The sequence below is a fragment of the Amblyraja radiata genome, chromosome 6 (genome assembly GCF_010909765.2).
Source record: "Amblyraja radiata isolate CabotCenter1 chromosome 6, sAmbRad1.1.pri, whole genome shotgun sequence".
NCBI lineage: Eukaryota > Metazoa > Chordata > Chondrichthyes > Rajiformes > Rajidae > Amblyraja > Amblyraja radiata.
The window spans coordinates 97,056,693-97,183,097 of record NC_045961.1 but is presented as its reverse complement, the minus strand read 5'-3'; the positions used below and the strand labels follow the sequence as shown (position 1 = coordinate 97,183,097).

Below are 126,405 nucleotides of genomic sequence, written 5' to 3'. Positions count from 1 at the left end.
GTTTGGTAAAATGAGTCAAAGAGGGGTGCCTGAATACATTGTTAGAAACGTCGCCTATTTCCTTCGCTCCATAGATGCTGCTGCACCCGCTGAGTTCCTCCAGCAATTTTGTGTACCTTCGATATTCCAGCATCTGCAGTTCCCTTTTGAATACATTGTTAGAGTTCTGGCCTACTGGTATGCCCACCAGACTATGCAAATAAAATGGGGCAATTGGGTCTCAGCCCCATTTGGGGTTAGCAATGGTGTTAGACAAGGGGGAATTTTGTCCCCAGTCCTTTTTAATCTATATATTGATGATCTGTCTAAACAATTGAAAGCCTGTAACAATGGGTGTGTGATTGGTAATATTTTAGTGAACCATATTATGTATGCAGATGATCTTGTGGTCTTTAGTCCATCCAGCGCTGGTCTCCAGCAGCTCCTTACTATATGTTCTGTGTATGGTGTGGAACATGATATTAAATATAATGCTAGTAAGAGTGCTGTTATGGTCTGTAGAACCAAAGAGGATAATTGCCGAAAATATCCTGATTTTAAGTTGTCTGACAACAATCTTAGTGTCTGTAATAAGATAAAATATCTAGGGCACATTATTACAGAACAAATGACAGATGATTAGGATATTTATATGCAACGACGCATGCCGTATGTACAGGCAAATATCCTCTTGTGTAAATTTGGTGCGTGTGCAGATGTGGTGAAGATGTTGCTATTTAGAGCATATTGCACACCACTCTACACTGTGCACCTGTGGTCGAACTATGGAAAGACAAGTATGCAGAGACTAAAGGTGGCATATAACGATGCCATGAGAACACTGCTAAGGCAACCTAGATGGTGTAGTGCCAGTAATATGTTTGTGGCTGCAGGAGTCAGTGCTTTAGAAGCTATCCTAAGACATCACATGTATAAATTCATTTGCAGGATAAATGACTCTAAAAATGTGCTTATTGTGGCCTTGTCAAACATAAGGGTTAGCACTACACGCTACGAATCCCAGTTGTGGAGACACTGGTATCGTTGTCTCGTTGTAGGACATTGATCATCTTTTAATCTGGATTTTTAACATGTATTGTGTTTTAAAAAATATATAAATTATGATGTTTTTATAAGTGATATACCAAGATTTTATATGTATTTTATGATATTTAATATGCAATGCATTTTTAATGTAATGTTGCCCCTTGTCTGGACCGTGAGTCCGTAATAAAGTTTATTTTTATTTTTTATTATTATTATACACTGTAAATGTCTCGATTGTAATCATGTATTGTCTTTCCACTGACTGGTTAGCACGCAACAAAAGCTTTTCGCTGTACCTCGGTACACGTGACAATAAACCAAACTGAACTGTACTGAGCTGCATCAGAGTTGCCCACGGTGCTCAAAGAGGCGAATTTTGGGAGTGTTTGGGACATTGAGGCTATGAATTGGGAGAACACAGAAGCCCTGTGCAAGTGGTGGATGCAGTAGGTACAAACTATCCACCCACTACCACCGCTACTTGCCCATCTAGGGAGGAGTCTGTTCTTCCCACATTGGCCTCATCAGCCATCTTACAACCCTATTCCAAGATGGCGTCTTTCACAATCTTGGAATAGAGGCAATCCTGACATGTATTAGGTGACCAATGTAGACTGGCACTTACGTGATTAATTCTTTAAGCCATTTGACACCCTCATGTCTCCACGTCGGAGCCCCCTGCAGTCAAATAGTAAATTTACACATGCACAGTAGCATTTCCATTTTTGACTTGTGTAACATCCAACTAATGCAAGAGTCTGCGGGCCATCATCCTTACGCAAGTCAGGGAGCGTCTATATTACAAAGTAATTCCATGTCATTAAATTCTAGATTTCAGATTCAGATTCAGATTCAATTTTAATTGTCATTGTCAGTGTACAGTACAGAGACAACGAAATGCATTTAGCATCTCCCTGGAAGAGCGACATAGCAAATGATTTGAATAAATAATAATAAGTGATAATAAGTGTCCGGGGGGTGGGGGGGTGATTGGCAGTCACCGAGGTACGTTGTTGAGTAGAGTGACAGCCGCTGGGAAGAAGCTGTTCCTGGACCTGCTGGTTCGGCAATGGAGAGACCTGTAGCGCCTCCCGGATGGTAGGAGGGTAAACAGTCCATGGTTGGGGTGAGAGCAGTCCTTGGCGATGCTGAGCGCCCTCCGCAGACAACGCTTGCTTTGGACAGACTCAATGGAGGGGAGCGAGGAACCGGTGATGCGTTGGGCAATTTTCACCACCCTCTGCAATGCCTTCCGGTCGGAGACAGAGCAGTTGCCATACCATACTGTGATGCAGTTGGTAAGGATGCTCTCGATGGTGCAGCGGTAGAAGTTCACCAGGATCTGAGGAGACAGATGGACCTTCTTCAGTCTCCTCAGGAAGAAGAGACGCTGGTGAGCCTTCTTGATCAGAGTTGAGGTATTGTGGGTCCAAGAGAGGTCATCGGAGATGTTGACTCCCAGGAACCTGAAGCTAGAAACACGTTCCACCTCCGTCCCGTTAATGTGGATGGGGGTGTGCGTGCCGCCCCTGGACTTCCTGAAGTCTACAATGAGCTCCTTGGTCTTCTTGGAGTTAAGGGCCAGGTTGTTGTCAGCGGACCTCCTCCCTGTAGGCCGACTCATCGTTGTTGCTGATGAGGCCAATCACCGTTGTATCATCTGCATACTTGATGATGGTGTTAGTACCATGTACAGGTGTGCAGTCATAGGTGAAGAGGGAGTAGAGGAGGGGGCTCAGCACACAGCCCTGTGGAACGCCGGTGTTCAGGGTGAGGGTTGAAGAGGTGTGCTTGTCTAACCTAACAGACTGGGGTCTGTTGGTTAGAAAGTCCAGTATCCAGTTGCAGAGGGAGGGGTCGATGCCCAGGTTACCGAGTTTGGTGATCAGTTTGTAGTTAAAAGCATAGTGCGATGGTCAATCTGTGCACAGCAAATCTCATTAAATGGCAAGGAGACAAACTGCCAGGGGTTAAAATGTTTCACGATGAAGCAGAACATATATACTTTTATTCAAGGAAGAAATTTTGAATTCTGTCATGGAAGATAAATCAGACTCGGTCTAATATCTCATTCAAACATAAATCCTCTGACAATGAGTCATTTCCTCTGTACTCAGCACAGATTATGTATTCTTGGGATTTAACAAGTCTTGCATCTGTCACAAGAGTTCAATGTGATTTACACACATCTCTGCTTCAGTAACAGCTTATGACCCTGTCCGTTAAAGGCACAGGGTCTGTTCTGTTCATTTCATGGAATCATCTTAACCCCACAATGACGCTGGGCACCTCCCAAACTAGTGCAAGCAACATTCAAGTAAAATTTCCACTGGAGGACAATAGACAATAGACAATAGGTGCAGGAGTAGGCCATTCGACCCTTCGAGCCAGCACCGCCATTCAATGTGATCATGGCTGATCATCCCCAATCAGTACCCCGTTCCTGCCTTCTCCCCATATCCCCTGCCTCCGCTATTTTTAAGAGCCCTATCTAACTCTCTCTTGAAAGCATCCAGAGAACCTGGTAGGCGGCGCGACTCTCGTCTGCAGCGGCCTCTGCAGTCCGTCTGCGTTTTTATTATTTTATGTCTATGTTTTTATGTAGTTTTTGTTATTTTTTGTTGGGGTATGTGTGTGGGGGGGTGGGGGTGGTGTGGGGGGGTTGGGGGTAACTTTTAAATCTCTCCCTGCACAGGAGACCCGACCTTTTCTTTGTCGGGTCTCCGTTGTCGTTGGGGCTGCAACGAGGAGCGGCCTCCAACAGGAAGACCGGGGGCTGTGGTGCCGACTACTCACCTCACCGTCGCGGAGCTGGCCGAGTCCAGAGCGGGTGGAGCTGTGGTGGACGCTGCTGCGACCCGACCCCCGGAGATTCGGTGGCTGCAACTGCGGGTTTGGCGGACAGTGACACCGGGAGCCCGCGGGTCCCTGGAGGGAGACCGCTTTTCGGGGCTTCCGCAGCGGCGACTTCTCCCGCCCGAGTTGCGGGGTTGAAGAGCTCCTGGAGCGGGGCCTACATCACAGCCCCGCGCGGCTTGGAATGGCGGCGGGTCTCTGCGAGCGCACGCTGGGGGCTCTAACACCAAGACCCGGTGTGCGACCTTGCATTACCCGGCGTGGCTTTAATGGCTGCGGGACAATTCGCCATCGCCCGCCGGGGGCTTTGACTTTGACTCTGACATCGGGGGGGAGAGTGCAGTGGAGAGAGAAGTTTTTTTGGCCTTCCATCACAGCAATGTGATGGATGTTTATGTAAATTATGTTGTGTCTTGGGTCTATTTGTTTGTAATGTATGGCTGCAGAAACGGCATTTCGTTTGGACCTCAAGGGGTCCAAATGACAATAAATTGAATTGTATTGTATTGTATTGTATTGTAACCTGCCTCCCTCTGAGGCAGAGAATTCCACAGGAAAAATATAGTTTGCTGAAGCTATTTTATCAATTTCTTCAGATATGGTACACTCACCTCAGCTGAAGGCCATGTGGGCACGGCATCACTCTCACATAGCACCAAACAGATTCTCTATCACCACTTTTTGATACCTGGAAAACTGAGCCTTGTTATAGTCATGGTGATACAGTGTGGAAACATGCCCTCCAGCCCAGCTACACTAGTCCCACCTGCCTGTGTTTGGTCCACATCCTTCCAAACCTGTCCTAGCCATCCATGTACCTGTCCAACTGTTTCTTAAACATTGGGATAGTCCCAGCCTCAACTACCTCTTCTGGCAGCTTGTTCCATACACCCACCACTCTTTGTGTGAAAAAGTTACCCCTCAGATTCCTATTAAATCTTTTCCCCTTCACCTTAAACCTATGTCTTCTGGTCCTCGATTCACCTACAGGTCCCAGGATCCTGATGAGTTCAGAGGTTCTGCAAAGCTTATCATGTGAAATGCTACATGTTGAGAGACACAAGATTAACTGTGACATGTCTTTTTATTTTAATATCATTTACATATTCTATCAAAGTATTTAAATCGTGCATTGAAACTAACTTACCTAAAGAGGCTGTCCCATTTGGGCGACCTATTTGGCGAGTTTAGAAGAGTTTGAAAAAATGACATGTTGAAGACCTCCTTCGACTATGTTGAAGACCCTCCACCATCTGGCCCCCCCATATCTCATTGACCTCCTCTCCCCCTACCAACCCTCACTGTCCCTCAGATCCACATCAGCCGGTCTCCTCTCCATCCACAAGTCCAACCTCCGCAGTTTTGGGGACAGAGCCTTCTCCAGGGCAGCTCCCAGGCTCTGGAACTCCCTCCCCCAACTGATCCGCAATTCCGTGTCCCTCACCATCTTCCAGTCCCGCCTCAAGACCCATCTCTTCACCTCTGCCTATCCTTAGCCCCACGTCCCCGTCCCTTTTCATCTGTGCATTAATTGCCTCATACTGTGTTTTGTATTGAATTCTGTCTTTACTTTGTGTACTAGTCATGTCTCTACTATTTATTTCATTCCCCTTACATGTTTTTCCTCTACATGCTCAATTTTTGTAAGGTGTCCTTGAGACTCTTGAAAGGCGCCCATAAATAAAATTTATTATTATTATTATTATTAACCTCGGGGAAATTGGACACCGAATAGTGGAGAGGGAAGACGACCTCCTTCGATCTCCTTCGACCTCCCTTCGACTATGATGAAGACTACCTTCGACTACCCTCGATTACCTACGACTAACATGCCGACCTACTACGACTAAACCTACGAGTAAAAAAAGTATTGATTTTTTCCATGGCGACATTTTTTTCCTCGCGGGCATTTTTTAACATATTGAAAAATACGCCACGACCTAGCTGAGGCCTCGAGTACGCGGAGACCACTCTCGAGCATGAAGGAGAGTTACGAAGACCTCCTACGTCCTCGCGTCGACCATGCTGCAAGTGTGAATCGAGGGCAAACTCGCCAGAACTCGCGGATTAGGTCGCCCAAGTGGGACAGGCCCTTAATTCTGCAAATTAAACTCAAGTTTGACTTCTATAACTTGTGCACTGCATACATACTGAAAACCAGTGTGTTAAAATGAGCATATTTCTAATATACGAGGGGTAACTTTTTCACACAAAGAGTAATATTCATAGATGCTGCTGCACCCGCTGAGTTTCCCCAGCAATTTTGTGTACCTTCGATATTCCAGCATCTGCAGTTCCCTTTTGAACATATTTCTAATATATCTCTGTTTCAATTGCACTTTGAAAAGGTTTAATTGTTCATCTTGTTAAACTTCTTCTTGCGTGTGGCGTGCACAGCCCATAGTTGCAGGACAACGTTCTATTTTATCTTATTTCATTGTGCATATTTGGTTGATGAGATGTAGGATAAGTAGCAAAGAGTAGGAGTGAACGGGTCCTTTTCAGATTGGCAGGCAGTGGCGAGTGGAGTGCCGCAAGGCTCGGTGTTGGGGCCACAACTGTTTACCATATATATCAATTATTTGTAAGAGGGAATTAGGAGCAACACTAGCAAATTTGCGGATGACACAAAGCTGGGTGGCAGTGTGAACTGTGAAGAGGATGTTAGGAGGTTGCAGGGTGACCTGGACAGGTTGCGCGAGTGGGCAGATGCGTGGCAGATGCAGTATAATATAGATAAATGTGAGGTTATCCACTTTGGCGGCAAAAACAAGAGGGCAGAGGCAGGTACAGAAGGCAGTGAAGAAAGCTAATGGAATATTGGCCTTCATAACTGGAGGATTTCAGCATACTAGTAAAGAGGTTCTTCTGCAGTTGTATAGGGCTCTGGTGAGACCACATCTGGAGTATTGTGTACAGTTTTGGTCTCCTAATTTGAGGAAGGACATCCTTGTGATTGAGGCAGTGCAGCGTAGGTTCACGAGATTGATCCCTGGGATGGCGGGACTGTCATATGAGGAAATATTGAAAAGACTAGGCTTGTATTCACTGGAGTTTAGAAGGATGAGGGGGTATCTTATAGAAACATATAAAATTATAAAAGGACTGGACAAGCTAGATGCAGGAAAAATGTTCCCAATGTTGGGCGAGTCCAGAACTAGGGCCACAGTCTTAGAATAAAGGGGAAGCCATTTAAGACTGAGGTGAGAAATAACTTTTTCACCCAGAGAGTTGTGAATTTGTGGAATTCCCTGCCAGAGAGGGCAGTGGAGGCCAGGTCACTAAGAGAGAGTTAGATAGAGATCTAGGGGCTAGTAGAGTCAAGGGATATGGGGAGGGCAGGCACGGGTTATTGATTGAGGACGATCAGCCATGATCACAATGAATGGCGGTGCTGGCTCGAAGGGCCGAATGGCCTCCTACACCTATTTTCTATGTTTCTATGATACCAGATCAATAATGAACACACTAGCACAAACAGTAAGGTGAACTTAGGGGCCACTTCATATCTCTAATTTCCCTTGGTACTTTTTCATACCACTAGTTTCCCTCTCCCCTGATATCCAAAATATCACCTATTAATTTTCTCCAGAGATGATGCCTGACCCACAGAGTTACTCCAGAATCTTGTGCCTGTCAAGGTGAATTCCTTCTTTGGGCTTTATTTCTAGAAACAAACAAAAGGGTCCCAAATCATCCCCCACAGCTTCCCCTCCCTCTGTGCTCAGGGTTTATAATGGGCAGGTGACTTGGCTGAGGCTCATTTGTCTATAGCCGGGAGAGGTACAGACATTAAAGGGGGCGTGTCGTCACAGACTATAAAAATAAACATTCTTAATTCAATCACAAATTTTATGAAACGTTTGTTACACTGACACTGCATTCCATCAAGGTGCATTTGGATGTCTCAGCGTGTAAAATAGTTGGGGGGTTTTTCCTCCTTAGTCCAGTGATGCTGAGACTAGGATTAACACTCTGACTATTACTAGTATTGTGGGGTGGAAGATTGCAACCTTCACCTGTTTCGACGAATGCAATCAAATAAGATCAAATAGAACAAGTTGTCCTACAACTTTAGGCTGTGCACGCCCTACGCAAGAAGAAGAGACTAGAATTGTAAAACCTTCAGGATTTTGAAATGGGACTTTGTTGGACTGTGTAGCTCACATGATACACATAGAAACATAGAAAATAGGTGCAGGAGTAGGCCATTCAACCCTTCGAGCCTGCACCGCCATTCAATATGATCATGGCTGATCATCCAACTCAATTTTGGCCTCCCTTCACTGGCTCCCAGTGCACTTTCGAGTTCATTTTAAAATTCTGTTATTTGTTTTCAAATCGTTGAATGGGCTCGCCCCGCCTTACCTCTCTGAGCTGCTCCACCTATATGCTCCTGTACGGTGCCTCAGGTCAGCTGATCAGCTGCTCCTTGAGGTACCAAGGTCTAAGCGGAAGCTCAGAGGGGATAGAGCCTTTTCTGTTGCTGCTCCGGCACTCTGGAACACCTTGCCGTTGCACATCAGACAGGCCCCCTCACTGTCCATCTTCAAATCCTCCCTAAAAACTCATTTTTATTCTCTGGCTTTCGACACTGGCTGAGACATAGCTCCTGTTCTTAGTGCTTTTAATGTCTTTTAATTTTTACTGTTTTTTAGTCCTTCGTTTTACGGTTTTTAATGGTTTGTAATAACTTTTTGTCCATGAGTTCTCATGTACAGCACTTTGTGGCAACTACGGTTGTTTAAAGTGCTTTATAAATAAAGTTATTATTATTATTATTTATAAATAAAGTTATTAGTATCCTGTACCTGCCTTCTCTCCATACCCCCTGATCCCTTTAGCCACAGGGCCACAGGGCCACATCTAACTCCCTCTTAAATATAGCCAATGAACTACCTTCTGTGGCAGAGAATTCCAGAGATTCACCACTCTCTGTGTCAAAAATGTTTTTCTCATCTCGGTCCTAAAAGACTTCCCCCTTATCCTTAAACTGTGACCCCTTGTTCTGGACTTCTCCAACATTGGGGACAATCTTCCTGCATCTAGCCTGTCCAACCCCTTAAGAATTTTGTAAGTTGCTATAAGATCCCCCCTCAATCTTCTAAATTCTAGCGAGTACAAGCCGAGTCTATCCAGTCTTTCTTCATATTAAAGTCCTGACATCCCAGGAATCAGTCTGGTGAACCTTCTCTGTACTCCCTCTATGGCAGAAATGTCATACCAGGAATACCATCAGAATTTTCCATAAAAATACATTTATGCAGCAGAAAAGGAAAATAATAAACTGTCAAAACATGCTTAGTGAAATCTTTCGTGATTATTGAACAGACCTTTCCACAACTATGCAATTAAACTTGCAGTAACCTAACCCGCCTGCAGATGTCAGTATTGCCATAGTGATATCACCCCAAACACAACACCTCCATTTTGATGACTCTGGATACTGTTCAATAATATACCAGCGACCAAATACTTAAGAAAATTCCACTGTCAATGAAATGAAATATTTTAATTTGGAACTATTTTAGTTACGCTAATATGCTTTTGCAGCTCAGACATGGCATTGGCAAAGTGAAGACAATAGATAATAGACAATAGGTGCAGGAGTAGGCCATTTGGCCCTTCGAGCCAGCACCGCCATTCAATGTGATCATGGCTGATCATCCCCAATCAGTACCCAGTTCCTGCCTTCTCCCCATATCCCCTGACTCCGCTATCTTTAAGAGCCCTATCTAGCTCTCTCTTGAAAGCATCCAGAGAACCTGCCTCCACCGCCCTCTGAGGCAGAGAATTGCACAGACTCACAACTCTCTGTGAGAAAAAGTGTTTCCTCGTCTCCGTACTAAATGGCTTACTCCTTATTCTTAAACTGTGGCCCCTGGTTCTGGACTCCCCCAACATCGGGAACATGTTTCCTGCCTCTAGCGTGTCCAAGCCCTTAATAATCTTATATGTTTCAATGAGATCCCTTCTCATCCTTCTAAACTCCAGAGTGTGCAAGCCCAGCCGCTCCATTCTCTCAGCCTATGACAGTCCCGCCATCCCGGGAATTAACCTTGTAAACCTACACTGCACTCCCTCAATAGCAAGAATGTCCTTCCTCAAATTAGGGGACCAAAACTGCACACAATACTCCAGGTGTGATCTCACTAGGGCTCTGTACAACTGCAGAAGGACGTCTTTGCTCCTATATTTGATTCTGGAGGTGTCCTCTGTAGATCAGTGCATGCTCCTTTAACATAGTGACCTCACCACTACTAACCACGCCCCATTGTCTCCTGTATAATTGTAGCTTCCCCGCCTCTAGCTCTCTCTCTAGTCCCAGTGATGACCACGGACAGCTAGGGCATAATGTGTGTAGTGAATAAATAAAGATACCTGGTAAGAGACTTAGTGTGTTGGATCAAGTCCTTTTACATCCTCTACATACACTTCAAGCTGTATATTCCTTAAGTCATGAATAAGACAGAGTTAAGGATGAAATCCTGGGGCACAAGCTTGTCGAGCAGAAAAAAAAAAGCAAATTGAATGAGTGGATATGTAGGGGACAGGAATGAAGAAAGGACAGTGCCCAAAAAGAGGCAATCAGTAACCACAATGTCACTGGCAAGTTGAGCAAAATGAGAGAGTTGACATTCATAGAGGTGGTGTGATCAGCAAGGAATGCAGACTGAAGGGATTCAGACAGTGTGGTTTACATGTATCACCCATCAGGGCTCCATTATCATAGCGTCACCTATGAGTTGGAAGCTTGTAGATACAAGTCCTCCCGTTGTGTTTTAAGGCATAAGGAAACTGGGTTTGCAAACCAGCAGGGCACTGAGCGATTATCAAACTGTGGCATCTCCTGACTGAAATAGAGTCACAGAGGCATAGAAACATGGAAAAAAGGTGGAGTAGGCCATTCGGCCCTTCGAGCCAGCACCGCCATTCAATGTGATCATCCACAATCAGTACCCCGTTCCTGCCTTCTCCCCATATCCCTTGATTCCGCTAGCCCTAAGAGCTCTATTTAACTCCCGATAGCCCCAAGAGCTCAATCTAACTCATGTAGCATGCAGCATGTAAACAGGCCCTTCGACCCAACTTGTCCACACCGACCTACTGTACATGTACCATCTACACTAGTCCCACCTGCCTATATCCCTCTATATCCCTTTAGCCCATATCCCTCTAAACCTGTCCTCTCCTTGTGCCTGCCTAATTATTTCTGAAACATTGTGCCAGTCCCTGCCTCAACTACCTCTTCTGGCAGCTCGCACCAATGTTTAACCAAACCCTCTGCTAACGTAGTGGAAGGGGCATTAAAGCCAAGATTTCACTGTCACATTGTTTTGAAAGGAAATCAATGATTGTTTCATTGAAACATGGCTCACCACTGACCCAGCCACACCACTGGCCCAGCCACACCACCTGAGGTTTTCTCTATTTATTGCCTGGACCCTACGTAATCCTCAGGCAAGGAGAAAGGTGAACACATCTGATTTTTGGCCAGTGCTTCATGGTGCACTGATGCGATGGTCTAAGCTTAATTCTGCTCCCCTGATGTGGAGCACATTTCAAGATATGTGAAAAGAAAGAGATTAGTTAAAACAAATGTAGGTCCCTTGCAATCAGAAACGGGAGTTGATCATGGGGAACAAGGATATGGCGGACCAATTGAATAACTACTTTGGTTCCGTCTTCACTAAGGAAGACATAAATAATCTGCCGGAAATAGCAGGGGACCGCGGGTCAAAGGAGTTGGAGGAATTGAGTGAAATACAGGTTAGCCGGGAAGTGGTGTTGGGTAAATTAAATGGATTAAAGGCCGATAAATCCCCAGGGCCAGATAGGCTGCATTCCAGAGTACTTAAGGAAGTAGCTCCAGAAATAGTGGATGCATTAGTAATAATCTTTCAAAACTCTTTAGATTCTGGAGTAGTTCCTGAGGGTTGGCGGGTAGCAAACGTAAACCCTCTTTTTAAGAAGGGAGGGAGAGAGAAAACGGGGAATTACAGACCAGTTAGTCTAACATCGGTAGTGGGGAAACTGCTAGAGTCAGTTATTAAAGATGGGATAGCAGCACATTTGGAAAGTGGTGAAATCATTGGACAAAGTCAGCATGGATTTACAAAAGGTAAATCATGTCTGACGAATCTTATAGAATTCTTCGAGGATGTAACTAGTAGCGTGGATAGGGGAGAACCAGTGGATGTGGTGTATCTGGACTTCCAGAAGGCTTTCGACAAGGTCCCACATACGAGATTAGTATACAAACTTAAAGCACACGGCATTGGGGGTTCAGTATTGATGTGGATAGTGAACTGGCTGGCAAACAGGAAGCAAAGAGTAGGAGTAAACGGGTCCTTTTCACAATGGCAGGCAGTGACTAGTGGGGTACCGCAAGGCTCAGTGCTGGGACCCCAGCTATTTACAATATATATTAATGATCTGGATGAGGGAATTGAAGGCAATATCTCCAAGTTTGCGGATGACACTAAGCTGGGGGGCAGTGTTAGCTGTGAGGAGGATGCTAGGAGACTGCAAGGTGACTTGGATAGGCTGGGTGAGTGGGCAAATGTTTGGCAGATGCAGTATAATGTGGATAAATGTGAGGTTATCCATTTTGGTGGCAAAAACAGGAAAGCAGACTATTATCTAAATGGTGGCCGACTAGGAAAAGGGGAGATGCAGCGAGACCTGGGTGTCATGGTACACCAGTCATTGAAAGTGGGCATGCAGGTGCAGCAGGCAGTGAAGAAAACGAATGGTATGTTAGCTTTCATAGCAAAAGGATTTGAGTATAGGAGCAGGGAGGTTCTACTGCAGTTGTACAGGGTCTTGGTGAGACCACACCTGGAGTATTGTGTACAGTTTTGGTCTCCAAATCTGAGGAAGGACATTATTGCCATAGAGGGAGTGCAGAGAAGGTTCACCAGACTGATTCCTGGGATGTCAGGACTGTTTTATGAAGAAAGACTGGATAGACTTGGTTTATACTCTCTAGAATTTAGGAGATTGAGAGGGGATCTTATAGAAACTTACAAAATTCTTAAGGGGTTGGACAGGCTAGATGCAGGAAGATTGCTCCCGATGTTGGGGAAGTCCAGGACAAGGGGTCACAGCTTAAGGATAAGGGGGAAATCCTTTAAAACCGAGATGAGAAGAACTTTTTTCACACAGAGAGTGGTGAATCTCTGGAACTCCCTGCCACAGAGGGTAGTCAAGGCCAGTTCATTGGCTATATTTAAGAGGGAGTTAGATGTGGCCCTTGTGGCTAAGGGGATCAGAGGGTATGGAGAGAAGGCAGGTACGGGATACTGAGTTGGATGATCAGCCATGATCATATTGAATGGCGGTGCAGGCTCGAAGGGCCGAATGGCCTACTCCTGCACCTATAACATATAACAATTACAGCACGGAAACAGGCCATCTCGACCCCTCTAGTCCGTGCCGAACACATAATCTCCCCTAGTCCCATATACCTGCTCTCAGACCATAACCCTCCATTCCTTTCCCATCCATATAACTATCCAATTTATTTTTAAATGATAAAAACGAACCTGCCTCCACCACCTTCACTGGAAGCTCATTCCACACAGCTACCACTCTCTGAGTAAAGAAGTTCCCCCTCATGTTACCCCTAAACTTCAGTCCCTTAATTCTCAAGTCATGTCCCCTTGTTTGAATCTTCCCTACTCTCAGTGGGAAAAGCTTTTCCACGTCAACTCTGTCTATCCCTCTCATCATTTTAAAAACCTCTATCAAGTCCCCCCTTAACCTTCTGCGCTCCAAAGAATAAAGCCCTAACTTGTTCAACCTTTCTCTGTAACTTAGTTGCTGAAACCCAGGCAACATTCTTGTAAATCTCCTCTGTACTCTCTCTATTTTGTTGACATCCTTCCTATAATTAGGCGACCAAAATTGTACACCATACTCCAGAATTGGCCTCACCAATGCCTTGTACAATTTTAACATTACATCCCAACTTCTATACCTAATTTCTATGTTTCTATGATACCTGCTCATAAAATGTCATCCCTTTTATCTACGAAGGAATTTCACCTCGACCAGGTTGTCTGTGGTCTACATAACTCCACGAACTGATACCGAGGTGGCACTGGATGAATTATACTCAATGATACAGCAACCCCCGATGTCCTGTTCTTCACAGCTGGTGCCTTCAATCCGGTTAACTTCAGCAACATACACGGGGGCACAAAATGCTGGAGGAACTCAGCAGGTCAGGCAGCATCTCTGGAGAACGTGGATAGGTGACGTTTCGGGACGGGACCCTTCTTCAGGTTAAATGTTTGGTCAAATGTTCAGGTGGTGGAAGAGTCAAGTAGATTAATGAGCGGGTGTGTTTATACAGGTGATCAGGAAGATGGAGTAGGAGATGAATGGGCCGATGATAATAACTGGTAGGACGAGACTCTTCTTGGGGGGTGGGGGGGTCGTGGGAGAAGAAAGCTGGAAAAGAGGAGAGGCAGGACAAAGTGTGGCAGGTAATAGGTTAACATAGGTGATGTTTGTGATAAGCAGAAGGTCGAAACAAAGGCCATCTGAGAACAGAAACATAGAAAATAGGTGCAGAAGGCCATTCGAGCCAGCACCACAATTCATTGTGATCATGGCTGGTCGTCTCCAATCAATAACCCGTGCCTGCCTTCTCCCCATATCCCTCGATTCCACCAGCCCCTAGAGCCCTATCTAACTCTCCCTTAAATCCATCCAGTGATTTGGCCTCCCCTGCCCTCTGTGGGACAGGATTAATGTGGTGATGTTTGTGAAGCCAGAGGAAGGAAAGAATCGAGTGGTGGGGGAGGGGAGCAATAGATGGGAGAGCAGGTGGGGCACAGGGGAGGGAAGGGAAGAGAGGGGAAGAGAGGGGGTGGTGGGGGAGCAAAGGGGGGGGGGGGGAGGGATTAGTTAGTTAGAGGCTACCTAAAATTGGAGTTCAATGTTCATACCTTTTGGTTGTAAACTACCCCCAAAATACCATCAGCATGTCTCTTGCATAATGGAGGATGTTAACACACTTGACCACTGCTACACCCTCATCAACAGCGCCTGTCGCTCAATCCCTCGCCCTCATTTTGGCCATTCTGTAATCATTTTATGGTGATGGTTCTGTAATCTTACAGACAGAACTGATGTGCAAGGCACCAACGCAGACTAAAACAGCAGTGGTTTGAGGAAGCCAAGGATTTATTTCAGGATTGCCTTTAATTCAGTGGACTGGAATATGTTCAAGGCTCAGCTAGTTATCCAGTCCTAAATGAATGAATATACCTGTCATCACTGGTTTCATTAAGAAATGTGTTGATGACTACGTTCTGCAAAAACAATTCTGAACTGAAACATAGAAAATAGGTGCAGGAGGCCATTCGGCCCTTCAAGCCAGCACCGCCATTCATTGTGATCATGGCTGATCGTCCCCTATCAATAACCCTTGCCTGCCTTCTCCCCATATCCCTTGACTCCACTAGCCCCTAGAGCTCTATCTAACTCTCTCTTAAATCCATCCAGTCTTTAATGACTTGGCCTCCACTGCCCTCTGTGGCAGGGAGTTCCATAAATTCACAACTCTCTGGGTGAAAAAGGTTTTTCTCACCTCAGTCTTAAATGACCTCCCCTTTATTCTAAGACTATGGCCCCTGGTTCTGGACTCGCCCAACATTGGGAACATTTTTCCTGCATCTAGCTTGTCCAGTCCTTTTATAATTTTACATGTTTCTATAAGATCCGCCCTCATCCTTCCAAACTCCTTGAAACATTGGATGACCAGGGATATTCCCTCTCTGCTAAAGTCCAGATCTGAAGCCTTCAATGAGTGTGACCCCACACTGTACAAGAAAGCCAGGTGTCATCTCCAATAGACCATCCGTTTTTGCCTAGGGAGGATTCTGAAACAAGCTGGAGGCTCAATTCAATCAAGCAGATTCTTGGCGATTGTGGCAGGGCCTGAATATTATCATGGACCACAAGCCGAAATCAAAGGGACGACAGATGGCACAATGGGCTAAGTGTTCGGCTGGCAACCGGAAGGTAGCCGGTTCGAATCCCGCTTGGAGTGCATACTGTCGTTGTGTCCTTGGGCAAGACACTTCACCCACCTTTGCCTGTGTGTGAGTGATTGATGGTCGTCGGAGGGGCCGTAGGCGCAGATTGGCAGCCACGCTTTCGTCAGTCTGCCCCAGGGCAGCTGTGGCTACAGAAGTAGCTTACCACCACCGAGTGTGACTGAGGAGTGAATGAACAATGCGATGTAAAGCGCCTTGAGTATTAGAAAGGCGCTATATAAATCCCATCCATTATTATTATTAAAGGCGATCTCGTCAACAATACATTTCTACCAAAGCGGCACGGTGGCACAGCAGTAGAGGTTGCTGCCTCACAGCGCCAGAGACTTGGGTACGATCCTGACTATAGGTGCAGTCTGTAAGGAGTTTGTACATTCTCTCCGTGAACTGCATAGGTTTTCTTTGGGAGCTCCGGTTTCCTCCCACACTCCCAACGATGTTCAGAGGTTTGTAGGTTAATTGGCTTGGTGTAATTGTAAATTGCCCCTAGTGTGTAGGATCGTGTTAGTGTGCAGGGATCGTTGGTCGTCGTAGACTCAGTCGGCCGAAGGACCTGTTTCCACGCTATCTCGAAACTGAACAGATGAGCTCAATGCCCTTTCCTCCCCATTTTGCACAGATAAATAAAATTCCACCAAAGTGTATTCCCCTATGTCACACTCTCTCTGCCCCACAGATCTTGATGGCAGGTCAGATCTGCTGTTACGAGGGTAAGCTCACAGAAAGTTGCCACCAGAATAAAGTCTCTGGATGGGTTCTGAAATTGGGAATGAACTGGCCAGTCTTTGCGAAGATCTTCAACCTTTCACTTCAAAGTCTACGCTCCACATCTGCTTCAAGGGAACATCCATCATTCTGGTGCGGAACAAAACTGAGGTAACCTGTGTCAATGACCAGTAGCTTTAACATCAGCCATAATGAAATGCTTTGAAAGATTAGTCATGGACCACATGGACACCGACCGGTCTTCTGGACAATCTAGATCGTATGTAATTTGCTTACAGGGAAAATAGGTTCACAGAAGACCCCGCTTCCCTGCACTACATTTGGCTCTGATTAACCTTGACAATAAGAACATCTGTGTCGGGATCATCTTCTTCTTTCGTGTGGCGTGCACAGCCTAAAGTTGTTGGACAGCTTGTTCTATTTGATCTTCAGTTTGTGCACTTCGAGTTGATTGTATCAGTCGAAACAGGGCGGACCACGTGAAGATTGCAATCTTCCACCCCTGTGTCGGGATGCTATTTATTGACATCTACAAGGGTCGGCACGGTGACACAGTGGTAGAGTTGCTGTCGCCTTACAGCACCAGAGACCATGGTTTGACTAAAGGTGCTGTCTGTACGGAGTTTGTACGCCTTTCCCTGTGAGTTTTCTCCGGGTGCTCCAGTTTCCTCCCACATTCCAAAGACATGCAAGCTTGTAAGTTAACTGGCGTCCGTAAAAATTGTCCCTGGTGTGTAAACGTCACCCATTCTTTCTCTGCTGCCTGTCCCAATGAGTTACTCCAGATTTTAGTGTCTATCCTCAGTAGGATAGAATTGGTCATAACATTTCCTCCAACTTGACCTTCATAACTGGCGCTCTTCAGGGTTGTATGCCCAGTCCTTTGCTCTATTCGACTCCCTGTACTGACGACTGTGGCCAAGCACAGCACATAGAGCAGCAGTGGTACAGCAAGTCGAGCTGCACCCGAGCCAGAGACCCAGGTTCGATCCTGATCTTGGGTGATATCTGCGTGGAATTCTCCGTGGCCGCGCGGGTTTTCTCCGGGTGCTCCGTTTTTTTCCCCCACATACCAAAGCCGGGGAGTTTTGTAGGTTAATTGGCCTCATTAAAATTGTCCCTAGTGTGTAGGGATTGGATGAGAAAATGTGAAGGGGTGATTGATGGCCGGAGTGGACTCGGAAGGTGTTACTTAAAGCAGTTGTGGTGGCCACTACTGAAAATGTCTGAGAGGCTGTAAGCGTGTTGTCCTTGTCGACAACAAATTTAATGTAGGTTTACTTAAACTGGCATTTAAGTAAACACAGGTCCTGTGTAAGGAGCTCAGAGTCAATTTCCTTATGGTTCCAGGAAGTTCACCCGTGCAAAATTGGTAATGCTACAACTTAAGTTTACTTTACATTTGTAAAATTGTCAAACCACATGCAATTTTTACCACCCACCCTCCACAGACGATGCAAGTGTTACGTTAGTGGTTATGTCTGAAAATATGCAACACATGAAGTGTGAACATGTCTATAACACACAAAAGAACTACAGAGCATTTTGAGCATTTTTTTGCTATTTTTAATCAGAAAACTACCTGTAAAAGAGGATGCCCTGGAAAAAAAATGTCAGTGACAAAACTCCAGAATTTTCAAAATATAAAACAATTGAATTACATAAACACAAAATTCAGGTAACAAAGCTTCATACTTAAAAGAGAACAGTGAATCTGAACACATGAACTATCATAAACATTGAAGACAGCCCACTTTCGTTCTATTTCTCCAATTGTTCAGAATGACTTGTGTTTTAAAACACAGCAGTAACATTTTATGCAATCCTTCATTTCCAGAGAAGGATGAAAAATTATCTTCAAAAGAAATGGCCTCAATTAAAGGCAAGAAATAGCACCAAGAGCTCTATGGTGTTAACTTGCAGCAGAATTTATTATGGTAGCACCACAAAATGATCCATGCATATTATTCACTAGAGGCAGGGGGAGCAAAAATTATACAATTGTCTTTGCTACTGACAGCACCTAAAACCTATATATAAAAAAGGATCTTGTTTCTTTCGTCCATGAGATTTGCATATAAATCACAGCTCTGAAATCTTTCCTTAAAACTCTCTCAGAATACGAAACTTAAAATGAACAGAATTGGTGTCCGAAGCAAATAAATCAATTGGAGACAGGGTTTGCTGGGTATCTCAAGTGGGGAAGGTCATTGAGGGTACATAACCCTGTAGTCCTTGCGGCGACTTATACACCAAAGAAGATGAAAGTGAAAATAATGAAAAGATTAGAGTTCCCGAATATGCAAAAGAAAATTAATATAGATCCCTTAAAGAGAGAAGTGGGAGAAATTATAGAAAGGAAAATAAGGAAGAAGCTGAAGCAGTAGATCATTATTTGGTACTTTTTTTGCAGTAAAAAACAAAAATGTGATCATGGGAGATCCCTAGAAGATAGAACAGTGCAGCGCAGGAGCAGGCCCTTCGGCCCACGTCTGTGCTGACCATGATGCCAAATTAAACTATCCCCATAGCACATTATCTATATCATTCGATCCCTGCGTGTTCATGTGCCTGTCTAAATGCCTCCTGAACATCACTATAGAGCCTGCCTCTACCAGCACTACCACCCACCCACCCCACACCCACCACTCGTGAAAAAACAAATATCCCACACATCACCTTTAAATTACCCCCCCTCCCTATGACTTTAAAGCTATGCCATGGGTCTAATAAGAGCTGAATGTAATTCAAATTAGTATAGATTAATAAATAAGAGTACCGGCAAAATTAAGGCAATGAAAAGCTGAGCCCCCAACCTGATGGTGTACATTATAGAATTTCAAAAAGGTGGCTGCATACATAATGGAGACATTAAGAGTTGAGTAAAAAAAAAAAAAAGGGTAGAGAATTACAGATCAGTCGATCTGGCGATAGATATTGTAGAAAAGGCTGGAATTCATTATTGAGCACATGGTCCCAGGGCGTTTTGAAACTCGTAATTATTTTGGCAGAGTTCTCATTATATCATGAGGAGGAAATTGTGTCTGGTAGATTTGACGGGTTTTACTTTGAGGATGCACCCAACAGTGAACATTAGTCTGGTTTTTCAAGAAGTTTTTGATAATTTGCCACAAGAAAGGATGTTACATAAAATAAGGGGAAAAAGGGGATTTTGGGGTAAACATGGACCGATGATTGATTAAAGGGCAGAAAGCAATGGGAATAAATGGACACACACGAGACTGAAGATGTTGGAATATTCAGCAAAATACAAACTCCGGAAGGAACTCAGTGGGTCAGGCAGCATCCATGGACAGACAACTTTTCGGGTCAGGACTCTTCAGATTGAACTAATAAATGGGTCTTTTTCAAATCTGAAACTTTTCCCACATGGAGTGGCACAGGGTTTAGTGCAATATATAATTTATATTAATGACTAAAATGGAAGGACAGAGTGCAATGCATTCAGGTTTCCCGACAGTACAAAAACAGATTAGAAAGTAAACTGTGGAGACGATTTAGTCTACAAAAGGATGTAGTCTGGAGGAGCTATTGAGCGAGGTGGGGACAAATTAAATATTATTTTGAAAGATTAAGGTTTTTGAATTTTGATAAGCAGTATGTGAGAACATGCAGGCACTGAGAGTAATTAGAAAACTGAGTAGCACTCTGGCCTCAACAGCAAAAGGGTTAGAGTACAAGAATAAAAATGTTTGTGTACTGTTATAGGACTTTGGTAAGGTCACATGTGTGACTGTGTTCTGAGGATATACCTATCTTGGGGTAGTGTTGCTTGGATTTATTAGACCAATTCTTGTGATGAGGACATTGTCATAAGAGGAGAGATAAAGAATGACATTATATTCAGAGTCAGAAAGTTTGGGAAAATAAGAAGCAAAGTAATTGAAACTGAAGGGTCAGATATTAAAGTGGTTGTTCCCATAGGATGAGAATTTAGAATTAGGAAGCACTGTCCAAGGAGATGTCCAGGACGGCAACAAGTAAAGCTTTTTTTTTTTTTAAAGCCAGAGGGTTGCAGGTGTTTAGAATTCTCTATCCCAGAAGGTCGCTGAGTTTAGAGGAATGAGGGGGAACCACATTGAAACATACAGAATTGTGAAAGGCTTGTGAGTGGATGTGAAGAGGATGTTTTCACTAGTGGGAGAGTCTAAGATTAGAGGTCATAGCCTTAGAATTAAAGGACGTTCTTTTTGGAAGGAGATGAGGAGGAATTTCTTTAGTCAGCGGGTGTTGAATCTGTGGAATTATTTGTCACAGAAGGCTGTGGAGGCCAAGTCAATTAATATTTTTAAGGCAGAGATAGATAGATTTTTGATTAGCAGAGGTGTCAGAGGTTATGGGGAGAAGGCAGGAGAATGGAGTTAAGAGGGAGAGATAGATCAGCTATGATTGAAAGGCGGACTAGACTTGATGGGCCGAATAGCCTAATTCTACTCCTATCACTTACGACCTGATCTCGGCAATCAGGTATGTTTAAGGTTGAGACTGATAGATTGTTGGACACTGAAGAAACTGAAGGAAGCTGGGGATCACTTGAGAAAGTGGAGTTGAGGTAGTGGGTCAGCCACGATCTTGCTGCACAGGTTGCAGGCCAAGGAACCAACTGGCCTACCCAAAGAACAACTTATAATACAAATGCAGCTTTAACAAGTACAACAACCACTTGGGACGAGCTTATGGTGTTAAATTGGCTACCCAAATTGAAGTATTCCACTCTACGCTGCAATGGAGACATAATGAGTTGTTTGACGTATGGAGGGGAAGGTTAAGGGAAAAGATTTGTCACTTCTGCATTAAATAGCTTGTGCAAATTCACTGTAGTTTAGTGCTTAAACAGTAGAACTAAATTAGCATTTTCTAACATCAATATTAAGACTGTTAAATGGGTTAATTATTGTGCTCTCCCACCAAGTACTCTTTTTGGTAAACTTTGAACTTTTGGTTGGACAAGGCCAATACAAATACTGATGGCAGTAGAACTGGCTGTTGCAAAGTATTGTTCTCCAAGGTCAAACATAAAAGAGCAAGTAAGGCAAGATGATGCAGTGTTGAAATAAAACATTAAAAAGCACACGAACAATACATAAAACGCTGCGGACATCCTAATAAATCACAAGATTAAAGACTCCTAGAGCTGACACGGGGGGGGGGGGGGCTGTAAATCTGAGGTAATGTTCCATGTATTTAAGTCAGAAAAAAAGGCAGCAGGAATTATGTGCATGACCATTGTGTATTAAATTGGATGTATTGCACTGCCATAATCCTCTCCAACACAAAGACATCCTAAATCTTTACCATTGTTTAAAAATAAAATCTATGTGCTTCTTCTCCTTGGCAAAATCAGTGACTAACTTCCTCAGTCCCATTTTTGACATATCCTAGAAAAGGCAGCAATTGACTGCAACTACTTTTTTGGCCTGAGACGATCAAGCCTTGGAAATTTAACCTCAGCAGAAGTTGTTAATTAGAACACATGGTGCTGTTTTAAGTTAGAGGTTGAAATTTATAATTGATTGTAACTAGCAAAGAACATCAGGCATGGCCAGAACAACTCGGGTATGAGGAGAGGGGTGTGATTGCATCATATCTCCTCAATGGGAGGTCTAGGATGTAGAAGATGAATGGGGAAAATGCAGTTTATGACTCGAATCAGAATTCAGATTGGTCTAATGGGCAGTAAAGCACAATAATTAAAACAAAAAAAAAACTGGGTGGCAATGCAGAACCTTTCATGAAATACATATACTTTCTAAGCAATTTCCAATTGCAAGATATTGAACCAAGTGCTTTCAGTTTGGGGAAACCTTCACACTTTTTTTTTTTTGGAGGCAATTATTAGCAGAATCATTTTTTCCACAAGATTATCAAAAAAAAAAAAAAAATAGTACAGCCTGTTGCGTCCGAAAACATGCTGCAAATAAAACAATGCCAGTCATCAGGAAAAATAATTAAAAGGTTCCTTCATAGTTTAATTAGAATGCCCCAGACCACTATAAAGCATTCAATTTTAAAGAAAACTTGTAACTTTAAAAACCTTGATAAAAACATACTTGTCATTCATCTGTTCGTGGGGCAGGTCATTCTTGAGTGCAATTTGCAATAAGTTCAAAATTTCCTTCCCATACAGAGCATTGTGTAAAAAAAAAAAGGACTAGTATTGGCTCAATTACATATAGCACAAAATCCTCATTCATTCAAGTATTGATCACCTCTGCACTGAACTGATGTGACAAAGCACATTTAATCTAGATCTACTCTCCTTACCATGTTGCTCTGATCTAGAATCTCGCCCATAGTCTTGGCTAGGAATTTCTTCGTCAGAGTTCCTTTTCCGTAGCCTGTTCCTCTCTTGTCTAATGTCAGTTTCTGTCTCCGAGTCGCTCAACTCAACGTCGGGACAATAGCCATCGTTATCCTGGTAGGCTGCTGTCGTTTGATGCTCAGAAAGCTGCTTACTCCACAGGCGGTCCTTAGCAGATGGTCTTCGTAAAGGCTTTTCAGAGTTTCGGAAGTCTTCTGAAGTCCTCACTAAACTGTCCAATCTGTCTTTGCAAGACTGACCAAACTCTCCCAGTTTTGATTTTCTGAAAGTGCCCTGGTTGGCAAAATGATTTGTAAGTGTTGTCACTTTATCGTAGGTTTGACTGGAACAGTCTCTCTGAATTACTATCCCTGACCTGCTAGATAGGCCATTTGATTTAAGAAACACTGGATTATTGCTGTCTCGAGTCTTTCCGTTGGCATTAGCTGATTGTCCACGAAATGGTATATGAAGTGCTGATGGCTTGCCAGTTGCCTGTTCCACGTGACATTCGGGGGATGGTAAAGAACTATCTGCCTGAAGATCCTGTCTGTGGTGGCTACCTGTCAGCAATAGTCCATTGCTTCTTTCCTCGTGCCTGAGCCAGTGATGAGACTGTAACTTTTCACTAGTTCTGGAGCCTTGTGGTGTTGGCGGATTGTCTTTACTGTACAAACTACGTTCAACATTGAGGGACACTGGACCATTGACAGCAGTGGTAGAACAACTGTTGACACTTTGCGAAGGTTTTGCAGATGTTTTTAGCTTTATCATGATTCTTGGAGGGTCATGGAACATCAGTCCTTCCCGTGGGAATGGCAAAGGCAGTCCTTAAAATAAGAAGATGCATTGAAAATACATTGAAACACAGCAAAGCACCGTCTAGTGCCTTCCTCCAAAAACACAGAGGCAAATAACTCAAGATATTAACAACCAAGCAATATGAAGGAAGTAGAAATCTAGAACTAGTGAAATACTAATATATCTGCATCTATTACAAAACTAACATGCAAGTATAATTATGGTTCAAAAATTACCTCAGTGTACTAAAGGATTACTGCTTTAAATATACATACATGCAGAATACCAATTTAAAATGGGTTGAAGCATTTTATTCACTGTGGCCAAACTACTTTTGGCAAATGTTTAGGGGTAACATGAGGGGGAACTTCTTTACTCAGAGAGTGGTAGCTGTGCGGAATGAGCTTTCGGTGGAAGTGGTGGAGGTAGGTTCGATTTTATCATTTAAAAATAAATTGGATAGGTATATGGACGGGAAAGGAATGGAGCGTTATGGTCTGAGTGCAGGTAGATGGGACTAGGGGAAAATAAGTGTTCGGCACGGCCTTGTAGGGCCGAGATGGCCTGTTTCCGTGCTGTAATTGTTATATGGTTATATGGTTAAAACCATTGGGAGGAGGTACCAATTGAGGATGGGGGTGAAGGGGGTAGTGGGATAAAGGAGCATATCAACTCATGTTCAACTCCCAGTGGTTCAAGGTAACAGTGAAGATCAGTGAGAAAGTAATTCGCTTGCTGGGCTACAATCGGTGTGGACAGGAACAGGACGAAAGGAAACATAGAAACAAGGGGCAGGAATAGGCCATTCGGCCCTTCGAGCCAGCACCGCCATTCAATACGATCAAGGCTGATCATCCAAAAGCAATACCCCGTTCCCGCCTTTTCTCTAAACGAAACCTAACAGCCACAAACAACAAAAGGAATCATAGATAGGATACAATTAACAGACCATTTTCAAGGTTTAAGATATGGGGAAAAAAACTGCTTTATTTTTATTTGTGGTGCCAACATCGTTGATGACAACAATGGGGCCATCAATTATTCAACACATTCTGTTCTGGTATATGTCATTTGTATTAATTTCTTCACAAAATGTGGACACCACTATAAGGCCAACACTAAATGGCCTGCTCTAATTACCAAAAGATGTTGGTAGACGACTTCCAGAAACCACTGCAGTTTTCTCAACTTAGGCACTCCCACGTAGGATCCATCTGATCTCATAAGTAGCCCCGGCAAATGTTTTGTAGTAAAATGCCCATGCTCAGCATTTACTTCTCAGCTCGGTGACATACTATAGATCTTCAGCTGTGTCAATGTAAGACCCACATACACTGTTTCCCAAAAGCCAGATTTCAACAAAACAAATACTCTCAATGCTCTTAATTTTGCTTTATACCACTAGCTGAGGGTGCTAGCAGATTAGAAATATGTACACTGGCCAGTATTATTTACAGTGACTTGAAATCCCAGTGCATGAATCAAACAAAACACAGCTAATGTGAGGACATTTTCCCTCAGGGATTACTTAATCCAATTTTGTGCATTTGTCAAATCCAATTTCCCTAGGAATTAATGGAACATTAGGAGACCTGGCAAATAAAGTTCACAACTGCCCGATTTATCAAACAAACATCCCCAGTAGGTTGGAGATACCAAGCTTACCATTATGCAGGCCCCTAACATTTCATATGAGACCTCTATATAAATATAAAACCTACTAATCTGCTGTCAACCAGCAATTTTTCTCATTAAACAGTGCAAAGGTTTAAATATATGAGGGAAGAGTATTTATTGGTGGATTTATGTACACTATTATGTGTTCAATTATGTCATTAGGAAAATCTGTCAAAACAATGAACAAAATCGATTATTTGTACAATGGATGTGTGCGAGGATAGCTGATGAAAAAAATCTAATAAAAATTAGGGAACTTCAATTCTGAAAGAGATAACCAGGAAAAAAGTGGAAAGGTTCACACAAATTTGAAAACTGAAGATGAGAGCGAAAAATGAGAAGCAAAAACACAGAGCGACAATGTGGTGGAGAATAGGTTGCTTCAAATCAATCAGCCCACAATTGAGATATGGCTCTCAAACCTGAAGTATGAAGGGAAACATGAATAGTCTTTAAAACATTAAAATTAAAACAGAAACAATCACAAGATGGAAGTCTAAGGAAAGAAAGTTGCATCAGTCACAATAACCCACTTATTGTAATGTCAATGTAATAATTCCATAAAAGATTGGTCCCATCATGGTATTCCTTAGTTTAAGAAACATCTAAAATTATGAAATTTAAACTGTTATTAATAACTGTAATTAATCCTCAAATGTTCTCCATATTCTATTCAAGTAGGCCCCCTTTTAAGATATTAATTACCCTTTCCCGAGTGTGGGCCCCTCCCCATTTCCTCTACATTTGAACATCTCTTTTATTTCCAACTTTTCCCAATTCAGCTGCAACTAAAACAACAAATTCTCCACAAATATTACTTTACCTGCGGTGTATATAGAGTCGTGGAGTGTTGTAGCACAGACCAACTCACCTATGCTGACCAGGGTACCCCATCCAAACTCGTTCCATCTGCCCATGCCAGACCCATATCCCTCTAAACCTTGCTTATCCATCTACCTGTCCAAATGCCCTTAAATGTTATTGGAATTATTATTAGTTATAAAATGTTCAGTTTTCAAATCGGATTTCCAGCCTCTGGAGAATTTAGCTTTTGTGTTCTGGCAGTACACTCCAAATGTAACCATCCTTCAAAAGAATATTTAAACATTTCCTGGCCTATATCTTGTGGTGCCGCTACAATCGTATCCTATTCCACACAAATTGTTGGAATGCAACAGTAAGGATCAGAAGATTGCACCAGAAGTTGTACATATTTACCTGAAGCAGTATGCTGATTCATCACTTGGATATGTAAATTGAAAAGCTGTTCTTGCACTTTACTCTGTGACAATTTCAGTTTCTCTCTTCTGCTGACCATGTAACAAAGATTCCTCACCTAAAAGGAACAAAACAGGAACATCAGCTCAAGTACTTTCTTAGCATTTGCAAACCCCAAATTATTGCCTTTTATTAGAGACATGCAACATAAACAAAAGAAAATGCAAAGATTCAAACCCTTTCTAGGTCTTGTCGTAGGTGCATGAACATCTTCATCCTGGAATGGATTCGGTCTTCTTTCTGCTGACCCAAGCAATGTTCTTCATCTTCCTTCGGAGGTAATAATGGTTTACTGAAGTTGCTTTTCCTCTTCAGTTTCCAATATTCAAAGATATATTCCACCACCTGCTCGGGGAAGTTCAGTTCACAAGCCACATCGGCCACCCTCACCAAGGTATAAAACTCTTCCTCCAGCTCCTGAAGTTTCTGTGCACGAAGGCCTTTCTTCTCAGTTTCGGTCTGCTTCTGCTTTTGCTCACTGATTTTCACAGTTTGTTCACAGTCACCTTCTTGACTCTGCCGGTTTTTACTGTGCTTGAGACAGTAGGACTTGAACTTCACCTCATCGCCATCATCCAGGATCGTCTTCATCTCCAGACTGTGTTCAAAAGCACAAGTTACGTGAAAGGCTGTGATGCAGCTCTTCACTGAGCACTGAGGATTAAAGTATGAAAACACATAACAAATGAATGAAAACAATAAACTTACAACTTGTGATAAATATATTGACCAGCTGAGTATTTAAGTGAAACAATTTTCATTTTCCAATTTCATGTGTGCAACCCAAAGAGTTTAAATTTGTTTATAGTTTTCATATTTTCTTATCATTCATGTTTTAGTCCTGCAGCAGCACTTCAGAACATGACAATGTTCCACGATTTAGTGTTATAATTACTTCAAGAAATTATGCAGAATTTGTGAAATTGTTCCCGTGAAAGAAAAGGCGCCTCTTCAATGCATCAGTGTACAAAGGCCCGAAGAGGCTAACATCTGTTAGCACTTTGTAATTTACTTAATTTTAGTTTAGAGATACAGAACGGAAACAGACTCTTCGGCCCACCAAGTCCACGCCGACCAGCAATCCCCGCACATTGACACTATAACATACAAGCGACAATTTACACTTATACCAAGTCTACAAACCTAAGCCAATTAGCCTACAAACCTGTACGTCTTTGGAGCGTGGGAGGAAAGCGAAGATCGTGGAGAAAACCCACGTGGTCACGGGAGGACGTACAACTCCGTACATACAGCACCCGTCGTCGGGATCGAACCCGCGTCTCTGGCAATGCAAGTGCTGCAAGGCAGCAACTCTACCGGTGCGCCACCATGCTGCCCGGTGGAGACGAGAATCTCCATCAAGGACATCAATGAGTGCATAAACAGGGCAAAGTGCTGCTACAAGTCCTGACCCAACAGGTGGAAACACTATTAATGTATGCCATCCTGCAGTGCTATTATGTCCTATCTTGTCAAGCATAAAGAATCTCTGTGATCTCTATTCCAAGTATTGTGAAAAAATCAGCTGCACCTCTGTTGGGATATTCTGCAATGAATTTTTCATTTCTTGTGCTTGATCAATATACAAAGACTACATTATGCAGCTAGTTGAAAAATCCTGCTTACAACAAAAGTTAAACTACTTCTCAAGATTAACTGCTGACAAAAGTGCAAGTAGCCTCTAGTCTGTGAAGTTCCCAAAAGCAACCACAGCTCACTGAATTACCCTTCCAAATACATTAATATCTATTCAAAAATATCGACTCAAGTCTGCTGCAAAAAAAAGATTCAACGTACTATTCTTGGAGCTTGAGCAAATGCCACCGGTCAAAGTAATTAAATGAATGCTGCAACAGCTTGATAAGTGTATTCGAACATGAATATACAAGCATAGGATGGTAGTCTCATCACACCGATTATTTACCCACCCCTTACCCAGTTTACTGGAGGTCGACGTACCTGAATGCAGGCCCCAGTCTTCAATTTGCAAAGGCTACAGACTAATGACCATCGGCTCGGTGGAATGTGAGACACCTTTGTAATTGGTTCCATCCTTTCAGGGCAGGCAATACTGACCTAAAGTTATAATAAAAGGAAACCACACAATCAAAATCAATGTCAAATAGCTAATCATGATTTGTTAGGGGTCAAGTTGAACCGATGAATGCAACATTATCAGTATGCCATTTTCTCTTAACTGGAGCAGATTAATTATTTGGGGAAATGGCAGGCGTGTACCATCCGAAAATTGTAATTATTCCCTGTAAGACAACCTCTTAAAGTACTAAAGGAATTTTAATTTCATTAGAGACGGAAGCCGGTTACGGAAATGGGGCCGAAAATTACCCATGAATCTGCCCATGATCGTACTACGTCTTTTTCGTCGAGTGATCTATCTTGCTTGCTATAGGATCTTTGGTCAAATCTAACGTTTTTTGCTGAATATACCAGATATCTGACAGCAATGCCTGAGGAAATAGTCTCTAGATGCACTGTTATTTGCAATGCTATTCAGACAATGGAACACAACCCCAGTCTCCAGTAAGAACCCTTCTAACCCATGACTGCTTTCAGTCTTGGTTGCAACCTTTCTCCTGTGCCTGATGGTGTTACTGAAGCAATATTATAAGCAACAATAAAAATACACCTTGATATCAACATTCTCACTGGCTCCCAGAAAGACTTCAATTATATCGAATGCCCTCATTAACTCAATCGTCAATAAAACTACAAATAATTGATAACCCTTCTAAATGGCAGAGTAAGGTTTGCTCCTGCTGCTTAGACCTCTGTGCTGTGCAACAGGCACAAAAAGGTTATTTAATTGCATAATCCAATTTCACAGGGAGAAACTAACTAGGGTTTTCACATGGATTGGCATAATCTGGACACACACGTTTCATGCACTGGCATGTCACAGGCAAAAAAACAACAAAAATCTTATTATGCGCCCAGCAGAACAGGCAGCATCTCTAGATAGAAGGAATGGATGACATTTCAGGTTGAGACCCTTCTTCAGACTGAAGGGTCTCGACCCGAAACGTCACCCATTAATTCTCTCCGGAGATGCTGCCTGTTCCAGAGTTACACCAGCATTTTGTGTCCATCTTCGGTGTAAACCAGCACCGACAGTTCCTTCCTACACATATTATTCATCCTACAGGCTATATCGATCTCAACTACATTTAATGAATAATATTATGCTGTAATTTAATCACTTCAAATGTTCAACTGCAAAACAATTTCTCGATCTGTGCAATTTGCAACTCTTGAAGATTAAATAAATTCCAGTTCAAAGAAACAGGAGAAATTTCCCTTGCAAGGCAAGTCTTATGATGTCAAATCATATTGTATTCCTGATCTCATAGGTTTTCATAATTTATTCCGTTGTACATATTTTGTGCTTCAGCGGTACATGGTCCATTTTCTGCATTCTCTTAAAACAATCACTTTGATATTTTAGCCAAGAAAAGACAGAGATTTTTAACAATACATTTTCAATATATATTTTTTACCTCAGGTATCCACAAGGCACAGCTTACATGTGCCCACTTGGTTCCAGCACGTGTGGCTTTCATTGCCCCGCCTTGCTTTGGACACAGAAGACACTGTGGATAAAGTCCAAGGACACATGTACGGCACAACCAGCTACCTTCAGGCACTTTTAGAATCCCATAGCAAGCCTAAATGTAAAGGATTCTCTTTTAAGTAAATACAAATTAACATGTGTTTGTACAATTTTCATAACCATATATTACATCAACTGTCAACTTAAAATATAAAATCTGTTCTCTTTCAATTCTGACCTCTAACGCTTCATGGGTTTAAAATGTTACATCAATGGTGGCCATGCCTTCAGCTGCCAAGTCCTCAAAATCTGGCACTCATCTCCTATTCTTGTCTCTACCTTCCAACCTTAAGTTTTGGACTGCTTCCAAAATTTCCCTTTCACCTAACTTCTGGACATTTGTTCTAACACTACTGCGATTCAATGCACAATGCACTCTTCCTGTGAAGTACATTTAGAGGAAATATCCTTTTCCGTGAATGGCCTTGAAAGGAAAAGGTCCTGTGATTTGCATCATTAATGCAAGCCTTAAACATCAGGCCTGTTTAGGAAGTCTGAAGAAGGGTCTCGACCCAAAAAGTCACCCATTCCTTCTCTCCAGAGATGCTGCCTTTCCCGCTGAGTTACTCGAGCATTTTGTGTCTACCGTCGATTTAAACCAGCATCTGCAGTTCTTTCCTACACAGACCTGTTCAGGATTCAGGCAAATCACTTCAAAGGAACCGATGTGCAAAAACATTGGAATTTTGGTTGCTAGTCAGCAGATTTAAATGGAAGTTACAGTTTTACCATTGTTTAAAAGATGAAAGAGCTTGGCGTTCGCAAGTTTAGAACAATTTCAAGGACATTGGGAGTTATAAACACATTGTAATTATAATTCTGAATCCTAGCCAGCTCCAGGACATCAGGTAAAACTAAAAACATTTCCATTAAATAAACAGGTCGAGACCCTTCTTCAGACTGATGTGGAGGCGGGGGGGGGGGGGGGGGGGGCGGGAAGAAGAAAGGAGAAATACTTGACCCAGTTGGCGATGGCCTTAGACAGGATCTGTAATCTACATTCAACAATGTGATGGGTCTCCAATTCCTTATATCCTTCATCTCCCCCTTCTGCTGTAGATTAGGGTGATGCTGCCCTTTCTCATGGAGTCCGACTTGCTGCCGGCTAGAATTATGTCGTTGTACACTTCCAGCCGGTCAGGGCCCACCCAGTCCTACAGAGCCGAATACAACTCGGCTGGTAAGCCATCGCTTCCGGGAGTTCTACTCGAGGCAAAGGAACGGATGGAGCCAGTCAACTCCTCTAGGGTCAGTGGTTGGTCCAGACTCTCCCGCTTGCTGTCCTCCAAGACCTCCTTGATAGAGGACAGGAAGTTCTGGGAGGCAGAGCTGTCTGTGGCCTTTCTGACGTACAAATCCGTATAAAAGGATTTGCAGATCCTCAACATGTCCGTCTACAAGGATGTTACCGAGCTGTCCTCCTCCCTAAGGCTGTTCATCACAGAGCTTCCCCTGTGAACCTTATGGAAGAGGAAGCGTGAGCACGTCTTATCCTGCTCCACGTGGCCGACACTGGATCGGAAGATGATCTTGGAGGATTCCGAGGTAAAGAGCCGAGCTTGCCGGCCCTTCAACTCTCTAAGTTCCTTCCTCTCGACTGCAGAAGGAGTAGTTGCTGCAAATCTGTCTGGAGTTGACACAATTCCCTCTGACTGTCTTGCTCTCTGAACCCTTTTAAATATGAAGAACCTCTTAATGTTCTCCTTGGTTGCTTCCCACTAGTGTGCCGGGGAGTCAAAGAGGGGCTTCACCGTTCTCCAACATGCATAGTCCCTCTTTAGTTCCTCAATGTTCTCTGGGGTCAACAGCTTTGCATTTAACTTCCACGTCCCTCTGCCTGCCTTCCTGTCCCCCTGTAGGTGACAGGAAGCCTGAAGGAGGCAGTGGTCAGCGTGAGGTCGGTGTGTCTGACCGTGACCGCCTTCGACGTGAAGAGGAAGTCTATCTGGGACCGGACTGACCAACCTGATCTCCCGGTGGCCCAACACTTCAATTCCCCCTCCCATTCCGAATCCGATCTTTCTGTCCTGGGCCTCCTCCATGGCCAGAGTCCCACCGCAAATTGGAGGAGCAGCATCTCATATTTCGCTTGGGCAGTTTACACCCCAGCGGTATGAACATTGACTTCTCCAATTTCAGCTAGTCCTTGCTTTCTCCCTCCTTCCCCTCCCCTTCCCAGCTCTCCCACAGCCTACTATCTCCACCTCTTCCTTTCTTCTTCCCGCCCCCCCACCCCCACCTCCACATCAGTCTGGAGAAGGGTCTCAACCCGTAACGTCACCTATTCCTTCACGCCATAGATGCTGCCTCACCCACTGAGTTTCTCCAGCATTTTCGTCTACCTTCGATTTTTCCAGCATCTGCAGTTCTTTCTTAATCAATTAAATAAACGCAATGGTGTCAAATAAAATGTAACTGGTTGCAACATTTTGACACTGACAAGGAACTATTATGTAATAGCAATCTAGCCACCCAACAAGTTATGGATCCTAAACCGCAGGTATGATCTTTACTCTATTGATTCCTTATAGATGCCAGGATGAATGGATATTAGAGTCAAGGAAAATTGACAGTTTATTATTAGTAATAGGGTTGCCAAGATAAACGATCAAGAACGTGTTTAGATGAATTAACGTAAAAGGAAGTGTATCGCGCACCAATCGCATTAGCAAGTTATTTGTATGTATTCCACTACTGAAATAATTGAAAGGACCAATACTCAAGATCTTAGTAATAAAACCTTCAATTTGAATATAAATATCAAAGCCTTAAACGAGTATTATTGCATACAAATGAGACATTTTACAATAGTTTTGCAAACTAGTAACATGAAAAGGTTGGATATTTGAAATTGCATCACTCATTATTTCTGTGCATTACGGTTAGGGCTGGCATAACCCTAATTAAATAAAATTCTTACTTGATGAACACAGATATTACATCTGTCACAGAAGACCATCTCATTGCCTTCTTCACTATCAGGAGAACGGCATACATCACAGATAACATCTTCATCATACTCAATCCCCAATCCTTCCTCAGTCTCTATGGCATGGTTCATATTCTCGTAGCAATGACGTTCCAGGGCTTCTATAGTTCTTTCCATTGTGTTTTCAGGAATAAAGCTACAACCTGAATCAATAAAAGTTTAAGAAAAAAAATGCTGCTAATTCATCGTTCAGTTTATACAAATTTGATTTACTGATAAGATATACAAATATACATATTCCGGAAATGGCGGCGCTGTGAAACGGCTGTGGCTCGCCTGCAGTCTGTCTGTTTTTACTTTTTTTGTGTTGTTTTTTTTGTCTAGTTCAGTTAAACTTTTGGTTATTAGGTTGTGTTATGTGTGGGGGGTGGGCTGAAACAGGGCTTTCTGTCTCTCCCTTCGGGGGAATGCAACTTTTTTGTCGTATCCCCCTTCTCTTCCCCCGCCTGAGCTGAGGCCTAATGGTGGAGCTGGCGGCCTCCAACTTGCGACTGACCTCGAGGCTCCGGAGGTAGAGCCAGCCAGGACTCACCAACGCGAGGCTGGCCGTCTTCGAGCTGCGGCGACGTTCGGGCAGCGGCACGACTCGGCGCTCCGGTGAGGGCGGACGGCGCGGGGCTGAGACACTCCTGTGTGGGCGGCCCGGCTACCGGCTGGAAGGCGCTCCCGTGTGGGCGGCCTGGGTCCCGGCTGGAAGGCGCTCCCGTGTGGGCGGCCCGGCTCTCGGCTGGAATGCGCTCTCGTGTGGGCAGCGCGGTGCGGGGCTGAGACGCTCTCGTGTGGGCGGCCCGGTGCGGGGCTGAGACGCTCTCGTGTGGGCAGCCCGGTGCGAGGCTGAGATGCTCTCGTGTGGGCGGCCCGGTGCGGGGGTGAGACAGTGCTCCGGTGGCTGATGCGGCGGCGACCTGAATCCGGGGCCGGCCGCGGGCCAGTGGACGACATCGTCAGGAGCTCGCAGGTCACAGGCTGGTGCCTGTTTTCCGGAGCTCCCGTGGCAACAGCTGCGTCCGCTGGACTGGAGGGCGACAGCTTCGACCACCCCCGGGCCGCGGAGCTTGAACCGCGGGACTGACTTACCATCGCCCGGTGGGGTATCGCCTCAGCGCAGAGGGAGAAGAGGAGGGAAGAGACAGTAACTCTAAGACTTTTGCCTCCATCACAGTGAGGAGGTGCTTGGTGAACTCACTGTGGTGGATGTTAATTTGTGTATATTGTGTGTTGTTATTATTACATGTATGGCTGCAGGCAACAACATTTCGTTCAGACCGAAAGGTCTGAATGACAAATAAAGGATTCAATTCAAATCATTCAGCAATGTTTAAAGACATCTTAGGAATTAAAAATTCCGTAAAATCTTTCAATTACATTCTACTTGCGTTATTTTTCAAAAATGCTCATTTAACCAATGCTCCAAGCTGCAATTGCCCCAGCAATCACTAAACTCTTTCTTTACAGTGAAATTACATTTCTGTAGTGAAAGAATACACTTCAAGCCCAATTCCTTGTTTTCTTTACTCAAACTAAATATCATGCAGGGATCGTAATTATCTTCCTTTAAATCTTAATAATGTTTTTATTGTACTGCCATGCTCTGTTGAATCCTATTACAAAAAACACATGAATATTATACAGTACATGGAACATTAACTACAAAATAAAAATAAAAAACAAATCAATAATTTATTTGTTCTCCATCAGCAAGCTTGTGTCCTCTGTTACGATGCTCCCTCAGCAGACTGACTAAGGATCTTACCAGTCCAATGCACACATTTCAAATTTCAAGATAGCTTTGCCCTCTGTTAACAATGTTTCACCATGATAACCTGCAGTCGCAGGACAAAATAACAGCTCCTATTTCTGGATAAAGTTTGCTTGGATTTACCGCAAAACATTCATATTATATTCTGGATCAATTAATTAAGTTTATCACTGCTCCTCGTATGGTAACAAAGTGTCTTTGTAATGCTGCACAAAATGGCTTTTACATACCCATTTCTCTCAGTTCTTCATTTGCTGCTTGCAACCAGTAAATATCCATATCATCCAAATCATAACGGCATACACTGTCTGCAAGTTCCAACATGTTAATATATCCAGGATCTGTGGATTCGGTGGTGGAACATCGAATATACTTCCGTGGTTTAGTAAATAAAGTCTCCTTCACTTTTTCTACAATAACCCTAAAATGGTAAACCAAGAAGCCAAAACAGGATAAGAATCAAAACTATGGAAGTCTTCTCACTACACTTCACAAAATATCTTTTGTCAAAAGTCTTTAAAAAATGCACATATTAGATCGTGCCGTGCCTGATATCAGCAGGCAATTTGTTTATTTTCAGGGTTTGTTGAACTACAAAGTGGGAGACTAAAATGGGAGAACAGAATAGAAATTTCTATTAACTCAACAATAAAATCAATCTCTCCCAGCAAATTAGACGTAGAGAGGAGGTTTTAGATGTATCAGGACTAGTTGAGCAGAGTTTCAGAATAAAGGTCATTTAGTTTATGTTGGAAAGAAGTAGGAATTTATTTTCTCAAATGTTTACGAACCTTTGGAATTCTCTACCCCAGATACCAATGGTAGTTGAATCACTGAATGTGTTCAAGGCTGAGATTGATTGAGATATTTCTGTATTGTATGGGAGCCTCACATGTTAGTAAATCAGACAAAGAAGTGGCTAACGTCATATCATTCACAATCTCATTGAATGGTGGAGTAGATTCGTGAAGTAACATGACAAAAAGTTGTTCTCTTCCCCAATTTTTTATATTTCCTTTTACAAAATAGTCCTATATACATCTTCAAATCTGCTGAATATTTACACAGGCAACGGTAGGAATAATGAATGTAATGGAGAAGAATTGACCAAGTTGAACAAAGAAATGAATAGTATACAGGTAACCTCCACATCATGCCATTTGGATAATGGAAATTTGCCTTTATAGAATTCACAAATCACTTCTCCAAATTTGGAGAAACAGAATAGATTTCACATTCAATGAATTTATGCGAAAAACAACTTTTTATAAAACTCTCGTTTCTTCACACATGAGAAGATACACCTTGGTGTTACATAAAAATTGCGATATGAACAATTTTCTAGCAATGCTTCCCTCCAAAATCAAGGGGGGGGGGGGGGATGTCACATGCAATGTACAATAATAAATCCAGATTGATTAAAATATATGCTTGTATCTTGATAATAGTGAGAAGAGTCAGAGGGTGGTAGTGGAGGGCTGTTTTTCAGATCGGTGGCCTGTGACCAGAGGTGTGCCACATGGATTGGTGCTGGGTCCACTTTCGTTCGTCATCTTTATGAAGGATTTGGAAGACAAATCTTGAGAATCTTGACTTGAGAATTAAGGGACAGAAGTTTAGGGGTAACATTAGGGGGAACTTCTTTACTCTTAAGAGTGGTAGCTGTGTGGAATGAGCTTCCAGTGGAAGTGGTGGAGGCAGGTTCGATTTTATCATTTAAAGATAAATTGGATAGGTATATGGATGGGAAAGGAATGGAGGGTTATGGTCTGAGTGCAGGTAGATGGGACTAGGGGGGATTTAAAAAAAAGTGTTCGGCACGGACTTGAAGGGCCGAGATGGCCTGTTTCCGTGCTGTAATTGTTATATGGTTGTTATATGGACAATGCTAGTCGGCAGATAGCTCCAAAATTAGTGGTATAGTGGACAGTGAAGTTTATCTAAAATATCAACAGGATGTAGATCAAATGGAAAAGTGGCCAAGGAATGGCATACGGAATCTAACTCAGACAAATGTAAATTATTGTACTTTGCAAGTTAAACCAGGATAAGAGTTGCACAGTAAATGGCAGGCCCCTGCAGAGTAGTGTAGAACAGCGAGGGGCCTAGGGATGCAGGAACAAAGTTCCATAAAAGTGGTGAGTCAGGATAGCGAAGGCGGCATTTGGTACTCTTGCCTTCAGTCAGTCAGGGCACTGAGTGCAAGAACTAGGATGTAATGAGTGAGCATGCTTGGAAAATTGTGCACAATTCTGCTTGCCTAGCTATGGGAAGGGTGTCATTAAGCTGGAACAGGTACAGAAACAATTCACAAGGATGTCACCAGGACTGGAGGGCTTGAGGACAGATCGGATAGGCTGGAGTTTTTTTTCTTTGGAGTTAAGAGTCTGAAGGGTGAGCTTATAGAAATGTATTAAAACTAAAGGGGCTTAAATAAGATGAATGGTAATAATCTTTAAGGGTGTCTAAAACTAGAGGGCACAGATTTATGAGAGGGGAAAGATTCAAAGTGGACCACAGGGGTGATGTATATGTAAACCTAGCAGCCCAAATAAGTGGTGGGGGGGGGGGAGGGGATGATAGCAATGTTTAAAAGAATGGTTTAAAGGGACATGCAACAAGTGTAGGCAAACTAGCTGAGGTAGGTAACTTGTTCAGGGTGGATGAGGTGAGCTGAAGGGCCTGTTTCTATGCTGTATTCTGTGTTATGCTATGTAATTCTATGCTACGACTCAAAAAATGCATTCATTTAGTGCACAGCTGATACCTGACAGATGGATTTGGAATTGTTTCAGGACTTGCTGGAACTTGTACCCCTTTTTCCCACTCCTGTTTCCATTGATCAGCCAAGAGATAACATTCATCCTGGTTTACATGATGAGAATCTGGAATCTTCATAGCACTTATGAGATCCTTCCTGAATACCTATAAAACCAAAGTTAAATAATTAAACGAACATTGAAGGAGGCAACCATAACACGTTTGGGTGGCCATGCACTGGATTACACCACGGCAAGTATCTAATTCATACCTGCAGTTCCTCAGTGAGGCAACAGCAGAATATTGTCCAAAATAACTTGAGTGCATAATCCAGTGGTTAAATATAATGCAGGGTAAAGATAACATTGGAGGAGATACCAACCAACTCAGCCAGGAAATGGTAAAAGGCGAGAAAAATACATGCATGCACATTATTCCAGTTTATTTCAAAATGTAAAGAGCATAAATTAAAGCCTTTTGCTTTTCCTTATTTGATGCTTGAATACAGGTTTTCCATGTTACTAATGTTGACAATGGCAATAACAAGTTCATATTGATAAATCTGATAAGGTAATCTCATTCTCATCTTTATGTTTTTAATTACCTGATGAGAATAGAAACACAGGAAATAGGTGCAGGAGTAGGCCATTCGGCCCTTCGAGCCAGCACCGTCATGCAATATGATCATGGCTGATCATCCAAAATCAGTACCCCGTTCTGGCCTTTTCCCCCATATTCCTTGATTCCCTTAGCCCTAAGAGCTAAATCTAACTCTCTCTTTGAATAACAAAAGGAAAAGACACAGATGATAGATAAAGTTAAAGTTGGTGCATAACTTGGAATGAATAAGAAAGAGTGAACAGTGAGTTGATTAAGCCGTGGAAGATCCTGATGGATCTTGACAGGATGGAAATGGAGAATGTTTCCTCTTATGGGAGAACCTAGAACAGGGAGTCACTGTAAAATCTTTAAAATGAAGAGGGAGATGTAACATCTGTAAAGTGAAGAGGAGATGTAAGATCTTTGGAGTAAAGTACAGAGGGAGATGTAATGTCTTTAATATTTAAAATAAGCAGTGGCCTATTGGAGACAGAGATGAGGTAAACTTTTTCTCCTTCTGAAGGTTGCGGGTGGTTGGAATTTTGTTTCTCAAGGGGTGGTGGAAGTGTTTTTGAATATCCTTACGTCAGAGATTGACAGATACTTGATCAAAGGAATGAAAAGCTACTGATTGTGGACAGTTTAGTTTAGTTTAGAGATACAGCACAGAAACAGGTCCTTCAACCCACCAAGTCCACACCGACTAGCGATCCCCTCACATTAACACTGCCCTACACACACTTGGGACAATTTACAATTATACCAAACTAATTTACCTACAATCGTGTACGTTTTTGGAGTGTGGGAGGAAACTAAAGATCTCGGAGAAAACGCACGTGGTCACGGGGACAACGTACAAACTCGGTACAGACAGCACCCGTAGTCGGGATAGAACCCAGGTCTCCGGCGCTGCATTCGCTGTAAGGCAGCAACTCGACCGCTGCGCTACCGTGCCGCCCAGGAATGCAAAAGTTAGGGTTACGATCAGATTAGCTATGATCTTATTAAATGGCAAAGCAGGCTTGAGGGGCAAAGGGATCTGCTCCTGTCCTTCATTCATTTGGAGGCAGAAATAATTTTCATTTTCAGACTACAAGGTTAATTCCCAGGATGGCAGGGCTCTCATATGCTGAGAGAATGGAGCAGCTGGGCTTGTACACTCTGGAGTTTAGAAGGATGAGAGGATCTCATTGAAACATATAAGATTGTTAAGGGCTTGGACACACTAGAGGCAGGAAACACGTTCCCGATGTTGGGGGAGTCCAGAACCAGGGGCCACAGTTTAAGAATAAGGAGTAAGCCATTTAGAACGGAGACGAGGAAACACTTTTTCTCACAGAGAGCGGTGAGTCTGTGGAATTCTCTGCCTCAGAGGGCGGTGGAGGCAGGTTCTCTGGATGTTGTCAAGAGAGAGCTAGATAGGGCTCTTAAAGATAGCGGAGTCAGGGGATATGGGGAGAAGGATATCGGGGTCCTGATTGGGGATGATCAGCCATGATCACATTGAATGGCGGTGCTGGCCCGAAGGGCCGAATAGCCTACTCCTGCACCTATTGTCTATTGACTTAAGCCCTTAACTATAATGTTAAAAAGACTTTCCTCACGCACAAAACTTCCAGCAATGGAATGATAATGTGTTATAAATTTACTAGAATTAGTGTGTGAAAGCTAATCTCTCCAAAACAATTGTAGTTTTCATGCAAACCAATTTTCACTCGAGAAAAGACTCTCCAAGGCTTCATAGTCTGGGATTACATAAACATACACATAATTAAGAAAAGTACTCAGGATCTATTCTTCATGGAATGAAGCTCAAGTAATTTTTAGTTTTCACAACTAAGATAGTTCAATGAGATTTTGTTTTAACAAAATAAACATTTTAAACTGAAGTAATACTAACCTCAGCAGACTTCTTCTTTCCACTTGCTGAGGCATGCCTGTCAACTCGATATTTGGAATGGGATGACCACGATGTTGAAGGACCTACGCAGGTAGTTACAAAAGCAATAATGAGAATTTGTGGCCAGTCAGGCCCATTGAACAACGGTCCACCCAACTGCAATCTTAAGTGAATTATGTGGGGTGCAAGGTTGCAACCTTCACGTGTTCCGCCCTGTTTCTACTAATGCAATCAACTCGACGTGCACAAACGGAAGATCAAATCGAACAAGTTGTCCAACAACTTTAGGCTGAGCACGCCACACGAAAGAAGAAGAAGAAGGAGTAGAGGTGAATTATGTGATAATAACAAAATAATGGTGGTCCGACACAAGACTGTGGACAAGATTGGAAATTAACAGCTATTTTATATAGGAAGTTTGAAAATATAGCATCAAATAACAAAATATAGTATGAAATAACAATAATCAAATAACTAACTATAATTCTTCAAACCAAAATCTATATATACAATAATTTAATATAATTAAGAAGCGAACAACACTGACAGGGGCATTTAGCAAATTTAATAGGGGTTCAGTTCTTTAAATGCCACACATCTATATATCTATATATCTAATATTAAAACAGTGAGTGAGTGTGTCAGTCAATCTGGTTAGTTTTCCTATTTTCTTCCAAATGCAGTGCAGCGTAGGTTCACGAGATTGATCCCTGGGATGGCGGGACTGTCATATGAGGAAAGATTGAAAAGACTAGGCTTGTATTTACTGGAGTTTAGAAGGATGAAGGGAAACCTTATAGAAACATATAAGATTATAAAAGGACTAGACAAGCTAGATGCAGGAAAAATGTTCCCAATGTTGGGCTAGTCCAGAACCAGGGGCCAGAGTCTTAGAATAAATGGGAAGCCATTTAAGACTGAGGTGAGAAAAAACTTTTTCACCCAGAGAGTTGTGAATTTGTGGAATTTCCTGCCACAGAGGGCAGTGGAGGCCGGATGGATTTAAGAGAGAGTTAGATTGAGCTCTAGGGGCTAGTGGAATCAAGGGATATGGGGAGAAGGCAGGCACGGGTTATTGATTGCTGCTGATAAGCCATGATCACAATGAATGGCGGTGCTGGCTCGAAGGGCCGAATGGCCTCCTCCTGCCCCTATTGTCTATGTTTCTATGCTAGGCCACAGCCTTCCCATTTTCACACATTCTACTCACATTTACCCATCGAGGCGATAATCATCTTCCAGTCGCATTTCCACCTATATTTCCCAAGTTTTTAATCGTTTAAAGTTTTAATAACAGTGTTACGTCACAATCCACTCGCAAGGCAGGACGGGACACTCAGGGAGGGTGGGGCACTCCAGCGCGCGATGAACTGGGAAACCCGAGTGACGTCACCACACTCGCAAGGCAGGATAGGACGCTCTGGGAGGGAGGGGCACTTCAGCGCGCGATGAGCCAGGTGTTGTGGCGCCCGCGCCAGGCGGGGAGGGTGGTGCTGAAGCTGCAGTGAGGGCCGAGCCGCTGGCTTCGGATGGGGCCGTGACCGGGGCCGAGAAAGAAGACGCCGCTGGAACCAAGGATGAGTCTGGGTCCGGGGTCAGGGACGAGCCCAGAGATGAAGTCTGGGCCTGGATTGGAGCCCAGGCGGCGGCCGAGCTGACGGCTGGATTCTACCAGAGTTCCATGCCCTGGCTCTGCTCTTCGACCAGGGTAGGTCCTGGGACAGGGAATGGGAGTGAGGGAAGGATGATGAGGGAAATGAGGAGGGAGATGGGGTGGTAGAGGGAGGGGAATGGGGAGTAGGGTGATATAGGGAGATGGGGGGGGAGTGTGGAGGAGGGAGATACCCCCTCCTTATCTACCCTCCCTCCCACCCTCTCTACCCCCCTCCCCCCCACTCTATCACGCTCCCTCTCTCTCTCTCTCTCTACCCCCTCTCTACCTTACTCCCCCTCCCTCTCCCCCCTCCCCCCCTCTCTCTGTCCCCCACCCCTCCCTCTCTACCACCCCTCCCTCTCTAGGGATTAAAGAAGGTGAAGAGGGAGTGCTGGGGGATGAGAAGGGAGAAATGAGCTGCGCCTGCGCAGTTGGGGGCTATGCGTGAGTGGTTCAATATTGCGTTGGGGGAACGGCTTGCGTTGGGGAAATGGGTGAGTGGTGTAATCTTGCGTTGAGGATCGTCTTCAGTGAAGGAAACCTGCTTTTCATACCTGGCTCGGGCTAAATGCGACAAGTTCAAACTAAGTGATTGACTGAATTCCCTCATGAAGGGGGGGGGGGGAAGACTCCTGATCAGAGAGATGAAGTGTTAATTCCAGCTTTGAGTGGCATTCATACATGTTGCAGTCTGCATTTCAATAATCTGAGGTAGAAAATCTGTAGGAGACAGAACACAGTGGTGACAGGGACAGCCGTTTCTCAAGTGCATTCCCTGGATGATCCAGAGATGCGCACAGCCCGGTCAACGCAAACACTAGAATTATTTTTAAGCACCAGGAGACCGCAGGGTTTTGATTTATGAACAAGGAGGAAGACTGACTGAACTCTGTGCCTTACACCACAGTGAAGAATGTTGTGGTGGATGTTTGTGTTGAATCTTATTGTGTATTGTGCGTTCTTTTTTATTGTACCGCTGCTGGCTAATTCATTTCCCTGCACCTTCGGGTGTTTGAGACAAATAAAATTGACTATTGACTATTTCAACATGACAAATCACTTCTTTGAGCATTTTTTTCCCCACAGAATATTTGATCAGTTAAAATCAGCTTCAAATAAATGGCACCCCACAGGCCTTTTGGAAACATGAGAAAACCATAGCAACGTTCTGCAATTTCACAAAGACCGAATCCCCCAATATAACATTTCAACTTTCACAAAACTGCATAACTACTTCACTCACCTTCAAGGATGCCAATTAGTGTCAGATTTAGGCAGATTTTTTAATGGGCATTTTTTACATTGTGGGTGAACCCAAAGGACATGCCAACTCACAACATAGTTATCTGACATAATAAATACAGATTTGATATGCAAAGAGATTTTAAGCAGATGAAAGATATACATTTACAGCAGCACAAGCATTGGGCTGCTAAAACACATGCTGATCTTACTTACTCTCATTGTCTGAACTGTCACTACTGCTCAGATGTCTGTTGCGTTTCATCCTGTCATAGCCTTGAAAACAAGAAAGAGATTGTGATTTCCAATTCAGCGTGACAAATATAGTCTCAATGCGATCTTGGAGATGAGTAGATCTTTAAAATAAGTAAAATTGAACTTACCATAAATTCTACGTGTATACACATATTAATTCATTACTGGCAAGCAATCAATGAATCCATCCATCATACAAACAAATCAGCTCTACAAGGGATAGAAAAATAAGTTTCATTATTCTAATTTAAAAAAAACTAATTTAAATCTTTGATGTTTCAGGATTCACATATTCTCAATACACTACTGCAAGTCAGCCATCGACTCAGCCATCAATAGCTGAATACTGAGATAATGCCATCGCTGAGATAATGCCATTCAATAGTCCAACAGAGGAAATATGTACTTCCAGCAGTAGCCTGAAAATCTCAGGTTTAATAATGAAGTCTGTTTCATTTCAGTTCTCTGCCAGCAAAAAATCTGGGGTATCGCTAAAAAACAGCCTCAAAATTTCTGGGCGAGGAAAGGCAAATATGTAAACAAAAACTCATGTGCAGATCCTTGTGTCTACAGGATCCAAGGTTGCACAAATATATTTTAGCCATCACAAAGTAGAAAATTCACATGCCAAGAATTCACATGCCAATTATCAAGAAAGCTCATCAGCGCCTCTACTTCCTGAGAAGATTACGGAGAGTCGGTTTGTCAAGGAAGACTCTCTCTAACTTCTACAGGTGCACAGTAGAGAGCATGCTGATCGGTTGCATCGTGGCTTGGTTCGGCAATTTGAGCGCCCTGGAGAGGAAAAGACTACAAAAAGTAGTAAACACTGCCCAGTCCATCATCGGCTCTGACCTTCCTTCCATCGAGGGGATTTATCGCAGTCACTGCCTCAAAAAGACTGGCAGTATCATCAAAGACCCACACCATCCTGGCCACACACTCATCTCCCTGCTACCTTCAGGTAGAAGGTACAGGAGCCTGATGACTGCAACAACCAGGTTCAGGAATAGCTACTTCCCCACAGCCATCAGGTTATTAAACCTGGCTCGGACAAAACTCTGATTATTAGTAACCCATTTTCTGTTATTTGCACTTTATCAGTTTATTTATTCATGTGTGTATATATTTATATTATGGTATATGGACACACTTATCTGTTTTGTAGTAAATGCTTACTATGTTCTGTGTGCTGAAGCAAAGCAAGAATTTCATTGTCCTATACAGGGACACATGACAATAAACTCACTTGAACTTGAACTAGGCATGAAAAGAGTAAGGGCTAAACTCAACTACAATGATCTAACTTCAGAGATACTCTAACAAATATTATTCAGAACACTTATTTGGATTCAAGTACATAAAGTAGGAATCTATGTCGAACCGTAGTATATTATAGTTGAGCAACCTGCCCTATCAGACTTAGATTCAATGAAGGTTGCCTCATTGCATCTCGTTCTTATTGTTCACGTAGTGATGTATGAATACAGGACTTGAATGTACAAATGACTCCATTTACATTTTGCAGAATGTACCACCGTGGTGGGCCAAATCTCGAACAATGACAAGATAGAGAGCTTAGTAAGCAGGTGTCAAGGCAACAGCCTCTCCTTTAATATCAGCTAGATAAAGGAGCGAGTTATTGATTTCAGAAAATGAGGTGATATATAAAGCCCTCCATAATGTTTGGACAAAGACCCATCATTTATTTATTTGCCTCTGTACCCCACAATTTGAAATATATAATCAAAAAAAAAAATCACATGTGGTTAAAGTGCACATTCTCAGGTTTTATTAAAGGCCATTTTTATACATTTTGGTTTCACCATGTTGCAATTACAGCTGTGTTTATACATAGCCCCCCCCCCCCCATTTCAGAGCACCATAATGTTTGGGACACATGGCTTTACAGGTGTTTGTAATTGCTCAGGTATGTTTAATTGCCTCCTTATTGCAGGTATAAGAGAGCTCTGAGCACCCAATCTTTCCTCCAGTCTTTCCATCACCTTTGGAAACATTTATTGCTGTTTATCAACATGAGGACCAAAGTTGTGCCAATTAAATTCAAAGAAGCCATAATGAGACTGAGAAACAAGAATAAAACTGTTAAGAGACATCAGCCAAACATTAGGCTTACCAAAATCAACTTTTGGCCAAGGAAGACCTCCACAGCTGATGACAGAAGAATTCTCACCATAATAAAGAAAAATCCCAAAACACCTGTCCGACAGATCAGAAACACTCTTCAGGAATCGGGAGTGAATTTGTCAATGACCACTGTCAGCAGAAGACTTTGTGAACAGAAATACAGAGGTTACACTGCTGGATGCAAACCACTGGTTAGCCACAAAAATAAGATGGCCAGGTTAAACCCCTGTCTCTGACAATCAACTGCCACTGATACAAATAATGTCATACACAATAAAGCGCAGATGCTGGTTGACAAAAAGTGAACACACAGTGCTGGAGTAACACAAAGACGCAGCAGGATTTTGGAAACATCATCCCGTCACCCATTCCTTCTCTCCAGAGATGCTGCCTGTCCTGCTGAGGTAAAGAGTGCCCACGGTAGACTCACGAGTCACTACGGTAAACTCACGGGCTACTACGTTCTTACAATGAGTTTAAAAGTTTAAAATTTTTACTTCAAGAGTAAATTTGACTCGTGGAAATCTTTCATCATGTTGAAAGATTTTCACGAGTTAACAAGTTTCCCGAGTACCTGCCGTTAGCGTTACGAGTTCCGATGTTCCCGCTACTTTAATTCTACGTGATTACCACGAGTTTGATTTGTTTTGAACTCGCGATCACTTGTGGGTGGACTCGCACCGTGAGACAGGGCCATTACAGTTTGCCAAGAGGTACTTAAAAGAGCAACCACAGTTCTGGAAAAAGGTCTTGTGGACAGATGAGGCAAAGATTAACATATCAGAGTGATGGCAAGAGTAAAGTATGGAGGAGAGAAGGAACTGCCCAAGATCCAAAGAATACCACTTCATCTGTGAAACACAGTGGTGGGGGTGCTATGGCCTGGGCATGTATGACTGCTGAAGGTACTGGCTCACTTATCTTCATTGATGATACAACTGCTGATGGTAGTAGCATAATGAATTTACTCAGTCACTTGATTCTGCGGCTGGCACGGACACTTTAATAACTGGCACTGGCCACTTTAATAACTGGCACTGGCCACTCAAATCAGCTGCCCGGACATTTTTATGATTGGGTTATTGTATTTTAACATTGTGTTTTACCTGCTTTTAACTATTTATACTGTTCCATCAGGGACTGGATTGTTTTTAGTGTTATTATGTGTGAAATGTTTTAAATTTCATGTGCGATGCTCCGCTATTCCCTGGGAAACGTCTTTTCATTTTGCACTGTACAACTGTTGCTTGCAAGATGACAATAAAGGTTGATTGATTGATTGATTGATTGAATTCTGAAGTGTATAAGTTCAAACAAATGCCTCAAAAGTCATTGACCGGCGGTTCATTCTACAGCAAGACAATGATTCCAAACATATTGCTAAAGCAATAAAGGAGTTTTTCAAAGCTAAAAAATGGTCAATTCTTGAGTGGCCAAGTCAATCACCCGATCTGAACCCAATTGAGCATGTCTTTTATATGATGAAGAGAAAACTGAAGGGGACTAGCCACCAAAACAAGCATAAGATGGCTGCAATACAGGCCTGGGAGAGCATCACCAGAGAAGACACCCAGCAACTGGTGATGTCCATGAATCGCAGACTTCAAGCAGTCATTGCAGGCAAAGGATATGCAACAAAATACTAAACATGACTACTGTCATTTACATGATATTGCTGTGCTCCAAACATTATGGTGCCCTGAAATGTGGGGGACTATGTATAAACACTGCTGTAATTTCTATATGGTGAAACCAAAATGTATAAAAATGGCCTTTATTAAAATCTGACAATGTGATTTTTTGCTATTACAAATCTCAAATTGTGAAGTAAATTAATAAATAAATGATGGGTCTTTGTCCAAACATTATGGAGGGCACTGTACATACCCCAGTCAGCTTCAACGATGCCGAAGTGAAGATGGTTCAGAGCTTCAAGTTCATCATCCTAAATATCACTAATTTGTTTATCCTGGACCAACCACATTGAAGCTATGGCCAAGAAAGCAAAGCAATGCTTCTATTTACTCTTAAATCTAAGGAACTTTCCAATTACTCTTACAAACTTTTGCAGATGCACCATAGAAAACATCCTATCAGGATGCATCACAGCTTGGTTTGGCAACAGCTCTGCCCAAGACCACAAGAAATTGCAGAATAATGTGGATATACCCCAGACCATCACACAAACCAGTTCCCACACCATTGACACCATCAGAACGTTACTTTGCCACAGTGAAAAAAGCCAATGCCATCAAAGGCTACTTACATCCATATCATTCCCTCCCGAGGGCAAAAAATGCAAAACCTTGAAAGCACATACCACCGAATTCAGGAACAGCTTCTTCCCCATTGTTATCAGACTAATGAACAATCCTCTCGTAAGCCAATGGTGTAGACCAACCTAATTCACCACATTGCAACTTGATTGACCTCATGTATAGGAGGATTTGATTGGATAGTAGGCAAATTAATTTTTTCCATTATTGTCACACCAATAGAGCATGACAAAAATAGTGAGGTTAAGGACAGCACCAATGGAGAATGAAGGAGATAAACCTTGATCATTGCAGTATTCAAAAAGTAAGGGGCAGAAGTGGGAAGAAATAAAAGTGAAGGAACAAAAGGAGCAAGTGAATAATATGCGCAGTGCTGCATGCTGATTGGTGATGGTAAAATACAGTGAATTAAAAAGAGGTATGCCTGGGGCTATGAGAATAGTAGCAAAATTAATAATTATCATAAAAGGAGAAAAAACACCAAAAGATGGAAAAAAGAAAAAGGCTGAAATAGCTGTTTAACTAAACTTTTGAATTCAATGGAAAGTCAGGGATGAGAAGCTGCTCGTCAAGCTAATGTTAAGCCTCATTATAAGTTTCAGAAGGTAAAGCTCAGAGATGGAATGAAGTGTAGAATTATAGCAACGAGTAAGCAAAAGGTCACGGTTAACCTTGCAGCTAAAACAGAAGTGTTCTTCAAAGATGTCATTGCATTTGGTGCTCTTGATGTGATCTCCTTTACACTGGCGAGGCCAAATGCAGAGTAGGCGACTGCTTTGCTGAGCACCTGTGTTCTGTCCACTGTGGCCAGCTGGATTTCTTAAATTAATTAATTAGATTGAATTAGATTGAATTAATTAAATTAAAATTGAATCTGAATCTGATTTCCCATTTGCTGGACATTTTAACTCCCCTTCCCATTTCTACAACAAGCTGTCCTTCCTTGACTTCCACTGCTGCCAGTTGCAGCCAAATACAAACAGGCGGAACAGCATGTCATATGAGTGCACCCAGATGGTTGAGTGTCAAAACTAGAAACAGGTTAGGAAGAAATAGTGTTCAAAAAGGAACTGCAGATGCGGGAAGATCGAAGGTACACAAAATTGCTGGAGAAACTCAGCGGGTGCAGCAGCATCTATGGAGCGAAGGAAATAGGCGACGTTTCGGGCCGAAACCCCATTTCCTCCAAACACAAGACGTAGCTATGGGCACACGCATGGGCCCCAGCTACGCCTGCCTCTTTGTCGGGGACGTTGAACAATCCTTGTTCGAGACGTACCAGGGCCCCATCCCCGACCTCTACCTCCGTTACATTGACGACTGCTTTGGGGCCACCTCCTGCACCTACACACAACTGACTGACTTCATCCACTTCACCACCAACTTCCATCCGGCACTCCAATACACCTGGACGATTTCCGACACTTCCCTACCATTCCTTGACCTCACCATCTCCATCGCAGGGGGCAGACTCCTGACCGACATACATTACAAACCCACTGACTCACATGGCTATCTGGACTACACGTCTTCCCACCCTGCCCCCTGTAAAGACTCCGTCCCCTACTCCCAATTCCTCCGCCTACGCCGCATCTGTTCCCAGGATGAGACATTCCATACCAGGGCATCGGAAATGTCCTCGTTCTTCAGGGAACGGGGATTCCCCTCCGCCACCATAGATGAAGCTCACACCAGGGTCTCATCCATACCCCGTAACACTGCTCTCTCTCCCCATCCCCGCACTCGCAACAAGGGCAGAGTCCCTCTGGTCCTCACCTTTCACCCCACCAGCCTGCAAATACAACACATAATCCTCCGCCATCTCCAACATGACCCCACCACTCGCCACATCTTCCCATCTCCCCCCATGTCTGCCTTCCGCAAAGACCGCTCCCTCCGCAACTCCCTCGTCAATTCTTCCCTTCCCTCCCGCACCACCCCCTCCTTGGCACTTTCCGTTGCAACCGCAAGAAATGCAACACCTGTCCCTTCACCTCCCCCCTCGACTCCATTCAAGGACCCAAGCAGTCGTTCCAGGTGCGACAAAGGTTCACCTGTATCTCCTCCAACCTCATCTACTGCATCCGCTGCTCTAGATGTCAGCTGATTTACATCGGCGAGACTAAGCGGAGGTTGGGCGATCGTTTCGCCGAACACCTCCGGTCAGTCCGCAATAACCAACCTGACCTCCCGGTGGCTCAGCACTTCAACTCCCCCTCCCATTCCCAATCCGACCTCTCTGTCCTGGGTCTCCTCCATTGCCAGAGTGAGCAACAGCGGAAATTGGAGGAACAGCACCTCATATTCCGTCTGGGGACCTTGCGTCCGGATGGCATTAACATTGAATTCTCCCAATTTTGCTAGTCCTTGCTGTCTCCTCCCCTTCCTCAACCCTCTAGCTGTCTCCTCCCACCCTCCCATCCGCCCGCCCTCGGGCTCCTCCTCCTCCCCTTTTCCTTCCTTCTCCCCCCCCCACCCCCCATCAGTCTGAAGAAGGGTTTCGGCCCAAAACGTCGCCTATTTCCTTCGCTCCATAGATGCTGCTGCACCCGCTGAGTTCTCCAGCAATTTTGTGTACCTAGGAAGAAATAGATTCTATCTACTTATAGGCTATTGTCAGTTACTATCTGTATCCCTTCAAAAACTGCTGTCATAGCTTCAGGTGTAAAACTTTATGAATTCTAACATCATGCCAAATAGAACTTTATGTCTCACTTTGTAATTGCAAATTAAAAGAAAGCGTGCTCTGCATGTGTGAAAATTGATCACTAATGCCCACATGCTGTTCAACATTTCTGCACTAGTAATTACTTCAAAAGTTCTATAATGACTTTAAAATAAAGATGATCAAAACTCTCACCAAATCTTCTTTAATATTACGATGTACATTTACGCAAAAAAGTTTTAATTCTTAGATTTTTTTTAAAGCACGATAGTCAATGGCTCACACATGATTGAAAACAGTTACCAGTCACTCAAAAGTAAACAATTTGTTTCAACCACAGTCCAAGTTCCCCACAATGGCGCCAAAATTAGATTTTGCCACAGTTTCTTCCAATAACTTTATGATAGCTAGCGACATTTTAAAATCTGAGAATCTAAGTATAGCACACACTATAAATGCAGTAAGATTGTAATCATATTAATTGAACACAAAAAATACAGTCATTCTCATAAATATACGATTTTTTTTTTGCTCAAGAAACAAAAGTAAATGTTCATGCTTTCAAACTCAGGTGTTTCATATACAAGACTGGAAGGCATTAAAGGAGAGGGAACCAGCTGCTGGAAGAAAAACTGGCAAACCCAAGCAAAATGAAAAAGCAGCTTTTAAACATGGAAAGGAACCATGCGATTCATTATTAGGACCATTCACTACTGTAGGGGATAATGTTCATTTTTAATAAATATGGAGTAAAGTTTATGCTCGATTTTGGAACTTTACTTTGATTAGTATCAATTTTAATGTTCAGGATAGCACAAAATTAGTACAGGGGAGATAATTTATCAATGCCTATATACCATAAATGCATTGCATGCCATTAAAACCCATAAAAATGTAGTTATTGTGCAGACACCCCTTAAGCAAATATTACCTGCTCTAAATCAATGTGTTCACTTGGCATTTATGTTGTGTTTCTAACAAATTTATTTCAGTTGCCTTCCTCGCAAATATGACCCCTATGGATCAATCAATCCATCTTATTTCCAAGGTCGATTTATTACAACAATGGAAACACATTTTTCAAATCCATGGCTGCAAAATGAAAGCAAGATTATTGATGTTCACATGTTTCAAAAACCCTATGGATAACAATACCTTAGATGAAGAGAACAAAAACTTCTAAATTTATAATAAATTACACTAGATATGTAAGGGTTTAAATCAATAGAGAACAGGTATGATAAAATCAGAAAAGAGATAATTAATAGGCTTTTAGATAAGCACATGGATATGCATATGCATAGAGTCATAGAGTGATACAATATAGAAACAGGCCCTTCGGCCCAACTCGCCCACACCGGCCAACATGCCCCAGCTACACTAGTCACACCTGCCTGCGTTTGGTACATATACCTCCAAACCTGTCCTATCCATGTACCTGTCTAACTGTTTCTTAAATGATGGGATAATCAACTACCTCAACTGGCAGCTCGTTCCATACACCCAACGTCCTGTGTGTGAAAAAGTTGCCCCTCGGATTCCTAAAAAATCTTTTCCCCTTCATCTTGAACCCATGTCCTCTGGTCCTTGATTCCCCTACTCTGGGCAAAAGACTGTGCATCTACCCGGTCTATTCCTCTCATGATTTTGTATACCTCTATAAGATCTCCCTCATCCTCCTGTGCTCCATGGAATAGAGACCCAGCCTACTCAACGTCTCCCTACAGCTCACACCCTCTATTCCTGGCAACATCCTCGTAAATCTTTTCTGAACCCTTTCAAGCTTGACAATATCTTTCCTATAACATGGTGCCCAGAACTGAACACAATATTCTAAATGCAGTCTCACCAACGTCTTATACAACTGCAACATGACCGCCCCACCTTCTATACTCAATACTCTGACTGATGAAGGCCAAAGTGCAAAAGCCTTTTTGACCGCCTTATCTATCTGCGACACGACCTTCAAGGAACCATGTACCTGCACTCCTAGATCCCTCTGCTCTACAACACTACCCAGAGGCCTACCATTTACTGTGTAGGTGCTGCCCTTGTTCGACGTCCCAAAATGCAACACCTCACACTTCTCTGTATTAAATTCCATCAACCATTCCTCCGCCCACCTGGCCAATTGATCCCGATCCTGCTGCAATCGTTCACAACCTGCAAACCCACAAATTTTTGTATCATCAGCAAACTTGGTATTCTTGCCCTGTATGTTCTCATCCAAATCATTGATGTAGATGACAAACAGTAACGGGTCCAGCACTAAACCGAGGCACACCACTAGTCAGACATCCAGTCTGAGAAGCAACCTTCCACCATTACCCTCTGCTTCCTTCCATGGAGCCAATTTGCTGTCCATTCAGCTATCTCTCCTTGGATCCCATGCGATCTAACCTTCCAGAGCAGCCCACCATGCGTAACCTCGTCTAATGCCTTATGCAGGCAGATGAGATTAGTTTATTTTGGCATCAGACTTTCTTTGACTGAAGGGCCTATTCCTGTGCTGTACTGTTCTACGTTCTATCCACCTAGAAACGATTTGTTTACATTGTGGAAAAAATGCAAGGTGTGGCAATTAGTTGAAGCAAATTGATGCAACTTTTTGATAGTATTAAAGGTGCATATAAAACATTTTTTTTTTTTAAATACAAACTAATCCCCTATAACCTTGTAACAAATCACAAGTCTGAGAACTGGAAAGCACTGGTAGAAGTTTAGTTGAATTTATTTTTTAGTTCACGGATACACCGTGGAAACAGGCTCTTCAGCCCAATGTGTCCGCACCACCAGCAATCCCCGCACATTAACACTACCCTACACGCACTAGGGACAATTTATACATACCAAGCCAATTAATCTACTAATCTGTAAGTCTTTGGAAGAAACCAAAGATCTCGGAGAAAACTCACATGGTGATGGGGAGAACATACAAACTCTGTGCAGACAGAACCCGTAATTGGGATCGAACCCGGGTCTCTGGCGCTACAAGCGCAGTACGGCAGCAACTCTACCGCTGTGCCACCCACTGATTACGTTTCGTGAACCCTTACATGGATCAGATTTTACTTTAGTCAGAATCTTGTCAAGTTACCTGTAAACTTCAGTTGCGGCTTGCCGTTGGGGCACTTTCTGTGGTGCACGGTCTTCTGGGTAAGCACCGCCACCGTTGCCTGCTTATTTTCGCTGTAAACTAGAGTGATCGTACAGTGTTGGGGAAAAACAATCAGCCGCGATTGCAGTAGGGACGGAGTACAGAATTGTTTAAGTGCGAGTTTACGCAAGTCGCCTAATGTGTAAATCGGGCGTGTCTGTATAGTCACAGTAATGAAAGCTGAGCGAATTGGGAGTTAGATCAGGAAAACAAAGCGATTGCATACAAATCACAAGTATGATCACATCTGGAATATTCTGCATAATATTCATTTATAATATCAAAGGAAGGAACTTAATAGTTAACTAATTAGCTATGGGGAGAGAATCTGTGATATGTCTCTCTTTGGGGAATAAATATGTTATTTGAATCCAAAGCATAATCAGGATTAGAAATCTAAACAATGGTTGTGGGCGTACAATTACAAGGTAAGGTGCAGAGATATTAATGTACAATTTAGATTTCACATAGATCAGATGAACAAGTGGAATGAAAAGCTCCGGAACAAAGTGGTGTGTAAAAATTTAATCATGAATTGGAAGATGAAGAATAGGATGGCAGTGCAACAGCAAAATTACCGCACAGTGATCCAAAAATTCAGGATGAACAATTCAGTGATTCAGGTTAAGATCCCATCGGTAGAATTTAAACCTAGTTCACAATCCAAAATGTTAAAGAACCTAGTTATTATCAATGATGACTACAAAATTACCTGATCTTTGTAAAAATGAATCTAGTTCACTAATGTTTTTAACGGGAGGAAATCTGTCACTTTTTTTCCCATTCTGGTATCTATAAGACTCCAAATCCACTTATGTGAAACGATGAAGCAACCCACTCAATCGGACTGTAACCTGTCAAAACAGATTAAGCATATAAAGACTGGCATCACCATATGTGCCGAATTCTGACTAAGCAAAAGTTACTCCCAATACTGCTGATTTGTACATTTTTATTTCACAAGCATGTGGGGGCTGCTGTCTAAATTGGGAAAGCTGTCACATACTCTAGACAAACAACGTCGGGCGGCACAGTGGTAGAGTTGCTGCCTTACAGCTCCAGACACCCGGGTTAGTTCAGGACTGCAGATGCTGTCTGTACGGAGTTCGTATGTTCTCCCCATGACCTGCGTGGTTTTTTTCCAGATTTCCTCCCACACTCCAAAGACATACAGGATTATAGGCCAATTGGCTTGGTAAAATTGTGTGTAGGACAGTTTTAGTGTACGGGGATCGTTGGTCGGCGCAGGCTCGGTGGGCTGAAGGGCCTGTTTCTGCACTGTATCCGTATCTCTAAACTAAATGAAACAACCCTACAATGTTGTTCTCACACAATCATATTAGTAACAGACCAGTCAACATCTAGTTTAATGCACTAAAATTCATTACACCAAAACTAACTCCACCTCTAGCCAAGATATTCGAGTACATTTATAGCATTGCCATTTACCAACAATGGGGAAAATTTCCCACACCCTGTTTATCAAAAAAAAGGCAAATCCAATCAATGTAACGCGCAGTGGATATTTCCGTCAATCTCTATTCACCCAACTTCTGCATATATTGTATATTCCTGTTCAGGGTGGCAAGTAATATTTCAGATAATGATAGAACATCACCATTCTAAATAGGAATCTGTGGAGGATGATTAGACATTTTGAATTCTTCCTGGAATAAATGCAGATGCTTCCCTCTCATCCAAGATTAAACATTTTTGTGAAAGCACATTAAAATGTTTAAAAGGAGATTTACTTCTCTATTGTTTGAAGACGGGTCCGGTCCCAACTCGAAACATCACCTATCCGTGTTCTCCAGAGATGCTGCCTGGCCTGCTGAGTTACTCCAGCACCTGGTGTCCTTTTGTGTAAACCAGCACCTGCAATTCCTTACTTCTACTTAATCCTCTATTGTTCTATTTAAGTTAACTCTCTGCAGAGCTGACTCACAGCAGCAAGGTTATTGGTTCAATTAATCGATACCAAGTAAGTTGTCCCGAGTCAGAGTGACAGCTGAGATCTATGAAGGCTTTCAAACCCACTGCTATTTCCATTCCTCTTTGAAGACTCCTTGCTGTAAAGTAGGTTTCCGATAGATTGAGTAAGTTTGCTTACAATGATGCACAAGTACGTTCTCCCTGTGGCTGCGTGTTTTCTCGAGTGCTCGGGTTTCCTCCCACACTCCAGAGACATACATGTTTGTAGGTTAATTTGCTGCGGTAAAAATTGCAAAATTGTCCCTAGTGTGTAGGATAGTGCTAGTGTATGGGTTGATCGCTAATGAGTAGAAATTCTAATGTTGAACTGGGAAGGTATACCACCTACTACTTTAAACCTAATAAACAATGATGTAATTAATACTGTAGTATTATCGACAACAGACCAATGAAATTCATACGCGCAGCAGCATAACAAACCCGTATACAAAGAAAACCAAAAATAAAATCAATTAATTTAGACACTAGACAATAAGCAATAGATGCAGGAGTAGGCAATTCGGCCCTTCGAGCCAGCACCGCCATTCAATGGCTGATCATCACCAATCCCGTTCCTGCCTTCTCCCCATATCCCCTGATTCCGCTATCTTTAAGAGCCCTATCAAGCTCTCTCTTGAAAGTATCCAGAGAAGCGGCCTCCACCTGCCTCCTCTGAGGCAGACAATTTAAAACCCTAATGTTAGTGCAAAAGGCCCAAAGTCCTTAATGCAACCAAGACAGTTTATAGTTTAAATAGCGATTGTCGTGTTCATAGGGAAAGTTGTAGTTGGGAAAAAGATATTTTGAACCAGAAGGTCACAGATTTTAAACTCCTACGCCTACTTCCTGTTATTAGGAGAGAAATAAGAGCGTGGCCTGGCCGCTGTGGGTCCTTAATGATACTGGCTACCTTTATAAGGCAGCATCTCCTGTAGATCGCTTTGATGGTGGGGAGGTTTGGCTGTGAAGCAACTAGTTACTACGTTCTCCACTATACACTTGTAGGCATTCAAGAGAGTATTCGTCGACATACCAAATCTCCTCAATTTTCTAAGGATGGAGAGGTGCTGATTGGACTTGTTTTTATTATACAATCAATGCGCTGTCCCCACGACAGGATCTTCAGAGATATACACGGCCAGGCCTTAATGTAGTCAGCTCGCTGCATGCCAACATGTCAATGAAAATGGGTTTGTGGATCCTCAGCTTCCTTCTTCCAATGTCAACAATCAGTGCTTTGGTCTTGCTGCCATTGAGAGCGGGTTTGGTGTTCTGGCACCGTTCAATCAGATGATCAATTCCCTCCTATATTCTGACACATCATTACCTGCAATTCGTCCAACAACAGCAGTGGTGTCGGCAAATTTAAAAAAAAGAGCGTTGGAATTGTATCTGGCTTCACAGTCACGGATGTAGAGCAAGCAAGCAGGGGACCGGGAACAGCCCCAAGATGCTCCTGTGCTGATGATTATCGAGGAGGAAGTGTGGTTGCAAGTCATATGATTGTAGTCTGTTGATGAGGAAGTTGCATAGGAATGCTCAGAGATCCGGTTCCCTGAACTTGATAACAAGTTTGGAGGGGATAATGGAATGAATGCCATCACACAATCACTGGATGGATTTAAGAGAGTTAGATAGAGCTCTAGGGGCTAGTGGAGTCAAGGTAGGCACGGGTTATTGATCGGGGACGATCAGCCATGATCACAGTGAATGGCGGTGCTGGCTCGAAGGGCCGAATGGCCTCCTCTTGCACCTATTTTCTATGTATCTATGTTTCTATGAGATGTAATCGATGGACATCAGTCTAATGTACATGATCTTATTGCCCAAGTCCAGTGCAGAGTGGAGACCAAGCGAGATTGCATCCCCCACCCCCCCACCCATCAATCGATTGTTGCGGTAGGCAAATTGTAGCGGGTCCACGTTCTTGCTAAGGTAGGAGTTGATATGTATGCCATAACCAAAGCACTTAATTACCACAGACATTAGTGTTACCAGTCAGTAGTTATTGAAGCATATTAATGGAACAATATGCAGTTGTTTTCCTTATTGAGGCAGCTATGGCGATTTAATTCCTTGTTAAACCGTCACAAATGTGGAATGGTACAAATTTTTGCAATTAATCCACTTAATTATTATTATTCCATAATAAGCAGTTGACAAGAACTTAGTGTTTCTTCTTTTCAAATGGGACATGCTTTGATTTAATTAACTGATCCCTTTCAAAATATTTACACCAATCTATTGATAAATTACGTACATTCACAAAACAGCTTAAAACCTCGGGATGTTTCAAAGCACTTCAGAGTCAAAGTATAGGAAATTAATGATCAGAAGAATATGCTTAAATAATTCACTTGAAGGAAAGACATTCATTTGCATGATGAGGAAAAGCTCTATGCTCGCTATAACCTGAAAATGGCGTAACAAGAGAGAAACCATCTCCTCCAGGGTTTTTCTTCACACATTCACAAAATGTCATTAAATCAGAGGATACCAGTCCAATTATTGAAGAATTGCCTTCATTTCTTCAGCAGGTCATCAGTATGTAACACAATAAAACAAAAAAATTGGACGGCACTGCTTAAAACTGCTCTTTCATGCCATTTGGCAGGAGACCACAATGATCAGGATTAAATCGCTTTGTATTGTACCTATGCACAACCGGTTCTGTGGCCCCGTAAGAAACTGCACCACTCTGCCAAAGACTGACAGAATAAGGACTCGTGAGTAAACAACTGTTTTAAACATCTGACATCCTGATAACAATAAAAGCACTGAAGATACCACCTCTTAGCTACTAAGTTGCTAAATTTATGAATCCTTTGCTTTATCAATTACACATGTAATCAATCAGTATACATTATTAATTAATTGTTTAATACTCACAATGATCTGCTGAAGAAATGAAGGTAATTCTTCAATAATCCTTTGATTTCAGTAGTAATGGCCCTCTGCATTAAATTTGGCACAGCAACAAATGGAAATTCAAACTAAAAAAAAGTTTGCTTAGAGAAAAAAAAACTATTTTGCAAAATTGGACTAAATTGGATATTTTAGTCTGATTGCTGCAGATATGAGACAATAATCATCGTGACGTTCATTATTCAGCCAACTGAAAACTGCCAAAAGCAATACAAGTAACAAGCCAACAACCTTGTGCATCCACTCCTACGTCCCTCTACTCTGTGACTCCATAGGCCTCCGCCATTCACTGTGAAGATCCTGTCCTGGCTTGTCTTCCCAATATGCAACACCTTGCACTTATTTGCATTAAACTCCATTAACCATTCCTCAGCCCACTTGCCTAACTGATCAAAATCCTGCGGTAATTTTGATAACGATGATTTTTGATAATCATATATTAAAGCAACAAAGTTTCATCTTTCTTTAGATTTTACCCAAAAAGTCGATAAAAACAGGCTACTCAGTTTAATTAAGATCCTTACAAAATGAAGAACTTACTCTTACTCCATTGATTGCCATGAAACACATTTAAGACTAAAAATTAGAAAAGGAATTATTTGACTGCCTGTTATTTTAGCAGTTATTTATTCAGAGTAATGGATTCTTACAACAATAGGAGAGCATTGAGCCAACTAAAACAGCTTTACAATTGTTTTTTCTTTGTGGCCCTTAGCTTTTGCACCTTCCAAGAGAGGTAACTATGTTGAAGATACAGACCAAATGACGTAACAGAGGAAATGGCTACAGAGCCAACATATCTTGCCAATTTTTCTTTGAAAGTTATTACTGAACTGTTTCCATTACCCTTTCACAGAGTGCATTTTAAGTTAGAACTTACTGTGCAAAAAAAAAGTTCTCCTCATTTCACCTCTGGCAACTCTCCAAAGTTGTAAAGCTGCATCATCCAACTTGATTTTAAGTGCTTCTATTCAACATCCCTATAATCTTCTCTAGCAAAATTAATTTCAGTATCTCCAATCTTGCCACCTAAATGAAGACTCATCTGTGGCACATTTCCAGTAAACTTCCTCTTGCCTCTTCCAAGTTTTTGACTTCCTGAAGCACGATGCAAATAATTAATACAACCAACACCTAATCTGTGTTTTTAAAGGTTCAATTTACTTTCTTATGTCCATATTCTGTGAGACTAAATTGGAATTTAACTAACAATTCAACCAAAAAAATAATGTATGCAGTATCTCAAAAATGGCCAGAACCAAATTTGCCAGTACTGTTTGTGGCCAATAGTTCATCTCCTCATTTTCACTAGAAACATGATTCCCTAATATAGCCAGCAAGTTTTGTATCACTTCTTTAAATGTGATCACAAAGTAATTCATTATCTTACCATCTTCTAATTTTGAATTATAAATGCTCATGTCTCTATCTGTAAGAGATACTCACTAGTCTTTTGTTTAAGAAGGAACTGCAGATGCTAGAAAATCGAAGGAAGACAAAAATGCTGGAGAAACTCAGCGGGTGAAGCAGCATCTATGGAGCGAAGGAAATAGGCAACCAAGGGATTCGACCCGAAACGTTGCCTATTTCCTTCGCTCCATAAATGCTGCCTCACCCGCTGAGTTTCTCCAGCATTTTTGTTTACCCTCACTAGTCTTTTCCTTTGCAAATGACATGCATATCCTGCAAAGCAATAAATTTAAAATATTTCTACAGATGGTTAAAGGCAAGGCACGTCAGGAAATAACTGCCTGGATGTTAATAGATCACTCTCCTAATGCTCTGCGATCAGGTAGATGCATCCAAGCATGTGATTTCCCAGTCAATGGAGGCAGAATTCTACTGCAGGAGCTTCCCAAGGCTTTCAACACTCAGCAGAAAGGAGGAAACCTCAAAAGAGCATGGGAAGACCATGAGCAGCTGCACCCATCTCTGTGTAGGCTTTTGCTCAAAGCAGGAAGGATGCAGAGCAGAAGGATACATGAAGAGTGGATCAGAGAGGAAGGGACCCGAGGGAGGGTAGGAGGAGTATAGGTTGGGTGGTGGTGGAGGAGCAGAGATGGGGGGGGGGGGGGTTATGGGTTGGCTCTTGAGTGGAAATTCAGCGACAAGAAGGAACAAAAGGGTTAGGGGGAGAATGAGGTGGCTATGGATCTCTGTTTGAACTCGCCCTTTAAAGTCTGCACCCCAATAGGTGCCTATTCGCATGCCCTCTAATTAAGCTCAAACACAAGGTGCTCTTACAACGAGAAATCAATCAAGCCTCAGGGGAAAAGAAACAGCTCCATAGGCACAAAAAGACAGAAACCAGGTGAACTAGAACAGGCAGTGGCTGAAATGAAGCAGCTATGTTTGACACCCGTCTTCACTGAGCATGGTTCTGTTGTAGACCCATCGGTTAATGTGACGTCTTGCATGTCAGTCAACTCTGCATCATTGCCTCAACACTTTGCAGTCTTTCCTGCTGAGATATTGTAAACAAATGGGTCGCTGCTCAACCTGGGACAACTGCACTCCAGAACAAAGTTCTTCAAACCTCCATAGTCAAGATGCGCTCTGCAGGCAATGCTGGTGTTTTTACACGCTCAAAGGACACACACGCTCAAAGGACACACACGCTCAAAGGACACACACGCTAAAAGGACACACACGCTCAAAGGACACACACGCTCAAAGGACACACACACACACACTGTCTTTGACAATAAACGTTCTTAACCCCTTAAAAACATGGACCACTTCCCATATTTTGGGAGTCGCCCAGTGGACAAAGCAAACATTAATGATGAAATTCACCATTGTCTTCAATGTGCAGCATTGCCTTTGGTCTGATTGATTGAGGAAAAGGATATTTGAAGATCAAGAGTTCAGAGCTGACACAAAACTCATATTCCACCAGGAAGCAGTTATCTCTGCCCTCCTTTTTTGCTTCTGACGCTTCAACTAAGCGTACCAGGTGTAACAAGCCCCTGCAAAAATACTAACGATTTCTCCACAAAATAGTCCAAATTCACTGAACAGGCAAGCAAACCATATCAGTACCCTCTCCCAGAAGTTCCCATTACAGAGACCCAGGTTACATTTAGTTGGCTGCAATGAACAGGTCACCTCATTTGTGCGCCTAGTACCAGTCTCCTAGGGCAGACACTATTGTAATCTCTGCCTGGGGATGAGATTTTCAGAAGGATAAAGAAAAGGTTTCAAGCATGCACCCAAAGTTTCAAGCATGCACATCCCCAAAAAACCTTGGGAACCTCTGTTCCATGACATCTTTGACACTGCACAGCAGTGCAACTCGTAAAGTTATTTCTTCACAACTTCAGCAACCCAGGTTAGTTACTGATCTTTGGTGATGACTGCATGGAGTTCGCACATTTGTCCTGCAACTGCATAGGTTTCCTCCGTGTTTCCTGAAATTATTCCACATCCTAAAACGTGTGGACTGAGCCATTTTAAATTTCCTCTACTGTGAGATGAATGTAAAATCTGAAGGGAGAGTAGCGGAGAATAAAATAAGTTATTGGAGGATTAGTGTAAATGGGTATTCAATAGTCGGTGCGGACTCGTGGGCTGAAGGGCCTGATTCTCCGATGTATTGTTCTGGCCCCTTCAGTATACATAAAATCAGAATGGAAGTCATCCTCAATCTCAGGGAATTGCCTCAGAAGATAGATGATAAAAGTGCAAGAGATTCAAAAGTTTATCGATCCTGACAAGATCAACGTTGCACAAACGGCAGTCAGCACCCATGGGCAAGAACATTAAAAGGAAGTCAAAAGTGACCATCACCTCAGTACTTTTCAGCATTCGTGCTGTCCCAATACTGCACTTTTCCTCCATTAAGATTCCCACTGAGATGGACTACATGTGACAAATGGGAAGCTGTTCAACCTACACTGCGTTTAAAAGAGAATCAAAATAATTTGAACCCGAGTTTTGAGCTACAGTATGGAAACAACGCTTCCAAATATGCATATTTGGCAACTCAGCTCCAGTTATTGGTGACTCATTCACTGAAACATACCAGAATGGACCTTACACCAAACATCTACAACGCAAATGTCCTCTGACAACCAACCCTTGCTGCAAAACACACCCCAATAATTAGGTCCCACAACAAATCCTGGAACAAATGGTCCATTGCCCATTCCCGAGTGCCACTGCCAAAAAACAAACAGTAAATATAAAATTCATTGTTACTTTCATAGTGTCAGCACAGCCTTAGGTCACCTGAAGAAAACAGCATTTGAAGACCATTATGTCAAAGCCATGCTTTTTGGTCAACCACAAGGTGCTGCATATCATTCCCTGCTGTCGGTGTCTGTGGCAGATTGTCATCCTACAAGCTGCTTAAGCTGTTTAAGGGCCTGACCGCCTAATTTTATACATTTGAATTTACAAACACGAGTCATTTTTTGTAATAAAACTGATAATTTGAAAATCTGGTTTTTAAACTCTTTAAAGGTGCCGGTGCACTGTTTTGGCACATAAAAGAAGTGGCTCAAAGTCAGTATAATGCTCAAACTAAGCAGCCATGATCCATAAGCTTCCAAGATATCTGCAGATGGCATCTCACCATCAATGCCACCTCTGCAAAATTATCCAAATCCTGTTGCAGGATAAATACGCAAGTGTCATTGTCCTCTGCCAGGTCAATATTCCCAACGAGGCCTTAATTACACTTAGCTGACAGCATTGGGCAAGCCAATCTACCACATACACAACACTGGCATCCAAGGTCACCACTCCAAGCTTCATCACGGCAAAAGATTACCAGCAAGAACAAGGAAACAATTGAAAGCGTTTTTAACAGCCGCCCTGAAAAATGTGCAACATCTTCATTAAGTGGAGGAAATCTTTGATCTCTTACAATTCAAAGAGGAGAAAGAGGGCAGCACAACTGTGCAGGGGTAGAGTTGCTGCCTTACAGTGCCAGATAGTATCAGGTTCGATCCTGAATATGGGTGTTGTCTGTATGGAGTTTGCACGTTTTCACTGTGACCGATTGAGTTTTCTCTGGAACCTCTGGTTTCCTCCCACATTCCAAACATGTGCTCGCTTGTAGGTTAATTGGCTTCAGTAAAATTGTCCCTCATGTGTAATATAGAACTAGTGCACAGGTGATCGCTGGTTGGTGCAGACTCCGTGGGCCAAAGGGCCTGTTTCCATACGGCATCTTTAAACTAAACTAAAGGTATCTGGGATGGTACTGAGACCAGAGTCCCTTTGTTGGGAGCATACAGAAGCCCGGCTCAAGAAAGGGAAAGAATGAACCTCTACCCACCCACTCCATCAAGCATCTCTTGTCCATTTGTGGCAGAGTCCGATGGCCCTACATTGTCCTCATCTACCAAGTCAGAACCTGGAATGAAAATAAGTTATCCTTACCTGCCTATTAATTCATCATCAGAGGATCAGCAATTTGATTGCCAAGGTGTAAATCATCAGAGAACAGTCATGCTTTCTACAAGAGAGGGAAGACTGTGAAAGGCACACTCAAAGTTGGCTCCACCCAAGATGCTATCCAGGGATTTAGCATTATCGAGCATTAAAAAGGCAATACGGGGAGAAAAGATGAGGTACGAAGGTAAGCTAGCCAAGAATATAAATGAGGATAGTAAAAACGTCTTTAAGTATGTGAAGAGGAAAAAATTAGTTAAGACCAAAGTTGGATCCTTGAAGACTGAAAAAAAGGTGAATTTATTATGGGGAATAAGGAAATGGCAGACAAGTTGAACAGGTACTTTAGATCTGCCTTCACTAAGGAGGACACAAACAATCTCCCTGATGTACCAGTGGCATCCCAGGATACTTAAACAAGTGGCTCTAGAAATTGTAGACACATTGGTGATCATTTTCCAATGTTCTATAGACTCAGGATCAGTTCCTGTGGATTGGAGGGTAGCTAATGTTATCCCACTTTTTAAGAAAGGTGGGAGAGAGAAAACGGGGAATTATAGGCCGGTTAGCCTGACATCGGTGGTGGGGAAGCTGCTGGAGTCAATTATAAAAGATGAGATAGCCGCACATTTGGATAGCAGTAACAGGATTGATCCGAGTCAGCATGGATTTACGAAGGGGAAATCATGTTTGACTAATCTTCTGGAATTTTTTGAAGATGTAACTAGGAAAGTAGACAAGGGAGAGCCAGTGGATGTAGTGCACCTGGACTTTCAGAAATCATTTGATAAGTTTCCACATAGGAGATTAGTGGGCTAAATTAGGGCACATGGTATTGGGGGTAGAGTGCTGACATGGATAGAGAAGTGGTTGACAGACAGGAAACAAAGAGTAGGGATTAACGGGTCCCTTTCAGAATGACAGGCAGTGACTAGTGGGGTGCTGCAAGGCTCGGTGCTGGGACCGCAGCTATTTACAATATACATTAATGACTTTGATGAAGGGATTAAAAGTAACATTAGAGAATTTGCAGATGACACAAAGCTAGGTGGCAGTGTGAACTGTGAAGAGGATGCTATGTTTGTGCCATCGCCCGGTGGGGAATCGCCTCAGCGCAGAGGGAGAAGAGGAGGGAAGAGACTGCAGCCCTAAGATTTTTGCCTCCACCACAGTGAGGAGGTGCTTGGAGGATACACTGTGGTGGATGTTAATTTGTGTTTAGTGTTGTTTATTATTGTATGATTGTATGTATGACTGCAGACACGAAATTTCGTTCAGACCGTAAGGTCTGAATGACAATAAAGGAATTCAAAATTCAAAATTCAAAATTCAAGGATGCAGGGTGACTTGGACAGGTTGGGTGAGTGGGCAGATGCAGTTTAATGTGGATAAATGTGCGGTTATCCACTTTGGTGGCAAAAACAGGAAGGCAGATTATTATCTGAATGGAGTCAAGTTGGGAAAAGGGGAAGTACAACGGGATCTGGGGGTCCTTGTTCATCAGTCAATGAAAGTAAGCATGCAGGTACAGCAGGCAGTGAAGAAAGCAAATGGCATGTTGGCCTTGAGAACAAGAGGAGTTGAGTATAGGAGCAAAGAGGTCCTTCTGCAGTTGTACAGGGCCCTTGGTGAGACCACACCTGGAATATTGTGTGCAGTTTTGGTCTCCCAATTTGAGGAAGGACATTCTTGCTATTCAGGGAGTACAGCACAGGTTCACCAGTTTAATTCCCGGGATGGCGCGACTGTCATATATTGAGAGAATGGAGCGGCTGAGCTTGTTTACTCTGGAATTTAGAAGGATGAGAGAGGATCTTATTGAAACAGATATTATTAAGGGTTTGGACACTGTAGAGGCAGGAAACATGTTCCCGATGTTGGGGGAGTCCAGAACCAGGGGCCACAGTTTAAGAATAAGGGGTGAGCCCTTTTGAACGGAGATGAGGAAAAGTTTTTTCACACGTAGAGTTGTGAGTCTGTGGAATTCTCTGCCTCAGAGGGCAGTGGAGGCAGGTTCTCTGGATATAGGGGGAAGGCAGGAACGGGGTATTGATTGTGGATGATCAGCCATGATCACATTGAATGGTGGTGCTGGCTCGAGGGGCCGAATGGCCGTCCTGCACCTATTGTCTATTGTCTATCTTTCTTTGTGGAAGTTATAACATTAGCCACCCAATATTTCCACCCAAGATTCAATGACTCCAACCATGCCACACTGTTACGTGCCATACTAAATCAAATGCTCTTTTCTTGAACTGCAGCATGACTCATGGCATTTTATATAGAAGTCACAGTGCCAATGAATGTGTTGATTGTAAGCATTTAAGGGGGAAAAATAAAATCACCTATTTGCCTTAAACCCACATAAGAATATTTTTCCAGCAGCAGTTACAAGTTCAAACCCTGCCCAATATCATACGCCTTCAGCCCAGAGTTGATGAGGTCATTTGTTGAAGGCTTACCCATAACACCTGGCTAGGACCTAGTTTAGCAAAGCCCAAAAGGTATGTTTTCCCATACATCTATAATGTATACATTTCCTGGTTGGGAGATGAAGGGGGTGGGAGAGAAGATCAAAAATCTGCTAATCTGGAATCAAAAGACCTCAGCATAAAATCTAGGCTGACATTTAAATACCCAAGGAGTGCAACATTGCCAGAAATGTCATATTTCCGGCAAGATGTCAAATTAAGTTCCTGTCTGCTCTCCGAGGGTAAATCATGTAAAATATCCCACTGGACTATCTTGATGCAGAAAGGAGTTTTCCAAAGTCTTGTCTAATATAAATTGCTTAATCATCAGATTATCCATCACATATAAAAAAAATTTAATGCTAAAAATACTCAGTTGCTTAGACAGCTAATATTAACATTTTCTCGAACAAATTTGTATCCGGTTTCCTTCATTACAACTTAGAACGTATTTCAAAACTACACATGTGGGCAAATGGACAGACAACATTTAGGATTGGAACCCTTGAGACTGAAGAAGGGTCCCAACCTGAAACATAGTCCATTAATTTTCCTCCACAGATGCCACATGACTCACTGAATTCCTCCTATAATTTATATTTTTACTCAAGATTCCCACATCTGCAATCTCGTTTCTCAAACATACCTCCATTATTGTAAAGCACATTGAGTTGTTCATATTTTCTTTTCAATAATGTAGATGGCTACATTGATCTACAATGACTGCAACAAGATCTGGATCAGTTGAGGAGGGCCAAGGAATAGCAAATGGTATTTAACATTTAATTTAAGAAGAGATGTGCCACTTTGGTCTGACCATAAAGGGCAAGACTTGCACAATACATGGATGAGCCCTGGAGAGGGATGTAGAACAAAGAGATCTTGAGTACAGGTGCATTGTTCCTTAAAAGTGGCAATTCAGGTGGATAGGATGGTCAAAAAGGCATTTATTATGCTCACCTTCATCGGGAGGCGTATCGCACACAAAAGATGAGACATCATGATGCAGCTGGACAAGTTGTTGCTTGAGACCACACTTGGCCTACTGTGAACCATTTTGGTTGCTCAGCTAAGGAAGGATATCATTAAGTTGGAAAGGGTACACAAGAGATTCATCCGGATGTTACCGAGGCTTGTAGGCGTTATGGAGTGGCTGGATAGGCTGGGACTATTTTCTTTTGGAGATTTGGAGGCTGCAGGGTCACCTTATTGAAGCCTGCAAAATCATGAGGGAACAGGCAAAAAGAGTGCATAGGCTTAATGTGCGAGGGGAGAAATTTAAGAGGGACCCCAGGAGAAAAAATTTCCACTCAAGGGGTGTCACTATCTAGATTCAGCTGCGAGAAGAAGCTATAGAAGCAGATACAATTATGACTTTCGAAAGACATTTGAACAGATATGCAGATTGGAATAGTTTATAGGGCGATAGATCAAATGCAGGCAAATGGCACTAGCCCAGTAAGCAAAAGTAGGCCAAAGGACCTGTGACCATCCAGTATAGGTCTATGATTAAAGAATTTAAGGCGAAGAAAACATATAACTGGAGTCTGAAGAAGGGTTTCGGCACGAAACGTTGCCCATTTCCTTTGCTCCATAGATGCTGCCTCACCCGCCGAGTTTCTCCAGCATTTTTGTCTACCTTTGATTTTCCAGCATCTGCAGTTCCTTCTTAAACATACAACTGGACCCAGGATCATCTTAAAGTGACTTTAGCTATTTTAATCACAGTTACTCTTGGCACAAACTAAATGTTGCTGCAATTTGCTTTTAAAGATACAGCGTGGAAACAGGCCCTTCAGACCACCAAGTCTGAGTGTTCACCCCGTACACTAGAGCATTCGCCCTCTACACTAAAATTTACAGAAGCCAATTAACCTACAAATCTGTACGTCGTTGGAGTGTGGTAGGAACCCGGAGCACCCGGAGAAACCCCATGGGGTCACAGGGAGAATCTACAAAGTCCATACAGACAGCACCCATACTCAGGATCAAACCCGGGTCTCTGACGCTGTGAAGCAGCAACTCTACTGCTGCGCCACCCTATTTGCATAAAATACAATTTCCTAGAAACAAAACTATGATGTTGATTGAAGGATATGTGATAATAATAATGGATGGGATTTATATAGCGCCTTTCTAGAATACTCAAGGCGCTTTACATCGCATTATTCATACACTCCATATGTACAAATATAGGCACCATTATTAATTTCCCTAAGTCGGTCCTGATGCAGGGATTCAACCCGAAATGTTGACAACTCCAATGTCCCCCGACAGATGCGGCTTGAAATGCGTATTTCCTCCAATAGATTATGCTCCAGATTCCAGCATCCACAATCTCTTGTATTTAGATTATTTCCCCTTCCCTTTGATACTGCACAAAGCAATTTTCTTCCTTGGCCGCCTAGAGAACAATTTGAACTTCAACTCCAGTGAGACAGTACACCATTCCCTCGGGACTCCACTTATTGCACTCAAATCCATAGATCAGAAACAGAATTCAGAACTTTCTAACTCACCTGGCCATTGCAGATAACATATATTTAAAGCCCACTTTAATAAAAAATATAATTATGCAGTGGTATTTAACTTTTGATTATATATTAGTACATTAGTAACTGCTTCAAGCTAATCAATAAATCCGAATTTAAGAGCACAAAATGTGTAGGAAGGAACTACTGCTTCTGGTTTATACCAAAGACAGGACAATCTGAAGAAGGGTCTCAGCCTGAAACGTTGCCAACCTATTCCTTTTCTCCAGAGATGCTGCCTGGCCCGCTGAGTTGCTCCAGTATTTTGTGTCTATCTTCGATGTATAAACCAGCATCTGCAGTTCCTTCCTACACATTTAGTCTAAAGAACTTTAGACTGTCTGTCTTTGAATTTTGAACAGTAGTTTTTAATTTACAAAAGAAAGAAAAAAGTTTTAGACTTCCAATGCATATTTCTTCCATCTGGATGGAGAGCGGAAGGAAAGCCGAGCTGGCATATATAATAGAGTAGTGATGGGAACGGGAAGGAGGAGGTAGTTCTGGGGCCTTGGCGCCAAAGCTCAATGTGAAGCAGTCCTTTCTCTACTCAGCACAAACGTTGAAAGACACACAAATACATACATACACACACCGCCGTGTGGCAGCTCGCAATGCAAGTAATAATAAGGCGCGTAACAAATAAAAATTAACAACTTGCACAACTCGCCATTGGTAAAGTGCGCCATTGACTATCCAATGAAGCATTGAGGTGAAGGCGCTTGCCCTTGCCGGGAGGGGGGGGCTGTACATGGAGGAGGGGAAGGCCGATGGATCCGCCGCGGCCTCGATTATCACACACTCTCCCCTTCAGCCGCAGACAAAGGAGGCGCCCCAGCGCCGCATGCACTCACCGAGGGTTCAGTGGCGGGAGGCCCGCGGCTCCATCACGGCCCAAGCGGCCAACAAGGGCTCCTATTATGCGGCCGCTCGCTGTGTTTCTTCTCCTCCCTCTTCCCTCCCTCTCTCCCGCCGCCTCCTGTGCGTGTTGACAGAACACAGTGCGCAGGCGCCGGCCGGCCCGCGCCGCACAGCATGGCGGGGGAGCAACGGTCACCCTTGGCCAAAGGCAACTCTGCCCAAACTAGAGGTGGATCATCATTGCTGCTCAGGGTAAAGATACTAGTGGACCACTCCTGCCCAGGGCAAGGATACTAGAGGTGGATCACTCCTGCCCAGGGCAGAGATACTAGAGGTGGATCACTCCTGCCCAGGGCAAAGATATTAGAGGTGGATCACTCCTGCCCAGGGCAGAGATACTAGAGGTGGATCACTCCTGCCCAGGGCAGAGATACTAGAGGTGGACCATCACTGCCCAGGGTAAAGATACTAGAGGTGGACCACTCCTGCCCAGGGCAAAAATACTAGAGGAGGACCACTCCTGCTCAGGGCAGAGATACTAGAGGATCATCACTGCTGCCCAGGGCAAAGATACTAGAGGAGGATCACTGCTGCCCAGGGCAAAGATACTAGAGGATCATTGCTGCCCAGGGCAAAGATACTAGAGGAGGATCACTGCTGCTCAGGGCAAAGATACTAGAGGAGGATCACTGCTGCCCAGGGCAAAGATACTAGAGGTGGACCACTCCTGCCCAGGGCAAAGATACTAGAGGTGGATCACTGCTGCCCAGGGCAAAGATACTAGAGGATCATCACTGCTGCTCAGGGCAAAGATACTAGAGGTGGATCACTGCTGCCCAGGGCAAAGATACTAGAGGTGGATCACTGTTGCCCAGGGCAAAGATACTAGAGGAGGATCACTCCTGCCCAGCAAAGATACTAGAGGATCATCACTGCTGCCCAGGGTAGAGATACTAGAGGAGGATCACTGCTGCCCAGGGCAAAGATACTAGAGGATCATCACTGCTGCTCAGGGCAAAGATACTAGAGGTGGATCACTGCTGCCCAGGGCAAAGACACTAGAGGTGGATCACTGCTGCCCAGGGCAAAGATACAAGAGGATCGTTGATGCTCAGGGCAAAGATACTAGAGGATCATCACTGCTGCTCAGGGCAAAGATACTAGAGGTGGATCACTGCTGCCCAGGGCAAAGATACTAGAGGTGAATCACTCCTGCTCAGGGCAAAGATACTAGAGGAGGATCATCACTGCTCAGGGCAAAGATACTAGAGGATATCTGCTGCTCAGGGCAAAGATACTAGAGGAGGATCACTGCTGCTCAGGGCAAAGATACTAGAGGAGGATCACTCCTGCTCAGGGCAAAGATACTAGAGGAGGATCACTGCTGCTCAGGGCAAAGATACTAGAGGTGGATCACTGCTGCTCAGGGCAAAGATACTAGAGGAGGATCACTGCTGCTCAGGGCAAAGATACTAAAGGAGGATCACTGCTGCTCAGGGCAAAGATACTAGAGGAGGATATCTGCTGATCTGGGCAAAGGCTTTGCAGACACCTTACCCCTTTTGGAGGAGAGAAAGAGAGTGAAAGCGAAGTGAAGCCGCGACAAGATAATGGCTGGTCGAGCTGTTGCAGAGTGGTGGTTTAAAATGAAACCTTATGCCATAGCTTACAGGGAATTATGGCCTAGTTTAGCTATCACCTCTATCTTATTTTACAAGCTATCATATGGAGGTAAAAAGGCAGTAAAAGACAAATCTTCCAGTCAAGGACATTGATACAACCAGAGGCTGGGGAATCCTGTAAGCCCATCACTGATTGAAATAGTTCCAGAAGAAGGAATATCATCTGGAAGAATACTACATGTTTTGTACAAATGTGATGTCCCCATGCATGTTTATGCAATGAAAGTAATAAAATGGTGCTTCAGAGATAATTAAAAAAAGGAGAGAAAGAGAGTTGTTCCATTTAAGACCTCTCCTAAATCAGGAAGAATTATGTATAGGAAGTCAAGTCAAGAGAGTTTATTGTCATGTGTCCCTGATAGGACAATGAAATTCTTGCTTTGCTTCAGCACAACAGAACATAGAAACATAGAAATTAGGTGCAGGAGTAGGCCATTCGGCCCTTCAAGCCTGCACCGCCATTCAATATGATCATGGCTGATCATCGAACTCAGTATCCTGTACCTGCCTTCTCTCCATACCCCTGATCCCTTTAGCCACAAGGGCCACATCTCCTTCTTAAATATAGCCAATGAACTGTGGCCTCCACTACCTTCTGTGGCAGAGAATTCCACAGATTCACCATTCTCTGTGTGAACAATGTCTTTCTCATCTCGGTCCTAAAAGATTTCCCCCTTATCCTTAAACTGTGACCCCTTTTCCTGGACTTCCCCAACATCGGGAACAATCTTCCTGCATCTAGCCTGTCCAAGCCCTTAAGAATTTTGTACGTTTTTATAAGATCCCCCCTCAATCTTCTAAATTCTAGTGAGTACAAGCCGAGTCTATCCAGTCTTTCTTCATATGAAAGTCCTGACATCCCAGGAATCTGTCTGGTGAACCTTCTCTGTACTCGCTCTATGGCAAGAATGTCTTTCCTCAGATTAGGAGACCAAAATTGTACGCAATACTCCAGGTGTGGTCTCACCAAGACCCTGTACAACTGCAGTAGAACCTACACAAATAAGCTGGATAAACTCAGCGGGTGCAGCAGCATCTATGGAGCGAAGGAAATAGGCAACGTTTCGGGCCGAAACCCTTCTTCAGACCCTTGCAGTAGAACCTCCCTGCTCCTATACTCAACGCCTTTTGCTATGAATGCTAACATACCATTCGCTTTCTTCACTGCCTGCTGCACCTGCATGCCTACTTTCAATGACTGGTGTACCATGACACCCAGGTCTCGTTGCATCTCCCCTTTTCCTAATCGGCCACCATTCAGATAATAGTCTACTTTCCTGTTTTTGCCACCAAAGTGGATAACCCCACATTTATCCACATTATACTGCATCTGCCATGCATTTGCCCACTCACCCAGGCTATCCAAGTCACCTTGCAGCCTCCTAGCATCCTCCTCACAGCTAACACTGCCCCCCAGCTTCGTGTCATCTGCAAACTTGGAGATGTTGCATTCAATTCCCTCGTCCAAATCATTAATATATATTGTAAATAGCTGGGGTCCCAGCACTGAGAACATAGTAGGCATTTACTACAAAACAGATCAGTGTGTCCATATACCATTATATACGTAAATACACACATGAATAAATAAACTGATGAAGTGCAAATAACAGATAATGGGCTATTGATGTTCAGAGTTTTGTTTGAGCCAAGTTTAATAGCCTGATGGCTGTGGGGAAGTAGCTATTCCTGAACCTGGTCTTTGCAGTCTTCAGGCTCCTGTACCTTCTACCTGAAGGTAGCGGGGAGATAAGTGTGTGGCTAGGATGGTGTGGGTCCTTGATGATATTGCCTGCCTTTTTGAGGCAGCAACTGCGATAGATCCCCTCGATGGAAGGGAGGTCAGAGCCGATGATAGACTGGGCAGTGTTTACTACTTTTTGTAGCCTTTACCTCTCCAGGGCGCTCAAGTTGCCGAACCAAGCCACGATGCAACCGGTCAGTATGCTCTCTACTGTGCACCTGTAGAAGTTAGAGAAAGTCCTCCTTGACAAAACCGACTCTCCGTAATCTTCTCAGGAAGTAGAGGCGCTGATGTGCTTTCTTAGTAATTGCATCAGTGTTCTCGGACCAGGAAAGATCTTCAGAGATGTGCATGCCTAGGAATTTGAAGCTCTTGACCCTGCAGAGCACCGGACCTTATCCCTTTTGGAGGAGAAAGAGAGTTGTTCCTTAAGACCGCTAAGTCAGGGAGGATTACATATAGGAAGGAACTGCAGATGCTGGTTTACACCGAAGATAGACACAAAATGCTGGAGTATTAATGTGTACGATAGAAACATAGGAAAGTAGGTGCAGGAGTAGGCTATTCGGCCTTTCGAGCCAGCACCGCCATTCAATATGATCATGGCTGATCATCCAAAATCAGTATCTCGTTCCTACTTTTCCCCCATATCCCTTGATTCCTTTAGCCCTAAGCGCTAAATCTAACTTGAAAACATCCAGTGAATTGGCCTCCACTACCTTCTATGGCAGAGATTTCCACACATTCACAACTCTGGGTGAAGAATTATTCCTCATCTCAGCCCTAAATGGCCTCCCCCTTATTCTTAAACTGTGACCCCTGGTTCTGGACTCCTCCAACATCAGGAACATTTTTCCTGCTAGCCTGTAGAATCCTTCAAGAATTTTATATGCTTCTGTAAGATTCCCTCTCATCCTTCTGAATTCCAGTGAATATAAGCCCAGTCAACCCATTCTTCCATCATATGTTAATCCCACCATCCAGGGAATTAACCTGGTGAACCAACGCTGCACTCTCTCAATAGCAATAATGTCCTTCCTCAAATTAGGAGACCAAAATTGAACACAATACTCCAGGTGCAGTCTCACCAGGGCCCTGTACAACTGCAGTAGGGCCTCCTTGCTCCTAAACTCAAATCCTCTCGCAATAAAGCCCAACATGCCATTAGCTTTCTTCACTGACTGCTGTACCCGAATGCTTACTTTCAGTGATTGATGTACAAGCACACCCAGGTCTCATTGCACCTCCCCTTTTCCTAATCTGACACCATTCAAATAATAATCTGCCTTCCTGTTCTTGGATAAAGTGGATAACTTCACATTGATCCACATTATACTGCATCTGCCCACACACCCAACCTATTCAAATCACCCTGCCGCCTCATCGCAGCTCACACTGCCACCCAGCATTGTGTCATCCACAAACTTGGAGATGTCACATTTAATTCCCTCATCTAAATCGTTAATATATATATTGTAAATAACTGTGGTCCCAGCACTGAGCCTTGCTGCACCCCACTACTCACTGCCTGCCATTCTGAAAAGGACGCGTTAATTCCTACTCTTTGCTTCTTGTCTGCCAACCAGTTCTCTATCCATGTCAATACCCTACCCCCAATACCATGTGCTCTAATTGTGCACACTAATCTCTTGTGTGGAACCTTGTCAAAAACTTCTTGAAAGTCCAGATACACCACATCCACTGGCTCTCCCTTATCTATTCTACTTGTTACATCCTCAAAAAATTCCAGAAGATTGGTCAGCATGATTTCCCCTTCATAAATCCATGCTGACTTTGACCAATCCTGTCACTGCTTTCCAAATACGCTGCTATAACATCTTTAATAATCGACTCAAGCATCTTCCCCATTACCGATGTAAGGCTAACTGGTCTATAATTCCCCGCTCTCTCTCTCTCCCTCCTTTCTTTAAAAAGTGGAGTTACATTGGATCAGTTCCTGTGGACTGGAGGATAGCTAGAGTCGAGAGAACATTGGATGGAACTGCAGATGTGTAGGAATGAACTGCAGATGCTGGTTTAAATCGAAGATAGACACAAAATGCTGGATTAATTTAGCGGAACAGGCAGTATCGCTGGAGAGAAGAGGTGACGTTTCAGTTCGTGACCCATCTTCAGGCCGAAATGCAGATGCTGGTTTAAACCGAAGATAGACACAAAAGGCTTGAGTGACTCAGCGGGACAGACAACATCTCTGGATAGAAGGTATGGGTGATGTTTCGGGTCGAGACCCCATTCTGACGAAGGGTCTTGACCCGAAATGTCACTCATTCCTTCTCTCCAGAGAGGCTGCCTGTCCCGCTGAGTTACTCCAGCATTTTCCTACACAGAGAAAAGCTTTAGTTTAGTGATAAAGCATAGAAACAGGCCCTTCGGCCCATTGAATCTGCACTGACCAGCGATCTCCACACATTAGCACTACCCCTACAATGCAATGCTAATGAACATAGCCGCTGAGAAAGTCAGTCAGAACAATTCTTGCACAGTTTATGTATAGTTTATATATTTAAAATTCCGGATAGAGTTTATTGATTTTTTAAAGTGCACGTCAGAGGGCCAAACACCAGCAAATACAATGCAAAAGAATGTCCAACTGCAGAGAATGTCGGAAGAATTTTTGCAGAGTTGATTTGTATATACTTGTGATTTAAAATAATATAATAGCGCACACTGTTAAGGCCTTGAATAAACCAACGAGCTTGAGGGAGAGAAAAAAATCTGCCCTCTTCTTCGCAGAGTGTGGATTTGCAAAGAGAGTCTGGAGAAGGATGCAAGGATACGAAATAAGTAAGTTCATTGGCCAAGTATTCACATACAAGGAATTTGCCTTGGTGCTCCGCCCACAAGTAACATGACATACAGTGACAGTTACGAATGACTCAGAAAACACTAAACATTAATAATAATAAAATATTAATGATAAAACACCATTGATCAAGCATGTGAACCAACAAAATACCAGATCAAAGGGAGGCTACAGATTTTTGGCTGTTGAGTAGAGTAGCTACTCATGGATAAAAACTGTTTTAGATACATAGATAGATACATAGAAAGTAGATGCAGGAGTAGGCCATTTGGCCCTTCGAGCCTGCACCGCCATTCAATATGATCATGGCTGATCATCCAACTCAGTATCCCGTACCTGCCTTCTCTCCATACCCTCTGATCCCCTTAGCCACAAGGGCCACATCTAACTCATTTTTAAATATAGCCAATGAACTGGCCTCAACTACCCTCTGTGGCAGAAAGTTCCAGAGATTCACCACTCTCTGTGTGAAAAATGTTTTTCTCATCTCGGTCTTAAAGGATTTCCCCCTTATCCTTAAGCTGTGACCCCTTGTCCTGGACTTCCCCAACATCGGGAACAATGTTCCTGCATCTAGCCTGTCCAACCCCTTGAGAATTTTGTACGTTTCTATAAGATCCTCCCTAAATTCCAGCGAGTATAAGGCGAGTCTAACCAGTCTTTCTTCATATGAAAGTCCTGACATCCCAGGAATCAGTCTGGTGAACCTTCTCTGCACTCCCTCTATGGCAATAATGTCCTTCCTCAGATTTGGAGACCAAAACTGTATGCAATACTCCAGGTGTGGTCTCACCACGACCCTGTACAACTGCAGTAGAACCTCCCTGCTCCTATACTCAAATCCTTTTGCTATGAAAGCTAACATACCATTCGCTTTCTTCACTGCCAGCACCTGCATGCCTACTTTCAATGACTGGTGTACCATGACACCCAGGTCTCGTTGCATCTCCCCTTTTCCTAATCGGCCACCATTTAGATAAGAGTCTGCTTTCCTGTTTTTGCCACCAAAGTGGATAACCTCACATTTATCCACATTATACTGCATCTGCCAAACATTTGCCCACTCACCCAGCCTATCCAGTCTCCTAGCATCCTCCTCACAGCTAACACTGCCCCCCAGCTTAGTGTCATACGCAAACTTGGAGATGTTGCCTTCAATTCCCTCATCCAGATCATTAATATATGTTTTTATGTCCGGCTGTGGCATCTTTGACAGTCCAGAGTCGCCTTCCAGAGGGAAGGGATTCAAAGAGTTTGTGGTCAGGGTGAGAGGGGTCAGAGATGATCTTGCCCGCCCGCTTCCTGGCCCTTGTAGTGTACAGTTCATCAATGGAGGGAAGGTTGCAGCCAATAACCTTCTCCGCTGATCGGACGATTCGCTGCAGCCTCCAGATGTCGTGCTTGGTGGCTGAGCCAAACCAGACCATGATGGAGAAGGTGAGGACAGACTCTACGATGGCCGTGTAGAATTGGACCATCATTGCCTGTGGCAGATTGTGCTTCCTCAGCTGGCGCAGGAAGTGCATCCTCTGTTGGGCCTTTTTGACTGTGGAGTCGATGGTAGCCCCCAACATATGGTCCTTGGAGATGATGGTTCCCAGGAACTTAAAAGACTCCACAGATGAGACTGTGGTGTTGTTGATGGTGAGGGGAGGGGGAGCTCTCCGAAAGTCTGCAATCAATTCCCTTGTCACGGTTTATGCCGAACAGCTCCATATCAGAGGATAGACACAAAATGCTGGAGTGCCGTGCGCTGGTACTCCTCTAACTCTCTGTTATATAACAGTTTCCTAGGCCTATCCAATTACTGTGCATGTCTTCACATGGACCTTCAAACATCCCAAAGCACCAATGAAGCACCTAAGTGTGCAGCGTGTGTAGGAACTAGACCAATACTCCAGTAAAGAACAGACAGTCTGATCTGGAAATTTGAATAATTTCCCCTTCACTTTAACCTTGCAAGCTCTTGCACCCAGCCAGAGTACAGGACTTCCCTGAAACATGGTGCCCCAAACACTGCAACACAGTATCAGAGCTTCAGCCCAGTGGTATTCAAGTCCCTGCAGTGGAGCTGGATTCAGAAGTAATTACATGATCAAGGGAAGCAAAGTGGACATCACAGATTGGTTCTCTTGCATCACCCCTCTCCTTGCCACATCATTTAAAATCCTCCATCAGAAGATCCACAGACACATTTTAAAATACCTCTCATGCCCTGATGCGAGCAGAACCAGTTTGTTCACATATGCGGTACCATATCCGACCCAAAAGCCCCACACACATGTGTTTAAGAAGGAACTGCAGATGCTGGAAAATCGAAGGTAGACAAAAGTGCTGGAGAAATTCAGCGGGTGCAGCAGCATCTATGGAGCGATGGAAATGGGTAACGTTGCCTATTTCCTTCGCTCCATAGATGCTGCTGCACCCGCTGAGTTTCTCCAGCACTTTTGTCCAGCCCCACGCACATTATCAGGATCACCAATATGGCTTCTTCCACATAAGGGCAGCACAGTGGTGTGGCTGGTATAACTACTGCTTCAGAGCGCAAAAGATCTTGTGCTGTCTGAGCGGAGTTTGCACGTTTTCCACGCAAGGATTACTGGTCTTAATGACTATAGGTCTGTCGCACTGACCTCTGTAGTCATGAAGATCCTTGAAAGGCTTGTGCTGGCCAAGCTGAAAAATATCACAAACCCCCTGCTGGACCCTCTGCAGTTTGCATATCATATTGCAATAGATCTGTGCATGACACAGTCAACCTGGGCCTGCACTTCATCCTCCAGCACCCAGACCACCAGGGGACCTATGCAAGGATTTTGTTTGTTGATTTTAACTCAACAAACCATTGTGCCAGAGCTACTACACTCCAAACTTTCCCAGTTGACTGTGCCTCAACCCCTCTGTCGGTGGATCACCAGCTTCCTGACAGACAGGAAGCAGCATGTGAGGCTGGGAAAGCACATCTCGGACCCGCAAACCCTCACCATAGGAGCACCGCAAGGCTGTGTACTCTCCCCTCTCCTCTACACCAATGACTGCACCTCCACTGACTCCTGTGTCAAACTTCTCAAGTTTGCGGACGACCCAACCCTGATTGGACTGATCCAGGATGAGGAAGAATCTGCCTACAGACAAGAAGTGACACAGCTGGCAGACTGGTGCCATCGCAACAACCTGTAACTCAATGCTCTTAAGACAGTGGAATTGATAGTAGACTTAAGGAGAGGTCCCCCTCCTCTCACCCCACTCACCATCAACAACACCACAGTCACATCTGTGGAGCCTTTTGAGTTCCTGGGAACCATCATCTCCAAGGACCTTAAATGGGGGGCTACCATCGACTCCAGAGTCAAAAAGGCACAACAGAGGATGTACTTCCTACGGCAGCTGAGGAAGCACAATCTGCCACAGGCAATGATGGTCCAATTCTATACGGCCATCGTAGAGTCTGTCCTCACCTTCTCCATCATGGTCTGGTTTGGCTCAGCCACCAAGCACGACACCTGGAGGCTGCAGCGAATCGTTCGATCAGCTGAGATGATTATTGGCTGCAACCTTCCCCCCATTGATGAATTGTACACTGCAAGGGCCAGGAAGCGAGCGGGCAAGATCATCTCTGACCCCTCTCACCCTGGCCACAAACTCTTTGAATCACTTCCCTCTGGAAGGCGACTCCGGACTGTCAAAGTTGCCACAGCCGGACATAAAAATAGCTTATTTTCCCCACGAGTAGTCGCTCTACTCAATAAACAAAAATCTGTAGCCTCCTTTTGCTCTGGTATTTTATTTAATTCGCATGTTTAATCAATAATGTTTTATTATTAATGTTTAATGTGTCATTCCTAACTGCCAATGTATGTCGTTGTCACTTGCGGGCGGAGTGCCAAGGCAAATTCCTTGTATGTGAATACTTGGCCAATAAACGTGTTCATTCATTCACCCTGCGACGCATGGTTTTCCTCCAGATGCTCCAGTTTCCTCCCACATCCCAAAGACTTGCTGGTTTGTAGGTTAATTGGCCTCCAAATCCCCTCTAGCGTGCAGGAGTGCAAAAGAAAGTGGGATAACGTAGAACTGGTGAGCAATGGCTGGCATGGACTTGGTGGGCCAAAAGATCTATTTCCATGCTGTGTCTCTAAACATAAAATTGCCCATCCCCTTCCTCAGTTTATTTGCTACTTAAATCATTGTTCATGCTGTTGTTAGGTTTAGGTTTTTTTTTTTTAATTTTAGTTTAGTTTAGAGATGATACAGTGCGGAAACAGGCCCTTAGGCCCACCGAGTCTGCACCGACCAGCAATTAAAATTATCCTACGCACACCAGGGACAATCGACATTTATACCAAGCCAATCTGTGCATCTTTGGAGTGTGGGAAGAAACCCGAAGTTCTCGGAGAAAACCCATGCAGATCACGGGGAGAACATAGAAAATGGGTGCAGGAGTAGGCCATTCGAGCCAGCACCGCCATTCAATATGATCTTGGCTGATCATCCATAATCAGTACCCTGTTCCTGCTTTCTCCCTATATCCCTTGATAACTAACGTCCCCAGTGCTGTATCTAACTCTCTCTTGAAACATCCAGTAAATTGGCCTCCACTGCCTTCGGTGGCAGAGAATTCCACAGATTCACAACTCTCTGGGTGAAAAAGTGTTTCCTCATCTCAATTCTAATGGCCTACCCCTTATTCTTAAACTGTGACCCCTGGTTCTGGACTCCCCCAACATCGGGAAAATTTTTACTGCATCTAACCTGTCCAATCCCGTAAGAATTTTAAAGGTTCAATAACGTATAAATTCTGTACAGACAAGTACCTGTAGCCAGGATCGAACCATTATCTCTGGTGCTGCAAGCACTGCAAGGCAGCAATTCCACCGTGCTGCCCTTATTGTCACAAATACAGAGGTACAGTGAAAAGTATTGTTTTGCATGCTATCCAGATAAGATATAGAAACATAGAAAATAGGTGCAGGAGTAGGCCATTCGGCCCTTCGAGCCTGCACGGCCATTCAATATGATCATGGCTGATCATCCAACTCAGTATCCTGTATCTGCCTTCTCTCCATACCCCCTGATCCCTTTAGCCACAAGGGCCACATCTAACTCCCTCTTAAATATAGCCAATGAACTGGCCTCAACTACCTTCTATGGCAGAGAATTCCACAGATTCACCACTCTATGTGTGAAAAATGATTTTCTCATCTCAGTCCTAAAAGACTTCCCTCTTATCCTTAAACTATGACCCCCTAGTTCTGGATTTCCCCAACATCGGGAACAATCTTCCTGCATCTAGCCTGTCCAACCCCTTGAGAATTTTGTAAGTATCTATAAGATCCCCCCTCAATCTTCTAAATTCTAGCGAGTACAAGCCGAGTCTATCCAGTCTTTCTTCATATGAAAGTCCTGACATCCCAGGAATCAGTCTGGTGAACCTTCTCTGTACTCCCTCTATACCAGACATAGATATCATCAGTTCAAACATACAGTAAATGCAATAGACAGAGCAAAGGGAAAGATTCAGAGAGCAGAGAATAGTTGCATTGTAATGGTTATCAGTACACTGGAGTATTACAATGCGCTCTCTTGTCCTCCTCCCATCTTACATCCTCTGTAGTTCCAAAAGACGACTGCGTCCAATCTAATTAGCATCGTTATGTTCACCCATCACCTCAGTCCCCATTTATTGTTTCCTAGTCTGGCAGTATTTCGATAACTATACCCATTTTTACCCATTTCCATTTCTACATTACAACTTCCAAATCTACAACTCTGATTTCTCCAATTTTGGAAACTTATTTATTCCTGATTTCCACGATCATGCCTTTGGCTCCCTTTAACAGCCATGGGACACAATCACTTCAAAGTTATGCACCGTCTTATATATTCATCACATATTTAGTTTAAGGTAGACACAAAATGCCTTTGATTTAAACCAGCATCTGCAGTTCTTTCTTACACATATTTAGTTTAGTTTCGAGATACAGAGCGGAAACAGGCCCTCCGGCCCACTGCGTCTGCACCAACCAGCGATCCCCGCACATTAACACTATCCTACACACTAGGGACAATTTACACTTATACCAAGCCAATTTACCTACATACCTGTATGTTTTTAGAGTGTGGCAGGAAACCGAAGATCTCAGATAAAACCCACACGGTCACGAGGAGAACGTACAAACTCCAGGCAGACAGCACCTGCAGTCAGGATCAAACCCAGGTCTCCGGTGCTGCAAGCGCTGTAAGGCAACAGCTCTACCGCTGCGCCACCATGCCGGGCTCATTTTATCATTTCAAAGTTTCTGGGTAAAACATTAACTATTTAGTAATACTGTAGCTGTTCCAGAAAAAGGTGGTATGTGATATCTTCATGCTGCATAGAAACAGAAATCTTTAAGTATCAGAATACACTTTACAAATTAAGAATTTATATAATACAATGAATATTGTTTCAAATAGCTGCATTGGATTCAACACAGCTCACCTGCTTTCATTGCTTCTCAGACAGACCAACCATATTCTCCCTCTCTGCACCCACTCGATAATATCACCCTCTCAAATCTTCTCAACAAGACTTCAAAGGACTCCAATTCTCCTTCCCAGTTTTCTTTGTTCTCAAAATTGGTTCCGGTGGGCAATTTCGGTCTTTTGTTCTGATACTAATTAAATCTTCCATAGAAAGGCATCAAGTGGCTGACATCAACATATTTCTCAATAACCCTTTTTCCCTAATGGCCAGAAATCTTCAGGCACTTGGGATCTCACATCATCAAATTAATCAGAAGCATTGCAAGATGCTCAAGTGTTCATCCATGCACTTAATTTACCTCTATGATGACACCTAATGACGAATTGCTCCAGAAATAATGCAAGTATATAATTAATTCCCAATTTGAAACATTTGGAATGGCAAAAATTACAAGAACAGAATCTATGGCGTTAATACTGTACATTAGGAATCTCAGTCAGAATTATGCACTGGAAGATTGTGGTTCAAATAGTGCTTGCTGGTTATACAATGAAAGCTGGTTAGAATGAAGGTAGACAAAAATGCTGGAGAAACTCAGTGGGTGAGGTAGCATCTATCGAGCGAAGGAATAGGTGACGTTTCGGGTCGAGACCCTTCTTCAGACTGATGTGGAGGTGCGTGGGGGGGGGGGGGGGGCGGGAAGAAGAAAGGAAGAGGTGGAGACAGTAGGCTGTGGGAGAGCTGGGAATGGGAGGGGAAGAAGTGAGAAAGCAAGGACTACCTGAAATTGGAGAAGTCAATGATCATACCGCTGGTGTCTAAACTACCCAAGCGAAATATGAGGTGCTTTGCGGTGGGACTCTTCACTCTGGCCATGGAGGAGGTCCAGGACAGAAAGGTCGGATTCGGAATGGGAGGGGGAGTTGAAGTGCTGAGCCACCGGGAGATCAGGTTGGTTAACGCAAACTGTGCGGAGGTATTGGGCGAAGCGAACGCCAAGCCTGCGCTTGGTCTCACCGATGTAGAGCAGTTGACACCTAGAGCAGCGGATGCAATAGATGAGGTTGGAGGAGGTGCAGGTGAACCTCTCCCTCACCTGGAAAGACTGCTTGGGTCCTTGGATGGAGTCAAGGGGGGAGGTAAAGCGACAGGTGTAGCATTTCCTGTGGTTGCAAGGGAAAGTACCAGGGGAGGGGGTGGTTTGGGTGGGAAGGGACGAATTGACCAGGGAGTTACGGAGGGAGCGGTCTCTGCGGAAAACCGAAAGGGGAGGAGATGGGAAGATGTGGCCAGTGGTGGGATCCCGTTGGTGGTGGCGAAAATGTCGGAGGATTATCTGTTGTATGTGACGGCTGGTTGGGTGGAAGGTGAGGATAAGGGGGACTTGGTCCTTGTTACGAATGGGGAGTGAGAGCGGAGCTACGGGATATAGAAGAGACGCTGATGAGAGCCTCATCTAATCGAAGAAGGGAACCCCCGTTCCCTAAAGAATGAGGACATCTTTGATGACCTGGTTAGGACCACCTCATCCTGGGTGCAGATGCGGCGTAGACTGAGGTTAGAATGATGTATGCAGCTCAACGGAATGAAATCCCAGGAAATGTAATGAGGCAACTTAATCAAGGAACTGCAGATGCTTGGACTATCTTTAAATCGGACTTTACCTTGCACTAAACACTATTCCCTTTCCCACGTATCTACACACTGGCTCAACTTTCTGATGAGTGGTTAGCACACGAAAGCTTCTTACTGTACCTCAGGACACATGACAATAAACTAAACTAATGGACAGAATAGCATGCAAACCAAAGCTTTTCATTGTATCTCAGTACATATGACAATAAACTAAACTAAACATTTAGTTGGAGTTATAATTTAGCATTAACCATCTTCTGAAAATTTAAATATTCATCCATTTGATTTGAAATATTATGGGCTCTAATATATTAACCACAGCTCACGACTTTTAGGCTTAAAATAAGCCGAAATGCCTGGCTCTTACATTCTCTTTTTTGAACAGAATGGAATATATCCATTCTTTAGTACAATTCCACTTTCGAAAGAATATATCCACAAGGAGTAGAATACTTACAAACTTACACCAAGACATTCACTGAAGGGACAATTAAAGCCCTATCTAAGTTGAGAGATGAATTTTGACAACATCTGGCCAAGTTGCAGGTGAGACAGACAAAAATCAGGGGAAAGGTTATATTTACTTGCATTGATTGCAGTAATTTACAAGAGTTAGTTCTCTTCGGCAAAAACAGCTTAAACTTCATAAATAATTGACATAGTTGAAACATTTAAACAACCCCATTAAATTGCAGGTAGATAAAAATGCTGGAGAAACTCAGCGGGTGCGGCAGCTTCTATGGAGCGAAGGAATAGGTGACGTTTCGGGTCGAGACGCTTCTTCAGACTGATGTGGAGGTGGTGGGGGGGGGAGGAAGAGGCGGAGACAGTAGGCTGTGGGAGAGTTGGGAAGGGGAGGGGAAGGAGGGAGAAAGCAAGAAATTGGAGAAGTCAATGTTCATACCGCTGGGGTGTAAACTGCCCAAGCGAAATATGAGGTGCTTGTTGGATTGACATAACTCACATATAGGATCCAAAGTCTTTTATTAGCAATTCAGCATAGGTAAGTTCATTTCAACATGCAGCTCAAGACTGAGGGAGAAAGGGAAAAGGGCTTTCTATTAAGCCTGTGGGCAGAGCCACAGTATGACTCATAGTATGAATGACACTAATCTACATCCTCCCTCTGAAAGAATTAAATGTAAACACAAAACTACTGACTAAATAAAGCATACATAGCTGGAGCAAAGTCAAACTTAGCCCGGGTACTTTACGGTGGGCTTACAAACACGACCAGCATGTGTGCGATATAAACCATTTCCCTTCTTTGCCACCGGGGACAGAATCGGTGGTATAATTGGTGTCGGAGATTGAAACGGCATTCCCGGTGACGAAACAGGAGACTTTGGTACAGGTGGAGATGGCGTCGCCATTGCCAAAGTAACCGTGTCAGAAACAGGTTGTTGTGCTGGTACAGGCGGGCCGATGACGCTGGACGTGGATGGAAATACACTTGTAATCTCGCCACTTCCGTCTGACGATTTGATTAAAGATTGCCATGGTCTACCATCAACGGTTGTTGCTATCTGCTTTTTAAGAAACAAATCTTTCACATCTCCGCCTCTTCCATTGTTCCCCCCCCACATGTCTGAAGAAGGGTCTAGACCAGAAACGTCACCTATTCCTTCGCTCCAAAGATGCTGCCTCACCCGCTGAGTTTCTCCAGCATTTGTCTACCTACGATTTTCCAGCATCTGCAGTTCCTTCTTAACCAGGAATATTTAATTTGCTGAGTCGGCTGCAAAGAGTACAATGGGATCTAGGTTCAGCTGACAGGCCCCAGAAGCAAGAAAGAAAAATGGAGGCCAGCGTCACTCGGCACAACTAAGATGGAGGCCAAAAGACCCTGCAAAAGGTTAAGATAAAGTCCATAAACCCAAGGAGCAGGAATAGGTCAAATCCTCCAATTTGCTGCATTAGAGAGTCTGCTTCTGCACAATTAATAATTTCTGTGATATTGCCATTTATGTAGTATTTTAGAGATTTTTTAAATACAATATAAAAACAGGGCATAGCTACTTTGCATCTGTTATTGTGCTTATTTCTTCTCTGAAACTACTTTAATCCATTTTATCACCCTTTGCAGCATCCTTTCAAATTTCATTACTTGATATATGGTCACACGAAAACAAATCCAGTCTCTCTTCCTTTATCAATGATTTGAAACCAGTGGAAAATAATTTTGCACATATGTTAATTTTGAAGCCACTTTCGGATTCCTCCTAAAAACCTTATTTGTCAATGACGAGTTCAAGAGTCCTGCCTCCCCATTGCACCCCAAATCCCACTGAAACTTCACATATTGTTGATGGTTATTTTCTTCTGCTAGAATGCCTGGACAATTCTCAGTTTCCCAGCTGTGGCCTAACTTACACTCAAATGTTAAATCAGTTTTGCAATTCTTTCAGACCAGAGAATCAGGTTTACCAGTCTGCAAAGTAATAGCCACTTTGTTATTGGGCCTAAATTGTAGTTGAAACTCGGATTTGCCATTTTCTAAAAAAAATCCTTGGACTGGTCTGCCTTTATGACAACTCCAGAATTAATGATGTTCAAAGATTTGTGTTTAAGATCACAATACATTTATGAAACAGTCTAGTGACTGGTGTACATCACCCTCTCAACCTTTATTACTTTAAAGATCATTAATTTGTGTATACATAGATAAAACGTTTAGCATGTTATATTCTATCAATAAAAATCAAAGCAAAAATCAATTTTCACATTGCGCCATGAATTATAGTACAGAAGTAGTGTTTAATAAAAATATTTACAAGTCACATACAAATTCATAATTCACGAAAATAGAAACAACACTTAATTCTGTGACAAAGATATATCCACTGAGTTTTAACTGCTTGGTGGGCACAGTGTCAATACAATAATCCTGCACATGCTTTCACTAAAACTGCAATAACAGAGTAGATGAGCTGAAGTACATACGCATCGAACAGAGACCATAAGTAATATGTTTGTCTATTTTATATTTTAAGTCAATTTCCATATAGAATGAGGAAGTGGGACTACCCGAATTGTTCATTGAAACAACCGTTTCAAATTTATGGGGCGAATGGCCTCCATCTTAAGGATGTGATGTTTTGCATAGTAATGGCTACAATTCAGTTACAAATCATGCAGCCAGAAACTAGGCGCATCTGATTTTAAGTATTCCAAAAAAAAAACCCCGCATTTATAAATGAGAAGTTATAATTTGGATTGAAAATGATTTTAAAGAAATTCAACCGACTTTTAGGAACTTTCTAAATGGAAAGATATTGAGACTACAAAGTAACATGCAAGGTACGCTTTAATTAAATCACTTATGTAATCAACAGTAACAGCGTTAGTGGTTCCAAACATTTCAAAGTAGTGAATTACATTAATAAGGAGCGTCAAATTCAATTGCTGCAGATTTAGAGACGTCATATTTATTCTCAATGTTGCTGGGATAGGATTGAGGAAGTTTAAAAAGTAAAAATGTACTTGATAAATACAAATATTTGTGGAACATCTAAATAACGCATTACTTTGACAAAAGGAAGAACAATCACAAATATTAAAGAGTTCAAGGACGGAAATTACATTTACAAGTAAATATCTGATCTTGTTAATGATTAAGAAAGTAAATCTGTTCAACCACTAATAAAATATAAACTCTAAAACACCAAGCTGTTTTTCAATGAGGTTTGAACTTCCAAAATTCTTAATTAGTTCAGCAAGTCAGAAAGGGTTCAGAGATTGGCAGCAGATTTGCATGCTCCACAGACAAATTAATTACCATTGTCCATGAATATGTGGTAACAGACATTTATCAGCTCAAACGTATCAAATCAAGTCCTACCAGAATCACAGTAAACTAGACTGAAGAACTGATGCGAGGGGAAAGGTTTCCAGGATTAGTCAAGTACATTTGTGATCAAGCAATATGGCAAACATATCCCTAATTATACAAGTGAATGCCCTGGATAGAGTGGATGTGGAGCAAATGTTTCCAGTAGTGGGAGAATCTAGGATCAGAAGCTATATCCTCAGAATAAAAGGACGTACCTTTAGAAAATAGATGAGGAGGAATTTCTTTAGTGAATCTGTGGAATTCTTAGCCACAGAAGGCTATGGAGGCAGTCAATTGATATTTTTACAGTGGAGATTGGTAGGTTCTTGACTGGAAAGGGTGCAAAGGGTTATGGGGAGAAGGCAGGAGAATGGGGTTGCGAGGGAAAGATAGATCAGCCATGATTGAATGGCGGAGTAGACTTGATGGGCTGAATGGCCTAATTTTGCTCCTACAACTTATGAACAAATTCAGGAAGCCAGATTGTAGAATGAGCACAAGTTGTACATGGAGCCGAAACAAACTGTTCCTCTTCCCTGCCTTCTTGCACTGTGTCATACAAAGGAGACAAACATTTGTTTAGCTTCACAATAAAATGATTTTTTCCCCCATTGAAGTTGCTATTTACTTTAAGTTAAAGTGTTGCAAATGTTTGAGAAAGTAATAAAGGCATCGACATTTACATAATTGGAATCAAACATATATTCTACCAACCACAATGACAAATAATTATAGACAGCTACACAACACCAGGCACTCCAATAGTTTGAATGTGGGATTGTACGTCACAAACTGATGCAAATCTGGTGTGATTTCTTTAAAAAGAAAATTATTTTTGAAGCAATTACCTGATGTAATAAGCAAGGAGGATAATGGCACGAGATTTGCTGGCAATGTTGGCTGACAGATGAACTAGGTTTTTGTGCTGTAACCACATTTAGTTTAGTTTCGAGATACAGTGCGGAAACAGGCCCTTCGGCCCACTGAGTCCGTGCAGACCAGCGATCCCCACACACTAACACTATCCTACACACACCAGGACAATTTCCAATTTTACCAAGCTAATTAGCCTACAAACCCTCATATCTTTGGAGTGTGGGAGGAAACAGGAGCTACCAGAGAAAACCCACGCAGGTCAAGGAGACAACGTACAAATTTGATATACACAACACCCGTAGTCATGATCGAATCCTGGTCTCTGCAGCTGGAAGGCAGAATTTTTTTTCCCTTGCAAGCATTTGCCTGTGATTTCTCATGTGCATTATTGCTGTCAATTATACCATATGGGGAGTTGATTTTTACACTCGCTCTCCAAAATTTGTAAGAAATTACCTGAAGATTTTATTTATACATCTTGAATTTGCCCTTTTCATTAGTTATTTCAGGATTAACATTGCAGCAAAGAGCTCACCAACAAAACAAAAAGGCTCATTATCCCTTCCTTCAGTAAAGGACACATGATGAATCAATGTAGGGAGTGACACAAAATAGTTTCAGACCCCATTTGCAACACCATTACTACCATAACTCTTCCAGAAAATATCCAGTTCAATGGAGAAAAAAGTCCATTTATGGTGAAGCCAAACAAATATTTTTTAATTTGTCTCCTGCATATGGTATAATGCAAGAGGAACAGATCATTTAAGCTCCATGTACAACTTATGTCCATCTAACAATCTAGCTTCCTGAATTAGTATCATTAGGAATGTGTTTTTGTTGGATTGTTTGATCTCAAATGTAACAGAATAAAACATTTAAAAATGAGACCGAATGGAGGTAGTACATCCAGAAGAGGCTAAATCAGGAATGCCAACTCATGATAATATTCCATTTAAAGAATTATTAACCTTTGTGATTATTCTGCCATGACACTGAAATCAAACGTACTCAAAATAAAGCCAGAGGATCAGACCCAGTCTCCTTGTAATGCTGCTCATTACACATGTTTCTAGTTAACAAATTGCCAATTTTCAGTGGGTCATTAACAAAAGGACAAATTATAGAGACATCAGTAAAATGGAAACACAAGAAACAGCAGATGCTGGAACCTTGAGTGAATAACGGACTGCTGAAGGAACTCAGTGGGTCAGGCAGCATCTGCGGAGGGAAACGGACAGGCGTGTTTCGGGCTGGGACTTCTCTTCCGATTGGAGAAAGGGTCCTATCCAAAATGACAACTGTCCAATTCCCCTCCAATGATGCTGCCTGATGTGTAGAGTTCCTTCAGTAGTAGCAAATATGGAGGGACTCTTTTCAGCTGTAATGTGCAGTTTTCTAGCTCCACCACTCCTTCTCCACCTAGTTTGGTTCTCACTTGATTCTTTATTGTGTTTAAGAAGGAACTGCAGATGCTGGAAAATGGAAGGTAGATAAAAGTGCTGGAGAAACTCAGCGGGTGCAGCAGCATCTATGGAGCGAAGGAAATAGGCAACGTTTCGGGCGGCCCGAAACGTTGCCTATTTCCTTCGCTCCATAGATGCTGCTGCACCCGCTGAGTTTCTCCAGCACTTTTATCTACATACTTTACTGTGCGTTTTGTTTATGTTCACAGAGAATTTGGTTCAAACTACTATCCACAATTTCTGACCTATGGCATGTACAATAAAAACTCAATAATGCACAGTTTACTAAAAATGTAATCAAATATAAAAAGCTGATTGAGTTAATTGTTTTAGCACTAGGATTTTAAGGAAAATTCAGAAGTTATCATCGGCCAAAATAATTATAAACATGGTCATAAATGCAAGCTAGAGTTTCCTACAGAAAGTGCCCAGAATCATCCAGGGCGGAAACACTTAAAAATATTTGCTAATTTTCATTAATATAGCCCCGACTCCTATCTTAACAATGCCACATTCTAGTTAAAATGAATTTATAATATGTCATGGTTTAAAAAAAATTTGAATTATAAAAAAACTTAAACCAAGATTATATTTCTTAACAATAAAACTATTATAGATGACATTGTGTTAGTACCACAAATATCACTTCACTGTAAAAGATGAAAAAGAATACTTACAACACAGGCTACAAGAAAAGCCAAGTAATAAGCATTTTTATTGGATGTTTTAAAACTAATTTTCTTAGGAGTTTGAAGTCCCTACAGTTTTTTAAACATTTATCTGGGGAAATCTCTTGATTAACCTTTTTCTTTTCTCCAGCATTTTGTGTGTACCTTTTATTTTAAGATCCTGGAGAACTCCAAGTCACTGCCTAAAGTACAGTAACCTACAAAGAAGAAAACTAAATTGAGTTCAGAGCCACAAAGGCAAATGTCAATGAAGGTGCAAACGGGATGGGACATTTATTTTTAAGAGTCGTATTCATATGACATGGAAATAGGTTATCTGGCCATGTGGATCCATGTTAACTATCAGGTATCCATTTACAGTGACCCCATTTTATTCCAATCAACCACCCACTCACTACACCAGCGAGATTTATAGCAGCCATTTAATCAACTGACGGTTTTGCCTTTGGGATGTGGGAGGAAGTCAGGGAAAACGGACAAACTCCACTTTATCACGGGGTGAACCTCAGAAAGAGCACAAGGTCAGGATTGAACCTAGTTGTTGGGGCAATGAAGCAGTGGTTCTATACACTGTACCACATTGTGTCACCTATAAATTCTCTTCAGCTAATGTTCCATTTGGAGAATGAGTGAATAATCCTTAAAAGGGCAGAATGGGGATTAAAATCAATAAAGGTGTAATAGGCCAAATATTTTGATCTCGACAGTAATACTCTACGATTACATCAAATTTTTTTTTTAAAGTACTCCAGGAACCTGTTGCTTGCTTTTAAACAATTCTTGCTTTAGCAAAAACAGGCTACATTTAAAATGTACATAAAATGCATAAAATTATTTTGTTATATTTTGACTAGCATTACCTTGAAAACATTACATTCAGGATGTTAAAATCTTTGCTAAAAACTCTTACTTCACAATATTATATCCAGTAGTTCAACGTTAAGACATTCTACAATAGGAAAATAACAATCTACAGATCAGGTATTCACGCACGATCCTTGGTTCATTTTTACATCGTCATCTGTATATCAGCATAGTTATAGAAATTGTCCACATCTTGGGATGCTGAATCTTTGCTTTCAGAAACAAACACCTGTTTGAAAAAAAATAAGCACATGTTATTAGAAATTGATGTCCACCTGGCAAGCAATAACAAATAAAAAGGATTCAAGATTCAAGAGTTTAATTTCATGTGTCCCTGACAGGACAATGAAATTCTTGTTTTGCTTCAGCACAACAGAACATAGTAGGCATGACTACAGAACAGATCAGTGTGTCCATATACCATAATATAAATATATACACACATGAATAAATAAACTGATAAAGTGCAAATAAACAGACAATGGACTATTAATGTTCAGAGTTTTGTCCGAGCCAAGTTTAATAGTCTGATGGCTGTGGGGAAGTAGCTTTTCCTGAACCTGGTCGTTGCAGTCTTCAGGCTCCTGTACATTCTACCTGAAGGTAGCAGGGAGATGAGTGTGTGGCCAGGATGTTGTGAATCCTTGATGATACTGCCAGCCTTTTTGAGGCAGCGATTGCGATAAATCCCCTCGATGGAAGGGAGGGCAGAGCCAATGATGGATAAACTACCTTCAACAGAAGCAACCCATTCTATAACCTTTTAATTTTTTTTTAAACAATATTTTCCAGTTATTTTGGAGTCAGTGCAATCTTTTAATTTTTCTATATTAAAGTCATTGGTGTTGAGTATGACAGGAAATTGAATTGTTTTAGCTGAAGTCCATGAATAATATTTCTCTTCTGAAAACACTCCATCATTAGCCAGCTCTTAACCCACCTCTCCACCTCACCTTGTTACATCTCCTCTCTACTCTTTTAGAGAAGTTTAAGGATCTCCATCAGAGTTGTCGATGGTCCATTTCCCTTTACACATATTGCCGGAGTTTCTCCAGCAGTTTGGGTTTTTTTCTCACACTGCAGATTCCAGCATTTTCAATCTTTCTTATTAGGCCCCCTTCGGTCGTGGCTGACCATGGGCGTCTCCAGGGTGCTATTCCCTATATGGAGGACGCCTGTGCGTACCTATGTTTAACGTGGGGAGACAGGGGCACAGACAGCCACCCCGCGGTCATTGACAAATCTGGGTCAGGATCCAATGTCATGGAGTCCAAGACGACCGGAGACCCATTTCTGCCGCAGCCTTCATCCGCCTTCCCAGCCGTTGTGAAGCTCCACTAAGGTGAGCCATCATCCTCCGCCTGTTCCACCATTGAGGTCTTGGTTGGATTGCTCTTTGTCAGAGACCTCCCCCTCGACCTTACCGCCATGGGTGGCCCTACCAGGAGCATAGCTCCAGACAGCATCGCTCTCAGGATTTCAGGTCCACACAAGCTTCTCCACCACAACAAGGTGACAAGCCATGGAGAAGTGGATTGTCAGTCTTTACTGAATCAATAAGTTGCTTTCTTTAAAAAAAAGTTTGTCATAACCAAGGCACACCCTTAGTTCGTCACCGACCAAAGAGGATGCACACACACACACCCCCCCTCCGTTCAAGAGGCAAGAGTCTTTTATGTTAATATGAGCCGAAAGAGAACAATGAGATTCTCATTTGCAGCAGCACAACAAATAGGTCACCATAGTATTCCATAGACACCATAATAAACAGCAGAAGTTACACACACACACACACACACTTCGTTTGGTTGCTAATTATGGTGTTTACAGAGTACTATGTTCACATGTCTGTCATGCTCTTGAAAATAAGGATTCCATTGTACATTCATAAGTTCGAGGAGCAGAATTAGGCCATTCAGACTGTCATGTCTATTCCGTCATTCAATCATGGCTGATCTATTTTTCCCTCTCAACCCCATTCTCCTGCCTTCTCCCCGTAACCCCCAATACCCATACTAAACAAGAATCGAAGAGTCTAAAGAGTAGACACATTATTCCACTGCATGCCCTCATTATAGTGCAAATTATTTTGCTAATGCATTCTCAGTCTTTAGCAAGTTGCTTAATATGCTGCTCGTGGAGCATGCTTTGTGGTGCTCTCTTTAAATGAATGGCATTAACTTTCCAGAACAAGGGGTCACAGCTTAAGGATAAGGGGAAATCCTTTAAAACCGAGATGAGAATGAGAAGAACTTTTTTCACACAGAGAGTGGTGAATCTCTGGAACTCTCTGCCACAGAGGGTAGTCGAGGCCAGTTCATTGGCTATATTTAAGAGGGAGTTAGATGTGGCCCTTGTGGCTAAGGGGATCAGAGGGTATGGAGAGAAGGCAGGTACGGGATACTGAGTTGGATGATCAGCCATAATCATATTGAATGGCGGTGCAGGCTCGAAGGGCCGAATGGCCTACTCCTGCACCTAATTTCTATGTTTCTATGTTTCTACACTTATTTATCATTTGATCAGTTATTAATGGGAACATGAAAAAAAATCATATGTAACAGTCGTGTTACGATTAACACTTCTGAACTACTAAAGAATCTAATAGACCAGACATCAAGATAGTACATTAAAGACTCAAACCCAAAGTGTTTAGATATTCAGGATTTAAAAAAAATATTAAAAGGTGGTACACAAAAAAGCTGGAGAAACTCAGCGGGTGCAGCAGCATCTATGGAGCAAAGGAAAAAGGCAACGTTTAGGCCCGAAACATTGCCTTTTTCCTTCGCTTCATAGATGCTGCTGCACCCGCTGAGTTTCTCCAGCTTTTTTGTGTACCTTCGATTTTCCAGCATCTGCAGTTCCTTCTTAAACAATATTAAAAGGTGGTTGTGCTTGATCAAAGGGAACTACATTGCAGTTTAACAGAGTATTTCTTACAACCATGATTCAAGTGGTCAGACATTTTAGAATAGTTCCATACGTTGCTATCCAATTATCGTTGATTTTAATTCACTGCAAACTCAGCTTCTCAGATCAGTGGAAGCTTACATCTAAAGACAGGCTTTTGACATCTTATTTAATATATTTATGTTACCAGAACATTGAAATGTTTCGGCAAAAATAATTTATTCTTATTTTAATTATCATTAACCAGATGGCCAAGAATAAGGTGATGTGCCTCAGTCACAACCGATCGGTGGCACTACCGTCCATGGTGATTCGATATAATATTTTTATGTTTCCAGAAGACAAATGTTTTGGCAGAAATAATTAATTTAATCAGATATCCAAGAAGAGTAAGGTGACCTGCTTCAGGTGACTACTGGCACTAATATCTGTCGTGAACTGCTTTGTGAGGTTGGTTATGGCGTATATCGACTCCACCATCAACAAAAACCTGGACCCGCTACAATTTGCATACTGCCACAACAGGTCAAGGAGGGTGCGATCTCACTGGCTCTCCACTCTGCTCGGGACCACTTAGACAATAAAAACACATACGTTAAGCTGTTGTTCATAGACTACAGCTCGGCATTCAACATCTTCATCCCCTCCAAGCTGGTTACCAATCTCACTGAATTGGGTCTCTGCGCATCCCTACGCCACTGGACCCTCTACTTCCTCATCAACAGAGAACAATCAATACGAATTGGCAGCAACACATATTCCTCAATAAAGATCAGCATGGGAGCTCCTCAAGGCTGTGTGCTCAGCCCCATGCTCTACTCACTATATACTCATGGCTGTGTAGCTGGACACAGTTCAAACTCCATCTTCAAGTTTGTCGACGACACCACCATTGTTGGACAAATTACAGATGACGAGGACAGGAGGGAGATCGATCAACTGATCGAATGGTGCCAGAACAACAACCTTGCCCTCAACGTCAGTAGGATCAAGGAACCGATTGTGGGCTTTGGAAGAAGGACAAAACCATATTCATCAACAGAATGGTGGTGGAGAGAGTCAAAGGTTTCACATTTCTGGTTATGGATATCTCTGAAGATCTAACCCGGACCCAGCACATTGATGCAATCATAAAGAGAGCCCATCAACGCCCATGCTTCCTTAGAAGTTTGAGGAGATTCAGCATGTCAATGAATACTCTCAAACTTCTACAGGTGTACAGTAGAGAGCATATTGACTGGTTCCATCACAGCCTGGTTCAGCAACTCAAACTCCCAGGGGAAAAAAATTGCAAAAGGTGGTGAACGCTGCCCAGTCCATCATGGGTACAGACGTCCTCACCATTGAAGGGATTTACAAGAGTCACAGCCTCAAAAAGGCAGCCAGCTTCATCAGAAAACCACACCACCCCTCTCACACACTTTCATTTCACCCCTACCATCGGGATGAAGGCCCGAGCCTGAAAAATGTAACTGAGGTTCAGGACCATCAGGCTATTAAACACTACAACCTTCAAATAGGCTCTGAACCCTGAATCGGCAGGGGCATTATATATGACTTTGCACTATTATTGTTTATTTATCTGTCTGTTTAATTTAATTTTATTTTTAATTACAGATTCTTTTTGTTTACTATGTTTAACAGAATACTATGCTTACAAATCTGTTATGCTGCTGCAGAGAATTTCATTGTTCAGTTTAGGGTCATACGCTTATTGTTTCCATCCTATTTTCTATGTTTCTATGGCTAACGGAATCAAGGGATATGGGGACAAGGCAGGCACGGGTTATTGATTGGGGACAATCAGCCATGATCACAATGAATGGCAGTGCTGGATCGAAGGGCCGAATGGCCTCCTCCTGCACCTATTTTCTATGTTTCTATGAACAATGAAATTCTCATGACCACTTGACTCATGGCCAGACTTGCTTACTATAAGTTATTACAATTACTTTCCACGACAGATTAGACAAATATTTAATGATGGAGACTGCATATAGGTTACTGAATGTTTTACCCTATAATGAAAAAAGTGTTTATGATATATGAAGCTTCAGAAGATTATTTTACCTTCGAAGTGCTGAACACAGAACTGATTATTTTATGGCAGGCCTCCACTGCACCATCTCCATTAAATTCCAAAGCAACAACAGGACCTGCAAAAACATCAAAATAAACTAGAGCTTCATTCCTGTATCTTCAAATATAAAAGATAGATAACACCATCTCTTGAGCAGAGTCACTTAATTACAGACAATGGTATGATTCAGTTTTTACTTTCAGATTACATTGTATTCAATAGACACCCAGATTTTATCACTGCTGTGATGGGAAAACTGTTTATATCATTGTGACTACACTGAAACCAACAGTAACTTCATAAGCGCTTAATAAAGGTGGTAAATTCTTCTGTAGATAGAAAATAAAAAGAGAACAGGAACAGAAAATGGTGGAAAATCTAATCAGGTCAAGCCGCATTAGACAGCCATCATTGATGCGAATATTCTTGACAATACCTGCATTAATGACAGGGAATGGGTAAATTTTCCATCTTGCTTCAAGATTTACCAGGGACACAGAACAGGTGAAAGTGACATTGAATGTCATGATATATAATGGAGCGCATTTTTAAAAAAAATCAAAAAGTGCAAGATAAGCTGGAACACAAAAAGGCTTAGCAGAGGGAGATTGATCCACACATTTTAAAATAACTCAGAGAGAGAGGTGGAGGGATTATGGTATTTTATTAATTCACTGGAGAAAAGTGTAGATGGAGACTAGTGGCTCATAAACAAACTTATTTTTCAAAGGAGTTAGATCACCGATGGGGATCTATAAAGCAGCCCCTTACGATCTATGGTATGAAAAACAATAGAATTTCTGTCAAAATATAGAACAAAAACAATTTAACCAATTGTCACTTAACCAATTAAGGTACAGTGAAATTTTAGTTACTATACAGCCATACTACGTGAAAAGCAACAATATACACAGCGACATAATATAAAATTTAACATAAAGATCCACCACACTGGAATCCACATTCCTCACTGTGATGGAAGGCAATAAAGTTCAGTCATCTTCCTCCTTTGTTCACCAGTGGTCGGGGCCAAACCCTCCGCACTTGTCGCTGCCGACGGTCCGATGTTCAAGCCCTCGCGTCGGGATGATCGAAACTCCGACGCCGGGACGGATCGGAACACTACAGGGCATGGAGCTCCCGAGTCGGCCTCTTCTTACCGGAGACCGCGGCTTCACGGTGTTAAAGTCCACAGGCCCCGCGGTCGGAGCACTTTCGCTGGCGTTCCTCGGCAAAGGATCGCCCTCTCCCGCGGCTTGAATCTCCAGGCCGGTCTCCTTGTAAACCCGTTCGTATTGAATTTAAGGGTTTACAGAGAATAATAATGCAGCTGATGTAATTTATCAAGATTTGCAAAAGAAGCACTGCATTGGATCAATGAAAATGTGCAAGGGTGGAACAGCAGCTGACTTTGAGACAAAGAGTAGCAGGAGTGAGATTAAAAGGTAACAATTAACAGATGAAGATGAAGCTCTCCCCCCACCCCCTCAAAAAGTGGCCTTTTGAAACGGGGACTAATCCAAGTAAATAATAAATATGCATTTAAATGGAGGCTGAACAGGCATACAAGGGTTATGTTGAAATAAATGGAGTGAGCTCAAAGGGCTGGCATGGAATAGTTTTGATAAATGGTATGATTCTGTATCATGTACACTATGTCCTTCAATGAATTCCTCATTCATCACTCACAATAAAGACCTCAGTGGTTTAACATGTGCCAAAGGAATGAAAACTGCTTAAAATTATTCTTCGCACTCATAACTTTACCTTGCTGAAGCATTGGAATGAAGTCTGCTGCTTTCTCTTTGAATACCCTGTTGCAATCATCTGGTCTCATTGAGATTTCTTTGGTTTGAACAAGAGCAATATCCTTTGCAGCCAGCTTTTGAAATGAAAAACATAATTAATTTTACTGCCAGGAACATTCAATAACAAATTGGAAACAGGTTAACAATTTTATTTTTATCTACCAAGAAAGAGCAAAAATGTAAGAATAAGTACAACCTTCAGTGGAATTCAGAATAAGGCATAAAGCAAAACTAACGCAAGAATGAAGCTAGGCTATAACAGCATTCTTGAGTAATATTACACAATTATTCATTAAGATGTGGCATTCACTGCCTGAAAAACGATGCTGGCAGCAATAGAAATTCTGGAAATGGAGAAATTTTCAAGACTGCATGCAACAGACCTAATCGTAACTCTTTCAAAGATGCAGCATAAACACAGCAAGTCAAATTATATTTAAGATTCAGTATAATTCAAAGAACTTTCGCAGATAAGCATAGTAAAAATCTGCAACTTAATTCAATCCAGTTGCTATTAGTTTTTTCAGTAAGATTGGACACCAAATTCTTATGAACCAGTATCTGCCCTCAAGATGAAGCTATCCATTTTCAATTCTTCTGAAATGTTCTTCTTCTTCAGGAAATGTGGTTTCCCCTCATGCATTTCCGCAAATTTGCTCTCACTTCCCCCATTCATTCTCCTCGGGTCGAAGAGATAGAATTCCCTTGTAGGCTATTTCGCTTTGGCAGCTAACAACCTAGCGGTATGAATATTGACTTCTCGAACCTCAAGTAACCCTTGCTTTCTCTCTCTCTCCATCTCTCCCTCATCATAGATCTCCGACCAGTCTGACTATCCTCCTGATTTAATTATACATTGTAAGCCTCGCTGTCACCTTCCCCTAGCTAACAATGATATATTCTACATTTTTCTTGATCTTCATCCCTTTTGATCTCTCGTTTTCACACCTTAACCATCCACAGCTCTCGTTTCCCACTCCCGACTCCAAGTCTGAAGAAGGGTCTCAACCCGAAACATCATACACTCCTATTCAGAGATGCTGTCTGTCCCACTGTGTTACTCCAGCATTGTGTGTCTATTTTAAATAGAATTCCCTTGTTCCTCACCTTTCACTTCACTGGCATCTGCATCATAAGTTCATAGGCGAGAATCAGGTCATTCAGCCCATTGAGTTTACTCAGTCATCAATAATGGCTGATCAATCTTTCCCTCTCAACCCCATTCTCCTGCTTCCTCCGTATTTACTCTAGACACCCTTAATCAAGATGATCAGCATTATTTGGCAAATGAACCCAGCTGCAGCAACTCTCAGGTGATTGCCAATTTGTCCTGCAGCAAGCTCTGTGGATGGATGCCAAAGTATATAACTCCTTTCTTATGCTGCAACGTCAACAAATTCGGGTTACGTTAAGCAGGGCTGCAGTTCGATTCTGAACACGCCCTTTGTGGCAAAAGAACACTGCACAGATACACGATTTTCTCACCTCATCGATTAACTTCCTGGCATTGGCTGTTGTGTAATCTCCAGCAAAGAACACAACTAAGCAGGAATCCTCGCTGCTCTTTTGTCTCTGGCCTCGTGTGACTGGAACAATGCTCCTGTTCAACTCAGTGTAGATCCGAACCGCTTTCAGCTCCTCAGAATCAGGATGAGGAATAAAATCATGAAGTACCGTGTCTTCGGCCAGCAACACCCAGTTGTTCTCATCTGAAGAAGGGGTGAAGTCATGGATGTTGCTCCAGTTGTTGTTGAAGATGCTCAAGCCTGCATCTTTGAACTGATAGCCCAGCTCCGGGTAGTAATATTGAAAGCAACCAAACTTGATGCTCGACGATGATTCAATGATGGGCTGTGTGGAACAGCAGAGGAAAATGTCCATCTTTCTGCAATCCCGCATTCGGAATTGCTGACAAGCCACGCTACACTTGCAGTCTACGCACTTGCGGAAAAACACGCTGGCCTTGATAGGTCCCAGAAATATCCTGCAGTTGGTGCAGTCGTCTATGGTGATGGTGGCAGAGTGGTCAAATATATAGATGTTGCAGTTCTCACAGTCTTCAATGACAAACTGCTCGCCAGCAACTTTACCTGGCAACCGTCCCACTGTCTGATCCTTTAATCCGACCAGCATATAGTCCTTAACATCAATCTGTTGGAGCAAATACACCAATTATTTTAAAAGCATACAGACAATATGCTCAAATATACACACCACTGTTGGAAGCTTTTGAACATTTCAAGCAGCTTGATTTCTTTGGGAGAAAAATCTTTGCCCCCTCGCTACTTTTTAAATTAGTTAATGAAATTGGCACATGGCAGAAGAGGCCTGGAACTATTGTTAGCTGGAACTCAAAGGTACACAAAAATACTGGAGAAACTCAGCGGGTGCAGCAGCATCCAAGGAGCGAAGAAAATAGGCAACGTTTCGGGCCGAAACCCTTCTTCAGACTCCGAAGGAAATATGCAACGTTTCGGGACATGGAAAAGAGCCAAGGGAGTCTCGTGTCCTGAAATGAAACAATTAAATTCTTCCTTGCACCAGCAATGGAAATATCATACTCAAGGGTCTGAAGAAGGGTCTCGACCCGAAACGTCACCTATTCCTTTTCCCCTGCCTAACCAGCTGAGTTATTCCAGCATTTTGTGTCTAGCTTCATAATAAACAACAAATTCAATATATGAACGTTATTCACGTTATTACCTTTATCATGTATCTGTACACTCCGAATGGGTTGATTGTAATCATGTATTGTCTTTCTGATGACTGGTTAGCAAAAGCTTTACATTGTACCGCGGCACACGTGACATTAAACTAAACTACAGTGCCCTCCAAAATGTTTGGGACAAAGACCGATCATTTATTTATTTGCCTCTGTACTCCACAATTTGAGATTTGTAACAGAGAAAAAAAAATCACATGTGGTTAAAGTTCACATTGTCAGATATTATTAAAGGGTATTTTTTATACATTTGTTTCACCATGTAGAAATTACAGCTGTGTTTATACAGTCCCGGCATTTCAGGGCACCGTAATGTTTGGGACACATGGCTGCACAGGTGTTTGTAATTACTCAGGTGCATTTAAATGCCTCCTTATTGCAGGCATAAGAGAGCTCTCAGCACCTAGTCTTTCCTCCAGTCTTTCCATCACCTTTGGAAACTTTTATTGCTGTTTATCAACAGGAGGACCAAAGTTGTACTAATGAAAGGCAAAGAAGCCATTATGAGACTGAGAAACAAGAATAAAACTATTAGAGACATCAGCCAAACCTTAGGCTTACCAATATCAACTGTTTAGAACATCATGAAGAGAAGAGAGAGAGCACTGGTGAGTTAACTAATCGCAAAGGGACTGGCAAGCCAAGGAAGACCTCCACAGCTGATGACAGAGAATTCTCTCTATAATAAAGAAAAATCCGCAAACACCTGTCCGTCAGATCAGAAACACTTTTCAGGTGTGGATTTGTCAACGACCACTGTCCGCAGAAGACTTCATAAACAGAAATATTGAGGCTACACTGCAAGATGCAAACCACTGGTTAGTCACAAAAATAGGATGGCCAGGTTACAGTTTGCAAAGAAGTACTTAAAAGAGCAACCACAGTTCTCGAAAAAAAGTCTTGTGCACAGATGAGACGAAGATTAACTTATATCAGAGTGATGGCAAGAGCAAAGTATGGAGGAGAGAAGGAACTGCCCAAGATCCAAAGCATACCACCTCATCTATTAAACACGGTGGTGGGGGTGTCAAGGCCTGTGCATGTATGGCTGCTGAAGGAACTGGCTCACTTATCTTCATTGATGATACAACTGCTGATGGTAGTAGCATAATGAATTCTGAAGTGCATAGACACATCCTATCTGCCCAAGTTCAAACAAATGCCTCAAAACTCATTGGCCGGGGTTCATTCTACAGCAAGACAATGACCCCAAACATCCTGCTAAAGCAACAAAGGAGTTTTAGCTGAAAAATGGTAAATTCTTGAGTGGCCAAGTCAATCACCCGATCTGAACCCAATTGAGCATGCCTTTAATATGATGAAGAGAAAACTGAAGGGGATGAGCCCCCAAAGCAAGCATAAGCTAAAGATGGCTGCAATACAGGCCTGGCAGAGTATCACCAGAGAAGGCACCCAGCAACTGGTGATGTCCATGAATCGCAGACTTCAAGCAGGCATTGCATGCAAAGGATATGCAACAAAATACTAAACATGACTACTTTCATTTACATGACATTGCTGTGTCACAAACATTATGGTGCCCTGAAATGGGGGGGGGACTATGTATAAACACTGCTGTAATTTCTACATGGTGAAACCAAAATGTATTAAAATGGCCCAAATCTGACAATGTGCACTTTAACCACATGTGCTTTTTTTCTATTACAAATCTCAAATTGTGGAGTACAAAGGCAAATAAATAAATGATGGCTAAAAACAAAAACAGTGGGCATAACCTGGAGGTGTAAAGTGGGGAGGGAAGGCTAAATGTGAAATGCCATTTACAATATCCATTTAGTTGTTTAGATGTAAATGTAAAAGTGGACCAAAAAAGAAAATAATCAAGGTTGGATGGAATGATTCTCACAAACGGCTACATAGTTTGTTCATTAAATAATAATGAGTAGATCTTCACTGATCCTATGCAATGAGGGCTAATTATCACCACAAAGGGCAGCACGGTGGCGCAGCGGCAGAGTTGCTGCCTGACAGCACCAGGGACCCAGGCTTGATCCAGACTATGGTGCTTGTCTGCACGCAGTTTGTATATTCTCCCCATGACCTGCGTGGGGTCTCTCCAAGATCTTCGGTTTCCTCCCACAATCCATAGACGTTCAGGTTTGCAGGTTGCTTAGCTTGGTATTAAAATGTAAATTGTCCCTAGTGTGTGTAGGATAGTGTTAACGTGGGAGGATCGCTGGTCGGCGCGGACTCGCACTGTATCTCTAAACTAAGCAAATGAGAAGATTAGATGTAGGAAACTAAAGAAAAAGATGAAAACCGATAAGGAAATTGGTTTAATTCAGTTTGTAATGAACTGGTCAATCACAGCCAAGCAGTACAAAAGGGAGGGGTGGACGGGGCAAGGAATCCAGTGGCATGTGTGGGAAGGAACTGCAGATATACACACAATGCTATCGTAACTCAGCCGGGACAGGCAGCATCTCTGAAGAGAAGGAATGGGTGACGTTTTGGGTTGAGACCCTTTGTCTCGACCCGAATCGTCATCCATTCCTTCTCTCCAGAGATGCTGCCTTTCCTGCTGAGATACTCCAGCATTTTGTGTCTATCTGCTGTGCAGTCAGTGGCATGATTTGAATGCAGACTCATTACGAGTGCTTTTCATGTTGGGCAAAGATCAAAAAGTCTGTTTGATACATTGGAGCCGTTACAGAATATGCCCGTAAACATCATAATAATAATGTCACTAGCTGATGCTATTACTCAACGCTGTGAAAATAACAAATTCACAATTTAGAATTCAGACAGTAATCAAATAATTGCTAGCTAAATATCAGCTTGGTTCAGTTAAATCACAGTTAATTTTCAAACATAAGATGGCGCAGGCTTGCATTTCTTCAATAATGAGGAAGTGCTGTACTATAAAAGGCATTGCCTACAACTGTCTCCTCAGGCAACTGATTTACAATGCCCTCCATAATGTTTGGGACAAAGACCCATCATTTATTGATCTGCCTCTGTACTCCACAATTTGAGATTTGTAATAGGAATTTTTTTTTTTTAAATCACATGTGGTTAAAGTGCACATTGTCAGATTTTAATAAAGGCCAATTTTATACATTTTGGTTTCCTCATGTAGAAATTACAGCAGTGTTTATACATAGTTCCCCCCATAATGTTTTGGACACAGCAATGTCATGTAAATGAAAGTAGTCATGACTAGTATTTTGTTGCATATCCTTTGCATGCAATTCCTGCTTGAAGTCTGTGATTCATGGACATCACCAGTTGCTGGGTGTCTTCTCTGGTGATACTCTGCCAGGCGTGTATTGCAGCCATCTTTAGTTTATTGCTTGTTTTGGGGGTTAGTCCCAGTCAGTTTTGTCTTCAGCATATAAAAGGCATGCTCAATTGGGTTCAGAGGTTATTGACTTCGCCACTCAGGAAATGACAATTTTTTAGCTTTGAAAAACCCCTTTGTTGCTTTAGCAGTATGTTTAGGATCATTGTCTTACTGTAGAATGAACCGCCGGCCAATGAGTTTTGAGGCATTTTTGAGCTTGAACAGATAGGATGTGTCTACACACTTCAGAATTCATTATGCTACTACCATCAGCAGTTGTATCATCAATGAAGATAAGTGAGCCAGTACCTTCATATGAACTTTCATATGAAGAAAGATAGACTCGGTTTGTACCCACTAGAATTTAGAAGATTGAGGGGGGATTTTATAGAAACTTACAAAATTCTTAAGGGGTTGGACAGGCTAGATGCAGGAAGATTGTTCCCGATGCTGGGGAAGTCCAGAACAAGGGGTCACAGTTTAAGGATAAGGGGGAAATCTTTTAGGACCGAGATGAGGAAAACTTTTTTCACACAGAGAGTGGTGAATCTCTGGAATTCTCTCCCGCAGAAGGTAGTTGAGGCCAGTTCATTGGCTATATTTAAGAGGGAGTTAGATGTGGCCCTTGTGGCTAAAGGGATCAGGGGGTATGGAGAGAAGGCAGGTACTGGATACTGAGTTGGATGATCAGCCATGATCATATTGAATGGCGGTGCAGGCTCGAAGGGCCGAATGGCCTACTCCTGCACCTATTTTCTATGTTTCTATTTTTCTATGTTTCAGCAGCCATACATGCCCAGGCCATAACACCCCCACCACCGTGTTTCACAGATGAGGTGGTATGCTTTGGATCTTGGGCAGTTCCTTCTCTCCTCTATATTTTGCTCTTACCAACACTCTGATATAAGTTAATCTTAGTCTCATCTGTCCACAAGACCTTTTTCCAGAACTGCGGTTGCTCCTTTAAGTACATCTTGGCAAACTGGAACCTGGCCTCAGGTTTGGCTGCGGTTTCTAACAGTTTTATTCTTGTTTCTCAATCTCATAATGGCTTCTTTGACTTTCATTGGCACAACTTTGGTCAAGCAGCAATAAAAGTTTCCAAAGGTGATGGAAGGACTGGAGGAAAGACTAGGTGCTGAGAGCTCCCTTATACCTGCAATAAGGAGACATTTAAACAACACCGGAGCAATTAGAAACACCTGTGAAGCCATGTGTCCCAAACATTATGGTGCCCTGAAATGGGGGGGGGGGGACTAATTATAAACAGCTGTAATTTCTACATGGTGAAACAAAAATGTATGAAAATACCCTTTAATAAAACCTGACAATGTGCACTTTAAACACATGTGATTTTTTTCTATTACAAATTTCAAATTGTGGAGTACAGAGGCAAATCACTGTAGATTCTGTAGCATTCTGAAAAAGGTTTCCTGTTGATCCCAATATTTATCCTTCAATGCCAATGATGTAGAAAGAATTACTACATTACAGAGTCTCTTTACAGCAATTCAACCAGTCCCAGTTCCCTCTTTCCCAACAGTCTGGCAAATTATTAAAGCTTTATTTCAGACACAGGTCCATATAACACATCATACAGTATAAGAAGATACAAAAATACATTAAAAATTGCATATTAGCCTAAAAGATATACAAGCCATTGCACCAATGCCGTCTTAGCCTAGAAGTGAATCTATAGCAGCTTTTCAGAGGGCTGACTAGGGCTTCAATTATGTGGTTCTCTGACTTGTCCAGGCGACACATAAAACTAAACATCAGATGTCTTAAGAGTGCCTCACAGGTTGGCACTCTAGTGGACACAAACAATTGACTGGCACAATGCCACCTAGGGACACGAAGCAGCAACCTCATTGCATCATTGTATGCTACCTTGAGCCTCTGCATACTCTTTTTCTTATAGTTAGACCACAATTGAGCAGTATATAACGGTGTGATGTAGGTTCTGAACAGGGAACACTTCACAGAGTCAGAGCACATAGAAAACTTCCTTATAAGCATGTTAGCTTGAAGATAAATTTTACAGCGCTGTCGTTAGAGGTCTTTGTCATCCGTCCAGTCATCGGATATGACATGACCTAGGTATTTAATTTCCTCACACACAGCAAGAGGACTGTCTGACAAATAAAAGGTCGGAAAAGTTGATTCCCTGTCCTCAGCGCTTCTAACTATCATTATGCGGCTTTTCTTAGCGTTATACTTTATGTCATATATTTACCCATGAATGCTCAAGCACACTTTTTGAAAGCCGTGACAGAGGGCACTTTCTGCTTGCGCATAACCGTTCACAATCATTCCCTCCGTAACCAATGGTTTTCCTGCATGTTTCCCCTGGATCTTTTCCCAAATAAATCTGTCTTGCTTGGTATTTAACCCCTCTGCTAATCAAGATAATCCTACATCTATCTATACATAACAAAAATTCTGATCTTGTTATCTTCCAGTTTGGCAGTCATTCTATTTGCCCAAAAACGGTTCGCGATAGTGCTACGATGTTACGCCAGTTCACTCACTGTTCTCCTGTGCTGCGATTGCACCAAGTTTCGTTCCGATCGGTTGAATGTCGTAAAAGTCAGCGAGGTTTAAAAATCTTAAAAACCGCGGGTGCACAAATCGAACTCTTCTCCTGCCAGTCAGCGTCGCGCGGATTTGGCCCTTCCCGTCACTCCCCGAGACGGTCCACCCCTTCCTGCACCATCGCGTCTTTACTAGAGCCGAGGATGGCTGACGGAGGTTTTCAACTGGACACTCGGAGGGACCCAAAGCAGCCCCGCCCCAAGCAGCCCAGACCCCGCCCCAAGCAGCCCAGCATGGGAGATGTCGCCAAACGGAAAGTGGAGACTGTGATACCGGCGGAGGAGAAATACCAACGACCAGCGCCCGCTGTGAGTCGCCATCACACTGCCAATTCCAGCCACCCCTCTGATTCCCCTCAATGGCTTCCCCCCCCCCCCCCACCCCTCCCACGTGATGCGCCTGCACAGTTAGGGGCTATGGGTGGGTGGTGGAAAATTGCTTTGGGGGAAACAGGTGAGTGTTGGAATATTGCATTGGGGGACCAGGCCTCCCCTGTGACTGGGACCCAACGGGTCCAACTTAGTCTAGTCTCTAATAAATCTTTTGTCAAACGCGTCTTGGAACAAACCCCACTTTACCATTCTAACCTTGTAGCGAAAATCCTTAATTGGTGCATCCATTCAAAGACATTCACATCCACATTCTGGTGCAGGGATCATGATTGCAAAGGCATGAGTCTACCTAGTGTTTTAGAAAAGGTTTAAATTCTTGGTTTTACACTCAATACCTTTATTAATTTAGCCCAGGAGTCAGACTACATTGCTATTTTTAACCACTTTCTCTCATGCACAAATTCTCCCATAAATTCAGGACATTTTTCAGGATAGTAACAATTGTGTTTTATGGTTGTTTAAGAAGGAACAGCAGATGTTGGAAAATCAAAGGTAGACAAAAATGTCTGAGGAAGGGTCTCGACATGAAACGTCACCTATTTCCTTCGCTCCATAGATGCTGCCTCACCCGCTGAGTTTCCTCCAGCATTTTTGTATATACCTATCATGTTTTATGGTGTTCATTCATGGCTAAATACTGTCACGAGTGTTTTATTGTCAAATGTACCAGACAGAAAAAATAAATTCTTACTTGCAGCAGCACAACAGAATATGTAAACATAGTACTCTGCATACAACATAATAAACAAGTAAAAATGGTTCAGGGTATATATATATACACATACACACACAAAAAACTAAATAATAAGTATAAAAAGACAAACTATATTTAAGAGGGAGTTAGATGTGGCCCTTGTGGCTAAAGGGATCAGGGGGCATGGAGCGAAGGCAGGGATGGGATACTGAGTTGGATGATCAGCCATGATCATATCGAATGGCTGTGCAGGCTGGAAGGGCCGAATGGCCTACTCCTGCACCTATTTTCTATGTTTCTATGTTTCGATGTTCAGTTTTCCGTAGCAAGCACCTTAGGATTTTTTCTTCTACCCAGATGGTTTTACAACCCTCACAGACCATTCACCTCCAGGAAACACAGAACAGTAAATACAGCCAAATGCCAGTCCATTATAGATAAGTAAATGCCCTGTTACCCTTTCAACCTTATTTTATTGTTTTAAGATAGCCATTTGCCCTTTCACAACAGAGAGCAGGATCTGACGGAAGTAGACTGTAGGTGTAATTTACACCTGCTCAGTTTCACCCTTCATTAAGACAGAATGATTATAAAATATCAAGAGGTCTTTAAGTATTTCTAGGAATACCATCCCTATCACTTGCTGTCTTCTTGAAGCCTTAAGGGCCTGTCCCACTTGGGAAGCGTCATTTGCACGTCACGCAGATGGCGCGCGAAGATTTTGTGAATCCCAAAATCCTGGGGCGCCGCGTGCCACCGCGAGTCACTGCCTATGTCACCACGCACGTGGCACGTAAATGATGTCGCGTAAATGACGCGCAAATAACGCCCAAGCGGAACAGGCCCGTTACAATTTATCTTCGTCAATTTCCCCTTTTGTATTCTAACCACAAAGTACAAATGTTAATTACAATTTATTAAAAGGTTTCTGATGTTTAAATGTTTCTATGTTTCTAATGCCCCCAGGTCTACATAGTTCAGAGTTTATTTTTAGGTCGTAGTGTTAATAGCCCAATAGTTATCGGGAAGAATTAGTGTTAAGGTGAATATTTGATGGAATTGAAGAATTACAGCAAGTGTGTGCAGTGTGATATGATATGATATATATGATATGGGTAGCTAAAGAAAACAGACGTTTCCGACTGGCAGGGGAAAAATAAACTGATGTACACCCGGGGCCTGTTTGTTCTTAAATTGGAATTCAGCATAACAGCCAACAAGGCAATTATATTTATAAAAGAGGAAGGACTGTGCCACTTCATATAAATTGGAATTCAGCATAACAGCCAACAAGGCAATTATATTTATAAAAGAGGAAGGACTGTGCCACTTCATATGCACTTGCTAGGTTCAACCTGAGACAGGCGGATAGGAGATGCAGCCAGATGAAGGCTGGACCAAAATAGGTCAGTCATCCATGTTTCACCTGGGAGGAAGGTGGAATAAAAGAACAATGGAAGGGGTACAGAGGGAGGCTTCAGGTGGGTAGAAAGAATAAAATGGATTGAGTCTGTGCATAATTAAGAGACAAAACAATGTAAAACAGGAAATTATGTGAAGACCGATTTGCATGTATTGTGGAAAGAGAAACAGAATTAAAGTTATTGATGGGGATTCATCTTTCCGCAGATGCTGCTCTATCTGCTGAGCTCTTCCAGATTGTTATGCTTTTACTTCAGGATTCCCAACACCTGCAGTTTTTTTAGATTTTCATTTGCATTTACGATGTGCTTTGGTACAGTGAAAGATCCCAAGGCAGTTCAGAGGCATGCAGAGGGTGAAACAAAACATACGGTCGGAGTGATGAACCCAAGTCTTGGTCACCTTTCAGAACTATCTCATGAGATGAAGTGTAGAGCGCGAATTTGTTTTGGTCGCATAACATTTAGAATCCCCAAAATCATGTTGCACCACCAATATATCTTATGCTCAACTTTGTCTCATGGACAACTCCTTGAATATACTTACTGGACAAATGGGATTAGAAATATTAGAACAAAACAATTTTCCATTGTTAAGAACCAGATTTTGCACTGTGTCACCAAACAGCTCAATGCAGAAGGGCTGAGACTTGCTAAACATTTCACCAGGGTCTTATTAAACGTGTGAAATGCACATTCTGGTTTGGATTGGATTCAAATACAGGCCCTGCAGGAAAACAAATAGGTGACATACTCGACCTGGCACAATCATTGAGGCTTAGGTTTATTATTGTCACAGGTACAAAGCTTGCTTTTGCCTGCCATATAATCAAATCCGATATTAGACATAAATACAATCAAGCCAAACTCAAATGCAATAGTTGAGCAAAGGGAAAATACAGAGTGCAGAATATAGTTCCTCAGCATTGTAAAGCACCAGTTCCATCAACAAAGTCCATTTTCCACAATGGGATAGAAGTGAATCGGACAGTACTGCAACTTATAGAAGGACTGTTTAGAAGCATGATAACAGAGGGGAAGAAGCTGTTTCCAAGTCTGGTGGTGCGCGCTTTCAAGCTTCTGTACCTTCTACTCGATGGAAACAGGGAGAAAAAGGAATGACCAGGATGGGGCATGCCTTTGATTATATTGGCTGCTTTTCCGAGGCAGTGCGAAATTAAGAAAAATAAAAATCACATTTTAGAACGAGTGACCAAATTACAGTTGGTGTCAGAAATAGACATGTTACAAATGTTCAGTCGATTGCCTTAATTTGGGAAGAGCACAGGAAATGGTGTGGTAAGCACAAGCCTATTGCACTTTGTGCAACAAGTGCCCCAAATAGGAACTGAGTTAATATTTTTCCGTTGAACACAGGAAACAAGCTCCACCAGAAAATGACCTTGCACACAGACTCAATAGCAAGCTACGGCTTTTGTCAGTTGCCGTTTCATTACCCCTAGACTCTTCAAATAACAATAAAACATGACAGCCTTAGAACTGTTAAATGTTATTTATCTCCATATAGGGATTAATCAAAAAAACACCTTCCTGTAAACTGTATGATAAAAATAAAAAATAAAAAAAGGAAGGCAGATTATTATCTAAATGGTGTGAAGATGGGAAAAGGAGTACTGCGGGATCTGGGGGGTCCTTGTTCATCAGTCAATGAAAGTAAGCATGCAGGTACAGCAGGCAGTAAAGAAAGCGGATGGCATGTTGGCCTTCATAACAAGAGGTGTTGAGTATAGGAGCAAAGAGGTCCTTCTGCAGTTGTACAGGGCCCTAGTGAGACCACACCTGGAACAGTGTGCAGTTTTGGTCTCCAAATTTGAGGAAGGAAATTCTTGCTATTGAGGGAGTGCAATGTAGGTTCACAATGTTAATTTGTGGAATGGCAAGACTGTCATATGCTGAGAGAATAGTGCGGCTGGGCTTGTATACTCTGGAATTTAGAAGGATGAGAGGAGATATCATTGAAACATATAAGGTTATTAAGGGTTTGGACACTCTAGAGGCAGCAAACATGTTCCCGATGGGGGAATCCAGAACCAGGGGCCACAGTTTAAGAATAAGGGGTAAGCCATTTAGAACAGAGATGAGGAAACACTTTTTACCACACAGAGAGCTGTGAGTCTGTTGAATTCTCTGCCTCAGAGGGTTGTGGAGACTTCTCTGGATATTTTCAAGAGAGAGCTAGATAGGGCTCTTAAAGATAGCGGATTCAGAGGATATGGGGAGAAAGCAGGAACGGGGTACTGATTGTGGATGATCAGCCATGATCTCATTGAATGGCGGTGCTGGCTCGAAGGGCCAAAATGGCCTACTCCTGCACCTATTGTCTATAAAAGTTAGTTCCCTTTCTAGTTGCATTGCAAGCACTGACAAAGAACAAAATGACGGATAATATAAACACGATCCTAACCATTTTATTTTTAATTAATTTTTATTCCAATTTTCATGTGCATAATTATGAAGTTAAGATTCAACCAGCAAAATTTTAACTAAAAAAGAGTAAATTGGTGTCTTGCATTTTTGGCCCCTACATTTTTACTGGCAAATAAAATTGGAAAATGGTGGTGAACTTTTGCTTTTATTGCCCAGATATCATTCTCTTCCCATTTAAATAAACACTCTTCGTATAGAAAATGTGTGTGTTTATTGCATGGCAAAATAACAAAATTATCGTAGTAGTTTTGCAAATAAATGTTTGTTTTGTCCAAGCAAAAATTAGAATTGATTGCAGTAAACAAAAAATTAATCTCTTGAGTTTTCATTATCTACTAATTATCTGCACAGACTTGTTTGGTTTGTCTAATTAGTACCTAAAAGGCTGATTCCAGGGAGGCTTTACACGCAAGGTCAAGTGGAAAACAGGAGCAGAGGGAAGAAGGAACATACTGCCAAGGTTAACGGTGAAGGTAGATTCACTTGTAGATTTCAAAATGGTGGCGCCAAATATCTAGATGGGAAGAATTAGCAGGACGATAGTAAGGAGATGGCGTGGGGGGGCGACAGAACAAGCAGGATTGCTTTTAAACAGAATTGGCTCAGATGTGAAGGGCCAAATGGTCTCTTTGTTGCTGTAACCATTTTAGGATAATCAGTACCAATGAAGCAAACCTTAAATGGGAGCGAACTGGTCTGCAGCAGGCAAGTGTAATTTAAAATATACTGCATATCAAATAGCAATTTTGATTACTTTGATCTGACAAGTGTAAACTTTCGGCAGCGTACATCCTTAGTCTTAAAGTAATTTGAATTGGGTCAGGCATGGCAACTGTTTTAAAAAGTAAAGCATATTATTCCACAAACAAATGTATTTCCTAAATAATGAGTTATAGAGTCATTAAGCCATACAGCATGGAAACAGGCCATTTGGCCCAACTTGCCCACACCGAACAAACCTTACCCATCCTCTTAAATCTTCTCTGCACCCTTTCCAGCTGAACATCTTTCTTACAGCACAGTGACCAAAACTGAACACAATATTCCAAATGTGTCCTCACCAACTGTAACATGACATCCCAACCTATATGTGTGGGAAGGAACTGCAAATGCTGCTTTACACCAAAGATAGACAATGCCAAAGTAAGTCAGTGGGACAGGCAGCACCTCTGGAGAGAAGGAATGGGTGACATTTCGGATTGAGACCCTTCTTCAGACTTCTGTACTCAATACCCTGGCTGATGAAGGCCCATGTGCCAAACATCATCTTAACCACCATAACCATCTGTGCCACCACTTTCAATGAACCATGTACCTGCACTCCTAGTTCCACCTTTGCTCGACAACAGTCCCCAGGGCCCTGCTGTACACTGTGAATGCCCTGCCCCAAGAGTTTGAGAATAAGGAGTCAGCCATTCAGGACAAAGATGAAGTGAAACTTGGAAATTCACTACCCAAGACGGTTGTGGAGGCCCCATCACTGAGTATATTTAAGACAGAAATTGGTCTTTTAATTTTAATATTAAAGGAATCAAGGGATACGAGTTAATGCAGTGAATTAGTACTGAAATAATAAAGGAGCCAGCACAGGGGGCCAGTCCATGTTTTCAACTTGCATTTCTCATGTTCTGCATCAATTGAATGGATTTTTTAACTTTGATTTGGAGCAGTAAAGATGGTGGTTCCCATTTTTACTGAAAATAACCACCAAATTCAGAAAAGATTCTACCACAAACCAATTGAGAGGACAAGGTCCAACTGATACAGGAAATAACGTACTTGTGCTGCATCAGAGTAAAAACTGAAGTCTTTTCTGTTGTGAAAGTCAACCTACAGTTATTTAATGCACGCCGACACACCACAGTGCATGATATTCCTTGTAACCAGAAGTATTTACTATGAGCAATATAACATTTATTAAAGCAACATGTTATAGCAACAAATCCTAAACCAAAATCCATGCAAAATATTACAAGAGGAAAGCAAGAGAATTAGAGAGGGGGAATTATTGGAATGGGGTGGGGAGATCAGAGCTCTGACAGGAAGTCTAACGGGTTGTGAAAATCTACAGAAATTACCAATGACCGCATAAGCTAGCAGCATATTGGCCACAAATCCAAAAATAAATAAATGTGCTCACTACTTCTTAACATTGCACATAATTGATTGTATTAAAAAAAATAGCTAAATTGGGAGGATGACTAGTTAATTGGAATTGTCATGTTAACCAAGAGCGAAAATATACAGTCCCCCCTCCCACGCCAAACAAGTGTATGATTCAATGCTTATTCTGTTCAACATTAGGTTTGCTATCTCTACATCCAACATATTTCAACAGTATAGATAGACACAAAGTGCTGGAGTAGCTCAGCAGGTCTGCGGAGAAAAGGGATAAGTGACATTTTGGATCAGGACCCTTCTTCAGAACCTGAACCTGCCCCGATCCGAAACATCACCTATTCCTTTTCTTCAGAGATGCTGCCTGACCCGCTGAGTTACTCCAGCACTTTGGGTCTATAGGGAGGTTTCACGGCAGTCGGGTCACGACCCATGACCCGTACTGTTGCCACGCTACTCCAAATGGAGTACACGTGATGAACTGCAGGTAGGCACTCACAATTGTTTCCAGCGTAGCGGGCCCGTTAAAACCCTCCGAAATTGTCAATTTATGCACTGTAAATAATTATGGAAATCGGGATAAGCGTGAGAGACATTTAGCCTACTTCAGAATTCCAAAAGTGAGGAGAAATTATGGTAGATAGAAGCGAGAGCTGAAGGGACAACAACAGCCAAAGTGCTTGGCAAATATTGGCTGTTTGCTCACTGCATTTCATCAACTAAGGCATTATTTGTGTTTTTTCTTGATTCCTTTGGCATCTAAAAAGTTTCAGAAGTGATAAATCTGGCTGTAAAATTTTAAAATCGCCCATGGTTCTCAAGTGGGTTTTTACATACAAAATGAAAACGCGTCTGAAGCAAAATTTACAGCCAGATTTATCACTTCTGAGACTTTTTAGATACCAAAGGAATCAAGAAAAACCACAAATAATGCCTTACTGTTGATGAAATGCAGTGAGCAAACGCGATAATTCACAATATTTTCAATTCCGATATCTGCATGACCAATGTTCGCCAAGCACTTTAGCTGCTGTTGTCCCTTCAGCTCTCGCTTCTCTTTACCTTCATTTCGCTTCACGTCTGGAATTCTGAAGTTGGGTACATGTCTCTCACACTAACCCCAACTTCCACAATTTTTTATAGTGCAAAAATTCAACATTTTGGTGGTTTTTAACAGGTAGGAAAGTACACGTTTCTTGCATTAATAACATATACCGGAAGTTACGGATGTCCTCCAGATGGATTGAGCGGCTCCATGCGCCAAGCCCTATGACCCTGTGACCTTACGTGCAACCCCCCTATATAAGCCAGCGTCTGCAGTTCTTTGCTTCAATATTCCAACAGCTTGTTTGGCCTGCATCTTCTATTTCTGCTATTGAACTAAAATACATCTCTTGACCAGGTCCAGGAGGTTCTTGGTTTTCAATATTGGCTTTACAGAAGAGCAGAGAACCCATCCCGAAGAATAATCAGCAAAAGCTACAACCACTTTCTTGACACCAAAATTTACAAAGTTACAAAGAACCACAGCAGGACCTTGATCTGCTCGGCAAGTGGGCTGAGGAATGAAAAATGGAGTTTAATTCAAATAAGTGTGAGGCCTTCGGCACGCTGACCTCCGTCGGTCAGGGAACTGAGTACAGAAGTTGGGGCATTGAGTTACAGTTGTATAAGACATTGGCAAGGCCATGTTAGGAATATTTTGTTCACCCTGCTTTACAAATCATACCATTAAGCTTGAAAGAGTGCAGAAGATTTTTCTTACAAAAATACTTAATTCAGAATAAAATATATATATAGGCTAAAACTGTGCAAAGCCTCTTCAGTAATTCTCAGTGTCTATCATTCAATAGTGTCATATTCAGAAGTGTTTGCACCCATCTTTAAACAAAACACCCTTGCCATTCACGTGGTCCCCGAGGAGATATCCTTCCCTTGTTCCAGGTGTGTCCCCACCAGACTCTGCCCTCAATGTCCAGCACCAGATGTATCTCAGACTATGGTCCTCCCTCAGTCATGGCAATTTTCACCAAGCTTCATGGAGTCCCTCAGCACATACTCCTGGAATCTGGAATGTGGCAGTCAGCAACATTCCACGATGGACAACTCGCTGTGCTGGGAGACCAACAGGTTTTGGAAAGACCAATCTGGGAGGGTCTTTCACCAAGTTGATGATCTTCCAGCAGTACTTGATGTCCATCGCCAAGTGTGTCCCTGGGAACAGCCGCGTAAATTAGAGGATCCTCTGTTACGGAGCTGTTTGCAGGATGCCATCTGGACTCAATGGCCTTAGCTGTGGGGAGAGATTAAGCAGGCTAGAATGAAATGCCTTCGAATGCAGGTGGCAGAGGGGGTAATCATATAGAGGGGTATAAAATCATGAGAAAATAGATAGGATGCACACACAGAGTCCCGCCCCATCCCCAGGGCTGGGGAATCATCTGGAAGGCATATGTTTAGGGTGAAAGGGAAAAGATTCAATGAGACTCCAAGAGGCAACTTTTCAGAGAGGCTGGTGGGTATATGGAATGAGCTGCCAGAGGAAGTGGTTGAGACATATAAAATAGCAACATTTAAAAGACATTTGGACAGGTGGTCATGGATAGGAAAAGTTTAGAGGAATACAAGCCAAACACAGGCAAATGTGACTAACTTAGTTGGATCATCTTAGTTGGTCGGCATGGACGAGTTGGACTGAAGGGCTTGTTGTCATGCTGTACGACTCTTTAACTCAGACCCTACAGGTCACAACTACAGAGGAGGAAAACCCCCTTCCCTCTACTCTGACCCAGTCCCATTGCCTAAAAACTATCCCTCGAGTCAACTCAATAAGATGTCGACATCGCCCGGTCCACCACGACTATACTGTTGACCAAGTCTTGGTCGTGTTCTTGGTCATGTTGACGATTTCTATCTACAGTCACTGACAAGAATCTCTGGCATTTTATGTTTATTTCTGATTTGTTTTAAACAACTACAGTTTATCTCCCCTCCTCCCAAATATCTATTTACCACAGTCCTGAATACACTGAACCTTAAAACACAACAAACCAACTTCTTCCAACCATCGACAACCCCCACCCACCCTCTCCCCACGACACCCCTCTCCCCTCGACACCCAACCCACCCTCTCCTCTCGACACCCCCCACCCTCTTCCTCCCCCACACCCCCCCCCCTCTCCCCTTGGCACCCCCCACCCTCTACCTCCCCCACACCCCCCCTCTCCCCTCGACACCCCCCACCCACCCTCTCCCCACGACACCCAAAACCCACCCTCTCCCCTCGACACCCCCCACCCACCCTCTCCCCACGACACCCAAAACCCACCCTCTCCCCTCGACACCCCCCACCCACCCTCTCCCCACAAAACCCAAAACCCACCCTCTCCCCTCGACATCCCCCACCCACCCTCTCCCCTCCCCCACACCACCCTCTCCCCTCGACACCCCCCACCCTCCCTCTCCCCACGACACCCCCCACCCTCTCCCCTCGACACCCCCCCACCCACCCTCTCCCCACGACACCCTCCACCCACCCTCTCCCCTCGACATCCCCCACCCACCCTCTCCCCTCCCCCACACCCAACCCACCCTCTCCCCTCGACACCCCCCACCCTCCCTCTCCCCACGACACCCCCCACCCTCTCCCCTCGACATCCCCCACCCACCCTCTCCCCTCGACACCCAAAACCCTCTACCCCCTCCCCCACCTTCTTTCCCCCCCCCCCCCCAACCCACCCCCTGCTCTCCCCTCGCCCACCCCTCACCTCCTTGGCCCGCTTGTCCCAGCTGTACTGCTTCAGCGGCTCTTCCTCCACCGCCGGCTTTTCCTGTTTTTTCGCTTTGGATTTCCTGGAGAACAGGCAGCCCATTTTCCCCCCCAACGTTCACCGGCGAGACGCCCGTCGCTGCGGCCCGCAGCCCCCGCCGAGCAACAGTTCCCGCTCCCCGGCGGCCAGCGGCTCACGGTCAGGCCGAGGCACAGCTTGGGTGGGTCCTCCTGGTCCTCCTGGTCCTCCTGGTCCTCCACCGCCGCCTCACGACCCGGTCTTTGGTCCCAACGAGCGGCCGCTCCCTCCTTCTCTCCCCGCCCCGCCCCTCGGCCGCCGCTTCCCGTTTCCCTGCCGACCCTCCCTCCCCGCCAATGGCAGCGGCGGCCCCGCGGCCACCAATCCCCGCCAATGGGCGGCATCGAAGCCTCACGCCCGCCCCGCCCCTCCCCCCTCACGGTCCAATCACATCACAGACTGTTCCCACCCAAGTCGCTCGCGCACCCAATCACACATCGCGAACTGTTCCACCAATCACCGGCCGCCCAATCACGTAAGCAGGTTGTTGGCGCGGCCACCAATCACAGGGCGCGAGGCCTCCATCCCGCCCAATCACGTAAGCAGGTTGTTGGCGCCAATCACAGGGCGCGAGGCCTCATCCCCGCCCAATCACGTAAGCGTTCAAGAAGGAACCGCAGATGCTGGGAAATCGAAGGTGCACAAAAAAGCTGGAGAAACTCAGCACCATCACCGACTTCATCCACTCCATCAACTCTAGCACCATTACCGACTTCATCAACTCCATCAACTCTAGCACCATTACCGACTTCATCAACTCTAGCACCATCACCGACTTCATCCACTCCATCAACTTTAGCACCATCACCGACTTCATCAACTCCATCAACTCTAGCACCATCACCGACTTCATCAACTCTAGCACCATCACCGACTTCATCAACTCCATCAACTCTAGCACCATCACCGACTTCATCAACTCCATCAACTCTAGCACCATCACCGACCATCAACTCCATCAACTCCATCAACTCTAGCAACTCTAGCACCATCACCGACTTCATCCACTCCATCAACTCTAGCACCATCACCGACTTCATCCACTCCATCAACTCTAGCACCATTACCGACTTCATCAACTCTAGCACCATCACCGACTTCATCAACTCTAGCACCATCACCGACTTCATCAACTCCATCAACTCTAGCACCATCACCGACTTCATCAACTCTAGCACCATCACCGACTTCATCCACTCCATCAACTCTAGCACCATCACCAACACCAACTTCATCAACTCCATCAACTTTAGCACCATCACCGACTTCATCAACTCCATCAACTCTAGCACCATTGCCGACTTCATCAACTCCATCAACTCTAGCACCATCACCAACACCAACTTCATCAACTCCATCAACTCTAGCACCATCACCGACTTCATCAACTCCAGCACCATCACCGACTTCATCAACTCTAGCACCATCACCGACTTCATCAACTCCATCAACTCTAGCACCATCACCAACACCAACTTCATCAACTCTAGCACCATCACCGACTTCATCAACTCTAGCACCATCACCGACTTCATCAACTCCCACGCCCTGCCCGACCGAGCCTCCAACCTCATCGTTCCCCAGCCCCGCACGGCCCATTTTTACCTTCTCCCCAAAATCCACAAACCTGACTGTCCCGGTCTGAAGAAGGGTTTCGGCCCGAAACGTCGCCTATTTCCTTCGCTCCATAGATGCTGCTGCACCCGCTGAGTTCCTCCAGCAATTTTGTGTCCCGGTAGACCCATTATCTCTGCCTGTTCGTGCCCCACCGAACTCATCTCCACATACCTTGACTCCATCCTATCCCCCTTGGTCAAATCCCTTCCTACCTATGTTCAAGACACCTCAGACACTCTCCGCCGCCTCCGCGCATTCCATTCTCTAGGCCCTCACCCCCTCATCTAAAAAGAGTCTGAAGAAGGGTTTCGGCCCGAAACATTACCTATTTCCTTCGCTCCATAGATGCAATCACGTAAGCAACTTGCTGTCACCAATCACAGGGCGCGAAGCCTCATCCCGCCCAATCACCTAAGCGAGCTGCTGTCACCAATCACAGGGCGCGAAGCCTCATCCGGCGGCCAATCACACCTCAGGCCATTTCCCACCAATCAGCGATTGCGAAGCCTCCACCACCCGGCCAATCATGAAGCGTTGTTACTGTCACCAATCACAGGGAACGAGGCCTCACGCCGTGGCCAATCACAGCACAGGCCGATCCCACCAATCAGCGAGATAGAAGCCTCTACCCCCCCCCCCCCCTCCCACCCAACCAATCATGTAGCACGTGGTCAACCTGAGGAGCACCTTCAACAACAGACTGGTTCCACCAAGATAGAAACAAATATCTGGAGTAATTCAGCAGGGACAGGCCATTTTCAGGAGAAAAGGAACGGGTGACGTTTTGAGTCAAGACCCTCCTCAGATTGGTTCCACCAAGATGCAGCACAGAACCCCACAGGAGATCCTTTTTCCCTGTGGCTATCAAACTGTACAACTCTTCCCCCCTTCTGTCATGGGGTAGACTGACCTGAAACGTCACCCATTCCTTCTCTCCAGCGATGCTGCCTGTCCCGCTGAGTTACTCCAGCTTTTTGGGTCTATCTTCGGTTTAAACCAGCATCTGCAGTCCCTTCTTACACAGGTACATGGATAGGACATGTTTCAAGGTTCAAAGTTTCAAGGTCAGTTTATTGTCACGTGTACCAATTAAGGTACAGTGAAGGTACACAAAATTGCTGGGGAAACTCAGCGGGTGCAGCAGCATCTATGGAGCGAAGGAAATAGGCGACGTTTCGGGCCGAAACCCTTCGTCAGACTGATGGGGGGTGGGGAAAGAAAGAAGGAAAAAGGGAGGAGGAGGAGGAGCCTGAGGGCGGGCGGATGGGAGGGTGGGAGGAGACAGCTAGAGGGTGAAGGAAGGGGAGGAGACAGCACGGGCTAGCCAAATTGGGAGAATTCAATGTTGATGCCATAAGGACGCAAGGACCCCAGACGGAATATGAGGTGCTGTTCCTCCAATTTCCGCTGTTGCTCACTCTGGCAATGGAGGAGACCCAGGACAGAGAGGTCGGATTGGGAATGGGAGGGGGAGTTGAAGTGCTGAGCCACCGGGAGGTCAGGTAGGTTATTGCGGACTGAGCGGAGGTGTTCGGCGAAACGATCGCCCAACCTACGCTTGGTCTCACCGATGTAAATCAGCTGACATCTAGAGCAGCGGATGCAGTAGATGAGGTTGGAGGAGATACAGGTGAACCTTTGTCGCACCTGGAACGACTGCTTGGGACCTTGAATGGAGTCGAGGGGGGAGGTGAAGGGACAGGTGTTGCATTTCTTGCGGTTGCAACGGAAAGTGCCCGGGGAGGGGGTGGTGCGGGAGGGAAGGGAAGAATTGACGAGGGAGTTGCGGAGGGAGCGGTCTTTGCGGAAGGCAGACATGGGGGGAGATGGGAAGATGTGGCGAGTGGTGGGGTCACGTTGGAGGTGGCGGAAATGGCGGAGGATTATGTGTTGTATTTGACGGCTGGTGGGGTGAAAGGTGAGGACCAGAGGGACTCTGCCCTTGTTGCGTGTGCGGGGATGGGGAGAGAGAGCAGTGTTACGGGGTATGGATGAGACCCTGGTGTGAGCCTCATCTATGGTGGCGGAGGGGAATCCCCGTTCCCTGAAGAACGAGGACATTTCCGATGCCCTGGTATGAAATGTCTCATCCTGGGAACAGATGCGGCGTAGGCGGAGGAATTGGGAGTAGGGGATGGAGTCTTTACAGGGGGCAGGGTGGGAATTTGAATTTGAACAGTGAAATTTGAGTTACCATACAGCCATACTAAGCGAAAAGCAACAAGACATACAACCACATAAAACCTATGTTCTATGTTTCTATTCCTCATTGTGATGGAAGGGAATAAAGTTCAATCTTCTTCCTCTGGATATGGACCAAACCACAGGCAGGTGGAACTAGTGTAGCTGGGACGTGTTGGCCGGTGGGGGCAAGTTGGGGCCGAAGGGCCTGTTTCAAGTCTATGCCATGCTGTTCTCGCAAATCACAGGGCACGCAACCTCCTCTAATTAGGACCCAGGAGACGTAATTCTCACTGAACGACAAGGTTTTGATTGGCCAGTCCCAGGAAGGCACCCAGCGCCCACCAATCCCTGCACATCCAAAGTGGGATTGTCTCATAGAAACATAGAAAATAGGTGCATTCGGCCCTTCGAGCCTGCACCGCCATTCAATATGATCATGGCTGATCATCCAACTCAGTATCCCATACCTGCCTTCTCTCCATACCCCCTGATCCCTTTAGCCACAAGGGCCACATCCAACTCCCTCTTAAATATAGCCAATGAACTGGCCTCAACTACCTTCTGTGGCAGAGAATTCCAGAGATTCACCACTCTCTGTGTGAAAAAAGTTTTCCTCATCTCGGTCCTAAAAGATTTCGCCCTTATCCTTAAACTGTGACCCCTTGTTCTGGTCTTCCCCAACATCGGGAACAATCTTCCTGCATCTAGCCTGTCCAACCCCTTAAGAATTTTGTAAGTTTCTATAAGATCCCCCCTCAATCTTCTAAATTCTAGCAAACCGAGTCTATCCAGTCGTTCTTCATATGAAAGTCCTGACATCCCAGGATGTCAACATGGCAACAAGCCGAATAAAACTCCAGATTGACACAAAATACTGGAATATAACTCAGCAGGTCAGGCCGCATGTCTGGAGAGAAGGAATGGTTGACGATTCGAGTTGAGACCCTTTTTCAGACTGATGAAGAAGACTGGATTAAACTCCAGATGTTCGATTGAACCAAAAATAGGAGAGGCTGTGGATGTGCAGGAAGGAACTGCAGATGCCAGTTTACACCAAAGATAGAGACAGAATGCTGCAGTTACTCAGCCGGTCAGGCAGCCTCTGAGAAAAGAGAAACCAGCATCTGCAGTGCTATGTTTCTATTTTTTACATGTTACTGAGGCTGCCTGATCCGCTGAGTTCCTCCAGCACTTATGGGGTTTTTTTGGTACAAGATTCCAGCATTTGTAGTTCCTTGTGTCGATCTTAAATGTTAACTCTGTTTCAAAACACAAATTGGTGGAGCAACTCAGCGAGTCCGCTCGGACACGGGTCTGGACCCTTCTTCGCTGATTGTTGTCATTTGAGAGGTGATGGTATTGTCTTTCATCAGAAGCTGAACCATTCGCCTATTGGACACAAAGTGCAGGAGTAACTCAGCAGGTCAGGCAGCATCTCTGGAGACCAAGGATAGGTGACTTGACCTGCTGAGTTACTCCAGCACTTTATGTCCTTGTGTATTAACCAGCATCTGCAGTTCTTTGTATTTATTTCTTCACCGTTCACTGACTGCTTCTCTGCGGAATGTTTCTGCATTTTCTGGTGTTGCTTCACTTCAGATCTTGTATCTACTAATCAACGAGCGCCACATTTAGTGGTACCCGTAAAAACAAGGACTTCCATGCAAACCAACCACCACACAATCAGATTCATACAGCACGGAAACTGGAGCAGTTATATTTTCACTGATTTTAAAGTGCCTGTTCATATGAGAAATACCTAAAATTTTCCGAGTAGTAATTGTCCAATCAACGCACGTTTGACATTGAGTCAGACGCCAATTGACCAATCACGCGTTCTGTTTCATGCCAGTTAGGCAGCGAGCACTCGGATCATGGCTGACTCCTAATTACATCAAAACCATAACAAGGTTTCGAAGGAATAAAGGTAATGCTAACCTTGCTGATAATTTTGTTTTACAACTGATTTATCGTTGTAAAGTTATGATGTGAACTGTTAAATAAAAATGATAAATAAAAATGTAGAGCTAGGGTTATGATTAGGATTAGGGTCAGGGTCAGGGTCAGTCAGTCAGTTGGTTGGGCTGTCGGGAGGCCGGTGGGTGCTACGAGCGGTCGGTCGGGCTGTTGACCGGCCGGTTTTGCAGTGAGTGAGTGGGCGAACTGGCGGAGCTGGCGCTATGGGGGTGCCGAAGGTGGCCCGGGTGGCGTGCAGGGCAGTGCTGCTCCCCACCATCATCACTATGATGATCCAGAAGGGCATGCTGGCCGAGGTGGATGTATTGAGCCTCCAAACTTACGGAGCCCACAGCCGGTCCCAAAGCGGCTCCAGCTTCAGCCGTGGGCAAATCTGAAAGGGGGGAGAATTAGGGTTAGGCATTTTCCTCTCAGTGGGCGTGACTCCCACTCTGCCCACTGGCAGTCAGTGGGGTTCAGTAAACGGGGGAACGCACAGGATCTGCCCTCACCCATCAATTAGGCGGTTAATTAGACCTCTCCCTTCTCCATCTTGCAGAGACTGAGCCACCCCCACACTTCTGGGTTTTATAGTCTCTCCCCCATCCCACCAGAAGGGGCGTGGTCTTCATGGCATGATTGACAGGAGAGAGAATCTCAACATTTTTTAAACACGAATAACTCTTTTATTTTTCATCGATGGGAAACATCCTCGGCACCTGATGAGCAGAGGGGGACGGAGTAAGATTGCCAAAAATCACAGCCGTACGTGGTAGCGTTTTTTTCTAAAATCAATATAAAGCGCAAACAGGAAGTGGTCAAGATTAGACATTTAATTATATAGAAGGCAAGGCAACTTTAATTAGGCAAGGCAGCTTTAGCATTTCCAAACCAAAGGCAAGGCAGCTTTAGCATTTCCAAACCAAAGGCAACGCAGCTTTAGCATTTCCAAACCAAAGGCAACGCAGCTTTAGCATTTCCAAACCAAAGGCAACATAGCTTTGGCATTTCCGAACCAAATGCAACACAGCTTTAGCATTTCCAAACCAAAGGAAACACAGCTTTAGCATTTCCAAACCAAAGGCAAGGCAACTTTAGCATTTCCAAACTATATTTTCAAACCATATTAAGCTGGCGGCCTCCAACCTACGACCGACCTCGAGGCTCCGGAGGTAGAGCTAGCCAGGACTCACCAACGCGAGGCTGGCCGTCTTCGAGCTGCGGCGACGTTGTGAAACGGAAGTGGCAGCGCTGTGAAACGGCTGCGGCTCGCCTGCAGTCTGTCTGTTTTTACTTTTTTTGTGTTGTTTTTTTTGTCTAGTTCAGTTAAACTTTTGGTTATTAGGTGGTGTTATGTGTGGGGGGGGGGGGGCTGAAACAGGGCTTTCTGTCTCTCCCTTCGGGGGAATGCAACTTTTTTGTCGTATCGCCCTTCTCTTCCCCCGCCTGAGCTGAGGCCTAATAGCGGAGCTTGCGGCCTCCAACCTGCGACCGACCTCGAGGCTCCGGAGGTAGAGCCAGCCAGGACTCACCAACGCGAGGCTGGACGTCTTCGAGCTGCGGCGACGTTCGGGCAGCGGCACGACTCGGCGCGCCGGTGAGGGCGGACGGCGTGGGGCTGAGACACTCCTGTGTGGGCGGCCCGGCTACCGGCTGGAAGGCGCTCCCGTGTGGGCGGCCTGGGTCCCGGCTGGAAGGCGCTCCCGTGTGGGCGGCCCGGCCCGGCTCTCGGCTGGAATGCGCTCCCGTGTGGGCAGCGCGGTGCGGGGCTGAGACGCTCTCGTGTGGGCGGCCCGGTGCGGGGCTGAGACGCTCTCGTGTGGGCGGCCCAGTGCGGGGCGGAGACGGTGCTCCGGTGGCTGAGGCGGCGTTCTGGCGGCGGCGACCTGAATCCGGGGCCGGCCGCGGGCCAGTGGGCGACATCGTCGGGAGCTCGCAGGTCACAGGCTGGTGCCTGTTTTCCGGAGCTCCCGTGGCAACAGCTGCGTCCGCTGGACTGGAGGGCGGCAGCTTCGACCACCCCCGGGCCGCGGAACGTGAACCGCGGGACTGACTTACCATCGCCCGGTGGGGTATCGCCTCAGCGCAGAGGGAGAAGAGGAGGGAAGAGACAGTAACTCTAAGACTTTTGCCTCCATCACAGTGAGGAGGTGCTTGGTGAACTCACTGTGGTAGATGTTAATTTGTGTTTATTGTGTGTTGTTATTATTACATGTATGGCTGCAGGCAACAACATTTCGTTCAGACCGAAAGGTCTGAATGACAAATAAAGGATTCAATTCAA

General features: G+C 43.5%; 2 protein-coding genes across 3 annotated transcripts; both read right to left on the bottom strand.

Moving 5' to 3' along the window:
- Positions 1–22,404: 22,404 nt before the first annotated feature.
- Positions 22,405–70,074, bottom strand: jade3 (jade family PHD finger 3). 2 transcript variants are annotated; one of them, XM_033023283.1, is made up of 12 exons: positions 69,940–70,074; positions 43,673–43,754; positions 43,506–43,565; positions 40,394–40,476; positions 37,901–38,058; positions 35,364–35,554; positions 33,306–33,517; positions 30,273–30,440; positions 28,717–28,833; positions 26,935–27,411; positions 26,698–26,815; positions 22,405–23,831 (listed from the first exon to the last, which is right to left on the bottom strand). In XM_033023283.1, exons 3-12 carry the CDS (start codon positions 43,552–43,554, stop codon positions 22,906–22,908), a joined length of 2,499 nt encoding a protein of 832 aa, XP_032879174.1. In that variant the 5' UTR covers positions 43,555–43,565; positions 43,673–43,754; positions 69,940–70,074; the 3' UTR covers positions 22,405–22,905. The 2 variants fall into 2 exon arrangements, with proteins under 2 accessions (XP_032879174.1, XP_032879175.1); XM_033023284.1 differs by lacking the exons at positions 22,405–23,831; positions 26,698–26,815 and having other exon boundaries at positions 26,929–27,411.
- Positions 70,075–91,168: 21,094 nt separating this feature from the next.
- On the bottom strand, positions 91,169–118,585 carry rp2 (RP2 activator of ARL3 GTPase). The gene is made up of 5 exons (XM_033023282.1): positions 118,284–118,585; positions 100,308–100,973; positions 98,782–98,896; positions 97,005–97,090; positions 91,169–92,253 (listed from the first exon to the last, which is right to left on the bottom strand). Exons 1-5 carry the CDS (start codon positions 118,386–118,388, stop codon positions 92,170–92,172), a joined length of 1,056 nt encoding a protein of 351 aa, XP_032879173.1. The 5' UTR covers positions 118,389–118,585; the 3' UTR covers positions 91,169–92,169.
- Between the last annotated feature and the right edge of the window lie 7,820 nt (positions 118,586–126,405).

Coding starts and splice junctions, on each gene's coding strand:
- jade3 (XM_033023283.1), bottom strand. CDS start 43,554: ATGAAACGCAACAGACATCTGAGCAGTAGTGACAGTTCAGACAATGAG. Junction 33,518..35,363: donor TGAAGAACTGAGAGAAATGG/GTATGTAAAAGC, acceptor TTATTGATTCAG/GTTGTAGCTTTATTCCTGAA. Junction 26,816..26,934: donor TACGACAAGACCTAGAAAGG/GTTTGAATCTTT, acceptor TGTTCCTTTTAG/GTGAGGAATCTTTGTTACAT.
- rp2 (XM_033023282.1), bottom strand. CDS start 118,388: ATGGGCTGCCTGTTCTCCAGGAAATCCAAAGCGAAAAAACAGGAAAAG. Junction 98,897..100,307: donor CCAGGAAGTTAATCGATGAG/GTGAGAAAATCG, acceptor TCATTTCAAAAG/CTGGCTGCAAAGGATATTGC. Junction 97,091..98,781: donor CATTCCAATGCTTCAGCAAG/GTAAAGTTATGA, acceptor ATGTTTTTGCAG/GTCCTGTTGTTGCTTTGGAA.